The 125,033-nt window shown below is 35.7% G+C and overlaps 2 protein-coding genes across 2 annotated transcripts in view; both read left to right on the top strand.

The window, feature by feature from the left end:
* The first annotated feature begins 7,949 nt into the window (after nt 1-7,949).
* On the top strand, nt 7,950-104,026 carry MED30 (Mediator complex subunit 30). Its single transcript, XM_090407366.1, has 5 exons — nt 7,950-7,965; nt 24,415-24,743; nt 33,993-34,136; nt 80,549-80,650; nt 103,904-104,026. Exons 1-5 carry the CDS (start codon nt 7,962-7,964, stop codon nt 104,000-104,002), a joined length of 678 nt encoding a protein of 225 aa, XP_090263492.1. The 5' UTR covers nt 7,950-7,961; the 3' UTR covers nt 104,003-104,026.
* Nucleotides 104,027-123,821: 19,795 nt separating this feature from the next.
* The window catches only part of LOC150097550 (flavin-containing monooxygenase 5-like), a 14,210-nt gene continuing 12,998 nt past the window's right edge, over nt 123,822-125,033 (top strand). The window contains exon 1 of the mRNA XM_090407396.1: nt 123,822-123,875. The gene's annotated coding sequence lies outside the window, so the exon portion shown is untranslated. The remainder of the gene's footprint in view (nt 123,876-125,033) is intronic.

The following is a 125,033-nucleotide window of genomic DNA, read 5'->3' as shown; positions in this document are numbered from 1 at the left end:
GTTTCAAGACATTAAATAAATTATGGACAACATCAAATATTGCAATTAAAGTAAAGATTAATATCTATAAATCTATTGTGCGAGCGGTACTGCTATATGGATCTGTAACTAGGAAACGTACAAAGGCGCAAAGTAATATAGTGGATATTTTCCAAAACAAATGTTTAAGAAGAATTTTAATAATTTTTCTGGCCAAATACAATCAGTAACGAGGAACCTTGAAAGAAAACTTTCTCCAAGTCAATAGATGAAGAGATTCGCCTAGGTAGAATCAAGTTGTGCACCAGAAGAGAGTCGCCCTAGTGTTAGCCAAAAATTAACTTGGAGAAGAAAATGGAATCCGAAATGAATGAGGCAGGATATCAACTAGGTTGAAGCAGCTGCGAGGGACAAGGGTAGATGGAAAATCAGCATTGCAGCCTTCTGTGTGAGTAGGCATGGAATGCATTGATAATGATGTTCATTTGGAAGAATAGATTTCCTGTCAGCTTATTTTCTGTATGTGAGATACAGACAGGTAGCTGATTAAAACGCGTCAGTCTTTGATCCACCCTTGTGCAATAGATTTATCATACATACTTTCCACTCCTGCGAAATCTTCCGAGTGTGAGACTCAAATTATACAGAAAAGGTAGCCACTTCAGATTAACACAATTCTATAATCGGTGTTGATATTCCATCAGCCCAGATTGAATAATTATAATTTTTTTATTCAACTACTCGTCTCCCTCTTCGTCTATTCATAGGTTTCTTCCTCCACCACAGAGGTATTAATGAGTTCTGTGTTGCATACACGAGTATGTTAGTATTAAGCGAAATTATTACTCATCATTTGAAGAATCCCTTTTGCATCTGCCGCTCGCATAATCTAGCAGAGTCTTTCGTTAATAGCAACATACCCATTGAATTCCTTTGATTATCTTTGGATTGCCAATTTCTCATCATATGTACACTGTTTCCTTGAAATACTTGATTTTAATAATACATCTAGCAATATGAAGGGGAGAAAATATTGATTATTCGCTGAAGTCTTTTATTCTCTCTTATAAGGTGTAGACAAGGCTGTTTTAGCCGTATCTAACTTCTGGAAACTCAGTTGGAAGTTAAATCTCCACCGGTAGCCAAATAGATGTAGATAGCCCAAGATCATCGCTAATTTAAAGGTATCCGGTGAATAGAGAGCAAACAAGTTTGTCATTATTTGAAAATAAATACATTCCGTAGTAGTTTCAAATTTGTCACCCTTGCTTAACATGCAAACAGAAATGCATGATTAGATATCTCCAAATTGAAATTAGTGACGTCAATTTTGGAAATAGGCAAAATGAGTTGACATCTGAGTAATATAGCTGAATATTTTTTTTTAAATCCTTGTTTTTTTCTAACAAGAAAGGTGTTTGTATCAGTTCAATAGGAAAGGACATTGCATTGGATAATTAATAGATTTTTGATAATAAAATTAAATTTTATTATGTTTTTGCAGTGATTAGGCAGATTTTATTTTGACTTGCATACTCTATTAGTTATAAAAATATTCATCTTCGAAACTGCGGTATTTCTAATCTAAATCTTAAATAATAAGTGAAAACTGGTTTGATCATCTATTACATTACAGGTTTCGTGGTGTGCTAATTTCTCTTTATTCTATAAAATTAATTTGTCCATGTCTTCAGTATTCTAGCTTTGCCTATATATTATTCTATGTTTAAATCGATTTCCTTACTAAAAGTTTTTCCGCAATAGCGGATAAATTTTTATAAACTTTATACATTGTCATTAATTAAAATAATATTTTACCCTAGGTGATTGCTTCTAAACTATAACGAAGCACCGCCTTTCCAAATATTTGGTTCACATTGTATGTATGAGATGTTTCTCATGAGCATACGTCATTAGCAGTGCAGTATAATTTGAGGAATTGAAGAATAATTACTTTAATTTAGCTGAGTACAATATACAGAGGTGTTAGCAGAGGAAGCATATCGGATGGCAAGGAAATACCCAGTGTATATCACGTAAGGCATAAATTAATTATAGTTCAAATTTCTTCGAAAGGTGGTTTGCCGATAATACGAACTGCTAAAGATTATTGAAAGGAAATGAAATAATATCGGCCATACTATGCCAATTTTCCTTGTTACTATGACAGACAACTGCTACCATTCCATATTCATAACTTCAACTTTTTCATATATTAATCCCATAACTGGGAGATCGAAGGACTGTTAAGACATCAGTGTAGTGAGTGAGTGAGTTACGGGTGAAGACTGAGATGGAAGTTTTTATTTGATTGTTATTATTTAAAAAAATCATCTAACGTCTTTTATGTCCTAGCGAACTCCCTTACAGGCAGTTCGCGAGGACGTTTTTGCCCTAACGATAACTACCTATCTAGAGATATATAGATATATGCTGCCTGGAAAGAAATCATCGCATACCCCCCCCCCCCCATGGGAAAATTGCATCGTACCATGATAACGATTCAGTTGCTTGTAACCGGTATAAATCAGAAGAATATTGTGCTCCCAAGTCAGTGCCATCGTATTTAGGTGAAACGGTTGCGAGAAGGGAACTAACGGAATTCGAAAGACTGGTTGTGATAGAACGTTGTGTTGGCAGCCAATCTGCTCTTCCAATTGTTGACAAATTTGGCCATTTAAGGCCAACAATCAGTGACATCATACATACTGAGAGGAGTGCAGGGAATCAACTGCAGGTGCTACGCAGGATTTTACATATTTTCTATTGTAGCACCCTACAGTCATATTCGCTGAATGAAGTGGTCGTCCATAACTGTAGGGTGCTACAATAGATAATATGTAAAAATCGCCACTCATCCGCCGACACGTTGAATGCGGAGTTCCAGGCATCGAATAGAACACAAATCTGCAAAAAAAAAAAAAAAAAAACATTCAGAACTAAGGCTCACAACATAGGTTTCCATAATATGATCGCAATTCCCCCCCCCCCTCCCCCATTACCCAGACCAACATGTAGCGTCGTCTTCAGTGGTGCAGAGTTCATACAGTGGAACGTGGAAGCTTGGAAGGCTGTGTTATGGAGCGCAAATCATGCTGGACCTTCTGTGAAGAGATGGATGGGCATGGCGGATGCCTGATGAGTGTCTCTCACCAGGCTACTTAACCGCAACTCTGAAATTTGGAGCTGGTAGTGTGATGGTTGGTTTTGTTTTTACTAGTTTGGCCTTGGTCCTCTTTTTGTGGTGCCACGAACATTGAACTCTAACATTGTGGATAATGCAATGCTTTCTTCTTTGTTGCGTTTCTGCAGAACTGACCATTGTCTCATTCAGCAAGCCAATGCACCATGTCATAAGGCTGCTGCTGTAACTGAATGGTTTGTGGATATGAACATCACCACACTTGAATGGCTTCCACAGAACCCTGATTTCGACCCTACTGAACACCATTGAGATGATCCGGAGGTCAGGTGAGGTCAAGGGGTCGTCCATCTCTTAACAGTCCGGGACCTCATTATATGCTGGAGGAAGAATAGTTCAAAATTCGCATTAATTTCTATCGTAAGGTTGTAGAAAGTATACCTCATAGTATTGCTGTAGTCATAGCTGCGAAAGGAAGTCTTATATCTTATTAATGGCCGTGTGTTCCTCACACTAATGTGTCCGTTGACGTCTTTCCAAGCAGTATATATATGCACACACTGCTTAGAAAGAAGGCAATGGACACCTTCATAGGCAAAGTTTTGTGCTATGTAACGAGTCACGTGTTTGTAGCCGGTATGAATTAGAGGAATATGATGCTCCCAAGTCAGTGCAATTGTGTCTGGATGAAATGGCTGTGAGAAGGGAACGGACGGAATTTGAAAGAGGCATTGTGATAAGATGCCTTGTTGCAGGTTTTTCTGTAAGCAAATTGTTGACAAATTGGTCCATCCAAGTTAACAATGGGTGATCGCATACCGAGATGGAAACGCATGGATTCAACTGCAATATCTATCGCAATGGACGACTCACCACCACCACTGTCGGTGCCAAGCTATTTTGCGCCCTAGGCAAAGTTTACAAGTGCGCCCCTTAATTCATAAACTAAAATGTTTCTAATTGACATTAAACAAAATAAAATTATCTTCCAGGTTAAATTAATAGGGCTTGTTTTAATTTCTTTTTTAATTAATTTGAAAATTCTCTGTTATAATTTTTACAAAAAAAAGTTATAAAATACCGTATTTTAATATTTTAAAATGTTAACGTTTTAAAATATTAATCTTAACTGAATTTTAAATAGTGGTAAGTTCAAATAATTTAGGTAAGGAACAAAATAGAACCAAGAGTTAAATAGTGTGATGTGTGAGGGATAAGGAAAAAGAATCGATGCCTAATGATATATCACTATTTAATTTTGATATTTTAGTAAAGTATGAATAAAACATAGCTTGAAGTTTTGTGCCCCTTCATGGTTTGCGCCCTAGGAGGTTGGCTAGCTTGCTAAATGGTAGCGCCGGCCCTGCGCACCACACTCACCAAATGTGACCGTAGGGTGCTACGATAGGCAATATGTAAAAGCTTGCCATTCGTCGGCAGAGCCTTTGAATATGTAGTTCTGGGCAGCAAATGAAACACGAATCTGCAAAAATACAGTATATTCAGAATCGAGGTTCCTAAGATGGTTTCCATGATAGCGCAGCAAAATGCAAACAGCCTTACCGAAACTAACATACTGTGTCGTCTTTAATGGTGCAAAGAGTATTATTTTTACTAGTTCAGCCCCTGTACCTCTCTTTGTGGTGCCCCAATATGATATTTTGAAAATTCTGGACAATGCAATGCTTCCTACTTTTTCAAAATATTCCTACTCTGATTGTATATTCTGTTTCGTCTGTTCATTTCCAAACTGACACTCATTTTTATAGTTGTTCATTTTATTATGCAGATAAAACCAAGTGTTCTTCCCTTTTTTTAACTTGTGAGGTTTAGTTTGCTGCTTGAATTTTAGATTGCATTTAGCTATTATGCGATTACAATTGTTGTCAGCATTTACTAAGAGAAAGTTTTTAAGATTTGTCTTGGTTTTTGAAGTTTTCTCTGGTTATTTTACAGAGATGTTAAATAACTCGAAAACTAATTTTGGACTCTTTCATTTTAATGCTGTTATCTTTCCCAGTACATGCACCTTATAAAAAGCATCACCTTATCCTAAGGTTGGTGAGGATCTCATTTTTTTATGTGTCTAGCAAGTCATTTATTATCTTACATTTTCTATCTGCTTCCAGCTTTTTCTAGTCCAATGTTTTCACATAGACAGGTAAGATGATAGTGTTTACTACTTACAAATTATTTGCTCATTTCCATTCTCTCACTGAGAGGTTGAGTGTAAACTGTAACAGTATCAATGATAGAAAAAAAATAAGAAAAAATGAGCCATGCCTTTTATTCTGAGTGGGCATTTCAGTAACCAATCAGAGATAGAGACTCGCAAACATGTGCTACCATCTCGTGGTCTCTAACCCTAACAGAATATGTTATTAAATAATGAAGGTTTATTTTCTTGATCGTATGAATTAGTATGATAATATTTGGTATACAGATCAAGTGTTGATAAAATTTATTAACTCAACAAACTAGTTTCGCCATACTTTAACTGTTGGAATCTTCAGGGAACAGACATATAGGCTTAAAAAAATCTCACAATTATGAGTAACTGTAAAACTGACAAGAATAATTACAAATAAAACGGCATCGAACGTGAGTGAAACAGGTATCGCGTGTACAAGATTAGCTAGCTGTTGCTAAGGAACTTTTTGTATTGAAGTTCATTTCTTGTATATTTAGGGACTTAATAAAGGTTTTCCATTTCTCTGGGAATATTACACCTTGATTTCTGTTAAGGTTAGCTCTAGAACGAGCGACTGTGGCTACTTCTTTGAAAATTCTTGAATGGTAGTTTTCCTCTATGTAAGGGGAGCAGCTTTTGTTCCACTCGATGACATGGTTAGTTGTAGAGAAATGAGACGATATGCTAGAAATGTCCTGTCTGTTGTTTTTGACGGAGCCAATGTGTTCCTTTTGCCTAATTTCGAGGCGTCTTGAAGTCTGTCCGATGTAACTTGAGCCACATGAGCATGTAATATTATAAACGCCAGCATATTTATAGAAAGGATGGTTGTCTTTTGGAGATCTTAGTAGTTTAAGAATAGTTTCTATTGGTTTTTAGACATCTTAATCAAAAAACAAATTGATGGCAGCATAAATCTATTGGTTTACAGGAAACCGACCAATACAGGACGCTACCTACATTTCAGCTCCTCTCACCATATCTTACATAAACTCAGCATTGTATACATGTTAAAGAAAAGAGCTATTCGCATCACAACAGACAACAAGACCCTTCAAGATGAGTTAACATTAATTTCTAACAATCTGTACTTGGACGGCTATCCAAGAAGACTAGTCAATAAAATCATTTTCCCTGAACCACCACAAAGAGAACAAGAAAATATTCAATATATAAAAACTATTGTAATTCCGTATGTAAGTGGCATCTCCAACAAGCTCGCCAGCCTCCTCAAACCACACAAAATAAGAGTAACACTCAAATCAATAGAAACTAACTACTAAGATCTCCAAAAGACAACCATCCTTTCTATAAATATGCTGGAGTTTATAATATTCCATGCTCATGTGGCTCAAGTTACATCGGACAGACTTCAAGACGCCTCGAAATCAGGCAAAAGGAACACATTGGCTACGTCAAAAACAAGACAGGACATTTCTGGCCTAACGTCTCATTTCTCTACAACTAACCATGTCATCGAGTGGAACAAAAGCTGCTCCCCTTACATAGAGGAAAACTACCATTCAAGAATTTTCAAAGAAGCAGCATAGTCGCTCGTTCTACAGTTAACCTTAACAGAAATCAAGGTGTAATATTCCCAGAGAAATGGAAAACCTTTATTAAGTCCCTAAATATACAAGAAATGAACTTCAATACAAAAAGTTCCTTAGCAACAGCTAGCTAATCTTGTACACGCGATACCTGTTTCACTCACGTTCGATGCCATTTTATTTGTAATTATTCTTGTCAGTTTTACAGTTACTCATAATTGTGAGATTGTTTTAAGCGTATATGTCTGTTCCCTGAAGATGTCAACAGTTACAGTATGGCGAAACTAGTTTGTTGAGTTAATAAATTTTATCAACACTTGATCTGTAAACCAAATCATAAGAATATGTTATTGTTTGAAATAGTGGGAGTTCTACGTTCGATGTTCTTGAATTTGAGGGAGATAAAACCCTCTTTCCTGCTTCTGAGATTGCCTAACCTGGGAATCGGGCGAAGAATGACTTATTAAAAGTTCTTCCAGTCTGCAACTAGACTTAAACTTAAGTCTATCTTTAATAATAATAATAATAATAATAATAATAATAATAATAATAATAATAATAATAATAATAATAATAATAATAATAATATGCACCAAAAGGATTAGGCCAGGAAGGCAGCAATCACTCTCTTAGTTAAACTCCTAATCAATCATAGATAAGTTGCCAAAGACTATCAGTGATATCAAATGGCATCTGTGTAAGAGAGTTCAATATTAATAGTACTACTACTATTAATAATAACAATAATCAATATCGTGTGAGTTAAATAATTAATAAATCGATCATGTAACTCACGATATTTACAGATATTCTGTCGGTGGACACGATATTCTGTCGGTGTACGGAATATCAAAAGCAAAGTAATCTGCTATCAACTAAGCAGCGATTAACCAATTACAAAAAAAAAAAAATATTAGAAGTAAGAAGTGCTGTCTACAAAAGTCATAGATGATTTCGGTATTTATTCTTAACAATTAATTATAAAACCAAATTTTTTTAGCCGCGTTGCTACTAGATATTTTGAGTTTCTGGGAGTAGATGGCGTTGGTATCGCTCATGGAGTTAAGGTAGTAAATCATGACGGACTTGTATTTTACAGATGCGTAAGGATATATGCAATTTTTTTGGGGGTTTTGTATGGTAAGAAGTAAAGAATATTCAGATGATTTACTTTAACCAAATGTACAGTTTTGTCATCTTTAGGATGTAAATTTATATCATAGTAAACATTTTGAAGGCAGATACTTGACAGTTCAAGTCTCCCTCCTTTTGTTGTACGCAACTTTCATGATGAGTTTTAACATGTGTGGACAAGAAGAAAAGGAGATATTCGAGTAATGCTGAGTTGCTGTGGATGGGGAGAATACCCTTGTTTGTTGATTGAAAAACAGTAGCATGCCACGACTATACGTTATCGTGAACCATTCTAAGTTATTTGTTGATTGGTTTATTTTCTTCGGCAGCAGCGTGTTTCTTGTACGAACGGTTGGAATCGGCGCTAATGCTCTAGGTATGAAGGAAAACACGGTACTAGCAGCTTGTCGCAGTTACCTCAGTAACAAAACCATTGTGTCTCCAGAATTTGGGAATCGAATGGTCTGGTTGCAATTTTTCACATGTAATATTTTCATATAACTTTAAAACGCTTGCTGTGGAGGGTACATTACAGAGAAAGGAGAGGTTAGAAGGTAGATATGAAAAATGAGAGTAGGGGGCGTCCAGTAGTGATTTGCCATACATTGGTAGATTACTGCAAGTCAGGATAGGTAATTATTATGTGGGCTTTCAACTATAGGGAAATAGATTGGAAAGAGGAAAGTAATTATCCCATAGCAGTTTGCTAATGGCTCACACAAAAAGTTAAGTAAGTTTGAGCACAGTTAGTAGTTGGAAGGGGATCAATCGTTCAATGTTGTTGGCACACTCTCCCTCGATGAGTCTGGACTCCCTGGAGGTGACACATAATAATAATAATTATTATTATTTGAAATGGTATGTTATGTGGGGTTCCTGGGATTATGAATATATAACAGCAACTGCTTCCTGATAATGAGAAATGAATAAAAATGTGACTTATGTGTCATGTGATAGATGTTACTGGATAGAAGAAACAAATGTTAGATGAGTCACGACACCTTAAGTTAAACGTAACAACAGATACCATTCTACCCACAAGAAAGGAGGTAGAATACGTAATTAAGAATCTTCCTAATAATAAATCCCCTGGGTGTGATAATATTCTGGCTGAGCTGCTGAAAGTTTTGACTGGCAATAATAACTATTTAGTGGAATCCATTCAGGACATGTATAAAACAATAGAATTACCTGAAGTTTTTACAACATCTATCTGCGCACAAAATTTGCGAAGATTACAGAACTGTGAGCCTAATATCCCATGCATCTAAAATTATTTTAACCATTGTTAACAAACAAATTGAAAGTGCCTTAAGCGGCGATTTGAGTGAACAACAGAACGGCTTCAGAAGAGGAATGGGAACCATTAATGCTATCCTGAAACTAAAAATACTAACAGAAAGATCACTTGAAAGAAATAGGAATATTTACATATGCTTCATAGACTTTCAGAAGGCTTTTGACTGAGTAAAACATAATAAAATGTTCAATATATTAGATAAATTAGATATAGAAGATCATGTACTTAAGATTATAAAAATGATTTACACCAAACAGAAAATGCAGCTGTTTAACGATGAGACTTCTGTAGTGAAAATAAAAAGGAGTTAGACAAGGTTGTATCCTTTCACAAAATCTATTTAATATCTATAGTGAGACAGTGTTGAAAAAAGATTGAAAAACAAAAAATAGGAATTTGTATCAATTGTATCAGCAGAAAACAGAAACAAATTAATCAAATTACTGCAGCTACTAATTGAAGGTGAAGAATTTGGTTTAGATATAAATGCAAAAAAGACCAAATTTATGAAAATCTCAAAAGATAGCAGATGTGAGCTAGAAATATTCATAAACGATATGAAAATTGAACATACAACAGAATACAAATATTTAGGCACCTACTTTACTGCAGATGGGAAGCAAGAGAAAGTAATAAAAATAACAGCCATTGCCAAAGATGCATTCTGGAAAAATAAAGATCTGCTCAGAAGTTCTGTGAGTATCGAGACAAAGAAAAGAATAGGAACATTAGTGTGGCCAATTTTCACATGGAAGGGAGACCTGGATATTCAAGAAGAGAGTAAGGCAACAGATAATGGCCTTTGAAATGTGGTGCTATAGGAGAGCTCTGAAAATCCCATTGACAGAACATGTGACAAATACAGATGTTCTACAGAGAATGAGAACATAGAGATCTTTATTACAGAAAATGATCCAGAGAAAGATGAGATTGGCAGGACATGTACTGAGAGGTTCAGCAGGACAGAGGATACTAACAGTTTTAGAAGGAAAAATTATGGGAAAAGGATCAAGAGGCAAAAAACGAAGGACATGGCTTGAAGATATAAGATGGACAGGATCGCATGGCTATGCAGGAACAGAGAGAACTGGAAGGACATGGTGCTGCACCCTCTCACTGAGGAAGCTACATGAAAAAGATACAAAAAATAAAAATAAAAAATCTTATCAAGCTTAATTTTTTTTTAAAATAAAGTGTTATGTTATTACACAACAGTAATAAAAACAGTATAATGAAATGAACAAAATAGACAACAATAGTTAACAGAATAAAATGATAAAACAAAGAACATGCAGAGGCCATTATCCATAATACTGCATATAAAATGAAAGGAAAAGTGTAACAGACTTCCAAATATTTGCTTTGTGCCAGATTTTCAGTAGGGAAGAAATGCCAGCGGTACACATCAAGATTTCTTAAACAGTCAGATGAGTGAAGAAACATCAGCAATAGTAAGAGAAAAACAAGAATTTGCAGAGTTCAACATAACAATCTTGGATCTAATAGATACACTTACTATGGACAAACTGGAAGATCTGTTAACCTTGGAGAACATAAAAAAATACATTTGCCACCATTATCATGATAAGTCAGGACTGGCAGACCATGCTTTGGACACCCATTCACACAGGATTAGATGGAAGGAAACCAATGTGCTATTTAGAAGTCATTACTGATCAGAAAGATTATTTTTAGAGTCAGTCATGGCTATTAAAGAATTCTCTTAACCAGAACAAGTATTTTTGCATTAATTTGTCAAATATTTGGGAGACTTATCTTAAAATTGACTCCTACATGGCTGTAATACTTCCTTTTCTTTTACATTAGAAGGTGCCAAAATAGGATTTTAAATCTTTTTGTCCATTACAATTTGAATTGTTTCACCCCTTGTTGCATGTAAACTAGAACATGCTGCTTCGTGATCTGAATAAAAACATTTTTTACGAAATAGTTCATTTAGTGTTGTCAATACCATTAAAATAAGTTATGAATAACAATCTTGGATAACAATATGAATAACAATGAATAACAATTGTTATTTGTCCATAATTTATTACTGGAAGTTACAACAGAAAAAAGTTACATAACAAAATAAAAATCACAGATATAAAACACTAAACAATTAGTGTTTTATATCAACACAAAACCATATGCAATACAAAATGAATAACAACATTATTATCAACCAAACGTCTCTGATGAGCAGTCCTTGAAAGCTAATCTGACATGTAAAAGTCAGTGAAATCAATATATCACCATATCAGAAACAAAAATACAAATAGCAATACCAGAAAGCCAATACCAAAATATGTGGGTACAAGAACCAAACATCTTTAGCCTCTAAGGGCCAGAGGCCAGATGTTTGGTTCTTGCAAAGTCAATATATTACTTCTCAGAAAAGAAAGCCACTCAACATTTATTGAAATTAACATACTACCACAAACACTTCAATAAACACAATTCCAGAAACACTACAACCAAAAGGGTGGGGGGGGGTCTTGTTATTAATAGCAGACCTCCATCAAGTCAAAAGACACATTGTGGAAGGCACACTGTGACACAAAACTCATCAGACTGTGCTTGAACCTTATTCAGCTGTCTGTGTTCATATTCTTTTATAATGCATTCTACTCACTGACTACTCTTCATGCAAAGAACCCATTCCTTGGCTCACACCCTCATTATATAGTTTCCAGGGCTGTTGTTTTACCCTTAGTCTCTCATTCTGTGAAAAATTCTTTCTTAAATCTGCATAGTAATCCATGTGAGGTCTCTTCAAGTCTTTATACAGTGAGACCACAGTGTCCTTATTTCTGAATATCAAGGTCTTTCACATCATTGTGACAATCCACACTGGATTGTCACAATGGCTTCACAACATGTGCAGTGTGACCTCTGATCTCCAGATTTCTGTCCACCACTCCCATATCTCTCATCTCTACTTCCTTCAAAATTTTGCACTAAATATATTATACTTTGCATCCCATCCTTTCCTAACAAATTTCAGAACTTTACACTTTAGGCAAATTTGAACTGGCTGTTTCATCATTTGTCTGCTCATACATTCTGTTCAGATCATCATCTGCTTGACTCCTCATCATTCTCTCTAATATTTCATCATCTGCAAACAGCTGCATATCTTCAGTTAAAGCCATCCCAACAATGGCCAAAACAGTCTTCTATCTTCATACAAAAATCAACATAATGCTATGCATTATGGGAAGGGTCACTACCCAGACCGGCTTCGAACTTTATTGAGGTCTCGTCAGTGGGAGCCAGACCCAGAGGCGACTTCTGCATTACTTCAACCTTAGTATCACCTCTGGGTCTGGCTCTGGCTCCCACTGATGAGACCTCAATGATGGTCGAAATCTGTCTGGGTAATGACCCTTCCCATCACTTGCCTTAGCATCCCATAATGCATAGCATTATACATATCCATAAGGATATGTAATTTGCATTATGGGATGCTAAGGCAAGTGATGTGAAGTCATTAGCTTCTTTATACGAATTTCCCTAGTCCTGATTATATTTCGAGTGCAAACTTTGTGTGTTTACACTTGGATAAAGGATTAAATCAAGTATATAATTTCTTGGTATCTTTAATTTATATAAATAGAAAGTTGATCAGCAGGGCTCATGAGTAGTGCACAGACAAGAAGGGTAACCAGCATGGTAATAAAGGCAATCAGGTTATTGGAGCAGGTAAGAGGAAATCCCAAAGAATGTTTTTGCTGAGTACTGAATGAGAGGAAGAATAATTATGGAAAGATAGCTTGAATAAATGCTGATGGTAAGGAGGTAACAGAAACAGATTAAAAATAATTACTGAATGATCACTCTGTGAGGACCTATCATTCAAGCAAGGATATTGCAATTGCTCATGTGACTGTGACCAATGCAAGAATAGAGATAGATGAACTCAAGGATTTAGAATGTTTTGAAATATCAATGTGGATGCAGCCACAAGAATGTTTGAAATATTAGCCTCCATGTATTATAAGAATACCAAAGAGAATTTTCATTGTGTCTAAGTTATTTAATTCAAGTCTCAGCTTTGACAAGTTCCCAAGGAATGGAAAAGAGGATAAAATAGTTCCATTACATTCAAGTCAGGCAGCAAATTATAGACTGATTTGTATCTCAGGAGTAGTGGTTAAGTTATTGGAAAAGTTGTTTAAATGAAGGGCAGAATTCAGGAATTGGTGGATAGGAATATGATATGCAGTGTTGGAGGATAGCATAGTTTTGCAACGTGTGTCTTATCTTAGTGGTTTGCTGACTTTTTATAATGAACCTCATTTGGATAAAGGATATTATGCTATACCACAATCCTGCTGGATTTTACAAAGACATTCATTAGGAAACTGTATAGAAATCTAGTATGTAAATATGAGAATATGGATGTATACAAAGGTTTAGATTTTTGGATTGGATTGGACTGTGTTGAATCCAACACAGTCCAATCCAGTTCAAAGATTAATTACAACTCATTGTAATTAATGTTGTGATATCAGTGAGGGAAAACTCTATTCTACCATCTCCATATGAGACTGGCTAGTTCAACTTCAGTTGAAAAGTTTTTATATAGAGTTTCATGCCAAATATAGAAACTATATAAAGTTTGGCGATTCCAAGCATAAGCAAATACCTGGCTAGTGCAGCACCTGACCCATTTGGTAGTGCAAGCTGAGGCAACTCATCTAGGTATTTGTTTACGCTTGGAATCGCCAAACTTTATATAGTTTCTATATTCGGCATGAAACTGAGTTTCTTATTCGGCATGAAACTCTTTGAGTTTCTTATTCGGCTAAGAAACAATATGGGATGCAATATCCCCTAACTTAAATAAGTTCATATCGCCGAATTGAAGCCATTGGCTCTTCATATAATTAGTTTTTATATAGGTCATTTGCATTCTTAGACAGTCAGGATTTGAACCCAGGGATTTCCAATCCAAGGTCATGGTCATTACCAATTGAGGTATGGAGGTTCTGATGGATATGGAACTAATATGGATAAGGTGGCCAACAAACTGACATCAAAGAAGAGTAGAAACTAGATGACTAGTGCTGTGCTGTGAGACTCTGTACTGGGGAACTACTACTATTTAATTTATACTTTATAGGGAATAACTGGTATGCTGATGATGCAAAGCTGGGAAGCACAGTAGTTAATAAAGGTGATAAATCCTGCAGGATGGTATTGGAACAGTTGTTTAAATGAAGGGCAGTGCTGGAAAAGGATAATGGTTGTTTGTTTAATCTTGCAAAGTGTATAGCTCTGCACTTTAGGATAAAAATCTTACAAGGCATTTATTATTACACTGACAGAACTGGACTGCAGGAAATTGATTATTTTTTTGGTTACTATTGGATTATATCCATTAGTAACCCAAAAAATAATCAACTACTCTCCTATAAATCAACCTAGACAAGAAAAAGTTCGCAGGACTCCTATACTATATATTAAAGACATCTCTGAACATGTGGCAAAAATTATGAAAAAAAATATCAACTCACTGCTACCTATAAACCCATCAAACAAATTCACAACTTGCTACCTTTTCCAAAAGAGAGAGAGACACTCACCAGTGATGCTACCTGGTATATACAAAGTACCATGTTCGTGTAACTTGTCTTACTAAGGACAAACAAGCAGATCTATAAATAAACGTAGCTCTGAATATCAAGACAACATCTGTCTCATCAAACCTCACAAATCTGCCCTTGCACAACACGCATTGAAATTGCTAACCACAGCATCCAACGGCAAAATGCTAAGCTACTACATAGATCCATATATAAGCATGGACATTTATATAAAGAAAGTGCTGAAGCCTTACTTCATAGACCTAATCTTAATTGGAACAGCTGTCCTGTCTCACTATTCCAAAAGTTTGGGAAATTGTTATCCTCAATTGTATTAAATAAATTTATCTGTCATATTTTAATTTAATTTAGTTTTAATTTTATCCCATTAGTTTTAACCCATTATATGTAGAGGGATTCCAGCTTAAGCATGTGCACTGTTTTTTAATTCATTTCCTATTGTTCGATAATTATACTGATGATGTCTTATGATATATAAGATGAAATACTTACATAATAAAAAAGTTATTTACTGTGGCATACATGTTATTCTGTAGCTGGATACTCCCCAAGTTTCTCTATATAAGAAAAACAGTTTATATTGTAAAAGACAAAAAGACCTGATGTCCTAATTTGGTGCCTTCTGATGTTGTATAAATAATTTTTTTTTTTTTTTTTTTTACAGTTGTTGGCAGGGGTGAATGCTGGTCTTGAAATTTATGGTTGCTCTTGTTATCATTCAGGGAGTGAGAGGTGTGATTGAAATCTGATTATCGGAATTATGAATTACAGGTAACCTTCGTATAACGCGGATGTTAGATTCTATAGAAATACCGCATTATATAAATCGTGTTATGCGAGATCACATACAAAAAGAAGGGTTATGTTCCGAAATATTTTTTTTTTTTAATTTTAAATTATATAAACAACAATGACATATCCAACAAAAAAATATTTTTATTTAATTCAGATAATTTATGTAAGTTAAGAAAACATAAACTATGATACAAATACATAGTATAAAATTATAAAAATTACAAATTGTAATTAAGCTTCATTGCAAATGTTTTAGGCAAAATAAAAATGTGCATATTTTAATCTTTCATAGCACGAGGACTTGAGGATCGATTAATAAACATTAGTTTTGTCATGTAATCACCTGATGCATTACTACAAAACAGTAGAGTAATTCTGTCTTTGGAAACTTTGAATCCAGGAGCTGATCTTTCATTTTTTGAAATATAAGTGCATTTTGGCATATATTTCCGTTGAACAAGGGTTACTACAATTTATAGACCGTGTTGTATTGAAACCACATTGTATAAGTACTGCGTTATACGAGGGTTACCTGTACTGACCATTTAAAACTATATTTAGAAATTTATGTACATTTAATCATACAAATATAACATTTATTTTACAAATGATATTCTATATTTTTTAATTTAGCTACTTGAATACAAATTCTATCCTACAGTTCTTCTTTATGAACTGGTCAATAACATCATCATAAAAAGTTGGTTGTAACTTAATTTTTCCAAGCAGCACGCACACTTGTAAAGGCTGCTGAAGCTCACCGGCTAGAGCTACGTTGACTGCATATGGCCTGTGTTTAAGCAACAGAGTGAGATGACGTGAAATGGCTATGCGGGTGCATGAAATCACAGTGCTGCTGCGAGGACCTGTAAGCTTCTACAACCGAGCAAGCCAAGGTAGCTTTGACTAGACGAGCAAGCATCGGCCTTCGATACACAACGCATAGCTCAATTATTGCCACGCAAGCTTAAGACGTCTTCTGTCTACAAAAATAAAAGCCTAAATGGAATGCTTATAAATGCTTGCATTTATTAACAAATAAATAGTACTTCTTTCTCAATTAATGAGCTTGTGCAGCAAGCATGGAGAATTCGTCACTGGTTGTTGGGTTGGTGTTGATCCTAAGCTGACTGTCTCCCAAAATTTTGGCAAATTAATGCGGCCATAGTTGCCAACTCTGAAATATATGATATTAATAATATTATTAATATTAACTATTAATAATTATTAATATTGATAATATTAATAGTTAATAATAATTTATTGTAGAACCAAGGGGAAAAACTTCCAGCTTTAATTAATTCTAAAATGTAGTCTCTCTAACTTGTAACAGCTTTTATAGATTACACTAGTTTGCTTCCATCTAATCCAGTGTGAAGAGATGTCCAAAGCATGGTTTACCAGTTTTGACTTTGCCTATTGTAGACAAACAGATCTTTCTGTTTGTCCATAATAGTCCATGCTACAGTAAGTGGGCACTCCAGGATGTGAAAGAGGGTGACTCACCAGAGACAAGCCCCAGGATGGGGCTTGTCTCTGGTGAGTGGACCATGGTTACTAATTTGAAGTCAGGTTTGAATATGGTGTGGCAGTTATAATTCTTTAGTACTTTAGCTATCTGTTTTGGATATACCCTGAGATTATGGGATAGAAATGATAGTTCTTTGGTTGGGTATGGTTAGGGAGAGAAAGGAAAGATGTAGAATTTTATCTGTTTTGTAGGATTATAGCTATTAGTCAGAAAAGTGGTGTAGATAGTGGAGTTCTGTGGCAGAAGTTTCATCACTAAAACAAATAGTCCTGGTACTATTACTTGGAGTTTTGAGAGTCCCATACTGTTGGGCCAGATAACGGTGTGATTGCTTATGCATTTTCCAGTGTTGGCACTTTCTATAAATAGAAAAAGATGAGCCATCTGAAAGATTTGTGACTAGTTTGTCAAGAAAATGCTGACAGTTGTTTGATTCTCTTTCTAATGTGAAGTGTATTTTAAAATGCTATAATAAGTAGTTGTGCTCTGAAGATGCTGGTTTGAAATGAAAGAAGCTTGAAATCTATATTGTTTTGGTGTGGCATAATATTGTGAAAAAAAGTACAGACAAATAATGTCCAACACTTAAGCCTGTCCACATAGTATGAGATTCTGGGTAATTAGTTAATTATTGATAAAGCACTCCCAATTTTTGTCTAAGCCAGTAATTATTTATTTATTTATTTTGTATAGTGAATCAATGGCTGTGAGCCCCTTTTATGGGGAGGTATGGCACCATCGGTAAGCTAGTAGTGTTAGCACACCAACATGACTATTATTATTATTACGTGACACCTCCAGGAAGTTCAAGGACCCATCACAGGAGGGTAATCTACTCTGCTTCACTAAATACATATCACCCTCTCCACTACTGCTTAATTCCCCTACTATGATGCTACTACCATTTACTGCAAATGGACTTGTCTGAGCTCAAATGGAACAACAAAAAATGAAATAGATTTCATACCATCTTCAAGCACTCATATTTTCAGGGATGCTAGTGTTTAAAAGCATACTGGCATCACCTCTGATCACAGAATGGTGAGAGGGAAAATAGAAATACCGGTGAAAGCCGAGAGAGAGTTGTATCACAAAAACAGAAAAATATTATCAAATCTGAAACACTTCACACAAACAGGGATACCTTAAAGGTATCAGTGGAAAAGAAACTTAAAGAATCAAATACAGAAATAAGCATTGACCAGGAGAAAGAAAAATTAAGAAACATTCTTATTGAATCCACACAAAATTTAAAAGAAAACAAAAGGAGCTGGACCAAGAAACTATCAGAAAAAAGAATAAACCTTATTGAAAAGAGAAAAATTGAGTGCAGAAGGGAAAAGAAGAACTGAAATAACAGTAATAAATAAGGATAAATATAAAAGAAGATATTAAGAAAAGAGAGGATGATATGATCCAAAAAATCATTGATGAGAATGGAAACCTCAGAATTCTAAGAAATAACCTTTCATTTGGAAGAAAGAATATATTAGCTCTTGAAGACCAAAATGGAAGAAACTTAATTAGCAAACAAGAAATCACAGAAGAAGCAAAAATTTCTACATGAATCTATATAAAAGTGAAGATAGAAAGAAAATTTTGGAATCAACAGAAAAAATACATTATGACAATACCACTGATATATCTCCATTAAAAATCTTTGAAATTGAAAAAGCATTAAAACAAATGAAAAACAATAGAGCTGCTGGAGAGATCGTGTAATAATAGAGATGCTTAAAGAAGTTCTGGATATTCTAAAAGAAGAATTGAAAATCCTCTTCAATATATGGATTAAAAAAAGAGAAATACCCCAAATATGGAATAATGCAAACATTATTTTACTGCATAAAAAAGGAAGTAAATTAAAACTAGAAAATTACAGACCTATTAGTTTGTTATCCCACATTTATAAGCTTTTATAACCTATTTTCTAATCTATTGGTTATAATTTATAAGAATTATAACCAATAGATTAGAAACAAGACTTGATTCAATGCAACCCTCTGAACGATGGTTTCAGAAGGAACTTTGGTACAATATGAAACTTGCTTATGGAAAAATGTAATGAATACAACCTTCCTCTTCACATGGCCTTCATAGATTTTAAAAATTGCATAAAATTGCTTTTGATTGCATAAAAACATCATCAGTAATAGATGCTCTTAGCAATTATGGCATTGAAAAACAATTTATTAACATAATAAAATATATTTATGGAATGCTACATTAAATATTCTTAATGAAATAAATGAAAAATTTCACATAAATCAAGGAATAAGGCAAGGAGACACCATTTCTCCCAAACTCTTCACATTATAACACTGAAACATATGGTGTGTAATTTCGAATGGTTCAATAAAGGAGTCAGTGGAATTAAATTAAATAACCTAAGATGTGCTGATGATATTCTTATTATTGCAAACAATTTGAAAGATTTAAAAGAAGCAATAGAAGATCTAAACCACTAGAAATTGGATTAGACATTAATTCTGAGAAAACCAAAATAATTACAAACCTAAAAGGATACGATGAAAGACACAACATTATTAAAGTAAATAATGAAGAAAATTGAAATAGTAGATGAGTATGTACATTTAGGAAAATTGTTAACAATGAAGAAACAAGGAATCATGGAAGAAGTGAAAAGAAGAATAGGAATGGGATGAGCACTTTTGGAAAATTGAAGAGATTTTTAAACAGCAAAATAAAACCTGAAAACAGAGCAAGACTGTAACCAATGTGTATTGCCTTTATGACATGAAGCAGAAACCTGATCAATCAAAAAGAAAATAATAGATAAAATGCCAAAAACAGAAAGAAGAATGGAAAGATGTCTGCTAAATATAAGACTCAGAGATAAAATCAGAAATGAAGAAATAAGAGCTAAAAATTTTTAGATATTGAAGAAAACATACTTTGAAAGAAATGGAAATGGGCAGGACACATTGCAAGACTCAAGGACAATAGATGGACAAAAGTTTTACTGCAGTGGCAGCCATATGAAGGTAAAAGATCAGCTGGACGACCTGAAAGAAGATGGTCAGATGACATAAGAAAAACAATGAGATCTCTTTGTCACCAACAAGTTCAGGATGGAAACAAGTGGAGAGAATTAGGAGAAACTTATACCCAGAAGTGGCAATAAAAAGGGTTAAAAGAAGAAGAAGAATACAAAAGTTGTATGTTTATTTAGAGGACATTTACTACTGTCCTGGAATTTAAGAAATTAGAAATAATATGTGCATAGCACTTGATATTTTACAACAATGCAAAATATATTTACCAACAGACAAATATTTTATACCTAATTTTAATAACTTAGGCTTCCTTCCTGCTACCAATTTTAGATGTTTATTTCATGGATAATCTCTCTTTCTGATAGAAAATTTACTCCAAGTAACTTTCTTTTTCTTTGGTATTGTTGAAAATTTCAGTTAATTTTCTTCCACATTCTTTTAAATTCATTGAATATCAATGCATTCATCACCTTTTCTTGCAATACATTCCTCCATTTTAAATACAGTAAATCACACACATAAGTCACATTTTATAGTTTGTTCTACAGATTGGAGTTGATGAAAAATCAGGTTAGCAACTCTCAGATGCCACTACCATCAAGTTGAACATTACCTAGTCTAGCAATAAATACTGTTACAATTTGAACAGCATATAAACTTTGAATCTATTAGTAAGTCATTTATAGCTTTCAGCACATACAAACCACATGTATAATGTGCATATAGTAGCACTCAATGTATGAAATGTCCCCCTTTTGCACTCATGCACACCTGAAGTCTGCGAGTCCACTTCGATGGCTGCATGCATGCATAACAGCCAATGAAGCCACTGCCACTGCTTGCTCCAAATCCACATTCAGGCTGGGGTGTTGTTTCTTGCAGGCTACTCTCTCTCCCAAGCTCTGACCACAGTTTGAAGTCCAATGGATTCAGATCAGGACTTTCAATGATATGTGGTCGTTTACATTCGCCTCCAACCACAGTTATGTGGTCTTTGCTTTGTGTGCAGGGACTGAGTCCTGTTGGAAGGTTCACTTCCTACCATGAAACAAGGTGTTATAATGATACAGTTCAGGTATGGCCCCTGAACAACATTCAGGGGCTATACTAAAGATTCCACCATGGTGTCTTGTTACAGTTTGATGGAGGTTTTGTCCTCTTTCTTGCAGAAATCCAACTTGGATATCCCTGATACTCACCCCCCCCCACCACCAAACCATCACTCACGCAGGAGTGATGACCCCACTGAATCCTTGGTGTTATGTCGTGCTGTGCAACCATCATTGGTGAAAATTTTCTCATCTGTGAAGCGGATATCTCTCTGTCTGCTGGTTGTGTACTGCTGGAGAAGTGCCTTTGATTTTATCACCCTCTGCCATATAAATCGTGGTGTCAGGAAGTGTCCATTAGAACAATGATACTCTCACCCCCCCAGGTCATCAGTTAGTACACGTGACATCATTCTCTATGAAATGTTTATCTCTTGCGAGATCACTTTCTTTGTTCTCGCAGGATTATGGCAGAGACATGCCTTCACAGCCCTCACCAGTTGTTGCATCCAAACAGAGCATGGTCGACCTGTTTTCTTTGGCAGTCAGATACATCTTCTGTATCGTTATAACAATTAATAGTTTAATGCACAAACATCCTACTGATCCTGAGTGTTTTTAGCATGTTGAAAATAACAGGTGGCTGCATTCCAACTTTGTGAAGTGCTATTACAGCTACATGGTTCTCATAATCTCACCACTTTATCTTAACTTGTACAGCTGGACAACTCTCTCTGTACTGATTAACATATGAATGTTGACTGCTCACAGCATCACTGACGGAACTTGGCTCTCCCAATTCTGTGAGCAGCTCTGGTGTGCAGAAGTTGTAATAGTATTTCTGGCAAGACTATATGTTGAGTTACTGTACGTGTTTGTTCTCAAGAGAACAAGCCATGACTTAAGAGAATTTAATTAGTAAGAGATATTATTATAACTGAGAAGGAAAAAAAACAGTTATAATTCAGTGTAATTCATTATTTTCGTTATATCTCTTTAAATATATAGTGATCTTTGAGTTATCTAGTCATATTGGGAAACTGATATATATATTAGTTAGTTATCGAGAATATAGTTAACTGATTGTATGTTTAGACATTGCTGTTCCAGGACTCAGTCATTGTGGCTACCCATTCAAGGACTAGTTAACTGAGGTTTTGGTTAATTGAAAGATCATTGCAAGGAGGGTGACTTGGTTGGTGAGGGTAGCTAAAGAGAGGTATGAACAGCAATTAGCTAATGAAGCCAGAAAGAATCCTAAGACGTTCTTTCGATATATAGCCAGCAAAAGAAAGAATGATTATGGAAGGATGACATTGATAGGAGAAAATGGTATAAAGACAGCTGTTGCAGAATGTGTGGTGGAGATACTTAATGAGCAATTCATAAAGGTCTTTCAATCTTGTGAATGTGATTTCATGGAGAGATTGAGAGCAGTAGATGATGGGGAGGAGAGACTGACTGTAAGTGAGCAAGAGGTGTATGGGGAGTTGAGTAAACTAGATGTTAATAAGGCTGTGGGACTTGATAATATATCTCCATGTATTCTGAAGGAATGTGCCAGGGAGTTGACACCTGTCTTTTTTTTTTTGTTTTTAATAGGAGTCTTGTACTCGGTCAAGTCCCTAAGGAGTGGAAGAGGGGCAAGATTGTGCCACTTCATAAAGGAGGTGATCGAACTCAAGCATCAAACTATAGGCCTATCTGTGTGTCAGGTGTTGTGGTTAAGTTGATGGAGAAGCTTGTGAGAACTAGGATCCAGAGTTGGGTTGACAACAATGGTATTATCTTTGCTGAACAGCATGGATTTGCTAAAGGGAGGTCATGTTTTAGTAATCTACTTACTTATTACAATAAAGTAACTGCTTCCTTGGACAGAGGAGAAGGATACACAGTAATATACTTAGATTTTGCAAAGGCTTTTGATAGAGTACCTCATGATAAATTGATAGTTAAACTAGAGCAGATGGGGTTGGATATTAGATTAGTGCATTGGATTGGAGACTGGCTATCTGATAGGTATCAACAAGTTGTGTATGGGGGAGCGATATCAAGGAAAGGGAAAGTCACTAGTGGAGTGCCTCAGGAGTCTGTTTTGGGGCTATTACTGTTTAACTTGTATATTAATGATATTGGTTAAGATTTGGATGGAGATATTCAGTTGTTTGCAGATGATGCAAAGTTGGGATGAGCCATGAAGAGTAGTAAAGATGTTGTGGCCTTACAAGAAGACTTGAATAAATTGAGTGATTGGGCACAGAAATGGAAATGTGAGTTCAGTGTTGCAAAATGTAAGGTTTTAAAATTTGGAAAATAAAGATGGGATGCAGAATTTATGCTTGGTGAGGATATATTGTTGTAGGTGGAAGAAATAAGAGATCTGGGGGTGATAGTGGATAAGGATCTGAAATTTCTGGGACACATAGCCAAAATTGTGAAGACAGCACAAAGGCTTCTGGAAATGATGTGGAGGACACTGACGTGTAGAAGTAGGGAGATTCTTGTTCCGTTGTATAAGGCTTTGATTAAGCCACACATGGACTATTGTGCCCAGATTTGGTCACCTGGTTTTCAGAAGGATGAAGAGATGTTGGAAAGGGTCCAAAGGCAATTGACAGGTAGTTTCTCACCTCTGGAATGTTGAGTATGAGGAAAGATTGAGAAGATGTAATTTGCAGAGTCTGGTGGACAGGAGGAAGAGGGGAGATATGATATAGACCTACAAGTTGGTAAGGGGTTGTTATAGGATCAGTGCTGGAGAAGTTTTACAGAAAATAGTGGGAGATCGGGGGGAACCAGAGGTCATCCCTGGAAACTGTATAAAGAGGGTGCAAGTAGGGGAGTGAGGAGCAGGTTTTTTCGTGCAGAGTTGTGAATGATTGGAATGCCTTGCCTGAGAGTGTGGTGTCTGCAAGGAGTTTGAATGTGTTCAAGGCACGGTATGATAAGCTGTGTGTGTGTGTGTGTGTGATAAAAGGACCTTCCAGATGAGTCTTTGACTCCATAAGGTCTTGGGGTAATAATAATAATAATAATTTACTCTATATCATTACTTTATTCACTTTTATGTGTGATTTTATATAACATCATTTAAAATATTATCTTCCCCTCCAGGTACTTTTTCCTTTGGCCCAAACATGACATCACCTTATCAACAAGCACATACAGGGCAACCCCATTTACCTCCTCATCAGCAATATCCAACAACTCAAGGACTTGTGATTGGTACTATGGGTTCAACTGCCCAGCCAATGATACCTGGAGGGGTCGTTGATGGTCAGGGTGGAATTGATGCTGGAGGAAGTACTGGAGGACCAGGTTCACAACCTGCACAACCACATAGAGATTTCAACATGGCATTGTTATGCAGAGTTGGACAAGAAACAGTTCAAGAAATTGTTACTAAGACTACAGAATTGTTCCAGACACTGAAAGGTCTTCAGGTATAGAATTAAATAAATATGATTTGACCAGTTTACATCAGCCATGGTTAACCGGCAGCTTATTTATTGGCAATGCAGTCTTTTTGGTTTAAGGACATATTGACATGTTTTGTATAAATGCTTTCTGTAGTGTTCATTTTTCTCATTCAAAAATTTTGATTAATTGCTGCTGATCAATTTGTGTGTGTTATAAGGAAAATTAAAAGTTTGCAATCAAATTTCTCTTAAAAAAAAGTTATATTTAATTGTCCTCTCTCCCTTCTCAGTTGGAATGTTTTTAACCGACATCTCCCAATTTCGAAATCTTGTCTGGCCCTTTATTTGAATGAAATTAATGTGATCCCTAAGTACACATAAGTTGGCCATTGCTGATTCATATAATGAGATTTTTTAGTTGCCAGTAATTTATAATGAAACTAAAACACATGCCATAGACAAATGTACTAATGGCACTATGTTGGGATAAGATTGGAGTTGGAATTCTACAAAATCAGTGAAACTTTACTGCTGTTCCTGTAATTTTGAATAATTTCTAAAATATAGCTTTGATTGGCCACAAATTAAAAGTTCAGTTCATGAGAATTATGATTCTAAAGGTATTCAGCTATTGTTTCATATAACATTCTTTTTAATATATAGATGCTATAAATTCTACCTATGACTAAAAAATGATCACAGTTGTGGCGGAGGAAGGAAATTATTGGACTCCTGAATGATTTTTATTTTGCTTTTGTTTTGCCATACACTGTGGGTTACCATATTATATTTACTTTGTGAAAGGGGCTGATTTGTTAATCTTGAAATTAACAATACAGTAAATCATACAAAGATATTTATCAACTGGCCCATATTTCAATGTATTTTAGACCAGCATTTTCAGATCACAACTGCTTGTTATAATAAAGAGCATATAACAATGAGTACAGGATGAAGTTCAAATTGTAACACAAAAAGAGATCTAAAGTCCTAATTTTGGCCTCTAATGTTGTAAAGAAGTTTTTACAGTTATTAGGTTGAAACTGATCTTAAGATGACTGTCTCCCAAATTTTTGGCAAATTAATGCAGCCATACTTGTTGAGGTTAGGAGAGTGCTTCATAGCTATTACTGATTCTGAAAATAGTCTCTTTGAATTGTAGCAATTTCAGTATAACACAGTAGGCTTTCTTTCTTTGAATCCTATGTGAAGGAGTGTCCAGAGCACGGTCTGCTAGTTCTGACATTCCATAATACAGGGTGTCCCAAAATTCACGCAAGATTTAAATTTAGCGCCATTTGTGTGGTAAAGTGTTGCCAACAAGAAAAAAAAGACAGCATGACAGCTGACAGTTCAGGGTTATTAAAAATGGAGTGCTACACGAAAGAACAACGCATTTTCATTGTTGAGCAATATTTTAAAAATAATGGTTTGGCAGCTACAGTTCGCAATTTTTGTACAAAATATGGTCGGAATAGTGATTTAACTTCATCAACTGTGAAAAGATTAATTAAAAAATTCAAGGAAACTGGATCAATTAGTGATCTTATACACTCTGGCCATCCTTCAACAAGTCATTCAACAGAAAACATCGAAGCAGTTCGTGAGAGTGTTGCTGTGAGAGTCCAGGAACATGATTTTGGCACTGTGGTCTTGAATTGGGCATTTCGAGAAGCTCTCTACAGCGTATTCTCATGAAAGATTTGCATCCTTATGTTTACAAAGTTCAATTGACTCAAGAACCGAAGCCTACTGACCACACACAGTGAAGAGAGTTCGTTGAATGGATTATGGAACAACAACAAGTGGATGCTTATTTTTCGAACAAAATCATCTTCAGCGATGAGGCCCATTTTCATCTTGATGGCTTCGTTAATCGACAAAATTGTCGCATTTGGGGTTCAGAAAATCCACGAGTGATTGTTGAGAAACAAATGCATCCACAACGTGTCACTGTTTGGTGCGGATTTTGGGCTGGAGGCATCATCGGTCCATTTTTCTTCGAAAATGCGGCTGGTAAGGCAATAACAGTTAATGGTGCTCGCTATCGCGACATGATAATCCAGTTTTTTGTGCCTAAATTGCAAGATATGGATGTGGACGGCATGTGGTTTCAACAAGACGGTGCCACATGCCATACAGCCCAAGAAACAATTCAATTACTGCATGAGTCATTTCCTGGTCGTGCAATTTCCCGTTTCGGTGATCAGAATTGGCCACCCAGATCATGTGACTTAACGGCGTTGGACTTTTTTCTTTGGGGTTTTTTGAAGTCTAAGGTTTATGCCAACAAGCCCACGACCACCCATGCCTTGAAGGAGGAAATTGAGCACTGTATCAACGAAATTCAGCCACATTTATGCAAAATGGTCACGAAAAATTTCGACAAAAGAGTGCGTATGTGCCAGCCAAGCCGTGGAGGCCATTTACCCGATATGCTATTCCATGCATAACTCTATACTGTATACTTTATGAATCAATAAGAAATTACAATTTTTAATTAAAAACCTGTGTTTTCTATCAAAATTACTTCTTGCATAAATTTTGGGACACCTGTAGATAGCGAATGCATTTCTTGTGTTCTCCAAGGCAGATGTTAACCGATCTTCTTGTCTGTTCATAGTAGGTCATGTTACAATCATAGGGTGCTTGATACACTCCACATTGTGATAGTTTGTGTTTTTTTTTTAAATGAGCAGATCAGGGTTGCTAATTTGAAGTGAGGTTTCGATCAATGCTATTTGTTGTATTGATGCAGTCCTTTGACATATAAACAGAACTCATCTACCTTTGTTATTTATTTTTTTTGGTCAGTTACTACACAGCTATACTCATAAAATAGATAAAATGCTATGTGTCCCCCCCCAGAAAAAAACGCTCAGGAACAACATGCTACCGTTCCCATTTCATATGTCTAATATACACCTGAAAAGATAGTATTAACTTGTTTACACCAGGGAGAGATAGAAACCCTCACTGTGGTGATCTTCTGGTGGAAAGAGAGAGAATATATCTCCACACCGCAATTTGCTGTTTGTTTATAAGCAGATGTGCTACATATCATGACGGGTTCTTCGAGTGTAAACAAATCAATGTAGAGGGGGAAAAGGAATATTTTTGTTTCAGGATGTATTAGAAAAAAATAGTTATGGATATTTATATATTTGGTTGGTATATATGAAATTCTAAATGGTGTAATGTGAACCAACATTAATGAGCCAGGTGAGAGAGAGAACATATGTGAATAGAAATATAGAAGAATCTGGTTAATTGGGCCATCGGTTAATTTGGACAAATAACCGATGGTCCAATTTGGGACAAATCTTAAAGAACAAAACTAAATCAAGAAAATTGCCAGAGTGTGTTCTTTGCATATTTGGGACAACAAGCCATTTATTTGGAACAGAAGACGCAACACTGAAGATTATCCACATGAGATAATTATTTGTGAATGATTAGTTGGTTTAAGGTTATTGACACAAAGAGTGCAAAGGCCATACTGCTCAAACTACAGCTTATAAATAACTTATCAGCTTTGTTCCTCCACGTGCTTTAGGTGACACATGTAAATGACTCCACTCCTCTCACCAACTTGACTTATACATCATATTACCTTCTAAGAAGGACAGTTTCTGACTAGTTGACTGGCCTTGTGTAATCTTTCATGCCGAGCCAATGCCTAATCAGAAAAGTACAGAGATTTTAGAGTGTACTGTTTTTTGATAATTTTGTTTTTAATTTTATAAAATTTTGGATCCCTACCAAGATGCCATGAATGCTGTTCAAACATGTCAGGAACCGTATAACACAGTTGTGCTATTCATTGCTTTCTTAGAACCTGAGAATTTTACATGATTATAGCAGAAAGAGAGAGAGAAAGAACCACCTAGTGGAGCATGATAAAACAGGCCTATTTCATTAGCATTGTAGATAAAATTTGCACAAAATTTCTGAACTAATTCAAGCACTTTCTTGGATTTCCATTCTTCTGCACCTATAATATCAGCACCATCTATTTCGCTTGTGCTTTCTTTCTTGAATTTAATATCATGCCTACATTTACATCAATATAACCACTGTTGCTTTCTTAGCTAGTTCCTCTGATTCCTTTTTTAGCATTGGACCACTGATGCACATTCCTTGTCCAGTTATAATGGAGAACCATTGATTTAGGGCATTCTAAACATCAGGATCCTTATCTTCACACTTCTGTTTTTTGGATGTTCCCTCTTTTGTGTGGTGTGTCCATTCTTCTTGCAGTTTATCATGTTGTATCAAACGAGTAATTGTAGATTTTGATACTCCAGTTACCTCTGCCAAATGATAATGACTGGTATTGGGTAAATGGTCTTTTATTTGGTCTAGTAAAGCAATTTCTTTGGCTAGTCACAAATCTTTACATGGCATCTCAATTACCAAAACAAGATGTTGGTTATTGAGAAAAGTGCTAAGCCTTGACTTTAAAGGCTAAGAATGGATAGTTTACTAGTTTACACAGTATATTTTTTATTTTTCCATTTGGACTTCTCCATGTTCATTTTCTTTTGGGGACTTTATATTATGAATACATTTTTTAAGAAAGCACCCCAAAAGAAAATGGACATGGGAAAAGTCCAAATGGAGAAATAAAAAATGAAATAGATTATATACTGTGTAATAATAAAGAAATAGTCCAAGATACCTTAGTACTAAATCAAGTAAAAACAGGAAGTGATCGCCGACTGGTGAGAGACAAAATTAAAGTAAACCCCAAATTGGAAAGAATAAAATGGCTAAACAACAAAAAATCAAGAAGTTTTGATTTAAAACCTATTGAAAACAAGAAGAAGGATCATCATCATCAAATTCCTGACATGTACCCTCAAGGGGTGTACAGGATATGATAGTACTACATGAAAAAATTACATCATTACTAACTTCCTATCTACAATTTTCCTCCAAATCAGTCTGTTACTTGTCAAGACTCCAACATTATCAGATCTTATATTTCTATTGTCTAAGGCACTTTGTACTGTATCGATCCACCTATATCTTGGTCTTCCTCTAGGTCGTTTTGCTGCCAACCTGGCAGAGAACACTTGTTTTGCTAATCTTTCCTCGCCCATTCTGTTTAAGTGACCATACCACCTGAGATTAGCTCTGCTAACGCATTCCTGGATGCTGACAATGTCAAGTTCTTTCCTAATATCCTCATTTTTAATATGATATTGCCATTGATGCCATCTGTTCACGCCTCTAATCTTTCTCAGGACTCTCATATCTGCAGTCTCTAGTCTTTGGTCCAGTGTTTTACTTCTGACCCAGCTCTCAGATCCATAAGTTAAAACTGGTTTGAACTTATGGATCTGAGAGCTCGGTCATTTGCTGATTCTGGTCGAATATCATCTACACTGTCTTGTATACAGCTAATTAGTGTTCTGACTAATTTCTCTCTTATTCCATATGATTTTATTCAATTGACTTCCCACCATACCAGTTTTGCTGATTCTGTTGTCTATTTCTATATTGAATTTACCATCTTCACTAAAAATCGTGTCTAAGTAGCTGAAATGTTTTACTTGTACCGCAGGTTCTCCATTCACAACACAGTTGACATTTTCAATGATTCTGCCTATTTTCATTGTCTTTGTCTTTTTATTGCTGACCTTCATGCCATATCTATTACAACAGTTATTCAATTTAGTCAGAGAATCTTGCAGACTTGTAGTGGATTTATTTAGAAGTATAACATCATCTGCATAAAGCAAAGAGCTGACATTAACATCTCCAATTTTGACATCATGTTTAATACCACTTTCCTTCATAATGTGATCCATATAGATAATGAATAATAGAGGGGATAATGTACATCCTTGTCTCATGCCAGATTTAATATTAAACCATCTTCCTATACTTCCTTCAGTTCTAACTGCTGACTTACAACTCAAATAAAGACTAAGTATCGCTTGATATAATGCCCCCATTGACACCATATAACTTAGCATATTGAATAGCTTCTCTCTTGGCACCTTGTCATATGCTTTTCCAAATCGACAAAACTTAAATACAGATCTTTGCTATATTCCCATGCTTTCTCCTCTATTTGTCGTAAAGTGAAGATCTGATCCTGACAGCCTCTATTTGGCCTGAATCCAGCTTGTTTTTGACCCACCTTTTCTTCCACAGTTCTTCTCAATAGTTTCTCAAGTATACTTGCATAGATCTTGCCAGGAACAATTAGTAGGGAAATACCTCTGTAATTCTCACATTCAGTTTTATTTCTCTTTTTATATATGGGTACTATGAGAGCTCTACTCCAATCATAGGGAATTCGTCCCTCTGTCCACACTTTCTGAACTATGCAGTGCAGCCACTGTAAGACTTTTATACCACCATACTTAAGCATTTCTGGTCGAACATCATCTACTCCTGCTGCCTTTTCACATTTTAAGTCTTTGATGGCTTTTTCTACTTCAAGTATGGATATGTATTCCTGACTGCATGCCTGGTCAGTGTTTTTTACCACTGTGCTGTCATCACTGCTTGTTTCATTTAGCAGTTTTTCAAAGTAATTACTCCATACTTCAAGGATATCTTTTTCTCCTGTTTTCATATCACCTTTATCATCTCTAACTCCTTTTACAGCACTCTTTGCTCCATTTCTAAGCTTCTTCAACAACCTCCAGAATATCTTACCACCTTCTTGATATTTATTTTCTATGTTCTTCCCAAAGTCAACCCATGACTTTTGTTTAGCTAGTTTTACACTATTACCTTTCTTATATTTGTCTCTGTATTCTCTAAGAGCACAAGCTGACTTATTTGCCAGGAACTTTTGATATGTTTTCTTCTTTTTCTTCACTGCCTCTTTAACTTCCTGTGGCCTCCATGGAGTTCTAATTTTTCTATCCTTGCAGACAAATTCACCACATGCCTCTCTAGCTCAGTCAATCAGGGCTTTCTTCAAGGCTTGCCACTGAATCTCCAAGGTTTGATTCCTGTTCTCAGACTCTTTCATTTTTTCTTCAATAATCTTTGTGTATTTTAGTCTACAGTTCATATCTGAGAGCTGCTCAACTTTTATTCGCTTTAAAACTTTCTTACATGAACTTGATCAAAAACTAGACATAATAAACATATTTGCAGAAGACAAAAATAAAATAAGCAAAAACCTAATGGAAGTAATAATCTCAGCAGCCAATGAATTCAAAAGCAACAAACAACAAAAAGACCATAAACAACTACTAAAAAAGAGATGAAATATGAAATAAGACAAAAATGTAACTTCTAAAATAGAATATACAGAATTATGCAAAAAATAAGGAAAAAGATGAGAAATGAAAAAGATCTTATAACACTACAAAAATAAAAGAAACAATTGAAAACAATAAAAATATGAAAATACTAAGAAAACATTTATCAGTTTGTACAAGTCAAATAACTACTATAAAAGATAAGAATGGAACTACAATAAGGAACCAAGAACAAATCCTAAGAAGACTAGAAGAATTTTTCTATGAACTCTATAGTGATCCATCAATAAATAAATCAAATATAAATAACTCTTCTCCATCACATATAGAATTCATCCCACCATTCACCTCAGATGAAATAAAACAAGCATTAAAACAAATGGAAAATGTCCTGGTGAAGACCTAATTCATATTGAGTTCATTAAATGGGAGGAAACAACATAATTCACCATGTCACAAACTTACTAATCTATGCCTAGATGCCAGAAAACTCGACAAATGCTACTCTGATACTATTATTTAAAAAAGGAGACAAACAAGAAGTAAAGAACTATAGACCAATTAGTATTCTCTCTAATCTGTACAAAATTATCACAAAAGTAATAATAAACAAGTTAGCCCCCCCCCCTCTTCTAGACTCAAATAAACCTGCAGACAAGCAGGATTCCATAAAGGCTTTAACACAGTTGATCATATTCATGAAAGCAGAAGAAAACCAATTGCCTCTCTGTTTAGCCTTTATTGATTATGAAAAAAAAGCATTTGATTCCATCAAAAGTAAATGCAACAATCAAAGCACTCCAGAATCAGAGAGTTCCTGGAGAATATATGGATCTCCTCCTCCAGGAAATATACCACACTGCAACAGCAACAATTCTACTTCACACGAGTAGCAATAAAATGTCAATTGAAAAAGGTGTCTGACAAGGAGACTCTCTATCGCCCAAAATCTTTACAGCAGTCCTTCAAGAAATATTTAATAATATAAACTGGACAAACCTTAGTAATTAATAACAGAAAGTTAACACACCTAAGATAGACAGATGATATAATTTTTGCAAACATTCCAGAAAACCTTAATATAATGATAGAAGCCCTATATCATGAAAGCAGAAAAGTTGGTTAAAAATAAACAGAGGGGAAAAAAAAAAAAAAAAAAGCTAAAATTATGTTTAATAATTTTGTAACACTAAAAAACATAATAATAGAAAACAGTTTCTTGGAAAGAGTCTCTTCATATGTGTATTTAGGTTATCTCATTGATCTAAACTGTGGACTCCAAAAGGAAATAAATAGAAGAGTTCAACTTGCCTGGAGGGCATTCAGAAAATTGAAAAGCATTTTTGAAAGTAATGATGTCCCACTTTGTTTAAAAAGGAATACATCTAACCAGTGTATACTTACAGTCATCACATTATGGTTGTGAAACTTGGTCTCTAACAAAAGCACTGACAAATGAAGAAGCTGATGCTATGTATCACATTAAAAGATAAGAAACGAAACACCTGGATAAGAAGCTAGACTTGTATCACTGACATCATTCTTCACGATAAGCGACTAAAATGGAAATGGACTGGACAGCTATCCAGAAGAGAAGATGAGCGATGGACCACCATACTAATCAACTGACTTCCAAAAGAAGGGAAATGAGGCCGAGGAAGTCCTAAAAGAAGGTGAAGTGATGAATTGTCAAATTTTGTTTGGAAAAATCAGTCAACCATTGCCAAGAACAGAGAAAGGTGGAAGGAACTCGGGAGACCTTCATCCAGCAGTGGACAGAAAATGGCTGAAAAGAAGAAGTTATAATTAATAAATAACATAAAATGGGATTAACTTACGTATGTATGTTTATTACTCCACAATTACAGTAGTCTCTATACTTATAATGAATGCTAAATGTAGTATAACAATAAAGGAAATAATTTTTATATGAATGTTTTTCTACAAATAGCATAGATTTAGTTTGTTCTGATCTCATTTATATAGCACAAAATGTGAAATTTGTAGTATTTTTTTTCATGTGTGATTATTATTCATTTAGCCAAGTGGTATTGGTGGACAGGAAGAAAGGCGAGCTAAATTACAAGAAAGTTTGAGAGTCATCGGCGTCTCTTTTAAAAGATTAAGGCGTATTTATGAAAAATGTAATGAGAATTGTGCAGGAATGGAATATACCCATATAGAGGTAAGGATGGCCAAATTTCACATTTTCAACAACATTTCACATTGAAATGTTGTTGTTTCAATATAATGAAATCTACACTATTGAAAATCGTTTTAGACATTACCAGATCATGAATTATTGTTATTTACCTTGAATATATGATATGTAATTATAAAGAAGTTATATACGTTTTGTATTTTTCTGCATTCAGAAGAGTTTCAGTTTGCATTGATATATAAATTTGGATATTATTGAGACATCTGCTTTTGAACATAATCAGGTATCATTTTATTTTCTTACATTCCTTCCCTTTATTATTATTATTATTATTATTATTATTATTATTATTATATAACACCTTCAGGGAGTCCAAAGACTCATCGAGCGAAGGCACCTACTCTACAACTCTCCGTTTCCACCGCTCCACCAACCACCATATCATCTACACCAATGCCATCTACTGCTGACTACCACCACTAGTATTTTCACAGACAATCACAAACATCCATGCCCACGGCAGGATTCGAAACCTGCAGCCTTTTGGCTGGAGAGCGGATATGCTAACCATTTGGCCAACCAGGGTGTCATTTTTTAGGTATATAAAGTTTTTGCTTTTTCAGTTTGAAAATATATAGCGAGACTGATTAAAATTAACATGCAAAAATAAATTCCCTATTTCCCTCTGTAATTTAATTCAGGTGCTGCAAATGTGTTATGCAGAGTTGTGTTGTTAATTCTGGAAACTATATTCTTTGTCCAGAGTTTAAAATACCCTGATTTTTGTTATACCAGATTGTTGTCATTTCACATACTGTGACAAACAGTTTTTTTGCTCTGAAGATTATTATTATTATTACTACTATTATGTGACACCTCCAGGGAGTCCAGAGACTCATCGAGGGAGGGCACCTACTCTACAACTCTCTCTCTACACCACTCAATCCATCAACTACAACTAACCACAACTACACCAATGCCATCTACTGCCTGCCTTCACCACTGCTATTTCCACAGACAATCACAAACATCCATGCCCACGGCAGGATTTGAACCCGCAGCCTTTTGGTTGGAGAGCGGATACGCTAACTCTTCGGCCAACCAGGCTGGCAAGATGCTGAATATAACACCAGCGAAATATCAGCAGTAAGTTAATAAATAGTTATTATTTTCTTATCAGTCTGTGTTCTCATTAACACTGTTAAAAATAAATTAACATTCCTATGAGGAACTAGTTTAGCTCTGTCACATAGGCATAAACAGGAAGAACATGCAATTTACTGACACTGATCTCACAGCATTAGTTGCTTTAGCCATAAATCCAAATCAATCACAATCATATATATAAATCTCCATTTAGGCTATATCTTAAGCCTAGATATCTTTAGGTGACAATCTGACATTTTCTATATTAGAAGGGGTGCTTAAGGGTCATAGCTGTATAACTGAGAGGAGACCTCCACATAGCCTTTAAAGGAATGCAGAGAACCGACCAGGGCTTCTGACCTAATGTCCAATCCTCACCTTCTCGTGGTGCACCCTGTTGGGTATCTACTTTGATACTGAACGAACGAGGATGGGCTGGCAATTTGGGATTTAGCCGACCAAATTGTATTCTTATTGGTTAAACCAAAATAAAAAATGATGGTACAACATGACAAAATTTCATGCCGGCTGGGGCGTCGCCCGGTTAAACAAGGCCCCCGTTGTTTTCGCCAGGGAACCAGGGCGAACAGCGAAAAGTCAGCTACTGGAACAAATCTGAAAACAAACCCCAACTCAACATCACCAGAGTTAAAGATCGGTACTATAAACGTAAGAAGCCTGAATGGCAAAGAAATGGAGCTAGCTGAGGAATTAGATAAGTACCAGATCGACATAATAGGGGTGACTGAAACAAAAAAGACCAAAACTGGTGAGATCTTTCTGAGTAATAAATACAAAATGTTATATTCAGGCAATAACAATCAAGGAAAAGAAGGAGTAGCCATAGTATTCAACACAAAATACGAGGCTAATCTTCTTGAATGGCAGTCAGTCTCAAGTAGAGTAATGTGGGCAAATATGAGAATGGGGAACTGGACAATGAGACTTATTTGTGCCTATGGTCCCACAGAAGGCTCTACTAAGGTAGAAGTGGAGGAATTTTTTGAGGCTTTAGAAAAAGCAACTGACACAATGAAAAAGGAAAAGTTGGTCCTTGTTGGGGATCTAAATAGTAGAGTAGGAAATGATTGTGAGACATACAAAAATATTTTGGGAAAATTTGGAGAAAAGAACAAAGCTAATAATAATGGCAAATATCTGTTGGATTTCTGCTCAGGACATGGACTGGTTATTACTAACACCATGTTCCAACATAAAAATGTGCACAAATTCACATGGAGAGAAGAGGCTAGGAATAAGAAAAGTCTCATTGACTATGTTATTGTTGATAGTGATGTTTTCTCCCTGGTGCAGGACACCAGAGTGTACAGAGGATTTGAAATTGGAAGTGATCACTATTTAGTCTTGAGCAGGATAAAATTGAATTTCATATTGAAAAGAATAACATGTAAGAAAGTTTTAAAGCGAATAAAAGTTGAGCAGCTCTCAGATGTAAACTGTAGACTAAAATACAGAAATATTATTGAAAAGAAAATGAAAGAGTTTGAGAACAGGAATCAAACCTTGGAGATTCAGTGGCAAACTCTGAAGGAAACATTGATTGATTCTGCCAGAGAGGCATGTGGTGAGGTTGTGTGCAAAGATAAAAAAATCAGAACTCCCTGGTGGACACAGGAAGTTAAAGAGGCAGTGAAGGAAGAGAAGAAAGCATATCAAAAGTTCCTGGCAAATAAGTCGGCTTTTACTCTTACAGAATACAGAGACAAATGTAAGAAAGCTAAACAGTGTGTAAAACTAGCTAAACAAAAGTCATGGGAGGACTTTGGCAAGAATATAGAAAATAAATATCAAGTAGGTGGCAAAATATTCTGGAGGTTGTTGAAGAAGCTTAGGAATGGAGGAAAGAGTGCTGTAAAAGGAATTAGAGATGATAAAGGTGAAATGAAAACAGGAGAAAAAGATATCCTTGAAGTATGGAGTAATTATTTTGAAAAACTGCTAAATGAAACAAGCAGTGATGACAGCACAGTGATAAAAAACACTGACCAGGCATGCAGTCAGGAATACATATCCATACTTGAAGTAGAAAAAGCCATCAAAGGCTTGAAATGTGGAAAGGCAGCAGGAGTAGATGATATTCGACCAGAAATGCTGAAGTATGGTGGTATAAGAGTCTTACAGTGGCTGCACTGCATAGTTCAGAAAGCCTGGACAGAGGGACAAATTCCCGATGATTGGAGTAGAGCTCTCATAGTACCCATATATAAAAAGGGAAATAAAACTGAATGTGAGAATTACAGAGGTATTTCCCTACTGAGTGTTCCTGGCAAGATCTATGCAAGTATACTTGAGAAACGGTTGAGAAGAATTGTGGAAGAAAAGCTTGGTGAAGAACAAGCTGGATTCAGGCCAAATAGAGGCTGTCAGGATCAGATCTTCACTTTACGACAAATAGTCGAGAAAGCATGGGAATATAACAAAGATCTGTATTTAAGTTTTGTCGATTTGGAAAAGGCATATGACAAGGTGCCAAGAGAGAAGCTATTCAATATGCTGCAGTTATATGGTGTCAATGGGGCATTATATCAAGCAATACTTAGTCTTTATTTGAGTTGTGAGTCAGCAGTTAGAATTGAAGGAAGTACAGGAAGATGGTTTAATGTTAAATCTGGTGTGAGACAAGGATGTACATTATCCCCTCTGTTATTCATTATCTATATGGATCACATTATGAAGGAATGTGGTATTAAACCTGATATCAAAATTGGAGATGTTAATGTCAGCTCTTTGCTTTATGCGGATGATGTTATACTTCTAAATAAATCCGCTACAAGTCTGCAAGATTCTCTGACTAAATTGAATAGCTGTTGTAATAGATATGGTATGAAGGTCAGCAATAAAAAGACAAAGACAATGAAAATAGGCAGAATCATTGAAAATATCAACTGTGTTGTGAATGGAGAACCTGTGGAACAAGTAAAACATTTTAGCTACTTAGGCACAATTTTTACTGAAGATGGTAAACTAAATATAGAAATAGACAACAGAATCAGCAAAGCTGATATCGTGGGAAGTCAACTGAATAAATTCATATGGAATAAGAAAGAAATTAGTCGGAACACTAAATTAGCTGTATACAAAACTGTGTTCAAACCAATTTTAACTTATGGATCTGAGAGCTGGGTCAGAAGTAAAACACTTGACCAAAGACTAGAGACCGCAGATATGAGAGTCCTGAGAAAGATTAGAGGCATGAACAGATGGCATCAATGGCAATATCATATTAAAAATGAGGATATTAGGAAAGAACTTGACATTGTCAGCATCCAGGAATGCGTTAGCAGAGCTAATCTCAGATGGTATGGTCACTTAAATAGAATGGGAGAGGAAAGATTAGCAAAACAAGTGTTCTCTGCCAGTTTGGCAGCAAAACGACCCAGAGGAAGACCAAGATATAGGTGGATTGATACGGTACAAAGTGCCTTAGACGATAGAAATATAAGATCTGATAATGTTGGAGTCTTGACAAGTAACAGACTGATTTGGAGGAAAATTGTAGATAGGAAGTTAGTAATGATGTAATTTTTTCATGTAGTACTGTCATATCCTGTACACCCCTTGAGGGTACATGGCAGGAATTTGATGATGATGATGATGATGATGAATGCCACCTAATAGAAATATTTGATTGCAATTAGCAATTACAGCTAAACATGGTTTTTAAATTCTTTCTTCATTGTGATTGAACAGGAAAATTAAACACAGGCCAATTATAATTATTCAAATCATTTATTTCAATCAGTAATTATACTCTCCCTCAGCTTCAATACAGCTTTTGGCATGGTCAATTAATTCATTAAATGAGTTTTTTACATCGGTTTTTGGGATACTGTTGAGGGGGTCGTGGTTACTGCTGCTTAAACATTTTCAGTGGTGTCGTATCGTTTTCTTTTCATCGGCAAATGAAGTCAGGAGAAGAAAAGAAGTCACAGGGTGCTAATGATTACGGCGAATGATCCAACACACAAACTTGGTTTTTGCTCATAAACTGTCTCACAGTGTTCGACGATGAGATGTTGCATTATCGTGTAAAAGTGACCAGCTGCCTGCATCATGATATTCATGCCATACGCGACGAATTCTCGCTGTGAATTGCTTCAAACTTCGAGATAAAATTGACCGTTTGGCCAGGTGGAATGAATTCCTTGTGGATAATGCCCTTGGAATCGTAGAAATAAATCGGCATTGTCTTTACTTTTGACTTCTCCAAGCGACTTTTTTTCGGATGCCCCTCTTCTGGTGGTCTCCACTCAGCACTCTGGCGCTTTGTTTCGAGCTCATACTCAAAACACCACGTTTTGTCACCAGTAACGATTGTTTCAAGGAAGTTTGATTTCTTATGAGTGGTTTTAATGAGGTCCTTTCAGTGTTCAATTCGATACATTTTTTGGTCGTCAGTCAACTTGTGATGAACAAATCGTGAATTCAATTTACAAAGGCCCAAACTCTCAGTCAAAATGTTGTACACAGTTGATTTTGGAATCCCTAATTCATCTTCGATCAATCTCGCGAATGGTTTTGGGTTTTCTTTGATGAAATCATGCACTTTTTGGATGATAACTTCGCTCAGTCCAGTTTTTGGATGGTCCGGCTTTTCGTCAACCTCAAGCATCTCGTGACCACTTTGAAATCGCTTAAACCACTCGTAAACTTGAGTACGGGATAAGCATTCATCACCGTATGCTTTTTGAAACATTTGATGTGTTTCGCTAAAACGTTTACCAAGTTTAACACAAAAGTCAATCACAGCTCTCTGTTTGAAACTCATTTTCTGACTGTTTGTCAAAACACACTGTCACTTTTGGCACTATAACTCCGCTTCTAATGAAACAAATGTCATAAACAGTTGACACAACACTAATGAAGGTCGCCGCTTTCGACAACAAAAAGATACAACAGGTGGCGCTGCTAGTTTCTTCTATTTTCGAAAGTTCGGTTCTTTTTGGACAAAGGGTGTATATATACACACACACTAGATTACATCAGGAGTCTGAAGAAATTATTTATTAGTATGAGACCTAATATGAAGGGGGGGGGGAACTAGATTATGATGAGAGAAATAGTGAGAATCTATGTGCAAGAAGGATTGTTATGCAACTATATTAACTGAATGCAAATATGCTTAATTACAGACGTGATGATGATGATGAAAGGATGATTGTGTGATTTTAAGTATGTGCAAGGATATCTGTATAAGTAAAGCATTAGATATGAATGGGGATGTGAATGTTGCTCAACTAGTCGTCCAGACTATGCAAAAAAAAGAATGCAGATAACTTACTATGTCTATACACAAATGCTAGTAGTATCAGGAATGAAATGGTTGAGTTTGTTGAATTAGTGAATATGTTGTGACATTAGATCGTTCACATTAATGAGACCTGGCTCTCAGAAGTAGATATATTAACTAGTATTGAGAGTACAGTTCTTTTTAGGATAGAGGAGGAGTGATTCTAATGATATCAGATGATTTGAATAATCTTTGACATTAGGGTAGAAAGCTATGATTGCAATATTAGTAACAATTTTCCATGTAGCAGTGAACTCGAAACTATCTGGTGTGAGGTAGAGTATGAGATTAAATACATGGTAGGTATTGCTACAGATCTATTGGATCTTGCTGGTGATAATGAAATGCATTATTGTGATAATGAAATTGGGTAGAATTGGGTTGAGTGAAATCTCATCAGAAGAATGTCACTGAATTTATCAAGTTATTGTGTGACAACTTCATTAAGCAGCATGTGACAGAAAGAACTCAAGGTTCAAACAGTATTAGACCTGACAGTAATATCACAGAGGAGTTTCATTAAATATATACGACTGTTCTGTCTCCAGTTGGTGACAATGATCATGCTGCACTGACTTAGGAAGTAAAGAGTTTTATTCATAAAAGGATGCTGAAATACAAAGATGGAAATTATGACAAACTGAGGGAATGAGTAGGTATTGGTTGTTAGATTGAAAGGATATCAACAGCACATTGGAAGTATTAAAAAACACATTATTGATAAAATATCAGAATGTATCCCTGGAGTTTGAAGAAGAAAAAAAAAAGGCAGGAGTGAAATGGATGTGCAAGCGATTCTTAAGATAGGATGATCTGGAAGGAATACAATGTGCATAAGGATGATGCAATTTATGAAGATTATAAGGCACAGGCCAGAAGAGTTACAACTATTTTATGGAAAGCTTGCTGAATATGAAAAGAAACTGGCTCTGCAATCTAGAGACAACCCAAAAGAATTTTATTGTTATGTTACAAATGAAATACAAATGGATGTGATAAAATAACTCTCATCAGTGCAGTGGTATCCAGGTAATAGATGAAAAAGAGATCATTCAACTAATCAGTGTTTATTTTGATAAATACTATCAGATTAGTGTTCAACTTAGTTCAAGTTGATTGTTCAAACTATCAACGTAGTGTATGTAACATTGAGCTCAGTGTTACCTCTGCCCTATCATATTCAGTCTGTTGCACAAACTGAATATGAATTTGCCAATAGTGACTGATGGGACATCAGCAAGGATGCTAAAAGAGAGTTCAGTCAAGCTCATTGACTCCTTTCCTTCGTGGTTACATGGTGATCAAATTCATTGTAAAAATTATGGAAACTACTGTTTCCATAATTTTTACAATGTAATTATTTTACATTATTGTAATTATTTTACAATAATTACAATAATGATCACTTACCTTTGTGACCTTCACATTAAGATCATCATCTGGAGTATACACATATATACAAAGAAAAAGGCTGCACTACAATTTACATGGTAAATGCTAAAGTTACATTGATTTGATCAACCTTTAAAACTACTGGGAATTTTGAAACTTTTGGTGAAAAAATAAACATTACTACATCGATACTGGAGTCTTATTATTATTATCTATTTGGTTACAAGCAGTGATAGCAGAGTAGTAAAAACCACTCAACAGAGATGCAGAAAGGAATACATATCCATACTTGAAGTAGAAAAAGCCATCAGAGGCCTGAAATGCAGAAAGGCAGCAGGAGTAGATGATATTCAACCAGAAATGCTCAAGTATGGAGGTATAAAAGTCTTACAGTGGCTGCACTGCATAGTTCAGAAAGCCTGGACAGAGGGACGAATTCTGGAGGATTGGAGTAGAGCTCTCATAGTACAAAAAGGGAAATAAAACTGAATGCAAGAATTACAGAGGTATTTCTCTGCTGAGTGTTCCTTGTAAGATTTACGCAAGTATACTTGAGAAACGGTTGAGAAGGATTATGGAAGAAAAGCATGGTGAAGAACAAGCTGTATTCAGGCCAAATAGAGGCTGTCAGGATGAGATTTTCACTTTATGACAAATAGTTGAGAAATTCTGGGGATATAACAAAGATATGTATTTAAGTTTTGCAGATCTGGAAAAGGCATATGACAAGGTGCCAAGAGAGAAGCTGTTCAAAATGCTACAGTTATATGGTGTTGAGGGGGTGTTATATGAAGCAATACTTAATCTTTATTTGAGTTGTAAGTCAGCAGTTAGAATTGAAGGAAGTACATGAAGATGGTTTAATGTTAAGTCTGGTGTCAGACAAGGATGTACATTATCCCCTCTGTTATTCATTATCTATATGGATAACATTATGAGGAAAGTGATATTAAACCTGATATCAAAATTGGAGATGTTAATCTGAGCTCTTTGCTTTATGCAGACGATATTATACTTCTAAATAAATCCATTAGAAGTCTGCAAGATTCCCTGACTAAATTGAATGACTGTTGTAATATATATGCTATAAAGGTCAGCAATAACAAGGCAAAGACAATGAAAATAGGCAGAAGCATTGAAAATATCAACTGTATTGTGAATGGAGAACCTATAGAACATGTAAAACCGGCTTGTCCAACCCGTGGGCCACATGCGGCCCAGGACGCCTATGAATGTGGCCCAACAAAAAATCGTAAACTTACAAACTTTATGAGATTGTGACTAAAAATACCATTAATAATATTACAAATACAATTTTAACATGCTGTTAATTTATAAGCGATGAATTTTTGAATTTAATACGTTCTTTAGCAATGAGAGATTCATAAAATCATTCTCAAATAATTGTATTTATTCAAAATTGCCGCCCATCTGAGTAGTTACTTCTCGACATAATAATTGGTGCACTAGCGCTCTTGCTTCCTACTTTTATCACGCAATAGATGTCTCTATGTACGCCATGGGTATACTGTTACGGCTTTCAATGTGCAATTGTAAACAGTCGAGTTGACACCGAAGAAAGGTGCAGACGTCACGTGTGTTTGTGGTGATTTGGTGAGGAATTTTTTTAGTAGTAAAAATTTGGCGATTTGGTGATTGTTAAACCTTGCTTTGTAATTTTCAATCTATTTTTTTTTTTTTAAATTCCAGCAGGGCTTCCACAGCGTGTCCATTGAAAAACCAAACCAAAAAAAAAAAAACTTATAGAAGAAGAAAGATTGTTCAACAAAAAGTGGACAGATGACTACTTTTTTTCTCGAGGCAAATACTAAGGCAATCTGCTTAATTTGTAGGGAATTTGTGCCAGTTTTCAAAGACTACAATTTGAAAAGGCATTACATGCAAAAATCATGCTTTGAAATTTAGTGCGTATCAAGGAATGTCGTAAAGACAAAATAGTGGAACTGAAAAAAAGTCTATCATCTCAACAAAGTTATTTTTTTAAAAAAATAACAAAATTTTGTGGTTTACAACCACAAAAGCTAGTTATGTGGTTGTAAACCTGATAGTATAAAAATCAAAACTGTATACCGATGGTGAGTTTATTATGCAGTGTATGGAAAGTGTGGCAGATATAATTTGCCCTGATAAAAAATGGGGATTTTTCTAAAATCAATTTGTCTCACCAGCCTATAGCCAGGCGAATTGATGAAATAGGAAAATCTATCGAAAAAGGTTTGGAGAGTAGAGCTGCTAATTTTAAATTTTATGCTTTGGCGATAGACGAAAGTACTGATGCTACTAATACAGCTCAGTTGGCAATTTTTATTAGAGGTATTGATTACGAATATAATATCACTGAAGAAATGGCTTCTTTAGTGTCATTAAAAGACACAACTAAATCAAGAGATTTATACGAAGCAGTGAAAAATACGTTAAAGCTATTTTCTTTGTCCATTGTGAACATATCTGGTATAGCTACTTATGGTGCCCCCGGCGATGATAGGTAAAAGAGATGAACTTGTAAAATTAATAGAAGACGATGCAATTGCCTCCCAGAATTTACGTATGATGAAATATCACTGCATAGTACACCAAGAAAATTTATGCGCAAAAGCTTTAAAGATGGATAACGTCATGCAGATTGTCATCAAGACTGTAAATTTAATAAGGGCCAAGGGATTGAATCATCGCCAATTCCAGGAATTCCTTAAATTTATAGATGCTGACTATGGAGACATCATCATTTACTTTTTGGAAGTAAGATGGTTAAGTCGAGGTAAAATGTTGAAAAGATTTTATGATTTTTGAAATGAAATCAAGTCGTTTATGGAATCAAAAACAAAATTTGTGCCAGAATTTGACAATGAAAACTGGCTCACAGATTTGGCATTTTTACTAGACTTGACCGCTCATTTAAATGAGCGGTCAAGTCTAGTAAAATGAGTTAAACGTGCGTCTTCAAGGTGAAAACCAACTGATCAATACAATGTTTGAAATTATAACAGCATTCGAAATGAAACTGAAACTATGGCAATCTCAAATTAAGGCAAACAATTTTATGCATTTCTACACGTTGGCTAGACACGGTCCTGTGAACAATGAGAAATATGCAGCCTTGCTTTTCGATTTGATACAGGAATTTGAGAACAGGTTTCAAGATTTCCGGAAAAATCATCAATCTTTTGGTATATTTGCGACTCCATTTTCAGTTGACATAAACATATTACCTGTTATCAATTTTCAAATTGATAACAGGTAATATGTTACATATTATCAATTTTCAAATGGAATGCATAGAGCTACAATCTGACATTCAACTTAAAAAAAAATTTGATCATGTCTCTTAACTAGACTTCTATAAGATATATCTTCCCAGAGAAAAATATCCCTCACTTCACAATCATGCCTTATTCATGTCATCGCTATTTGGAAGCACCTACATTTGTGAGCAGCTATTTTCAAGGATGAAGCACGTGAAGAATAAAACTAGAACTAAAATATCTGATGAGCACCTTGAGAACCCACTGAGAATTGCAACTGCTTTCATCGAACCAAATATCAAAGCATTAGTGTCTCCAAAACAATGTCAAACATCTCACTAATTTCATGTTACTGTCTTGTCTTTTACTTTTATAATGAAAAATTCATGAATTAATGAAGTTTAAATTACTTAAATATGTTAACTATATATTCTTCGTTTTTTTGCTCATCGGCTATCGTTAGTGTATTTTGCAGTATGTGTGATCCAAAACAACTCATCTTCTTCCAATATGACCCAAGGAAGCTAAAAGGTTGGACACCCCTGATGTAAAACATTTCAGCTACTTAGGTATGATTTTTATTGAAGATGGTGAATTAAATATGGAAATAGACAACAGAATCAGCAAATGTGGTATGGTAGGAAGACAATTGAATAACTTTATATGGAATAAGAAAGAAATTGTCCGTGCAGTTGGCCGAGTGGTTACGTGCGCTGCAACCATATGCTTGGGAAAGGAGTGTCATGTGTTTGATTCTCACTGCTGACGCGAGGAGCTTAGGGATCTTTCTCAGACATAGCCAAGTTAGCTGGTGTTGGGCATGGACTACAGGGTTTTTCCCTCCAGTTTATCTGGTGTTTTTCCTCCCACAAAGCAAGCAAACCGGTCTTTAGAACACAACACGTCACAGACAATTAACATGGTTTAGCGTGGGTTACTGACCCCCACCTTGTAGTGAGTTATGAAACCCACAAATGGGAGGCCAAGGCCTTACATGTGGCTGTAGTGCCAAAGAAGAAGAATAAGAAAGAAATTAGTCAAAACACTAAATTAGCTGTATATAAGACAGTGTTCAAATCAATTTTAATTTATGGATCTGAGAGCTGGGTCAGAAGTAAAACACTTGACCATGGACTAGAAACTGCAGATATGAGAGTCTTGAGAAAGAATAGGGGCATGAAAAGATGGCATCAATGGCAATATCATATTAAAAATGAGGATATTAGGAAAGAACTTGACACCGTGAGCATCCAGGAATGCGTTCTTTAGTATGATTTTATGAATGAATGGGAGAGGAAAAATTAGCAAAATGAGTATTCTTTGCCAGGTTGGCAGGAAAAAGACCCAGAGGAAGATCAAGATATAAGTGGACTGATACGGTAAAAAGTGCCTTAGAAGATAGAAATATAAGATTTGACAATGTTGGAGTCTTGACAGTTAACGGACTGATTTGGAGGAAAATTGTAGATACGAATGAATTTGGTTATGATGTAAATTTTTCATGTAGTACTATCATATCCTGTACACCTCCCTTTGTGAGGGTACATGGCAGGAATTTGATGATGATGATGATTTGGTTACAAAAAGTAACTCATATAAGTATGCATATAAATTAAACCAAACAGTATGGATTATGAAGTATCTATACGTTAGCACAAGAAAAGTATATGTAATATACTGCAAGATATTTCAGTTTGAAATAATAAACTATCATCAGTGGCTTGACAGAAAATTTTTTACAAGGTAGAATACGAAAAATTGCTCATTCAAAATTAGAACGAGCCATGTGATCTTACATCGCTAATCACGATATTATTTCACTGAAGAGAGTTAACCATAAGAGTTGAGAATAAAATACATGTATACATTTACAATGTCATACAGAAAACTTAATTTATAAAATCATACTAAAGATATCATTAGACAGATGTATCTAGATGGTCTTAATTTAAACAAAAAAAAAAAGTGTGGATTGGTGCAACATGGAATAGAGACAAACCACAAAATTCTTTGGTCTAAAACTCACCTTCTACAAAGATGTCAGTATAAATTCGAATGCTTATACAAAGAGAGTGCTGAAGCCTTACTTTTGTTTGATCTGAATAACACATTAATTTTTTTTTTTAATTAAGAGACTATCTAGATACTACATCTGTCTAATGATATCTTTACTATGATTTTATAAATTAAGTTTTTTGTATGACATTGTAAATTTATAGATGTAATTTATTCTGCACTCTTATGTTTATCTCTCTTCAATGAAATGATATCGTGATTAGTGATGTAACATCACATGACTTGTTCTAATTTTGAATGATCAATTGTTTGTATTCTACCTTGTAAAAAACTTTTCTGTCAAGCTACTGATGATAGCTTGTTATTTCAAACTGAAATATCTCACAGTATATTAAATATACTTTTCTTGTGCTAACATGTAGATAATTCATAATTTCACATGACAAGTTTCTTTCAAAAGTAGAAACAGTATGGATGGTGGCTTAGTAAAGTCAGGATTTGCTGGAAAATTTTAAGAACTAAATGGACTGAATGTGTGCTATCCAAATTCTTGGGATTTGTATACCACCATTGTTAAGATTAGGATGGTTAATCAAAATTTCACAGGCTTCTTTAACCAATTATATATTTGGTTTAATCCTTTATTCAAGCGTAAGCAAACAAAGTTTGCACCTGAAATATTTTCAGGACTGGGGCAACTCGTGGGATAAGTTCTGATCACTTGCCTTAGTATCTCCCATAATGCAAAGCACATCTCCTTGCAGACATGTATACTGCTATGCATTAATGGAAGGGTCACTACCCAGACCATTAATTTTATTGACTGTTTAAGTGCAGGTCAGTATCCAAAAACTCGTGCGATCCCCAAAATCGTCCAACAATGAGTAATCCAAAGTATCAAAAACTCAGCATTGTTCCCTTCAGTAACAGGCTCGCCTCACCACTGAGCAGAGCCGCTCGGATTTCTTTGGATTTCACTTGAGGGATAACAGCAACAGCCGTGCCAGTTAGCTTCATGGGCTACAGCATTGCCATTCATTACCCCCCCCCCACACACACACCTGGGTAGCAGCAACAGCCTTGCCTCAGTAAACTTCATTGGCTACAGCATTGCTATCCACCACCCAGGCATCTGACCAGTTTCGACCTAGAGGTCTCATCAGTGGGAGCCTGACCCAGAGGTGGTGATACTAAAGTCGAAGTAATGCAGAAGTCATATCACCATATACCAGTTGCCAAAAGGTATCAACACCGTATTACTAAAATTATCTGGATTAGAGATAGTTGATGGAAGTTTGTTCACTAGGCTATGCTACCAATTATATATTTGGTTTAATCTTTTATCCAAGTGTAAACAAACAAAGCTTGTGTCTGAAGTATTTTCAGGACTGGGGCAGTTTGTGGTAAAGGTGGGATAAGTTCTGATCACCTCCAGAGAATTTTAGTAATAAGGTGTTCATACCTTTTGGCAAATGGTATATGGTGATATGACTTCTGCATTACTTCCACCTTAGTATCACCACCTCTGGGTCTGGCTCCCACTGACGAGACCTCAATAAAGGTCAAAACTGGTCTGGGTAGTGACCCCTTCGCTTAATGCATTACAGTATACATGTCTTCAAAGAGATGTGCTTTGCCTTATGGGAGATACTAAGGCAAGTGATCAGAACTTATCCTGCCTTTACCACAAGTTGTCCCAGTCCTGAAAATACTTTAGGCGCAAACTTTGTTTGCTTACACTTGGATAAAGGATTAACACTAGTGCCACCAAATGGGTGGCACCAGTGCCCTTGGTGAATGTGGTGGTCGTGTTTAGTTAGGCTAGAAAACATGTTTTTAAATTTAAATATAGTGTGATTTTTTGTCTCAAATTGTGCTGCAGTCGTGCATCAGTTAGATACAAGTGTCCTTCAGTGGTGTTATTGTTTGGAACTGTGTTGTATATATTGTGTTTTCGCTGCCATTTGTTTCACTACTTCAGTGTGTAAAGATGGCGTCCAACAAGAAACGTACGTCAGCGGCGTACAGGACTTTTACTTCTACATGAAAGGCTGGCTCAGCGTTAGATCTTTTGCTATGGATGCGTTGCGGAAACTGCTACATGTATGCACCGAAGAATGTGAAGGATCTGTGGTCGGTCTGGCTAAATGAGAAGAACGAAAATGTTGACGTATGTGAGAAGTGTCGGGATAGGCTGGAGCGGTTAGGAATGGAAGCTGACATCGTGACCGTAGCAGAAGAACTTCAGCAGGAGTTCATGAAAATGAAAAATGACCTTCATCTTCTGCATGAGGAATTGAAAGTGCTCAGTAAGGAGATACTGGAAGTTAAAACTGAGTTTAATGTGTTAAACAGAGAAATTAGGTCTATAGAGATTACTTTAACTGAAGTAACTAGAACAGGATTACGTATGGGTGAGTCTTTGATGAATGATGCAGTAATAAATAGTATGGGAGTGATTGGGAGTCAACAAAATAAAACCACAAGAGGTCTAGAAGAAATGAGATATTGTGAGAGTCGGGGGCGGGTAAGTAAAAGAGTGTTGAGTAATGAAACTGGGAGAGTCATGCTGAACAGCATACAAAATTAATCCATGAGTGACACTTGTGTGGACTTGAATGAAGTTAAGAGTAGTTAGATATATGGTGATTCTATGATTAAGGGTATGGAGAGGTATGCCTGAGGAGTGCTTGGCTGGTGGGACAATAGAAAGAATGGCTTTAGCAATAAAGAGAGGGCATGATGCAGATATGATGATTATGGTGGATACAAATGACCTGAGTGGTGGTATAAATCAGGTAGCAAATGATTTAAGAACATTGTTAGATATTGTGAAGAGGAAAAGTGTCAATCGGAGGATAGTGTGTGTGCTGCCTCGTTTTGACAATTACGAGTTAAGTAGACAAGCGATGATAATGAATGATATGATTCCAAGAATGTGCAAAAAAATGAGGTCTGGAATTTGTTGATGTCTGGAGTTTGTTTGAAGGAAAAAGACAGTTGTATGCTAGAGATGGGCTGCATCTGAAAATGGAAGGACATAAGCGATTGAAGAAGTTACTGTTTTCTGAACAAGTTGAAGTAATTGGGCAGGGAAACTAATATTGAAAAAGTTGAGTGTAAGAGAGAGAAACTTTAGCAGTGATTGTATATTTGTTGATCCTTATTCGCAGAATAAATTACAGAGGAAGGCATGGGACTACTGAAATTAGTGACATGTATATTAGTTCTAAAGCTGGTACAAGAATTAGAGGGAATCTGCAGTTTTTTATACCAATGCAAGAAGCATTCGAAATAAGAGAGAAGAATTTTTGGCATTAGTCAGTGCAATCTCACCAAAAGTTGTAGGCATTAGTGAAACTTGGCTGTCAGCAGAAGATGTGGTCACTGGAATTGAATGTGATGGGTACAGTATTTTCAGGGAGGATGAAGAAGATAGAACAGGAGGAGGAGTACTGTTGATGATAGCTGATGTGTTGCAGCCAAAGAAAGTAGTATATCAAGATGATAGACGTGAATGAGAGTTCATTTGAGGCAGTCTGGTGTGAAATAGTGCAACCAAATATACAGTTGGATGCTGCTATAGGCCAGAGGGTACAGTGGGAGATATTGAATTCATGCATCAGCAAATTATTGCAATGAGTGCAGATTTAGTGATTATTATGGGGGATTTTAATTATGGTGATATAAATTGGAAGGAGGAAATATCTCGTAGCAAAAAGGAAATGGAGTTCATACATCTTCTACGAGATAATTACTTGAAACAGCACATAACTGAAGGGACACTTGGTGTGAGAGTGTTGGACCTGGTTATTGGTTCAGAGGATATATGCATAAGCAAGGCATCCTCGTTACCTCCAATTGGTGAAAGCGATCATGTGGTATTGACTTGGGAGGTTGCAAAATCTGTGGATTTTTCTGTTAAGAGGGGAGATATATGGAACTACAGGTTAGGCAATTATAACAAGCTGTTGAGAGTGGTGTGGAATTTGTGGATGTGTGGAGTGAGTTCGATGGGCGAAAGGAATTATATAAGATGGATGGGTTACATTTGAATGGAGTTGGTGTACAGAGACTTGAAAAAGTGTTGATGAATGATGTGGAAGTGGATGTACAGACTCAGGGAAACTAGATTTATTAAGGGGGAGGCGGGGGAGTAGATATGCAGACTTTAGGGAGGCAGTTGAGTGTATGAATGAGTATAATATGCTGAGCGAGTACAAAGGACAACAAATCAGAATGGGATAGTTAGTATAAGGCATCAAAGTAGGGGTGGGACTAATGGGCTTCTGCAATTCATGTACACTGATGCCAAGAGTATCAGGAACAAGAACGAAGAGTTTTTGGCCTTGGTTGGCACTTCCAGGCCATAGGTTATTGGTATTAGTGAAACATGGCTGACAGAAGATGATAAAGCTAGCGGGATTGAATGTGACGGGTATAGCGTGTTCAGGTGTGACAGGGTGAATAAAAAAAAGGGGGGGGGAGTGTTATTGATGATAGCCGATGAGTTGCAGCCAAGGAGTATAGAAGTTGAACTGCAGGATAGAGGAAAGAGCACATTTGAGGCTGTTTGGTGTGAGATAGAATCTAGCAGAACAAAATGTACAATTGGGTGCTGCTATAGACCAGGTGGGGATAGTATGCATAGGCAAATAGAAGAAATGAGTGGAAGGAGGGTAATTATTATGGGTGATTTCAATTATGGTAACATTGACTGGAAAGAGGAGAGCGCACATGGCAGGAAGGAATTGGATTTTATGCAGTTATTAAGGGACAACTATCTGCGGCAGCATGTAGTGGAAAATACCAGGGGGCAGAGAGTGCTTGACCTAGTAATTGCAACTAAGAATGTGGCTGTTACGAACATGACCATGTTGCCACCAATTGGTGAGAGTGACCATAAGGTCATGACTTGGGAGGTGGCTAAAGGAGTGGAATTTACAATTAAGACAGGGTACATGTGGAATTACCGGACTGGTAAGTATGACAAGCTTTAGGTGTGTGTGCTTGGCTCAGTGCCATGCATGTAAAACTGCAAGGGCTGGATGTTGATAGTGCATGGGAGGTGGTTAAAAAGTGTTTGCATGGGGCAATGGTTGACTGTATACCAAGAGTCCGAATAATAAATCAAGCAGGAGTTAAATGGATGAATAACACTATTAAGCTTGAGCTGCAAAAAAAGAAACAATTGTGGAGGGAATTTAAGGAGAAAGGTGACCAGCAGACGCAAGAACAGTTAAAGCTCAGGCCAGGATGGTAACAAGGGTGGTAAGAAAAGCAAAAACGGATTATGAAATAAAATTGGTCATGCAGGCTAAAGCGAATCCCAAACAGTTTTTTCAATATGTTGCAAGTAAAAGGAAAAATGTTCATGGCAGAATGATCTTAAAAAATGCTGAGGGTAGGGAGGTAACCGAATCAGTTGATATAGTGGAATTACTGAGCGAGCACTTTGCAAGAGTATATCATATAGGTGGTGACATTGCAGGAATAGAAGAACCAACAGCTTATACTGGAATTATAATGAATGAAGTAGAGGTAACCTCAATGTCGATACATCTGTGGGATTGGATGGTATACCAGCTCGTGTGGTACTTGAAGCAGCTAAAGAATTGTCAGTGCTCTTGACCATTTTGTTTAATTTGAGCCTCGGGTCTGGGTCAGTCCCAAGGGGATGGAAAGAGGGGAAAATAGTTCCGCTGCATAAAGGTGGTTCCAAGGCTGCTGTTGAAAATTACTGGCCAATCAGCATAACAGGAATCATTATCAAGGTCTTGGAGAAAATAGTCAAGAGGAAAATACAAGATTGGATAGAAGAAAATGGGATACTGTATCAGGGACAGCATGGTTTTGTGAAGGGTAGGTCATGCCTCAGTAACTTGCTCACGTATTATAACACGGTGATGGCTGAACTGGATAAGGGTAATGGGTTTACAGTGGTTCTACTGGACCTTGCTAAGGCCTTTGACAGGATACCACATGGAATTCTAATCAGTAAATTGCAGCATATGGGGGTGGATATAGGATTGGTGAGATGGATAGGAGGATGGTTGACTGAGAGATATCAGAGAGTGGTTTATTCAAGAGTAGAGTCCACAAGACGGCCTGTGATGATATAGGAAAGGATCTGAGAGGAACAGTTCATTTGTTTGCAGATGATGCAAAGTTGGGTAGGGCAATAGTGAATGCAGATGATGTCAATATTTTGCAAGGAGATTTGAATAGATTGGAGGTCTGGGCTAAGGAGAATGGATGTCAATTTAATGTGCAAAATGTAAGGTTATACATTTTGGGGTGAAAAAATTAGCAGCAGATTACTACATTGGTGGAACTGTACTCCAGGAAATTGATGAGGCACGAGATTTAGGAGTGTTGGTGGATAAGGAGTTGAAGTTTAGGGGGCGCATTGTAAAAGTGGCCAAATCAGCTCATCAAATCACTTGGTTGCTGAAGAATACGTTGATAAGCAGGTTATAGTTCCTCTGTATCGAGCCTTGATAAGACCCCATCTCGACTACTATGCCCAGATTTGGTCACCTAGGTTTCTTCTTGATGGGGAGGAGGTTGAGAGGATCCAGAGGCGAGTGACCAAGATGATAGCAGGTCTGTGGAATGAACCTTATGAGAACAGGTTGAGGATTTGTGGGTTGCAAAAATTGGTTGATAGGCAGAGGAGGGGAGATATGATTGAGACATTCAAATTACTGAAGGGTTTCTATAAAATTAATTCAGAAGATATTTTTGAGAAAAGGGCTGATTGTGGGAGGACTAGGGGACATCCATGGAAACTGGGCAAAAGTGTGGTTAGTAAAGGTGTTAGAGCTGGTGGGTTCTTTACTTTTAGAGTGGTGAATGAGTGGAATGGGCTGCCAGAGTCTGTGGTGGATGCTGTGACAGTGAATGAGTTTAAGGCGAGGTATGATAGATACTCTATGAATATCGAATAGTTGTGATGAATATGATTTTGGCCTCCCTCGATGAGTCTAATGACTTCCTGGAGTTGCCCGTAATAATAATAATAAGCTTCGGAGTGAGCTTGCAGCCATCCCATGGCAGAACATATTGCAGGGGAAAGATGTTAGCAGTGCATGGGACAAAATCAGCGGGTATCTGAGGAAAGCAATATCAGATTGTGTCCCCATGGTCAGGACGACAAACAAGGCAGGTGTTAGATGGATGAGCAGTAGTATCAAGCTTGATCTGCAAAAAAAAGAAAATGTTATGGAGAATGTACAAGGAGAAATGCGATCAGTACACCCATGGGCAGTACAAGGCTCAAGCTAGGAAGGTTACCAGCATAGTAAGAAAAGCTAAATCTGAGTATGAGAAGACCTTAGCCAATGAAATCAAGGGTAATCCCAAAGAGTTCTTCTGCTATGTGGCAAGTAAAAGGAAGAATGATTTCGGAAGGATAACTTTAGTGTGTGCAGATGGTATTGAGGTGACAAAATCAGATGTAATAGTCGAGTTACTGAGTGATCACTTTTCAAAAGTCTATCACCCAAGTGAGGATATCTCTGTACCTGTAGCAACAACTAATTGAAAATTGAAGCTAAGAAATCAGAGGTATTTAATATATTGCAAAATTTAAATGCAAACACTGCTGTAGGTTTAGATGGAATATCAGCTCGGGTGTTGCGTGAACATGCAAAGGAATTGTCAATGCCTCTTACTTGGATATTTAACTTAAGTTTGAACTCTGGTATGGTCCCTAGGGAGTGGAAGTTAGGCAAAGTGGTTCCTTTGCATAAGGGTGGCTCTAAAACTGCAGTAGTTAATTACAGAGCAATCACCATCTCAAGAGTAGTGGTAAAACTATTGGAAAAGTTGGTTAAAGACAGAATTCAAGAATGGGTGGATCAGGATATGATACTCTATAGAGGCCAACATGGTTTTGTTAAAGGTAGATCCTGCCTTAGCAATCTATTAACTTTTCATAGAATAACATCTGAGTTGGACAAAGGAACTGGCTACACAGTGGTACTTCTGGATTTTGCTAAGGCTTTTGACAGGATACCCCATGGAACACTGTTACGCAAATTGGAGCAGATGGGAATGGATATTAAATTTGTGATATGGATAGGAGAATGGCTCAGGGAGAGATACCAGAAGGTGGTGTATGGAGGAGCCGAGTCCAGGATGAGGCAGGTGACCAGTGGTGTGACTCAGGGCTCTGCGCTTGGGCCATTGTTGTTTAATTTGTATATAAATGATATAGGAAATGGCTTAAAGGAAGATATTCAGTTGTTTGCTGATGATGCAAAGTTGGGTAGAACAATAAAAAAATCAAGCTGATGTTGAAAGTTTGCAGGATGATTTAAATAAGCTGGTAGAATGGGCAAAAGGTAATGGATATCAGTTCAATGTGGAAAAGTGTAAAGTCATGCATTTTGGAATTAAAAGATTACCAGCTGTGTACTACATTGATGGAACAGTATTCCAAGAGATTGATGAGGCTAGGGACTTAGGGGTATTGGTAGATAGAGAGATGAAGTTCAGAGGACACATTGCTAAGGTGTCCCAAGATTGCACATAGGATTACTTGGATGTTGAGGAACACACTGACATCCAGAGATAAAGAGGTTATTATTCCCCTTTATAAAGCGTTGATACTTCCACATTTGGATTACTGTGCTCAGGTCTGGTCACCTGGATTCCTTGGAGATGAGGAGGCTGTGGAGAAGAGTGACTAAGTTGGTGAGTGACGTAAAAAATGCTCCCTACATTGATAGATTGAGAGCTTGTGGATTGCAGAGGTTGGTTGATAGGCGAAGAAGAGGGGATATGATAGAAACATTTAAATTACTGAAAGGTTTTTATAGGATTGATGCAGGGGAAATGTTTCAGCTGTGTGATAGTGATGGAAGAACAAGAGGTCATCCATGGAAATTAAAGAAGAGTGTGGTCAACAAGGGTGTGAGAACAAGGTTTTTTGCCTGGAGGGTGGTGAATGAGTGGAATTCGTTGCCTGACTTAGTTGTGAGCTCTTTGTCTCTAAACGAATTCAAGAAAAGATATGACAGTTATTGTTTAAGTTAAAGGATATATATCCCATATCATTTCTTAGCCGAATAAGAAACTCAAAGAGTTTCATGCCGAATATAGTAGAAACTATATAAAGGTCGGCGATTCCAAGCGTAAGCAAATACCTGGATACTGCAGCAACTGACCCTAAAGGTAGTGCAAGCTGAGGCAACTCATGTCTAAGGTGGAGCAAGATCCGATCACTATTCTTGATATTTACCCATAATGTGAACTTAGCTCCTAGGAGCTGTATTACTGTTCAACATTATGAGAGAAGGTCACTACCCAGATCGGTTTCAACCTTTATTGAGGTCTCATCAGTGAGCAGATAGAATGGGAGTTCATGTCTTTCATCATCGGTCTTTGGAGTATAAAGATTGCTGAGGGTCAGCAGGTAGTAATAGGGGAAGTTAAAGAAAGGTAGAGTAGGATAGTAGGAGGTAAAAAGAGGCCTCAGTCAACCTGTTTAGCTGTATAACCCAGAGGTTGTGGCTAAAAGGTCTGTAAAACATAATCTCTTTACACCTGTTCGAAAAAACAAACTTAAAATTTGCACTTCACTTTACCCGAAAAACATAACTTTAGATTACATTAATCCAGGTGTCTGGAGACGTCATCTCGTAACCCCTAAAAAAAAAAGAAAAATGTTTGTTAAAATTTGGAACTTAGATTATTTTTAAACTATGCCTTGCAACTGAAAAAAAAAATAAAAATAAAAAAAACTGCGATAGCGGGATCCGTATTGAGGTGGACTTTATCAACCAGAGAACCGAGAGTTGGGGGAAGAGCCCGGCCCAAGGGATGCAGCCCACAAGGAGCTGCACCGCCTCAACGTAAGCCTTCGCAGTCCAGGTTCTCAGGTCTACCCCCTCCTTTGTGGACTAATAATCATAAACCTGTTGGGATAAGCGGTTTTTTTTTTTTTTTTTTTTTTTTTTTTTTTTTTTTTTTTTTACCCCCTCCTGTGTGAACTAACTCAACTTTCCTATCTGTCGTAACCTTTGGAAGTATTTATGTCCAACCCAGTCAGTGTCGTCTTTGATCTCTGATTCTGTTAACTTTCTCAAAGTTCTGCAGAAGTACTTACTCTCGACCTCTGTCAGGCCCAGATGACCCGTTACCTGGTTGGGCACGGCCAAGGCTATGTCCTCAATACTCGATATAGATATCCTTCCATTTCATACTTATAATTCCTTTCCGAAGTGGAACATTGGCCCATCTTCTCTGTACATTGTTAAGAATACACTATCTGCAGATTTGATGGGTCCTCTCCATTTCTTTATTATTGCAAACCCATTTTTAAACATATTTTCATCCATAACTAGTTTGATTTCTTCTACAGAAAATTCTTCAGCCTCTTCCTGTATTGTTGTTTTGGTCTCCATTTCTTCAGCTTCTGATTCTTCCAATGAGGTTGTGTTACCTGGTTTTGATTTTTTAATGTTTCCTTCTTCAGGGCTTTGTGACCGCTTTTGTATACCTTCTTCTTTAGTAGTTTCCATTTCTTCCTCCGTTTTGCATTCTTCCTCTGCTTCGTTTTCCTTCTCTGTATCTATAGTGGTAGTTTCTTGTTGGTTGCGTTCCTTTATTTCTTCCACTGTGGTTTCTGTGGTGGTGGCTTGATCCTTGGCTGTTTCTTCTTCCTCTGTTCTTTCTTTGCTGGTCGTTTCTGCATTCTTAGTTACGGGCACTTCCTTCTTATTGCGTTTTTGATTCCCTGTTGTTATTGTGTTATGTGCAGCCTGCAGGGTTGGGAAGTCTTCCTGTTCTGTGTCATTAATATTTACTGCTGGTGTTACTGTGGCTGGCGTGATATCACCTCCCATCCTTTCTGCTGTTTCTGGATGGGCAGGTGTCTACTTTGTGATCTATGGTGCCACATTTAAGGCAAGGTGCCTCACACTGTGGTAGGGCATGTCCTGCCGCCATGAAGTTCCTGCATTTGTTCTTGGTTCAGTCTTTACCTAGATGTTCCAGAGAACCGCACTTATAACACTGTTTCTTAACTCCAGGGTAGTTAACTACTATCCTGGCAGAGCCTAGAAAGACAAAATTGGGGACTTCGGCCTTCATTTCCATACGGAAAGTTACCTCGCCAGTCTTCCAGTCGGTGAAGCCTGTATTGTTAGCGATTTTTACGTTGTGTACAACTCCCCATTTCGAAAACACTTTGTTGTTATTTCGGTTCCCCCCTCCAGATATTCTATAGGGAACCTCTCTATTCTTATTGTCTTGAAAACACTTCCTACTACAAAGGGAAAAAATTTTTTCCCTTGACATTCTAGTCCTTTACTTAACTTGTTCCTGGTTTCCACATTCTTTACTACTACTACCTGGAACCTGCCTCCCCCATAAGGGGTAAAGCCAACTATATTATCTGCCCCTACTGCTTCGCTAAGAGATTTCGCCAACATCCTCTTCGGTGTGTCAGCGTCTGCTTCGATGCCAAGGGTCCTGACTTGCGGTGAAAAAGAAATCATGATTTAGAGAAAAAAAAACTAAGTCCCAGAAAGGAAGAACCTTCAGAATCAGGGCCAAGCGTTCCCTGTTTGCCGAAATCTCCTGCTAGACTAGCTAGAGGCAGAAGACTGCAAACAGGCACAAGGCAAAATTAGACAACTGTAGAAAAAAAAAAAAATAGATTGCAAACGATCTTACCACTAGGATCAGGGACTGGATTCTGTAACATGGAGCTCTTTCCCAGGGTTGCTGGAAAATAGGAACTTCTGGCGATCAGTAGGTAGACCTAGTTAATATCAAGTTTGTAGCGAACAGAACTTATCACCCTTCTATGAGTATTGCCGAGAGGTGTCCTAATAAATTATTAGACATATGAAGAGCCAAAGGCTTCAATTCGGTGACATATAACTTGTTTAAGTTAAGGGATATATATCCCATATCGTTTCTTAGCCGAATAAGAAACTCAGAGTTTCATGCCGAATATAGTAGAAACTATATAAAGGTCGGCGATTCCAAGTGTAAGCAAATACCTGGATACTGCAGCAACTGACCCTAAAGGTAGTGCAAGCTGAGGCAACTCATGTCTAAGGTGGAGCAAGATCCGATCACTATTCTTGATATTTACCCATAATGTGAACTTAGCTCCTAGGAGCTGTATTACTGTTCAGCATTATGAGAGAAGGTCACTACCCAGATCGGTTTCAACCTTTATTGAGGTCTCATCAATGAGTAGGTAGACCTAGTTAATATCAAGTTTGTAGCGAACAGAACTTATGTCTTCATATGTCTAATAATTTATTAGGACACCTCTTGACAGTCATTGTTTTGATAGTTTGGGTCTTCCACGATGAGTCTACTGACTCCATGGAGATACCTGTAATAATAATAATAATAATATAATTGGTAGCATAGTCAAGTGCAAAAACTTCCATCAGGCTTCTTTAAATTTGTTCATACCAGGTTTTTGTATGATGTAAAGCAGTCAGTTTGGTGTAGGGTGCTAAGAGCATGATCTGAGAGGCCTGCTTCACCAAAATTGCTAAATTTAATGCTTCTTTTGTGTTCTTTTTTTATGGATAGGATTGTATGTCCAGTTTCTCCAATATAAGGTAAGTTACAGTTGCAATAGGTGCAATAAACTCCGGGATGAGCCATTGGGGGGGGGGGGGATCCTTAGAGGAATTGAATATGTTTTTAATTTTATAAGTGCTTTAAAAGTGGCATTAAGATTATAATGGTGTAGAATTCTATTTATTTTTTCTCATAGTCCTTCAATGTATGGGATAGCTATGATTTTACTGTAATCTATGTTACATGTATTTTTTGATGAAGTTTTATGAAGAACTTTATTGATAGTATTTTTGCTATAGCCACCATTATTTGTTATAATGTAGTTTGTGTTTATATTACCCTGCTTCATGTTTGTTTGCTTACACTGCTATCCAAGTGTAAGCAAACAAAGTTTCCGCCTGAAGTATCTTCAGGACTGAGGCAACTCATGGTAAAGGTGGACTAAGCCATCATCACTTGTCTTAGTATCTATCTTGTTTCTAAGACAAGTGATGAGAGCTTAGTCCACCTTTACCCTAGTTGCCTCAGTCCTGAGGATACTTCAGGTGCAAACTTTGTTTGCTTACACTTGGATAAAGGATTAAACTAAATTTATTATAGTGTAACCAGGTGGGAAAAAACTTCCAACATCTTTGCTTTCTTTATTTAATATAAATATTTTTTTATTTAAAATTCGAGAATGGTTGTCTGTCTTAACTATCGACTGCTGCATTTTATCTATTTCTACTATATCTTATTTCTTGTGCTCCATAGTCTAACAAATTATTTGTTTTAACGACTGCACCAGTTAGACTATATATATATATATATATATCGAGTATGAGAATATAATATCTTAAAGACTAAGCAGATATCATTTATATTCCCTGTGTTGTGTCGCTTTCTTACATTTTACAACTATTTTCAACCTTTGTGTTATATCTCCGTTATACACTCGACTGGGTAACACGTGATACCTCTGAGGGACAATGGAATTTCCTCGAGATCGAGGCAGTATCAGAGTGTCTGAGATTTACCCCTCATAAAACGCCAAGAAATTTGTTTGTTTCGCTGCGCCACTTAGTGCTATTAGATTATTAATATTAACAACCAAGAGGTAATCTCAGGACAGTACTTAATGATACCTATCAACTCTGCAGACATGACCAAAATAAACCCTTTTCTAACATCCCGCATAGGTTCGCAATTATATTTTATAAGCGGTGCATCGGATTCCAGAAATCACAGAAAGTCTTTGTTAGAATCAAAAGCAAGGTTTATTAATTCTCAAAAGTAGATACACTTAATAACATTAATTCAAATCTCATCTTAAGGGAGATCCAAAGCATAAAACATTCAAACACTACTCTTATACTTATAACATATTATGTAGCAGCTATCTAAAGTAAGAACTATATTAACACTCTCTAATGCATTATTTATGTATTATATTATTATCACAGTTATTCCAAAACTCCGTAGCTCTGTCAGACTACTCAAGATAACATTCATATCTTTCACAATCTCTTTATAATTTGTCAATTCTTCACTCTAAACATATCCTTAATTTCATTCAATATAAAAGCGAACTTTAACACATCGACAGACAATAAGAATAAATTCAATATCCTTCTAAAGTGATAGCAATACAACCTTATCCTATATCATTAATGTTCCCTTTTATAACATATTAACATGGCACAAATCTTTCATTCATATTCAGTGAAACACAAACAAAGTCTACTTATCTTCCTTTTATGGTTCTTTATTGCATCATAGGTTCACAGGAAACTGGCCTTCTGTGGACAGTCGGACTTGCTTTTTCTGCGGAGAATTACAGCTGTCGAGACCCGCAACTCCCTTAATCGGTATCCTCCGGTAAGGAGGCACTGCCACCCCCTTCGCCACCACGGGAGAGGAACACACCGGAGATCCAGGAACAAAAAAGCCTTGTTTCAGGGTCGCATGACCCTTATATTTCCCTCTTTTCTTCTCAACGTTTCTCGCCCTATTCGATGTCCAGCGAACTCTCACGTGCTATTATGTCACGGTGTCCATCCTCTCTCGGGTAACGCTAATTGAGCTAGAGCGATTTGGCAGCCAGTCTAACACTTAGTTCTCCTGGCTAAGGCATGCAGTCAAACAATACTGATTTTTCTAATTTTATTGATGATGCTGACAAAAAACTGGGATTTAGCCTTAAGATGTGTCAACTGAATATCGAGGGAATTAACAGAGCAAAATGTGACTATCTCTGCAAAACACTACAAGAAAATAACATTGACGTTGTGCTTCTTCAAGAAACACATGCTGAAAACGAAGATGACCTTAATAGAAGAGGAAAATTAACTGGTTACACTCTGATTGGTGCTACATACCACCAGAATTATGGCATTGCAACATATATCAAGGATGATATAGAAAATGCTTCTATCCTGACAACGAGATGTGATAACGATACCCATCTTGTGAGTGTGAAAATTCACAACATAACAATAGTCAATGTCTATAAACCTCCTTTAACATCATGGTCTATAGATGTGATACCTACTTATCAACATCCAACAGTATGGATTGGTGATTTTAATAGCCATCATGAAGAATGGAAGTACCGTGATAACAACGACTGTGGGACTACCCTCGTTCAATGGGCAGAAATAAATAATATACACTTTGTATTTGATGCCAAAGATAGAAACACCTTTAGATCATCAGCATGGAAAACAGAGTCTAATCCAGACTTATGTTTTGTTTCAATAAACACAGAAGGGCAAACATTACCAGCAAAACGATATGTACTTTCTAACTTCCCACACAGTCAACATCGACCGGTGTTACTGGAAATTGGTATGACACTACCTATAGCAAGATCCTTTCCATGACTGCGTTGGAATTTTAAAAAAGCAAATTGGAAAAATTTTGCGAATGAATTTGATAAATGTGTTCAGTGGATACCTGCTAGAGTTGCAGAGTACAAGAGATTTGTAGGAGCAATCATATCAACTGCGAAAAAATATATCCCTAGAGGTTACAGAAAAGATTATGTCCACGGATGGAATGAAGAGAGTGAACATCTCTACAGAGAGTTCCTGAAAAGTGAAGATCCTGAATTAGCAGATGAATTACTACATAGCCTGAACTCATCTTGAAAAACAAAAAATGGATTGATACAGTTGAAAACCTTGACTTCAAACGATCAAGTAGAAAAGCTTGGAATCTTCTCCAACAACTATCCACAACTAATCTACCTAAAAGAAAAAGCACAATCATCTCCCCTGAGAAAATAGCTAATCAAATCGTTAATATATTAAGGGCACCTAGGGACCGTGAACATACCAAGAAAGTTAAGAAAGAACATAGAGCTTTAAAAATAAATGCCCCTGCTTTCTCACAATATACCTCAATCTTCACTATAGATGAAGTAAAAGCCGTCATAAAAGATATCAAAGCAGGCAAGGCCCCAGGCTTCGATGGTGTCCATCCTGAATTTCTGATTAATAGCAGGCCAAATACTATAAAATGGCTCTGTGAATTCTTTTCTGATATATTATTGACTGGCCGACTACCTAGCCAGTTTAAGAAGTCAAAAATAGTTGCTATTCTTAAACCTGGAAAACCACCCCAGGAGGCAAAAAGTTACAGAACTATTGCTTTATTGAGTTGCACCTATAAAATGTTAGAGCGCCTTCTGTACAACAGATTGTCCACACCAATTATGCAGCATGTCCCGATTGAGCAAGCTGGTTTTAGAGAAAAATGTGGTTGTTGTGATCAATTGCTCACTTTAACATCATACATACAGGGTGTTCGGGATAAATTTGACATATTTATAATTAATTATATTTTTCCGTAAGTTACATGTATTAACACACACTTCTCTTCATTTAAAAGTTTGGACCCTTCTTCATTCATATACAAGATGTCAGAAAGGATGGATAGCTGGAACCCACCTGAATCATGGAAGAGAATAACTTGTATCATGATGATTCGTGCCCGCCATCAAAATAAGGATATTACGACTGCTGCCCAATGCTCCCTGAATACAGTAAAAACAATCAGGCATGAACTAGAGACTTGCAATGGTGACTACGAGGATGTAGCAAGAAGAAAGATCCCTAGCAGACGATCTGATTGCGTTCGTACAGCAGAATTCCTCGCAAATCTGCAGGAACAGGTGTTGAAGAACCCTGGCATTGGAATTCGGGCTTTGTTCGTGGAGTTGCTAACTGTAGTCAAACCCTGGATAACAAGGGTAGCCAATGGTAGGCTGTATGTATGGCAGCAGGATTCGGCCCCTTGCCACACCTCTGGGAAAAGTCAAAAATGGTTGTCTGAAAATTTCTACGACTTCACCAGTCCAAATGTTTGGCCTCCAAACTCCCCAGACCTTAACCCCATGGATTATTTTGTATGGGGCGCAGTTGAAAAAGACACCAATCGCACTTCCAGTAATACAAAAGCCCAGTTAATGGATAAAATTAAAACAGTTTTTGCGGCCCTTCCCAGGGAGACTGTAGCATCAGCTTGTTCGAGGTTCCGAAGCAGAATTGAAGCTGTGATCGATGCTAATGGTGGTTATTTTGAGTAAATCTTGTTGATAGTATTGTAATTAACTCTGCCTGTAATGTTTTTTTGTCAATTCATTAAATTTAATAGATACAAAGAAGATTTTCTTTTTCCTTACGAAACTGTCAAATTTATCCCGAACACCCTGTAGAAGCTGGATTTCAGAAGCAAGATAAAACATCAGCTGTCTTCTTGGACCTAACAGCAGCCTATGATACAGTATGACGTGAAGGTCTTATATACAAATTTCTTAGCATTGTAAACGGACTGCACGCTTAATTTCCTCCATGCTCACTGAACGTTTCTTTCAAGTTATATTAGGAAATAAAATGTCCCGACAATGAAAACTTAATAATGGTCTTCCACAAGGGTCAGTATCGGCACTCTTACTTTATAACCTATACACGTATGACTTGCCTACTACCATCTCACGCAAGTTCTGTTATGCTGATGACACTGTAATTGCCATTCGACACAAAATCATGAGTCAGGCTGAAGACGTACTTACAAAAGATCTGAAAACTATAGGTGAATATTATAAAAAATGGAGGCTCCAGCTCAATCCAGACAAAACAGAAGTATCAAGCTTTCACCTTAATAATCACATGGCAGATGTCACTTTACATATCTTCTTTGAAGGATGTTTACTACGACACAATAAGTTTCCAAAGTACTTAGGCGTTACCCTGGACCGCACGCTCTCTTACAAGCAACACCTAACAAATGTTTCTGCTAAGTTAAGAACCCGTAACAACATAATACAAAAACTAATAGGCACGACATGGGGAGCAACAGCCGATAATCTGCGGATTACTGCTCTTGGTCTAGTTTTCTCTGTTGCCGAATATTGCTCACCAGTGTGGCTAAATAGCACACATGTTAAATTTGTTGATAGCCAACTAAATAATACAATGAAACTGATTTCTGGCACAATTAAATCAACGCCCACACACTGGCTTCCAGCTCTTAGTAACATTGTTCCACCGAATCTGCGCAGGACTAAGGCTCTCTTACAGGAGTATAAGAAAATCTTGGAGAACACAGCCCTACCAATACATTTAGATCTCCCAGACTTAAGTGTACGACGATTGAGATCAAGATATCCACCACTACAATTAGCCAAACTACTACTACATTCTAACTTTGACTTGAAGCAAAAGTGGCAAGAACAGTGGATACAGATGACATCACAAAATTTTCTCTCAATGAATTACAAGAAAGTTTTGATGCTTGCTCACACCTCCCACGAAAATCCACAGGATTTTCGTGGGAGGTGTGAGGAAATGGCTGTGGAAGATGTTTAATGTTTGGCAGCCTTGTGGCCAGATAACGAAAACATTGTCAATGTTTCTAAGCCAAACTGTAGGTTTTAAAAGTAAAGGAATCTAGATCACATTGCTTAAAAGCTTCCATATAAAAGTTAACAATTGGGGGGGGGGGAGTGGTGAGCCCATGACCATACTTTCTTTTTGTATGTTAAAATTATTTTGTCACACAAAGTAACTGGAATGTAGCACGTTGGCAAAGAGAGCTGTAATGTCAGGTGGAAATTTGTTCTATAAGAGAAGAATTATGTCACTGATTGGAACATTTGCAAAATGGGCAGAAACATTAAAACTGAGTAATAAATCATCTTTGCTGAATGTCATGTTTTTAATTTTGTTTATGGAGTGTTGTGTGTTCTTTATATAGGAGGGAGAATGACCTGCCAACTTCTTGAGTATTGATGCTAATTTCTTGGCTAGGTGATAATTTGGGCTATCTATACCTTCAACTATTCGACCAAAGCAGAACATTATGTTTGTGTACCTTGGAAACACCATATCTGGGAGAATAGGCATAATAGAGTAGTAGTTTTTTAACAGTTTCTGATGACCAAGAAGTGACAGTTCTGATAACCAAGAACTATGATTTGACAGAAGGCAAATTATAGTTTACAAGTTGACAAGTGCTGCTTGGAGACTAGTCGATTCATCTGATAAATATAAGTTGATCTGTTAAGGATGACCATGGCATTACCTTTGTCTGATTTTGTAACAGTTATATCCTGATTAGCTTTTAATAACTTGACTACTGCTAGTTCTGTTTTTGTGAGATTGCTACATTTGGCTTTCTTTTTATTCAAAACATTGCTGGTTTCTAAACAAATTTTATCAGCTATATTATTTGGAAGAGACTTGATGCTTCTTTCTATGTGGTATATAACATCCAGTTTATTAACAGTTCTAGGTGCTACTGCAAAGTTTATGCCTTTATTAAGTAATGAAAGTTCACTGTTATTTACGGTGTGGCTATATAGGTGGTTCACATTAACATTTCCTGCATGTGGTTAGTTCCTCCTCGTCTCGCTTGTTTGTTGTTAACTGTTAAGAGTTATTAGCCAGAGAAGAGATATCCTGATTGATTAGATTCGTATAATTGGCATTCCAATTTCACCATTGTTTTGATTGTTAATCAAAACAACGGCGAACCTAATCTTAACAATACTGGTGCCATAAAAATCCCAAGAATTTGAATGGCACACACTCAGCCCACTTATTTCTTCAAGTTTTCAGCAAACCCTGACTTTAAGACTCTAAGCAATTTTTCAGCTTTTATTGTCTGCCATCCATACTGTTTGGTTTAATTTATATGTATACTTATATGAGTAACTTTCTGTGAACATGTTACTCTCAAGCTTATTTTATTTTTGTAACCAAATAGATAATAATAATAACAGGACTCTAGTGTTGATGTAGTAAGTTTTTTTTTTTTTTTGTCAAAGTTCAGGCCAGTAATTTTAACTGTTGACCAAATCAGTGTAACTTTAGCATACCATGTAGATTGTAGTGCAGCTTGTTTCTTTGTGTGTATGTATATGTGTGTGTACTCCAGATGATTACCTTAATGTGAAGGTTGAAATGTCGAGTGATTATTTTGGTTTATATTAAACTGAAAGTTTTTTCTTTAACACGGTAGTAGTTTCCATAATTTTTACAATGAAATACGGCCGTTGACCTGACTGTATAATTCGAGTCTCAGCACAAGGAAAATTCCACAGAAGTGGAAAGAATGTGATAATCCCATTGCACAAGGGTGGTGCAAAGACTGATATGGCTATCAACCTATCAGTAACTCTGGAGTGGCAATAAAGATTTTAGAAAAGATGGTAAGAGATTACACACAGAAATGGGTAGACACAGAATCTGTACATGCAATGCAACGTGGGTTTAATAATGGAAGGTCATGTTTGAGTAAATTGCTCACATCATATAATAATGTGTCAGTTGAGTTAGACCAGGGAAATGGATATACCGTGATATTTTTGGACCTTGCTAAGGCTTTTCAGAGGATACCGTATGGAAGGCTGTCACATAAGTTAGAGGATAGGGGAGATGAATTATAAACTATTAGCTGGATAAAAGGATGGCTGACTGACACAAACAAGTAGTGTATGAGTCTCCAAGATTTAGGTTGACCATTGGTGTACTCCAGGGAACAGTCCTTGGTCAGTTTTTATTTGGGAAGGATTTGACAGGCGACATACAGCTATTTACTGATGATGAAATAATAGGAAGGGTAATCAGGAGTGTGAGTGACATGCAGGAATTGCAAAATGATTTGAAGAAGCTGGGATTATGGACATGTGATAATATGATATTAGCAGGATTATGCTATAAGCAACTGGCAGGCTATGGATCGCAAAGTTTAGTAGGTAGTTGAAATTCAGAAACATTATAGCAAAGATTATTGATACATACTCAGGATCATTGCAATGTGCTGAAACAAACGGATATGTAAGGATACGGCAGTCACTTGGCCTGTTTACATGGCTTTGATATGACATCATCTGGACTATTGTGCATAGATCTGGTCTCATGGTTTCCAAGGTGATGCAGGTACTGTGGAGAGGGTACAAAGAAGAGTGTTAAAGATGATATTGAGACTAAGAATTTAGATTATGAGGAAAGATTGAGAATTTGTAGACACTAGCAACAAGGAGAAAAGAGTGCTGATACAAGAGAGATACCTCTGAACGTCAGAAATGTTCATAAACTATACCATTAGGTGGAATTTTTCATTTTGTGGGGAGAGGACAGGAGGACATGCATGGAAGCTGAAATGAATGCAGTAAAGAAAGAGAAAGTTGTTTTCAATGTGAACATTAGTTTTATTTAAATCCATTTTAGAGTAAAAAATACTTTAAAATTCTTAAACTTCATTGAATAAAAAAAACATACAAAAACATTAAACAAATACGTAATATTCAATATTAATATTAACTTAATTGAAAGAATTACAATTTTCAGAGACAGAAATACAACTATCATATGGAGGGAGAGGTGCTAATTCCTTGTTGGTAGAGAGTTCTAGTGAAACTGGTCCAGTGAAACTAGTCTTCAAGAAATTGGCAAGATTCAATTGCCTTACACCTTAGTGCTGCTTCCTCATTACTGTAGATTGAAATTCTCTATAATGTTCATAATAAGGAAGCATATCAAGAGAAAAATAAAAAATATTGAATGAATCATCATTCAATATAATGTATGATGTCATCCACATGTTGTCTTATAACAGACAATTTAGGATGAGATGTAACTTTTGTCATCTTTGTATCTTCTGCATCTTCTGTTTCTTCCAAAACAACCATCACTTCTTCCAAGTGATGGTTGTAGGAGGCAGAAAAACACATTTAATTCCATCATCCCTACTAAATAACCTCTCAGCATTAGGGTGAGCAGGTGCATTATCTGGCAGTAAAACAGCCTGTATTTCGTGTGAAGGAATTTTCAGCATATCTGTCTGGTAGCATCACACATCAGGAATAAACTGGTTAAAGAACCTGTCACAGAAAACATCCATATCTGGTAACTGGTTCATTAAATCATTTAAAACATGAGGTTTTTTTTTTTTTTGAGATATTCTGGAGATTGTTGAAGAAGCTCAGAAATGGAAGAAAGAGTGCTGTAAAAGGAAGGTAGAGATGATAAAGGTGACATGAAAACTGTAGAAAAAGATATCCTTGAAGTATGGAGTAATTACTTTGAAAAATTGCTAAATGAAACAATCAATGCCAGCAAAGTGATAAAAAACACTGACCAGTCAGGAATACATATCTATACTTGAAGTAGAAAAAGCCATCAAAAGTCTGAAATGTGGAAAGACAGCTGGAGTAGATGATATTCGACCAGAAATGCTCAAGTATGGAGGTATAAAAGTCTTACAATAACTGCACTGCATAGTTCAGAAGACCTGGACAGAGGGATGAATTCCAGATGATTGCAGTAGAGCTCTCATAGTACCCATATATAAAAAGGGAAATAAAACTAAATGTGAGAATTACAGAGGTATTTCTCTGCTGAGTTTTTCTGGTAAAATTTATGCAAGTATACTTGAGAAACGGTTGAGAAGAATTGTGGAAGAGAAGCTTGGTGAAGGACAAGCTGGATTCTTCCACAAAAAGAGGTTGTCAGCATCAGATTTTCACTTTATGACAGATAGTTGAGAAATCACGGGAATATAACAAAGATCTGTATTTAAGTTTTGTAGATCTGAAAAAGGCAATGATAAGATGCAAGACAGAAGCTATTCAGAATGCTACATCTGTATGGTGCCAATGGGGCATTGTATCAAGCAATACTTAGTCTTTATTTGAGTTGTAAGTCAGCAGTTATAATTGAAGGAAGTACAGGAAGATGGTTTAATGTTAAATCTGGTGTCATATAAGGATGTACATTATCCCCCCCCTCTGTTATTCATTATCTATATGGATCACATTATGAAGAAAGTGGTATTAAATTAAACCTGATATCAAAATTGGAGATGTTAATCTCAGCTCTTTATTTTATGCAGATGATGTTATACTGCTAAATAAATCCAGTACAAGTCTCCAAGATTCCCTGACTAAAATGAATAACTGTTGTAATAGATTTGATATTAAGGTCAGTAATAATAATTCAAAGACAATAAAATAGGCAGAAGTATTGAAATCACGAACTGCATTGTGAATGGAGAACCTATAGAACATGTAAAACATTTCAGCTACTTAGGCACAATTTTTAGTGAAGGTGGTAAATTAAATATGGAAATAGACAACAGAATCAACAAAGCTGGTATGGTAGGAAGTCAACTGAATAAATTCATATGGAATAAGAGAGAAATTAGTCAAAACACTAAATTAGTTGTATACAAAGCAATGTTCAAACCAATTTTAACTTATGGATCTGAGAACTGGGTTAGAAATAAAACACTTGACGAAAGACTGAAGATATGAGAGTCCTGAGAAAGATTAGAGCATGAACAGATGATATCAATGGCAATATCATATTAAAAATGAGGATTGGGAAAGAACTCGACATTGTCAGCATCCAGGAATGTGTTAGCAGAGCTAAACTCAGGTGGTATGGTCACTTAAACAGAATGGGAGAGGAAATATTAGCAAAACAAGTGTTCTCTGCCAGTTTGGCAGGAAAAAGACCCAGAGGAAGACCAAGATATAGGTGGATTGATATGGTAGAGAGTGCCTTAGAAGGTAATGTTGGAGTTTTTAACAGGTAACAGATTGATTTGGAGGAAAATTGTAGATAGGAAGTTAGTAATGATGTAAATTTTTCATGTATTATTATCATATCCTGTACACGCCTTGAAGATACATGTCAGAAATTTGATGATGATGATGTTTTTTTTTTTTTTTTTTTTGCCTTACAAACTACCATAGGCTCAATGCAATGTATACCATCAGCATTGGCTTAAAATAAAACTGAAATTCACTCCTTATGTAGTGTATGACCATAGGTGCTTGTTTCATGCTAGTAATCCTGAGTATTTTTAGGAACGGCACAATAAAAAACACCCAGTATTATCAACATTATAAAGTCATGATAAAATGAGACCCTCATTTTTGATGAGGTCATTTAGATATTTTCTGAAAGGCTCAACTTGTTCTTCATCTGCACCTAAAGATTCACCATAGGTTCTTTTATTAACAATGCTGTGGTGTTGTTTAAAATGTCACAGTCAACCAATACTCCCCTGAAATTTTAGGCACTTGGCAAGCCTTTCAGGAGCTGACTTTTAACTCAACACCTCTAACAACAACACCACCACCTGAGTGATACTGCTGAACAAACCACTTGTACACTGCTTCCTCTAGATTTTTATCTTCAGCCACCTTCATGTTTTCTACTACCAACTGTAGAAAGTAGTCTGAGAACAACCATCTACACTGTATTTCAATGCTAACTCCTTAAGTTTTTTATTTTTTTGAACATCTGAAACTATTTGCTTTTTGACTCAATAAATCTTGCAATTTATTAATATTAATGTTGCACAAAAATTAGAAGATTGAGAAACTTGACTCAATTTTTGAGTCAAGTTTCTCAATCTTCTAATTTTTGTGCAACACCCAAGTTAGCACGTTTATACTTTATTCCTTTATCCTGCAAGGCCATAATGATAGAAAAATATTGGGAATTTTGTAAAATATCGACAAATTGTAAATATTTTAAAATTTTGATAAATATTGTAAAAATCACAATTACATAAAACACAAAAACAACCCAAAAGTATAATACTTCAAGCCTAACATTCGATGCATGACTCATGCTGACTTATTGATCCAATCTTTTAGCATGCTTTATATGCGAATAAAAAAAAAATTCTTTTAGGACCGAAATTTTTGTCTGTTAAATTCGAAGTCAGTTAAATCTGGATCCATTAAATCGAGGGCCTACTGCATATGCTCTCTTGTCTAATTATTGTTTTTACTTCATTATTATAATGTTTTGAAGACATTACTCTATACATCCAGAATATGATTATCTAATTTTTTTGTCATCTTGATTGTTTTTAATTCTTTTTTGTGTTAATGGCTCTGTAATTTTTTTCCCTTGTGATCTGAGAACACTTTGCCAATTTCATAATATTCCTTTTTTGTACTTGTTTGTCAAACTCCTACACAGCTTAGGATTTCAAAGTGGGTGTTATCATAAGATGCTGCATTAGTGACCTATCCATACATGACATTGATAAAATACCATCACACAAACTCATTGTAGGCAGTATTATCAGCCAATGGAAATGAGATCAACCACCTCAGCCAAGAAATACAGAAAGCTAACATCAGCAAACAGAGAGCTCAGAATTGTGGTATAGAGATCTTGACCGGCTGGTGTGGAAATAATTAACCAGGATTTCAAAAAGAGAATACAAGATTCAGGTAGTGCATCACTATGTGGAGGAACACAGTCTTGGTTTTTACAGAAGGGCAACTGCACATAAGCCAACATTGGGTCATTAGCATGGATTGTGTTGTTAAAAACATTATGGCCAGTCTATAAAGCATTAGAAGTCTGTGATATGGAGCAATAATAAAGCATGGTAAGTTATTTTCTGATTGAATGGGCAGCTGCAGGTGTGATGGATGCCTGGTGAATGCTCAAGTGCATTACCTCCATTTCTAACCATATCTAACCTCCATTTCATCCCAAAAGTGTTTTATTAGATTGAGGTTAGACTCTACACAGTCCACCTAAATTTTTTTTATCTTTTTGCTCAAATTATGTTGAAACATCACCTGTAGTAAGACACTGCAGTGTGCCAAATGTGGGCTCGAACAGTTCATCCAATTGTTCATCCACTAATCCACAATGAACAGTGGTATGTGGATTAGTGGCAACATTCATAGAAGATGGTCTAAAATACCTGACTCATTATCACAACTGATGAGGAGTTTCTCTGAAATATAGTGCAGCTCCATTAAGGACACTTGTTTTGCATATAGTTCTGCCTATCAAAGGTTGGTCTGTTGGTAGAGCCTCCGCTACTAATGGCTCACGCAAAAAGTTAAGCAAGTTTGAGCATTGTTAGTAGTTGGAAAGGGTTCAATCGTTAGATGCTGTTGGCACACTCTCCCTCGATGAGTCTTTGGACTCCCTGGAGGTGTCACATAATAATAATATTTAAATTCTTTCTACTTTTTCCTAAACTGCTGCTACACTGTTCAAATTTAAATCGGAAAGATTGTCTCTCTGTTGTGAAGATTTTGGGAGAGTCTTATCCTCATAAATAAATGGTAAGCAATAATGCATCCTTCCACCCCCTCTAATTAATTAATTAATTTCTAAATTTAATATAACGTGTCATTTTGTTATCTAATTAAATTTTATTTTATTTCAAATCACTTAATTTTAAATGTAGATTTTTTATTGTTATCTTATTTTATTGTAACCATCCTCTAAGTGACAACTGGTACATGGTCCAGCTCTGTAAATAGGATTAACATCCTTTGTTCTAGCTTTACCTTGTGATTCTGCTGATGCACCGATGATGACCAGTTTGTTTCTTTTTGAAATATTTGCAGTAATAAAATAATAAAATTATTATGTTCTTGTGAATATGAGTGTCTAATAAACATTAACTTAGCTTTGAAAATTATGAACATATAGGAAGCTGAAATGTCAATTTTTTTTTCTTATAAAGAGACACCTGTAAGTCTAAATAAATCACAAATAAATATCCATTATTATTATTTATATATTTATTTTATTTATTTTTATTTTATTTTATTTTTGACAAATAGCTAGTATATCTGCTTTCTAACTGCAGTCTGGAGAGCACTATGACCGTGTAAAGGTCTTGAGCTGGTAGATGAATTTCATCACTTGATATTGACCTGAAGTAGCTTGAAAAAGTTCTATATTCAGTCTATTTTAGGCCTATAAACAGAGGTGATTGTGGTGTAGTCTCACACTGAACGATGAAATTCATTACCACCTAAAATGGCAGGCATCAGATATCAAATCCTTAGTCCTCCTACAGTACTAGTGTGTTATTGTTTTTGACCTCTTGTGGTTGAGATTCACATAAGTGATGATACAGCCTTCAGAGGGTTTCTGCTAGGTCTTTGATGAGGGTGAACAGTTCTAAAGCCAATAAACCAGTGAATCCCTTAATCAGACTCGCACATAAATGATGACAGTTTGGATTTCTGGTTAGAGTTTATCATATTTTAAGAGTGGTGTGTAATACCAAGAACAACTTTTGTACTGAATATATTCCTTTAGCTTTTTAGTAACTTTAGGAACTTAATTTTCAAAAGCAAACATTGTTTTGCCTCTTGGCTATAAAACAGTAACGGATATTTATATATCCTTTGATTTCATAGTTTTTAATTTAAGATATAGTACATTGTTGGGTATGATGTAGTATATATTAGATATATTTGTCACTTATTGTATTTGCAAATATTGAGGGAAGAACCTAAAAGGCTCTTTCTTCAATCTTTTCTTTTGCTTCACTGTGGCATAATAAGGTACTCAGAGAGAAAGAGAGAGAAGATACTAAATGTCCATTATTCTTTCATAGCCAAGTATAATTTTAAAACTCTAATAGTATTATAATATAGTTAAAAGTTTCAAAATATTGTTTGATGATAAAAGAATAATGGATATTTAATATCACAATACCGATATTTTCACCAGTGCTAAAGCATCATATGTTGAGCTTAATGCTCAGTATCATATATGTTGTTGTTGATTAAGCTTATTCACAACACACTCTGGAAACATGTTTCATTTATTCACCACTCTCAATGTGAAACAAATCTAATGTCATTTTCTTCTTCTTCATCACTCCAGTCATATACAGGTTCCAAGGATGGAATGCTCTCATTCTCTCCCCCTTGCTCTTCACTTTATGTAATGTTAACTCTCACTAAAACTTCTAATTTCTTTTGCTATGCAAAAGAAAATTTATTACAGCAAATTGTTTGCTATATAACAAATTATTCCTGTGGTTCCCACTCATTCGCTATAGTAAGCATCAACTGTATAATATCTTCCATATTAATTCTTGAAATCCCCTTACCAAATTTTGATAATGAAAAAAGGTGGGAAACCTTTTTTTTTTTTTTTTGATTGGTAGGCAAAATATTTAACTAAGATTTCATCAGACTGTACATAGACATGCATATCACATTTATCAGAACTGTAGTAAGATTAGGAAAATACGTTGTAATGAATTAGAATTTAATGAAAACATTTTTATATTTTATAATATATTTAAAAATTGTGAAAGTTTGAACAGAATGTTTCTATTTATATTTAGAAAAAATGTAGGGTAACTTTTACAGAAGTTAACAGAAATTAAAAATTGTACTTTAAATGTTACATTCAATCACATATATCAAAATAAAGCAAATATAATGATATTTTGTGACTGTTTCCTATACGATAAAGGCTTAATATTTGCTTTAAACTATCTTCATCATTCTTAACTTTAGTTGATCTTTTGTGTTAGTGTCTGTTGATTAAACTTAAATGCAAAAATGTAGCTTCTCAACAATAAGTTGTTCGAAAATGACTAAATGATCATGTTGATGCAGTCAGATATTCAACAGCATTCTTCCACATGTATGGTAAAGCTTAGATGTTGTGAATATTCATAATAGTGCTCCATGGTATAAACAGCACCAAGAGAGGAAATAATACATTTATCTAACTTAATATTATTTTGCTGTATTTTTAACATTTATTATTATTTATTATCACATCCTTCATGGAGTTGGCAGACTCATTAGGAGGTTCATTCAACTGACAACATATTTATCATACAATTCTTAAAATCCTTAACTAGCCCTGCATTAACAACATATTGCAGTCATTTTTTCATTCACTGATCTTTTCGATGTAAAAAATCTACTCCCCCCACCCTTCATTACACCCTTACATAACCTCCAGGGATGGCCTCTGGTTCTTCCTCTCTTGCCTTTGACTCTTTTTATAATCACCTCTGGATTAATCTGATAAAATCCCCTCACTAACTTAAACATCTCTATCATATCACCTCTTTTCCTTATATTCACCAAACTCTGCAATCCACATTTCTTCACCCTATTTCCATAGCCAGCATTCCAGAGTCCTGATATTGTTTTAGTCACTTGACTCTGGACCCTTTCCAATGTTTACACATCACATTGAAAACTAGGTGACCAAATTTGGGAAGTATTTATCCGTTTTATTGATTATAAGAAAACCTTTGATTCCGTGGATCTCAACACTGTGGATTGTAATGAGATCAATAAGAATACTTGAGCATCTAATTCTCTTAATAAGAGAGCTGTCACCTTATCTTTTTAATATTTATTGTGAGTATATTATGAGAATTTCTAGCTTAGACCAAGACCCAGCGGGAATTAAGATTGGTGGCAGAAAAATAAATATTAGATCTGCAGATGGTACAACCCTCATAACAGAAACTAAAGATAATATGAAGCAGTTGATTTTATTGGTTAAGAGGGAAGTAACAAAGCCAGGTTTAATTTAAATGTCGGCAAAGTATAAGTGATGGCTTCTGGCAATTTAGATGAATTTATAATAGAGGGAGATGAAATAGAGATCTTTGAAAGTTATGAGATACTGAGGTCCAGAATAAGAAATGATGGTAAATGTGAAGATGAAATTAAAAGAAGGATAATCATGGAAAAAAGAAAAAAGCTATGTTAAACCTGTCAAAAATTATGAAAGATAGAGGTGTGAGTAAGGCCTTGAAAGTTAAAGTTGTCAAAGTAGTGGTATTTCCAGTAGATGTATGGATGTGAAAGATTATTAAGAAGAAAGACAAAGCAGAATTGATTCATTTGAATTATGTGCCTGGAGGAGACTATTAAGAATCCCATGGACTGCTAGAATGACTAATAAGAAGATTTTAGAGAGTATAAAGACAGAATGCTCCTTGGAAGATGATTGCTAAACAGAAGTTAATGTACTTTGCACATATTATGCTAGCAGATGAATCATTAAAAAAGGAAGTTCTGTTGCAGAAGATTGTGGAAATGAAAAAGAGAGGAACATCGAAAGAGTTGGATGGACAACATAAAAGGAACTTATCAACTTGAACTTGGAAGTTATTTTCTTTCAGCAATCTACAGTCGCTGAAAGAAAAACAAGAGGCCAATTGTTTGGGATGAAGAGCCTTTATTCACAAGATCACCAAGAGTCAAAAACGACTGGATGGCTCATAACAACAACAGCAGCATTCTATACATTCCTTGACCTATAAAAGCATCCTATCAGATATGCCAGCCTTAATTTCAACTTCACACCATACAGATTCAAAATCCGCACACATACTATCAACTTTCACACTTTTGGACACAATTTCTCTGCAATCATTAACAGCACTCCCCCCTCCCCCTTTTCACCTTCCCATGCTTCTGTAAAATTGTATATCCTTTCATTTCTATTCTCAACGTCACATCATCCTCAGACAACCAAGTTTCACTTATACCAGTTATCTTTGTGCATACTGACTCAATCAATGCAACAAACTCAACTCTCTTATTTTGAATACTCCTTACATTTGTATATAAACATAACAATCCTGCATCTTTGAGACCATTCTCTAGCCGCCATACCACACCTCTTTCTCTCTCTTTGGTCTGACTATTTCCATTTACCTGAACCTGACTCTGATTGTCATTCATACCTGTCTTATCCTCATTTTTATGCATTCCATCACTTTGCGCTGCCACAACGATATCTACAACCTCATATGCATCTTCCTCTTGTCGTACAACCTGTTTTGCTGTTCTGTTCTGCTTCACAAGTACTCTTTAATCATTAGCAAAATTAACTTCTTGATTCTGTGCCTACTCAGTAAAAAATAGTTGTTCTAAATGCTGAATGCCAAATCCATTCAAATGCAATCCATCAACTTTAAACCATTCCAACTTTCTTTCATATCTACTCCACAGATTTGCAAACTGTGAACTCCCCTTTGCCTCATACAATTCAGCCATCTCGCTATTCATGATTTCTGTTCTTCTGAACTCACTGCTTTCATATCTGGGCAACACACTAATGACTTTTCTTAAAACACTATTTTCCTTTACCTCCTGCAACAACTTCCAGAAGTTTCTATCAACATTACTTTTTTCACCAATTTAGGCATTTGTGCCCGCAACTACCACTAATTCTGATGCTTGCTCTTTCCTTCTCTGTAAAGCATCAGTTATTTGTTTCACTATTCCACCAGGAAAGCATCGTTTGCATACTTTATTAGTCATCATTCCTCTAATGATCGAGTCCTCATATAATGATATACAATTATCCTTTGACTCTTTGTAATACTAACTTCTTCCTCAGTCATATTAGTCACGCTCTTCTTTAGGTGTTTAATCTCATCTTCCAGAAGCTTCATTTCACTTTTCATTTTCACCAACTCTTGCCTAAGCTGTTCTATTAAGCTCTTGACTCTAGCTTCCATTTCTGAATGCTCTACTGTATCAATACACTTTTCACATACGTTAATGCTTTCATTCTTTTTTTTTTTTTTTTTTTGTTCACTCTAACAGTCTACAAATTTTCGTATTTTTCATGCTTACATAAAGCAATTTTTGCAGTGCATATACTGGGAAAAACCCTGGGCAGAACTCGATCTTTGTGCCAAAGTTTTCCATATTACTGATGTGCACTTCTTTATGGATGCAATTTTCAGAAAGCAGAAGCAGTAAGACCAAGCAAGTAGCAAAAACACAAATAAACAAAATTCCAACCACACTACTGAAGAACACTTGTATTCGGCACATGAAAAAATGAAGCATAATTATATGATAAAAAGTCACACCATACGATTTAAAGACACTTTTTTTTTTATCTCAGCTCAAATATACTGCTATTTACTCACCACACTATCGAAACCCAACATCTTCAAAGCACAAAGAACTGTGACAAGCACATAGTACTGAGCTTAATAGTTGTGGAAAACAATTTAGTGAATGCAGATGACGTCAAAATTTTGCAGGATGATTTGGATAGATTGGAGGCCTGGGCTAAGGAGAATGGATGTCAGTTTAATGTGGCAAAATGTAAGGTTATGCATTTTGGGGTGAAAAGATTGGCGGCAATTTACTGCATTGGTGGAATCGTGCTCCAGGAAATTGATGAGGCACGAGATTTAGGAGTGTTGGTAGATAAGGAATTGAAATTTAGGGGACACATTGCAAAAATGACCAAAACAGCTCATCAAATCACTTGGTTGCTGAAGAATACGTTGACAAGCAGGTTATTGTTCCTCTGTATCGAGCCTTGATAAGACCCCATCTAGACTACTGTGCTCAGATTTGGTCACCTAGGTTTCTTCTTGATGGGGAGGAGGTGGAGAGGATCCAGAGGCGAGTGACCAAGATGATAGTAGGTCTGTGGAATGAACCGTATGAGAACAGGTTGAGGATTTGTGGGTTGCAAAAATTGGTTGATAGGCGGAGGAGGGGAGATATGATTGAGACATTCAAATTACTGAAGGGTTTCTATAAAATTAATTCAGAAGATATTTTTGAGAACAGGGCTGGTTGTGGGAGGACCAGGGGACATCCATGGAAACTGGGCAAAAGTGTGGTTAGTAAAGGTGTTAGAGCTGGGTTCTTTACTTTTAGAGTAGTGAATGAGTGGAATGCGCTCCCTGAGTCTGTGGTGGATGCTGTGACAGTGAATGAGTTTAAGGCGAGGTATGATAGATACTGTATGAATGTCAAATAGTTGTGATGAATATGATTTGGGGCCTCCTTCGATGAGTCTAATGACTCCCTGGAGTTGCCCGTAATAATAGTAATAATAATAGTAATTCAAATTGTTTCATAATTTCCATAGTTATTTAGTTCAGTGTAACAATTATTTCAAATCATAACTGAAACAGAACTGATGTTTTTCATAATCATTTAGTTCAGTGCTTTTGCTTGTCACAGTTATAATTTGTGCTCTGAAGATGCTGGCTAGAAAACCTGCGAAATATTGATAAGTTGAATAAACCTTTGCACATTTCAGCACAACAATGCTCCATGTTATACTGTACTGCATGTCTGAGAATGGTTTCCACAAAACAATGTTGAAGTGTTGGACTGGCTGGCTCAAACCTCTGGACCTCAACCTCATCGAATATATTTGGACAAATTAATATTGTAAGCATCGAGTTCATTTAGCATAGCATCAAACTGTGGTGCTATGCCAGAGGAATTTTACTGTAGTAAACTTTTTTTTTTTTAATTTGGTCCCAAATAAGTTTGTTATAGTGAGAATAAACTATAGTACAATATTACACTGTGGTGAAAATTAATCATTTTTACAAGCTGTTTTGTATATAATAGACTAATTTTTCGGATGTTTTGAATGGTATGTGCATTTAGTAATATTTGAATATGTACTAATTAATTTTAAACTTTTATCGAATAGAGTCTTGTGCCAATGAAGGATGAAATAGATGGTCGACAGGAAGATAGAAAAGTGACTGAAACTGTAAAGTATTTAACAGAAGAGCATAATGAACTCGTGGAGGTAATTAACCAGTTTGTTTTTATTATAAATGGTTTTGCATGCATGCTCACATGCACACAGAAGAGTAAGATATCTGGTCTGGATGCTGCAAGTGACTGGTGAATATCATTTATATTGGTGTTAATGTCATGGATGTGAAAGTGAGTTTTTATTGTGGCGTGATTTGTATGTTATGATGATATGTCTTTTTTTGTTGGGATTAGTTTTAGAGGGAGATTCATTTTTGTCACAGTATCACTGTCAGTATTCATTTGATTCATCCTAAATTCATTTATGGTTCGATGGAAGGATAAAGTGGGTACATAAGGTGAGAAGGAGGCCTGCAGCACCACTATTTTTACTGATGTACCCTTGAAAGGAGGAGGTTTAGGATCTTTCAAGTATGTTTGGCATGCCTTTGAAGGGTATCACTTACACTGCATGGAGAAGAAGGGTGGTAACAGAACCCTAAATTCCTTCTCTGGAGACCAAACATGGCATCTGCCACTTCAGGCTTCCAATAAGCTAGGTGATGAAAGTCATCTACACTTAATGGGTCTAGCTGGCATTTCCTTCAACCAGGAAGATATTTTTTTATAGTGAAGGATATTTGCTGGATTTGCCAGAGCCTCTTTTGTAGAAACAGGTCACACTACAGGAAGGTAGGGTTGACTTGACAGGGAGAGGCTGTATTTTGCATATCCAGTAGAAGCCTTAAGCCTAGAACTATGAAAACAAAATTCCATTTTCACAGGAATATACAGGCACTCCAAGCTAAGAATTACTGTTTGTCAAATTCTGGGAATTTCATACAGCCATATTTAATGATATTTAATTGATTTTTTAAATCTGCTGCTAATTTCAAATAAAGGTTTTTCATGCTTGAATTTACTCTGATGAAAAATAGTTTTTTTTTTTTTTCAATTGTCACGTAAGGTGTCAAGGTACAATCACCTGGACGCGATTAACTTAACTCTGGTGACAGATATATTTCTTACAGTCTTCAAGACAGATGTTGGCAGATCTTCTAGCTTGTTCATAAAACAATAAGGTGTAAAAGCAAGGAACCTTGTATACACCAGGAACTGATGGTGTTAGTTGTTCTTTAGCAGAGTGGATAAGGGCAATTTGAAAGCAGTACAGAGATTATCTCTTTTTCAAAATTCAGCTGTTTTTCTGAGGTGTCCAAATATAAGGAATAGCAGTACTATAGCTTTACTGTAATGTATGTTAAAAGGGATGTGACGATGGAGGGAAATGTTCTTCCTCCCGACATCTTCACATTCCTTTCAACATACAGATTACAGTAAAGCTATAGTACTGCTATTCCTTATATTTGCTATTCCTTGTAGGATTCATTTGATGCACTTTCCTATCTAACAACACAGGGAATATCTTTAATAAAATTTTAAACAGCCAGATTGAAATTATGTGTAATACAGTGTGTTGACATAAGATTTGGCATCTTTAATTTTGCCACTAGCCCATTATTTTTTCCCAGCATGTTACCTGCTCCATCTCATCCACTGCCTACTAACCAATTTATCAGCTTTTTGCCAAGAATAACTTGCTCATTTCACTCTCTCATGTATCTGAGTACCCTGCATTTGTTGAATTTTGAAAGAAATTATGGAAACAAATGTTCTTTCAGGTTCCTATTTTTATCTATGTATTTCATATAAAGGATGAGTTCCTCCTAATTTAAACATCTGTAGAAGCATAGCATCTAGAAGACTCATTCTGCTAGATTCATTGATTTTTTTTCAACTAATTGTTTAATGACCTAAGCAATAATTAACACAAATTCATTACATTTCTCTTATTTAGCAGGGCCCTCAATTTTTGAAGTCATTTCATAATTTTTTGAACAGTGGTGAGCTATGGAAATTTTGACAAAGGGCTCACATCATCGAGCAAAAAAAAAAAAAAAAAAAAAAAAAAGCCATATTTCACCAAAACTTTTATTAATACAGCTTGTGTACAAATTCCAATCAAAAAGTATGTGAGGACAATCAACCTCTAAAGGCTATCATTTTTAAACAAATATTTCATGATCTAAACATGAACTATTTGCACACAATCAACTGTGTTAATTTATCTTACATAAGAGAAACATTTTTTAACTATCAAAATATAATAAGAATGAAATCTTTTATAATCTTTTATAAAACATTTGATTGGCTACTGGTTTTACCATGCAATTGGCTACCAGAAGGCAGAAGGGTAAAGAAAGCGCATGTGCATATTTTATTTTCAAACTTGGGCGCATTCATTATAGAGGAGTTGAAACAATAATTCCAAATAATCTATACACTGCCAAAGAGACCTAATTTTTGTTAGGTTACCATATGAGTTTGTCACTTAATATTTCAAAAAAAATTTTTTTTGGGGAAAAAAAAATAAACAAGAAAAATAAGGGGCTTGCAAATTTGAGAAAATTTTAACAAAGGACTCGTGCGAGCCCCTTATAGCTCACCACTGAATTTAACCATATAATAGGTTTTCTATTAAAAAGGCACTACAGGTGTTCACACAGTTAAGAATTAATCTTTCTTTGGCAGGCAGATAGAGGTATGTTTTCTGGATAATAATTTTTGGTGAGTTATTGTTTTGGAGATATTGGTGCTATGAGAGGTTTCTTTAAATTAACACAAAAAAATATAAGGAATAAGTAATACTATTTAAGGCCATATATTTCAGCCTGAATATTACAGGTCATCATCAGTGGTGACAATAGTTAATTACAAAGCAGAACATGAACAGTGGATTGATTTGAAAACGTAAGAGCTGTACACTGTTATATATAAAACAGCACAGTGGTTTAACTGAGGAAATAGCAATATTAATTACTCATTACTATTTAAAAAAAAAATTGTAAACATTTGAAGTGTGATTAAAATAAGATTTGTCCATATCTGAGATAGAGGAAGTCTTTTTTTTTTTTTTTTTAAAATAAGATAACTAATGAATAATTAATATTGCAATATTTCCTCAGTTATACCATTGCATTGTTTTATGTATACCATCACACAGGTATTACTTTTTGAAATCAGTCTGTTGTTTGCATTCTACTTTAACTATTGTTGTCACTGATGATGAAGATCATCATCTTGCATATCAAGGATTTAGGCGGCCTGTTCTGGCCTTAGAAGTCGTTGTTGAATCATTTAAGAGGATGTCCTGGTTTTCTTTTTCCTAATGGCTTGTACTATAAGGCTTGTTTTGGTAATCTTTCTGTTTTCATTCTTTGAACATGTTCCATCCATTTATGTTTATATTTTTTTTATTACTGGTTGTTGGTTTAATTTTTTCATAATTTCTTCGTTTCTTTTGTGATCAAATAAGGTATATTTTGCAGTTTTTTTCATAAACTTCATTTCTGCTGTTACTAATTTTTGTTTGTCTTTTTGTTTTATTGTCTCGATTTCGCTTCCAATACATTAGCCCTACCAGTCTTACATTAAGACTACTAGGGCTAATGTATTGTATACTTTTAGTCTGGTTTGTTTTTGAACTAGGTTTGGTTTAAATATAGAATTAATTACACCTGTTATTTTTAAATATTTTGCAATTTTTACATTTATATCTTTTTCATTTTCATATGTGATCATACATCCTAGGTAGTTAAATGAATTCACCTGTTCTAAGATCTTGTTATCTATTACTATTTTAGTTCTTGCTGGATCTTGTCCTTTAAAGGCCATAGTTTTTGATTTTTTAACAATTGATATTATCATACCATAATCTTTGGCTATCTCTTTTAGATCTAAAATAGCTTTCTATAAGTTATCTTTCTTCAGAATTTGTAATTATTATTTGGTCGTCAGCAAAAAAGGAGAGTGTTTATGTTTACTGTAGGAGAAAGTTTAATTCCTTGATGTAAATTTTTATTCCATTTTATTATTATTTCATTTAAGTAGATATTAAAAAGAGTTGCTGAGAGGGGACATCCCTGTCGGACCCCTTGGTTTATCTCTCTCGTATATGATAGCTCATGATTTAATCTTATTTGTATTTGATTATTTTCATATATACTTGTGATAACTTTTAGGATATTATTTGGTATTTGTCTTTCTTTTATGTTAAATAATATGTTTCTTTTAACTTTGTCAAATGCTTTTTCAAAGTCAATAAATGCAATATGTGTTTCTAAATTATATTCTCTTCTTTTCTCTATTATTAATTTTAGGCCAAAGGCTTGTCTATATGTGATCGTCCTTTTCTAAATCCATTCTGTACTTCTAAAATAAAGTTTTCAGAAAATTTCATTAGTTTGCTATTTAAGATTTTGCTATATATTTTGTAACAGGAATTTAGTATACTGATACCTCTATAGTTTTTAGGGTCATCTCTATTACCTTTTTTAAAGATAGGAATCACAATTGCTTTTTTCCATTTATTGGGGGGATACCAGTTGAATAAATTTTATTTAAAAATAATAAGTCTTTCTTTGAATCTTGTTCCTGCGTATTTATATAGTTCTGAACCTAGCTTATCTTCTCCAAGTGATTTTCCGTTTCTTGTTTCTTTCAGGCTGATTTCTAATTCTTCTTTAGTTATTTCCTTTTCATTTTTGCCATTCACCATTCATGATGTAATGCAGGTGATGTGATTCAGTCTGTCTTATCTTTGCAAGGTTATTGTATTTTTTAAATAGTTGTTTGCCAGTTGTCTTTTTTAAAATATTTGTCTGTCCACAATTCTGTGTAGTAATTTAGAAATTCTTCTAATTTCAGTTCGGTGTTTAATTTTATGTTTTCTTTGGTATCTGCATTTAAGTGTTTCAGAATCTTATATACATTGGGTTTTATTTTATATAAATCATGTTCTAAATTAGAAATAAATTTGTTCCATGATTCTCTGTCTTTTTCTGACTACTTCTCTTTTAGCTATGGCTCTTATTCTTTTATATTCTATTTCATCTTCTAATCTTTTACTACTTAACCATTTGTGATAGGCTTCTTTTTTCTTTTTGATTATTTCTTTGATTGTATCATCCCAGATCTTCAGTTTTTTCCTTTTATTGAATTTTTTGGTTTTTCCTAAGCTTTCATTTGCTGCTGCATGTAGTATCGTTTTTATATTAAGCCATTCTATTTCTATTTCTTCATTTTATTTTATTTTATCTAGATATTGGTTAATTCTTTGTTCATATAGAAATTGTACATTTGTGTCATTCAATAGTCTAGTTTTATAAACAAATGTTTCCATTTTTCTTTCTGTTCTTATTACTTGTAGCCATTTAGGTGGTAATCTTAATTTATTTTAACAAGGAAGTGGTCACTGCTTATTTCATATCCTCTGTGAACTCTAACATCTAGTGAAAATTTTGATGTCTTTTCATTTAATATTACCTTGATTACCTGTGGTTTCAGTCAGGATTTCTCCATGACTGCAGGTCGTAAAGAGTCCAGCTATTTCTGTCTTGGGCTTTTCTTCTCCATTTTCTTCCAACTTTCTTAATCATTGGTCTTCTCACCTTAAGGCTAGTCTTCCAGGTTTCCTTTTGGTATCTCTCGGATACCAGTTTGTAACTCTGACTGTCCATCTGTTGTCTCTCAATCTGGCGAGATGTCCTGCCCATCTTCTTTTGCTGTTGTAGATTGTTTTTATTATATCTGTGATTCCAGACTTCTTCCTGATTTCTGTGTGTCTTACGTCGTCTATTTTGTTTATAATGCATATTCTTCTTTCTATTGCACATTGTTATTAAGCTTTGTTCTTCTTTTAAAGTTGTGTTCCATGTTTCACTGCCATAATGCTGGTAAGATGTGACTATTGAAAAGATGGGCTCTTATGTCTATATTTATGTTTTCGTTGGTAATTGTTGATTTTATTTTATTGAAGGCTATCCAAGCAGCTCTTTTTCTCCTTGCTATTTCATTTGATATATCATTCATTTAATATAAAATAATCTAATATTGATTTCCATCCTCTTGCTGCCCAAGTATATTTATGTATGTCTTTATGTTTATAGAAGGAATTCATTATTTTTTAGGTTATTATAAACTGCAAAGTCAATCAATTTTTTACCATTCCTGTTTAGAGTATGTTCTCCATGTATTCCTATATTATTATTAATTTTTGTGTTTCCAATTCTTGCATTTAAGTCTCCTGCTAAAATTACGTAATCATTTTTATTTATTTTATTATTTATGTTTAATTTTTATTTTATTATGCCGCTGATGATGGCCTGTAATATTCAGGCTGAAATATATGGCCTTAAATAAATAGTATTACTTATTGCTTGTGTTTTTTCATGTAAATTTAAAGAAATTTCTGGGCAAGTCTATGTTACAGCATATTTGTGAGTATTCGATGCCTCATGAAACCTAAATGTCTCCACTCTGTGAAAGCTTATATTGGTTATAAAATTTATATATAATCTAGAGTTAATGTTGGCAACCCAGGATATTTTTACATACATTATAAAAAGCAGCTTCATCTTTGTAGCACAATCACTTGAATTTCTTGAGACATTTATCTTGGAAATGACACTTTACTTCATTGTTTTTACTTGATTACACAACAGAACTCTTTTCCAACTGTTTTTTACACTTTATGGTTCGTTAACCTCATTTTCAGTTTTTGCACTATTTCACAAAAATGAAAAGTGTAGTTGTGTTTCCTCTTGTTTATTGTTCATAATGAAGAGTGAATTTATATAAGTTATCCATAAACAACAGTTCAGTAGGAAAGACAAATAACCAAATTTATGTAAACATCATTATTATTATTATGATCATCATTATCCTAAGATCCCCATGGAGTCACAGACTCATCTAGGAGGTCCCTTTTGTCATACACACAGCTCATCTTACCATGCCTTAAACACATTCAAATTCTCCGCAGATATCATGCTCTCAGTGCAATTCAATAATTCACAACTCTTTATGCAAAAGCCTTTTCACTCCCTTGCTCACACCCTTCTTATATAGCTTCCAGGTATGACCGCTTGTTCTCCCACCATTTTACGAAAAATCTCTTCATTGTTAATCCTATAACAACCCCTTACTAACTAGTACGTATCACCACTCTTTCTCCTATCCATTAGACTCTGCAAAGTGCATTGTCTCACTCTTTCTTCATATTTAACATTCCAGATATCAGAAACTATTTTGATCATTTGCCTCAGGATCCTCCCCAACATCTCTTCATCCTTTTGAAGATCGGGTGACCAAATGTGTGCATAGTAGTCCATATGTGGCCTAACCAGAGCATTGTACAATGGAACCAGAATCTCTTTACTTCTACAAGTCAGTGTCCTTCTCATCATTTCCAGAATTCGTTGTGTTGTCCTCACAATTTTGGCAATATGTCCTCTAAATTTCATATCCTTATCCACCATCACCCCAAGATCTCTTATTTCCTCCACTTCCAACAATATATCCCCACCAAGAGTAAATTCTACATCCAATCTTTGTTTTCCAAATTTTAAATCTTACATATCACAACATTGAACTGGCATTCCAACTCTCATGCTCACTCGCGCAGTCTATTCAAGTCTTCTTGTAAGGCATAACATCTGTGCTCTACTCCTCATAGTTCATCCCAACTTTGCATCATCTGCTAACAGCTGTATATTCCCATTGAAATCTTCCCCAACAACGTGAAATTAGTTAACACTAGCTGTGGAGTTGGTTTCACCATTCATGATGTAATGCAGGTCATGTGATTCAGTCTGTCTTGTCTTTGCAGGTTATTGTATTTTTTAAATAACAGTATTGAATGCCTTTTCATTATGCAAAATGTTGAAGAGGAATTGTGAAAATAGGGTTTATAACAGTATTACAATTGCACGTGCATATAAGGGCTAGGAGATTGTGGTGGTTTTTCTCTTCTCCCTTCAGTTGTTTATGACCCTAGGTGACTTTGCAGGCATTGTCCCACATCCCACAGTGTCCTTGGTGAGATTTTTATGGTATATTTATTTCATCTTTTTCAGGGGGATTTTTCCGATTTACTTTGATGTATTGCTTGTTGGATTTCTTGTAATGTTATTTCTTTTACTGTATAGTTAGTATTATATTAGTTTTGGTTTCATTACTATCTTTCATAATTGTTGGAAGAAGTTTAGACAGGTTTTACTTATTTCAGTTTAACATTTTTCTTTTACCTCTTTATTCATGTTTTCTTATAATTTTAGATATATTTGGTTCCTTCACTGCAAGTCTCTGATTTTGCTATGAAATGATCCCATCTTTCTTATTCTTTTTCTTGCAAGCTTTTTTTTTTTGCTATTGCTCTTTTGTGTTTATAATTAATTTTTGCTTCTAGTGATTTTGTATTTATCTATTGTTTATATATTCCTTTCCTGCCTTTGGTTATTGCTTCAATATTCTCATTTACCTTTTCTTCTTCCATTTACTTTTTTTGTCCCAAGACATTCTGTTGTTTCACTTATTAATATAATTTTTTAATTATTCCATTCTATTTATGTATCATTTTCTTTTATTTGTTCTAGATTTTCATTTATTCTTTACAAATAGAGGTAATTAATTCTTTTGTATTCTCAAAAGTTGAACTCTAAAAGATTCCTGAAGATTTTTTTGTTTTTTGCTTTGATTTGTTTTAATCTGATTCTGTTTCTATACCTCAGAATACCCACTGTCTATTACTGTATTATGATAGCTGTTTTCCTGTTAGCTATTATACAGTGTATTATACATTTTAGGTTTCTTTATACTTGAAAAAAAAAAGTGTTAGTGATTTTGACATTATTATATGGTGAAATCTGTAAGTCTTTATCCATTTCTGTTGCATTTGGCTTCACCATTTATTTCTATATTGTATCAAGAATATTCCCTACTTTGGTGTTGAAAGGTCCCATTATTGAAAAAAACTTAATGACGGAGAACTCTTTGCTTCTGCAAAAAGGCTTGAATTATACCATCTCACCAAAGTCAGTAAACGAGTTTATCTACAACATTGAAAAAAGAACTAAAATTCCTCCCCTTCAATATTTATCGATAAAATATGGATGGAAAATCCAATATACTAAATTATAATAAACAACTAAGTTGCATTTTAACCAAAGCAAAAAAATTTGCCCTTAAATCTCTAAGAAATACTCAAGACATCGTTATTACCAAGGCGGACAGTGGCAGTGCTATCATCATTCTTGATCAGATAATGCAGCAAAGAGTGAGCTGTGTTCGTCAAGATCACTGTGAAATGATAAGTTTAAAATTTGAAATTGTGTGTGGTATTAGTGATAGTTAGTTATTTAAATATTGTTGTATGATAGTTGTGATTAGTAGGCAGTGTTTGGCATAGTTATAATTCTGTATTTATTATATTTTTTGTGTTTCTTATGTGCAGCTTTGAGCACGAATGAAATAGCAGTGAAATGTAAGATGGCATGAAAGACGAATTTTTCATCTTTCGTGTAATTCTTTGTGGTTTTTCGAAAATAGTAAGATGCTGTGAATACAGTATATATATACTTGGGGAGAGATTAAAGATATTTATGGAGAGAAAATATAAGAGAGATGAAAGAGTTTGATGTGTAAGAAGTGTAGCACACTTATGGATTATGAGATCTTGTTGAATGTAAGCAGTGGTGGGCAAAAGATTGTGGATGTAGCTACAAGAGTAAGTGGAATTGACAGTACAACTGAGTACTTGGCAGTAATGGTATGACAGTGGGTGAAAGTGGAGATGAGTTAGTGATGTTGAGTGGTAAGACAGCATGTGTAGATGATGGCAAGTTAGCAGTGGTAAGTGGTATGAGTGTCGGTGGCAAGTGGTAAGACAGCAGACATGCAAGGTAGTGAAAATGCATTTTGTGTAAATGTTACTGAAGAATTAATTCGAGATATGAAAGCAGAGTTGGCAAAGATGAGGCACGAGATTAAAAGTAGGAGGACCGAATTGATGAGAATTACAGATTTGCATGGGAATGTGAGGAAGAATGAGATGAAAGATTTTAAAGAAATATCAAAAGATTTGAGAGTGGCAGTGTAACGAGATTCGATGATAAGAGGTGTGGTGAATGAAAAGGTGCACAAGATCTGTTTTCCAGGAGGTAGAATGAGGAGAGGTTGAAGCATTGGATAAGAGGAGTATGAGAGCAAAAGAGTTGGTAGTGGTAGATGGCATGAATGACTTGACTGGTAACAAGAAGAATGTAAAATAGGATGTCGTGAGACCAAGGAGAGTGAAAGATAACAGTGTGGTAGTTAAGGTAGTTCAGCATGTTGCCCAGGTATGATAATGATGAGTTGAGATGACAAGTGAAGATTATGAATGGTATGCTAGCAGAGTTGTATGAGGTGAAAGGAGTTCATTTTGCGAATGTAGGATAAGTTGGAGGGGCGGATAGAGCTGTATAAAAGAGATGGGATACATTTGAATGGATTTGGTGTGAGTCAGTTGGAAAAACTGTTGCTGCAAGAGAGAATTAGAAGTGAATGTGAGACTTAAGGAAGCAAGAAGTGTTGTGGAAGGGCAGGAGAGTAAGGTAGGCAAGTTTATGAATGGAGAGGGAGTGGTGTAAGTGAAGAGAATAAGAGAAGGAACACAGAGTGGGCAGGGAAATGGGAGAGGTCAGAATGGAAATGGGACACTGCATGCAAAGTGTAGATAATGGTTTTAGGAGTAGGTGTGTGTGTGTGTGTATTGAATGTACACCTTGTTAGAAGTATTCAAAACAAGGTGAATGAAATTGTAGCATTGACAGATACATTTACACAAAAATTGTTGGTATAAGTGAGACAAGGTTGAACAAGGATGACATTCTGACAGGAATAGAGATGGAGGGATATGTAGTCTTTCACAAAGACAGACAAAGCAAAAAGGGAGGAGGAGTATTGTTGATTATGGCAGAGGGATTGTGCCCATCTAGGGCAGAGATGCCAGGAGCAAATACTGACAGTAGTTTTGAAGCAGTATGGTGTGAAGTGGAGGTGGACAAGATGAAATATTTAGTAGGGTGTTGCTATAGGCCTAGTAATTTGGAAAGCAGTGAGAAAGAAATGTTTAGAAAAAATTGGTCTAGCTAATAAAAAAATAGTGATCATTATGGGTGATTTTAATTATCGGAATATAGATTGGAATGAAGAGACAGCATCAGGAAGTAAAGAAAATTAATTTCTTGAGTTTTTAAGGGATAACTACCTTAAGCAGTACATAATAGAGGCCACACGTAGATTGAGAGTCTTGGATTTGATTATCTCATCAGAAGATATTGTTGTAAATGAAGTGTCACATCATCCTCTATTTGGTGAAAAGGAAGTGATCAGGACTTTTGTGAGAAAGAGTTATATGTGAAACTATAAGGCAGGTGATTATGGCAAACTCAGGAGGCATTTTGCAGCAATATCATGGAATGAGGAATTGCATGGGAAGGAAATCAATGTTTCTTTGTCTCTACTCAGGAATTATCTGGCAGAGGCAATGGCTGAGTGTATTGTGTATTCCAGAGGTCAGGAGATTAAATAAGGTGGGTGTAAAATAGATTCCTGAAGAGGTGAAGCATGCAATCTGGAAGAAAATGGCATTATTGAGGCGGTACAAGATGAGCAGAGATAATCAGTTACATGAAGAGTAAAAGAGCAAGCAAGCAAGGAAGGTGACTCACTTAGTAAGGGTAGCAAAAGTGCAATATGAGCAGCAGTTAGCAATGATGCTAAAAGAAATCTTAGAGAGATTTTTTGATATGTGGCCAGTAGAAGGAAGGAGTTTGTCATTGATAATGGGAGAATGATGAACATTGAGGAGGATATAGTAGAGGTGTAAAATGAGCCGTTAATTAAAGTTAAAGGTACCAAGAAATTTTACCAAAAACTTAGTTTTGATCCTTTTCCCAAGAAAGCAAAACAAAGTTTTGCACTTGAAATAAACCCAAGGTAAAAAACTTTCTGCATCTTTCTCTCATCCAAAGAATTTTATTAATAAGGTCAAGTGCCTTTTGTCTACTTGTGTATGAGATATATATGACTTCTGCATTACTTCAACCTTGGTATCTCTATTGGGTCTGGCTCCCACTGATGAGACCTCAATAAAGGTCGAAACCATCTGGGTGGTGACCTTTCCCATTATGCATTGCATTATGCATATCTGAAAAGGAGGGGTGCATTGTATTATGGGATACATGCTAAGGCAAGTGATATTAAGTCATTACCCTCGAAACAATTAGCTCAGACATGAATATATTTCACATGCAAAACTTTGTTTTGCTTCTTTGGGAAAATAATTAAAACCAAAATGAAATTTCTAAAGTTCATTAAAGTATTCCATCCTTGTGATTGTAACATAATACAGCACTTGAGAGCAGTGGGAATGGAGGAGCAACCACTGATGGTGAGTGAGCAGGAGATATATGAGGAATTTAGTGAACTTGATGTCGACAAGGCCATGGGACTTGATAGTATATCACCACATGTCTTGTGGGAATGCTCGAGGGAGTTAACAAGAGCTTGAATGTACATTTTTAACATGAGTCTTAGATTAGCCCAGGTCCCAAAGGAATGGAAAGATGTTCAAAACTGTTCTGCTTCATAAAGGAGGTGATAAGACTAAGGTTTCGAATTATTGGCCAGTCTGCTTGTCTGGAGTTGCGGTCAGGGTGTTGGAGAAGCTAGTGAAGACAGTGAATCAGAACTGGGTGGACAGCCAGAATTCTCTAATGGGCAGCATGGATTTGCTAAAAGAAGCTTGTGTTTTATCAATCTGTTACTTTTTTTATAACAAGGTGACAAATACTTTGGATAAGGGGGATACATATACTGTAGTATATTTATATTTTGTAAAGGCTTTCAATAGATTATCACATGATAAACTAGCAGTTAAATTGGAACAGATGGTGGTTGGATAGTAGATTAGTGTGTTAGATTGGAGATTGGCTGTCTGATAGGTATCAATAGGTTGTATATGGGGGGGGGAAATATCCCAGAAGAGAAAGCCACTAGTGACATGCCTTAGGGATCTGTTTTGAGGCCATTGTTGTTTAATTTGTATGCAAATGACATTGGAAAGGGCTTAAATGATGATATACAGTTATTTGCAGATGATGCAAAGTTGGGGAGAGTTATGAGAAGTAGAGCAGATGTTATAGCTTTGCAAGAGTACCTAAATAAACTGTCTGAATGATGGGTGTGTGTGGGGGGGGATGTTAGTTTAGTGTTGCAAAGTGTAAGGTTTTAAAATTTGGGAAGCAAAGATGGGATGCAGAGTATAGGATTGGCTGGGGGGGGGTATTTGGGAGGAGGTGAAGGAGATGAAGATTTGGGGATTGTGGATAGAGACTTGAAATTTTACGAACATTTTGCTAAAATTTCAAGGAAGATAGCAGATTATGGGAGTGATGTAGTGAACACTGACATGTAGAAATGAGGATGCTTTGATTGCATTGTACAAGACTTTGACCAGGCTGCATATGGATTACTGTGCACAGATTTGGTCACCAGGTTTTCAAAAGGTTGATGAGATGTTGGAGAGGAGTCCAGAGACAATTGACTAAGTTGGTCTCTGGAATGTGGACTATGAGGACAGATAAAAGAATGCAAATTATAGAGCCTAATTGATAGAAGGAAGAGAGGGGAGACATGATCGAGACATATAAGTTGATAGGGGTAATTACCAGATTAGTGTGGATGAGATTTTTCATAGAATGAGAGGCCATCTATGGAAGTTGTATAGCAAGGGGGTGAGGAGTAGATTTTTATATGGTGAATGGTGGGTGATTGGAGTGCATTTTTGTCTGAGAGTGTGGTGAGTGCAGGGACAATGAATGCATTTAAGTCGAGGTACAATGAGCTGTTCATTTGAGAGTGGGACCTCTTACAATGAGTCTCTTGACTCCATGGATGTCTGTTGATAATAATGATAACTTATATTCAAAAAATGAACCAACTGGTATCCAATCACATACCAATCGGTTGACCATTATCCTACAAATCCCATCAAAAAGAAAACAGCAGAATTAATCAAATCAGTGATCATTTCGCCAGAGGAAACAATTAAAAAGCTGTTACTGCATTATGCCTGCACTCCAAAAATTTATGGCCTGCCAAAAATACACAAAACAAACACACCGCTATGACTGATAGTTGAAGGAATCAATGGCCCTAATTATCACTTAGCCAAGAGACTAGCAGCTACACTCAAGGAGTTGATAGGTCATTCCCCCTCCTACATAAAAATTACATAACACTTCGTCAGCAAAATTTAAAACATCACACTCAACGACAAATATCTATTAGTCAGCTTTGATGTAACTGTCCTTTTCTCTCATGTCCCGATTAAAGATAGTGTTCTTCTCATATAGAACATTTCCACCTGATATTATGGCCCTCTTTTCCCACATGCTTCACTCCAGGTATTTCGTGTGGCAACATAATTTCTACTTGCAAAAAGACGTATAGCCATTGGCTCACCACTCCCTTCTCCCATAGCTGACTTTTACATGAAAGACTTCGAGCAACAAGCAGCAAGCCTAAAGCCCAAAGTCTGGTTCCAATATGCTGATGATATATTTACCATTTGGTCCCACAGCTGCAAAACATTAAATGCATTCCTAATTCATGGTCTATCGCATACCTATATACACAGGCCAATACATATACAAAAATTCATACCACCTTTCAACACAAAAACCAGGGGTCATCAGCACCCTAAACATAGAGCCTTAACAATTTGCTTCGGTGAGCAGATGCTGAAGAAGGAATTTGCAATTATTAGCCAAACATTCATATAAAAAATGTCCACAACAATAACAACAAAAAGTTCACAAGATCCTTCACAATAATACCATGAAAAGCAAAAAAGATTACATGAATGCAACCATAACATACATTAGGGGAATATCAGAAAAAATAGATAAAATACTACATAAATACAACAATCAGACAACTTTCAAACCTCCTGCAAAATTAAAAAGTATACTCAGCTCATGGAAACATTCCTTTATCCATCCAGGGGGTTTACAAAATTCAGTGCACTGCAACCTACCTTACATAGGGAAAACAGGACACACTGTTACAACAAGAAAAGACAAACACAAACGCCACATTAAATTCCTTCACTATGAGAAAACTCTTGTCAGACCACGCAGTTCAAACATATCACAGACTCAACTGGAAAGGCATCAATTCCCTAAACTGCACCAAAACCTGGTTAGAAAGAAAATTCAAGGAAGCTTGCGAAATGCTGAAACATTATCCTAATCTCAACAAGAATAATGGATTAGTAATTCCAAGAATGTGAAGGACCCATTTGCACCTTATATAGCATGGGTGGGCAAGTGCATCGATAATAAGAGCCACATATAATACTTTTCAAATATTTTTGAATGTTCAAGAGATGCAGGAAATATTATTTTCTGCAATGGAGGCGGTGAGTAATGCAGCGATCATAGTAGTCACTTTTTCAAATAATTTTGGCTGGAGCAACACAGGCCATCAAATGTCAAAACACTTTTTACCAATCTAATATGATAATAAAATCTACGTTAACAACCCTTTTGACTGGTACCATTTAAAAGCTAAAAATTTTAAGTTTCAAAATATCTGTTGTATGTACCAATATTGGAATAATAAAATATTCCAATATTGGTACATACTACAGATTATTAATATAAAAGTTTAAGAAAAATGGCAATGAAAACCGGGAGCCACACAGAGTAGCTTTGGGAGCTGCATGCAGCTTACGAGCTGCAGTTTGCCCACCATTGCTATATATGGCCAACAGCAAGGCCGCATGCAGCCCGTAACATGATTTTGTGCGGCCTGCAGCAGGATAAAAACTATATTAAATTATATGTATTATCAATTTAGCTATTAGTTTTGACTGCAGATTTTCTGATTGATATACTAGTTATATTCATTATTTCTGATGATGGAAACAATTTATATTCTCAACACGGAATCAAAATTGCTTTAAAAAGATTACTCAATTTATAAAATCTACTGCCTCTCTGTGCGAGTTGTAGTAGTGGGAGTGATAGATTTCTATGCACTCCAGAGTAATGCATCATTGAAAGTCACTTGCTCTGCTCTGGTTACAGTGATCAGTTTCAGAGACTCAGTTTCACAGTTAACAGTATTATTGTTGCAGTTTCTGTCCTCTGGTCAGTTACTTCAGCCTTTGTGTACTATGAGTAAGAAATGTAAGTTCTGTGAAGAAAACAGCTCATTTCAGGAGAAACGGGAAAATAAATTTCTGTTTATAAACAATAATGGCAACAAACCACATTGCCTTGTGTGTTTGCAAGTATTGTCTGTGCACAAGGAATATAACTTCAAATGCTGCTAAATATCAAGAATACGTTTGACAAGTATACTAAAACTGTACGTAATTTGAAGAGAAAGGTTAGTGCTCAGAAATTTATTTTTATTATACCAACATCAATACAAAAATGCTCACTCTTGGCATTGTTTGTTGTAAGTGCAGAGATAGCAAAAGCAGAAAAAATCATTATGTGATGATGAATTTGTAAAACACTGTTCTGTGAAAATGGCACGTGCATTTGGGGAAGATAAAATTGCCAGTTGAAAGCATCCCACTATCAAAACAAACTGTAACAGAAAGAGTTGAGGAAATATGTTCTCACATATTAAATAAATTAAAAAGTGTTATTACAGATTCAGCTTACTTCTCATTGGCTCTGGATGAATCAACTGACATAACAAGTACAGCTCAACTTCTAATTTTCATTAGAAACAAAGTCTTTGGAACTGTTTCCAAAGACTTTGTTATTAATGAAGAGCTACTAGCATTACAGTCATTGCATAACACAGCCAAAGGTCAAGACATTTATGATGCAGTTATAAAGGTTGTAAATGGTACTGGTGACATCAACAATCTCACAGTTATTGTGACAGATGGTGCCAAATCAATGTGTGGTATGGTACTCAAACAGGCTTAGTTGGCTTACTAACGAAGGCTGGAATCAATTGCCCTGTATTGCACTGCATTATACATCAGGAGGCTCTGTGTGGTAAAATTCTGCAGCTAGAGGATGTTATGAAAACTGTAATGAAGTGTGTGAATCTAATTAAGGATGAAACCGGGCCTTGACGCACTGCAAGTTTCTTTCTTTTCTAACAGAAATGGAAGCAGAATATGATGATTTAGTGTTGTACACGGTAGTACGTTGGCTAAGCAGAGGGAACTGTTTGAAACAGTTATTTGCTTTGAGAAAGGAAATCACACAGTTTTTAGAGGAACACGAGAAGACAAACAAAGAACTAATCACAAAACTATGTGATCCTCATATCAACAGCTTACTCGCCTTTCTAACAGACATCACACACCACACGAATGAACTCAACGTGAAGTTACAGGGACGTAACCAAACAATCTCAGATTGAGTTGGACACCTAGATGGATTCATAAGTTGACTGAAAGGTTTTAAATTCACCCTAGTCAGAAGAAATTTGGTACATTGATGGAGGAGAGCCATGACATTGACTTCAAGTTTTCTGTGCCAATGTTAGACCAACTTTTGGAGCAATTCAGCAAACGATTTTCTGACTTCAGTGACATGCGGCCACAACTGACATTATTTAACAACCCAATGAAATGCGACATTTCAGAGCAGCATAAGACTGTTCAATTGGAGTTGTGTGACCTTCGAAGTGACCCATTTTTCCAGTCAAGGGTGGAGATAGATATTGACTTTTGGAAACTGGTACCAAGGGAAAAATATCCTGCATTGAGTGATTTCAGCTTGAGAATTTCATCTATGTTTGAAAGCACATACATATGTGAATGCACTTTCTCAACTATGAGGGCGGTTAAATCATCACAAAGAAGCCGACTGACTGATGACCACCTTCAGGATTTGTTACAAATATCGTCATCATTATTGAAAATCGACTTTGATGAACTTGTTGCCGCATATGAACGCCCACAGCGTTCTCATTAAGTTGTGTTACATGTAAAAGAAAGCAGAAATATGTAATTAAATTTAATTTAACAACTTATATTTAACTCTGGGGGGACCCTGTAACCCATAGAGAGCGCGTCCCCTGGGTGGCGGATAGGGGAGCCCACCATGTGTGTGTGTGTGTGTGTGTGTGTGTGTGTGTGTGTGTGTGTGTGTGTGTGTGTGTGTGTGTGTATGGTGGGGTGGTCCAAATATACTGAATAAGAACTCGTGGACTAACAGGGCCATAAGGGGCAATCGCCTTGATTGTAATGGAAGTAGCACTCCCATGGATCCCCTAGCTGGATCTATCCTCTTCTTCTACTTTGAGTAAGATCCATTCACTTTAACCTTTCCTATAAGGCCTTATCAACCAACTCTTCTTATTTTATGATCCTTATGCTATTAGAGTATTCGAGGGCCATGGGGTCTTTTCATTTCTGGCCTTATAACTATGCCCTCTCTATAAACCTTACTATAATTCTACTATAATCTACTCCTTCAATATACCCTGTTCCTCCTGTGGGTTTATATTTGGAAGAAAGCTAGTTCAGAAGCCTTAAGGTAGCAGCCCTACCACTGAACTATTCCATCATCAGGCTAGTACCCTGACATGGAGAACATAATTCTACTTGTAAGCTGACAGAAAAAGATAATCAGATTGAATCTATGGAAAATGACCCTGGAATGGAAAAGGTAAAACAAAAATGGAAACGACAAAATATAATACACATAGCAAACTGAAATGTAAGAGGAATAGCATATAAAGAAATAGAATTAGACCAACTATTAAATGAAAGAAATTTTAAATCACTGAAACAAAAAAGAAATTAAAAGGAACTATGAGAACCAAAAATTTTAATGTGATATACAGTGGAGTTGACAGAAACCAAAGAGCACAAGCAGGAGTCAGGATTTGGATTCATAACTCCCTTTCAAAACAGTTAAAACATTATAAATTATGGAATGAAAAAATAATAGAAGCTAGAATAAAAATAGATAGAAGCTATTTAACAATAATTGGTTTATTATACCCCAGAAGAAGGAAGAGAACAGAATAATATTGATTTTTATAATCAGCTACAAAACATATATAATAAAATAAATAAAAATGATTATGTAATTTTAGCAGGAGACTTAAATGCAAGAATTGGAAACACGAAAATTAATAATTATTATTATTATTATTCCTGATACCTCAAAGGAGTCCGAAGACTCATCGCGGGAGGACATCTTCAACTATCTTTACACCTTACCTCTTCTACGAATCAACGGCATCTACCGCCCACCTCCAACACCACCACAACTAGTAATTTTTGTCTGTAAATTGCGTGTGTTCTGAAGGGCCGATTTGTATGTATGTATGCGGGATGAAAAACCCGAGTTTCCGGGAGAAAAAACCCTGCTACCTCCGTATGAGATCGGCTAACTCACCATCGATTGAAATCGACTAGATAAAGATTCCTCCCGTCACGACGAGAATCGAACTTAGGCCTATTCCAATCGAAGGGCGCAATGTACCGTCGTTCTTCCAATTGCGTTACGGAGGCGCTTTAATAATATAATAATATAGGAATACATGGAGAACAGACTCTAAACAGGAATGGTAAAAAATTGATTGACCGAAAGTTTATAATAACCTAAAAATAATGAATTCCTTCTATAAACATAAAGACATACATAAATATAATTCAGCAGCAAGAGGATGGAAATCAATATTAGATTATTTTATATTAAATGAAAAGACATCAAAATTTTCACTAGATGTTAGAGTTCACAGAGGATATGAAATAAGCAGTGACCACTTCCTTGTTAAAATAAAATTAAGATTACCACCTAAATGGCTACAAGTAACAAGAACAGAAAAAAAAATTGAAACATTTGTTTATAAAACTAGACTATTGAATGACACAAATGTACAATGGCTATATGAACAAAGAATTAACCAATATCTAGATAAAATAAAACAAAATGAAGAAATAGAAATAGAATGGCTTAATATAAAAACAATACTAAATACAGCAGTAAATGAAAGCTTAGGAAAGACCAAAAAATTCAATAAAAGGAAAAAACTGGAAATGAAAAGGCGAAATCTGGATAATAAAACAAAAAGACAAACAAAGATTAATAACAGCAGAAATGAAGTTTATGAGAAAAACTGAAAAGTATACCCAATTTGATCACAAAAGAAACGAAGAAATTATGAAAGAATTAAACCAAGAACCAGTAATAGAAAAGTTTTAAAAATATAAACAGAAATGGATGGAACACATTCAAAGAATGAAAAGAGAAAGTTTACCAAAACAAGCCTTAAAGTACAAGCGATTAGGAAAAAGAAAACCAGGACATTCTCTTAAACGATTCAACGATGACTTCTAAGGCTGGAACAGGCCATATTAGGCCTAAATCCTTGATATGCATGATGATGATGAACTTATATTTAAATCAGTCAAGTATTTTATATTGTTCTCCCAGTAGTAAAATGATTTAACAAATATAGTAATTCCATAATAATATAACTATTGCCTTGAAAAAATGCAGAGTTTATTTTTATTTAAGTTCTGTCTAAAAGAGTGCAGCCTGTGACGCTGCCACTCATCATATATTGGCTCTCGTATAGAATGAAGTTGGCCACGCCTGCTATATAGCATCCAGAACATGATGGCAGAATCCCATCACAAGAAAACCTTGAGATAGAGTACTGTAGAGATGTGTTTGATATAGTTCCGCTGTAATTTTTTAATCATCTGTATATTATTATACTTATTATCTATAAAAATTATGTTAATTAATTAAATAATTGGTTTTTTTTATATATTTTAAAAAATTTTATTTTATTTTATTTTTCCACCAGAGTTCAGGCTAGTGTAAATGATTAACAAAACATTTAGATTTAGCTTGCTTCTTTGTAGGATCATGGCTTGTGTCCTGTGCATATGTATGTTTTCCTTATGATCACCTCAATATAGAGGTCGAAATGTCAAGTATTATTTTCTTAATTGTAAGTGAAGTAATTACTCCAATACAAGTGTTTTTGTCTCCATAAATTCTGTATTATGAATTCTATATTATACAATGAATTATCTGTTATATTTAAAATTTTTTAAAATATTGATGTAGCTTTTTATTTATGAAATGGTTTATACTGTCCTTCTCCTGTATTAGTTTTATTTCATTAGCAGTTAGTTATATATTTATATATGCTGATATTGTACGCCCATACTTCGTAGAGCCGACCTTGTGAATGTGCCAAGAATAGTCAATTCATGCTGAAGGGGAGAAAGAAATAAAGGATGTACGAATTCATCACCAACATGCAAAATCACGTGCTTTATACTTAAATTTTCCAACTGTTGTACAAGCAAAATAGTTACCACTTTAAGAACCAGAATTATCATAAAGGAAAGGTTAATTTTCCGACGTATAATAATAAACAATCATTCCATGAAACACATTAATTACCCTAATATCAGAATGGATTCTCCTTCTTTTGACATATGCAGAAGTGTTGAAGGGTCTCGTATCTGTGGGCGTACAGTATATGTTACTTAAATTAAGGGGATTGCATACATTTCCTAGGAAATGTGTTTTTACATTATGGAAAATACCTAAGAATAGCGATCTGAACTTCTCCACCTTTGCAACGAGCTGCCCAGTATTGTATTACGTACTAGGATCACTTGCATTTGCTAACGCTAGTGTTGCCGATACTTTATAGTTTACTATATTCGGCAAGAAACTCTCTGATTCCAATCCTTGAGTTTCTATTTCGGTTTTAAAACTATGTGGGATTTAATATCCCCTTAATTTAAGTAATGTTTTCATTGCCGAAATGAAGCTTATTAGCTCTTTATATTTAAGTACAGTATATGTATTAAAAAATTCATGTGTGTTGAGGCTTAAGTGCTGTGTGGACATCATGTTGGAGATTTAATGGAATATTTACTACACTGGAAAGGATTAAAAACTAATTTTAATGCTTCCAATATTTCGTCTCAGTCACCGAGACATCTTGTAATACACACTCAAATACAACACAATACTCAGTGAAACGTGTGGGTGACTCTAAGGTCCTATCTAGGTGGTGTTCCCTCTGTGGGTGTTTGTAGGTGGCCTAGGATGTAAAGTGGGATCTCGGTGATCTCTCAGATCACTGACATTAGTCACCCATATGCTTCACTTAGTATTGTGTTGTATTTGAGTGGGTGTAACAAGAGTTATTTGTAATCTCTGAAGATGTCTCAGTGTCTGAGACGAAATATTGAAAACATTAAAATTAGTTTTTAATCCTTTCCTAGTGCTGTAAATATTCCATTAAACCTCCAACATGATGTATTAAAAATCCATCTGATAGCTGTAATGCTGTTTTAACCCTGCAGTTAGACATGAATACAAAAGCTATAAGAATATTGAAAATTAGTTGAATTAGGTCTTGCACTTATTAGGATTTATAGTTATTTTTAATTTTTTATGACATTCTCACCTGTGAAAGGTTGTAAACCTGTAGTACTTGAATTGATGATATCAAGAAATTATATTCTCAGTTTCATCCTTTATCCAAGTGTAAGCAAACAAGTTTGCATGTGAAGTAACTTCATGGCTGGACTAATATGTAGTGGCTAATGACTTCACATCAATTGCCCTTGAATACAATGGACAGGTAGAGAATTACATAATCTGAAATTCTCCTGTGGAGATGAAATATTTTTTTCAAGACAATCTTAGCCTCCAACAAACAGCAATAATCTTATATTCGGTGATGAGAGAGCAAGATATGGGTAAACTCACATATTATTATAGTCATAACACATGCATTATTGCAAGCACTGCAACTTGGAAATGAATTGTTTAATTCCTCATGTAAATGTTGATTAAAAATAGTATAAACAGTGTTTCTGTAATTTTTCATTAAAGAATAACAGAAACACTGTTATTAAGGATTGTTAAAGAACCTGAAATTTCTTTAAAAAAAGGGGTGGGGGGGGGAGTCCTCTAATGAAATCTGGTTGTAGCCAAAATGTTCTAGTTATGAAATTAGCCATAATTTGATTTTCATCCCTTTTTTGACTCATAACACATTTTTACTTTTTTTGGCCTTTCTTTTAGAGCAGGGAAGGATGTTTAAAACATTGGCACATTACCTTAACCCTTCTCTAAGGCAAATATCACTTAATCTGTTAACAAGGACTTTTTTTGCAGGTCATTTTTAATCTTTGTTCGGTATAAATATTTCATATTTATTGCTTAAAGCATTGCTTATTAATTACATTTTCTCATATTCTCTGCTTGAAAAATGCAAGAAACATCCATCTTGCATTTAGAGGTGAGCAGACCTAACATTGCAGTTTTATTGTTATTAATTTAATTTGAATAATATACAGATTAATTTGTCTTTTATTTTGCAGCAAGTAATGATGAAGAACAGACAGATGAAGGAAGTAATAGACAATCTCAGAAGTTTTATATGGGATATAAACACAATGCTTGCTGTAAGAAAGCCATAATAAATTTCTTTTTTATATTTTTAATTTGTGTTCTGTTTTTTGTGCTTTTGTAGCTCTGCTTTATACATTGCAGAAAATGTTTAACAGCTGGAAAGAAACCCAAATTACTAGAAATGGTGATAATATTCTGTTTTATAAATTATGAAAAGAAGCCTAAAAAATTCTGTTAATTAAATTTTTACTTTTATGCTTTATAATAGGCATGGACAATCTTTCCTAGTTCGGTGGCCAAATTATCATTCTATCTCCGAGTCAAGGGCCGGACCAAATTATTAAATAAAATAAATTAATATTAAATGAATTAAAACAATTTGCTACTTCATATTTCATTTATTTATAATATAATGCTTTGGTATAAAGCTCTACATAAATTTTATAATATAATGAACGACATAACAATTTAACGTGAAGTAGTTTGGCCTTGTACTTCAACTGCGAGACTATCAATATTGACGTTAATATTACTTAAGGATAATCGCATAGAATTTTCAAGGTTTTCGTCCGTTATTCTTGTCCAAATTTTTGATTTATTGTGTTTCATCCTCGAAAAAAACTGTTCACAAATATGTGTGCTGCTGAAAAGACAAATGATTTTTCTTGAAAAGGCACGTAAATTTGTATATTTTTCTTCCACCAAATAGAATTTATAAAAATCTGTCAAAACCATGTTATTAAATTGTGATTTTAGCACTAAATCAGCCTGAAGCTCAATAAGTTCCATCTGTAAGTTTTCTGGCACATTATTTACATCAGCATCTTTCGGACGAGCAAATATAGCGAATATGGAGTCTTTGTTTTTGAAGTCGGCAAACCTTGTATCAAATTGATCTATTAGTGCCTTCAGTTCATCTCCATAACAATTATAAGCGATATTTTTATGAGTTGCTAGAGTAGGAAAATGATAACAATTTTTAGCTCTTATCTAACTTTCCAACAATCTTAGTTTATTACAAAAAGCTTTGACATGTCCATGCAGTTCATGAACCAATTGTCCTTGTTTTTGCAATTTAAGATTTAGTTCATTTAGGTATCCAGTGACATCTAAAAGGAATGCTAAATCACACACCCACTCATCATCTTTTACTTTTAATTGTTTTTCCTTTTATGTCCATAAAATCTGCAATGTCTTGTCTCAGATCATAAAATTGTTTTAACATTTTAAATTTACTCAACCACCTCACTTCACAATAATAAGACACATCTTCATAATCCAAAAATAGGTCTGCCAAATGCTCCTTAAATTGGCGGTGATTAAGTGCACGTTACTTAATAAAGTTCATACTGGCTACTACAACTTCCATAACATTTGTGAATTTAATCGATTTTGCACACAGATTTTGTTGGTGGAGGCATCGGTGCCGTCATCCAAAGCAGTTGAAAATGCTTCCAATCTAGCAGTCTTCTCTTTTAAACTTTTTTGGTATCATCTGCCATAATTTCTATCCGTCGGACAACAGTACGTCTCGGCAAATGAATATTCTCGAAGTCTTTTCTTTTCAGGACATATTATACTTGCAACATCCAGCAGACATTCTTTGATAAATTCTCCTTCACCAAATGACTTAGAATGCTTAGCGATTTTTTCGCTTACCACAAAGCAGGCTTTGACAATGCTGTGGTGCTGCGTTCTTTGCTTGTTGAACATTTGCTGCTGGGTATCCAAGTTCTTCTTCAACTTTTGTATTTCATCTTTTCGTAGTTGTCCATCAATTTTTGGGTGATCTGCATGTCTCGAAGTAAAGTGTCTCTTCAAGTTGTATTCTTTGTTGACGGATACGGATTCGTTGCACAGCAAACATACAGGCAAACCTTTATTCAGAATAAAATAATAATCCTCCATCCAGTTGTCTTGAAATTGACGATTCTCTGCACTACTTTTCTTTTTTTTTTGCAATAACCCCTGACATTGTCCCAAATTTATAAGCCATATTCAGAAATGTCAAACAAAACTGTCTTATACACTGCAGGCACTGAACAAAGCACACCAACGCAAGTACCGAACTGCCATGTTGTAACACGTTCACACACGCCGCTAGTCAAAGTGAGAAAGAGACCTTGGTTGGAGAAAACATAGTGTGTTTTGCACAAGTCATATGACGTCAGCTTAATGTGAGTTAGTAGAATGCACCATGTTTTCTCCCACCACGAATCAGACAAACTTCGCTGAAATAGATTAAGGCCGGATCTGGCCCGCAGGCCAAGGATTGCCCATATGTGCTTTAAAGCATCTTAATGAACATCTTTCAAAAGCATTTTGAATTAATTCAAGCTGATGATCAACTCAGTATCGGTATCCGGAGAGTTCATTGAAAAGGCAATTAACTGAAAGACAATTCATTCAAAAAGGCAATTCACAGAAAAAATAATTGACTGAAAATTTAAACTTTCGAAAATGTTATGACAAAAGCAATCCATTTTGAACAAAAACTGAAAACTGAACCATTCAGAGTGAGATACCAATGCTACTTTACTAGGGAATAATTATAGAACAATATGGTTTCTCTGGCAAGTTAGGTTTTTTTCCTCCTGAAAACTTGAGGTTTTAATAATGCAACTCAAAAAAAATCAACTGTTTCATGTATGTTCATGGGAGTGATTTGCCTGTAATATCATTAGTTATATCGCATATTACTACTAGTAACAATAATAATAACGGGAGGAAAAGCCCAGCCTACGCAGGGCTTTTCCTCCCGTTATTATTATTGTTACTAGTAGTAATATGCGACTTCAATACATCAAATTATTATGGGACGAATTTTAATCATCCCATATATCCTTAATATATGGGATGATATTTTTCATAATTTGAATATCAAATAAGAAATATCAAAAAAAAAAAATTTTGAATAATGAATCTAATTCAGATTCGCTATTTGAAACTTTTACAAGAAAATGTCGAACTGTTCCAGTTTTCAATTCAGCTCTATTCGGGGCAACAAAGAAATAACATGTCCAAATTATGTATTACAATAACTCTCTGACTTAGCGGAATTAGTAGAAGTTGTCAGTATAAGAAGTGGTCTGCACGGTTCAGTTTTTGTTCTAAATGGATCACTTTTATCATAACATTTGCGAAAAAAAGTTTCGAATTGATATTAGCACTTCCTCTTTAGCTGGATCAATTTAATGAAACTTTAGTTAAAATTTTCGGAGAATTGTTTTTTCGATGAATTGCATTTTCGACGAATTGTCGTTCGATGAACTGTTTTTTCGATGAATTTTCATGGAACCCCCAGTATCACACTTTTTCCACAGAAGTATAAGTCTATAAGAATTCCTTGTATCTGCTTCTGCTTGAAGGCATTATCCTAATCTCAATAAATTTTCATGCGTAATACTGCCACACATCTAGGAAAGAAATCATTTACTAGCATGAACTTTGACTGACTTAAATGTAGTGCCTATATGTGTCTTTACATGTCTTATTTGTTTTATCTTATTTTCTTGTTTGTCTTATTTTACATGTCAGCTTTTGGTTTGGTGAGTGTACTGAAATAGGGCTGAGAATGCAGCCTGTTTTCTTGTATATTCTTGTTGAGAGGCTTATACGCTGGTTAAACATGATAACTAATATTTAAGGAATTGACAGCGTATACTAGAAATATAGATTAAATAAACTTTAATATATACTTTCCGATATTTCGGCGAACGTCACGTTGCCATCTTCTTGGGAACTTACTATAAAGACACGTGCACACAAGTACTAATAACAGCAAATGAGACTGAAGCTAGGAAGCTAACGTTTTCCTAAAGTCCTGATGGTGTTCTTGTATAATTCACAACAAAATGAAATTTTGCATTTCATTGTGCAATGTGAATGCTGTTTTAGTTGGCAGTTAAAAATTGACATACAGCCATGTCAATTTTTAACGTATTTATGATGACTGAAAGGAATTTTAAATTGTGTCACCACAAAAACCCAAGATTTGACTACCCTGTATGGACTATATTTTGGACTACATTGTTTTTCATGTGGCCACATGACTAACACACTAATTATCTTGCTAGCATATCTAAACTGCAAACATTTCTAGGAGCAACAGACAGTCAAGTCTGTTGCTTCTAGACATGATGTATAGGAGTGGCATAGATATCATACATGTGAACCTCATGAATCCTTACTTAGAATCTATCATTTTCTCAACAGTTAGGCATTATAAATGCTTACACCATACTGTATAATGGTGTAAGCATTTATAATTATAGTGAACAGAATGAAAATTATTTGCCTTGAATAATGGCAAATTGTCCTTAACGCCGATGTTATTCACATTCGTAACCCTTTCTAACCAAAAGGCTTAGGGGAGGGAAAGGGCTTAGCAAAAAGTATTAACACATTTACCTTTCTTCCATAATTAAATTACCTGTCTCTAATCATTCTGTATGCCAGTAGAACTTCTGGACAAGTGACAACATGCATAAGTACAACCCATTTGCTAGGTGTACTTTATTTGCTCTCGGTAAACTGAAGGAAAATGTTACTGGATTGTCCTAATAAGCTGATCTATAGGAAAGCTAACATTAGGATTTTAGAATACAAAAACTACAGCTAAACACCACTACTGCAGCTCTTTTCTCATTGATCATGCTGCGAATATCTGTCACAGCATTTAAAAAAAAAAAAAAGGAAAAAAAAAAAAGCAACCTTTTTCCACAGAAGTATAAGTCTATAAGAATTCCTTGTATCTGCTTCTGCTTGAAGGCATTATCCTAATCTCAATAAATTTTTATGCGTAATACTGCCACGCATCTAGGAAAGAAATCATTTACTAGCATGAACTTTTGATACCACTTTTTACTTTTATTAGCATGAACTTTGACTTAAATGTAGTGTCTATATGTATCTTTACATGTCTTATTGCTTCCTGAAGATACCAATTATTTGTGATCGGCACTTTCAGAAATTTGATTTTGAGAAGTATTGAAAGAAATAATTAAACCATTTTAGGTATGATATCATTCCCGTTGCCATCTCCTTTCTAAAAACACCAGTATGAATTTTCTTCATGAGAGAGAAAAATCTTTCCCTTTAATTGTTGTAGAAAGTAGGTATCTATAATCCTATGGAAATGATATTTGCATTCATAGCACTAGACTACCAGAAGAAATGTTATTCTAAGTTTAATTCTAATCGCTGACTACAGAAACTTTTCTTAACTTTTCAATCTGTTCTGAGTTAATCGATCTCTGGAAAGTTAGATTTTTTCCTCCTGAAAACTTGAGGTTTTAATAATGCAACTCAAAAGAATCAACTGTAGCCTTCACACTTTCACTGCTGAAGATAATATATATATGTGTGTGTCTGTGTGTAGGAGTAAGAATCAATAAGATGGCTTCAATTATCTGTTGTACTGTCTTTCCAGGATGTGAATCAGATAGCTTTGAGCTAGCTGTCTGTGATTATTATTATTGCATGGTGATTAATATTATTGCACATTATTCCATGAAGTCCAAAACTATCCAGGAGATCCAAACTATCATACAATCCACCATTTATTCACAATTTTCAAAGCAAGAAATCTAGTCCTCAAGCCATGTTAGTGGTGTGAGGACTAAAAAGTGATGCTAAATCTGGTTATTGTATATAAATGAGTGGTACTGTTAGCAATATATGCAAATAAGTCAAGGCATAAAAGCAGGCGTTTTGGAGTAGTTTTCCATTTCGTGTCTGGAGTGAAAACAAGACATTTTGTGATAGCAAATGTCTTGGATATGGCTGCAAGACATTATTAACCCATGAATTCAGGTGGCAAGCCATCACAAGACTAGGCAGACCAATGGCACACGGAGGTAGCCAGATGGTTGCATGTGAGTTGTTCCGTGGTTCATAGACTGTGGAACCAATTCTAACAGTCACTAGCAGCATCCTGAGATACAGTTGAGGAAGACCACACGCTACAACTGCAGTTAGTGACCGATATATCTGATTATCTGCTTGCCAAAACAGCCATGATCTGACTTCTTGTTGGCTACAGGAACATTGGTATCTTCTTCCATTGTGCACAGAAGGCTTCACAAAAGGGGTCTGCATGCTAGCGAACCGGCATTCTGTATGCCTGCCCCCACACCGAAGAGAGAACATTTAAAATAAACCAGACTTCACGTTAACTGCATTCACCATGAATAGGGATCAGTATTGTTTAAAGATGAGTTCCAATTTGCTGTACAAAGCCACCAAGCATGCTTTGATCTGGAGAGAACCAGAGACAGGTTATCATCTCTCCAGTATCTATGAAAGAGACACTTATGTTGGAAGTAGTGTGATGGTTTGAGGAGGCATCTCATTGGGTATATGCACTGACCTGTATGTTGCTTGCAGAAACATGAATGTAACAACTTATAGAGATAGTGATCTAAACCTCCATCTTTGTCCGTATGCAGGTCCAATTGGAAACATTTATTGAACAAGAGGATTATGCTGATCTTCATTGAGCAAAACTCATGAACCAATATCTTCAAGAAGAGATTATGGTACATATGGACTGGACAGCCAGGCCTGACCTTAATCCTATTGAGCATGTCTAGGATCCTCCATGCTCTACATAAATGTGTTGCTGCTCTCAACCCACTCACTCTCCAAATCTTGACAGATTTAGGAGAATGAGGAGCAGTAGTTATTACCAAGTGAACTTCTGGACACATTATAAAAAGTATGAAACATCATTGTCAGCGCTGTATTGCTACGAGAGGTGACTACATTCCTTATAGATGCACTTTTACAATCTCATTTTGATCTCTTGGCTTCGACCCTTATATTCACGTGTCCATATGTTACTGAATTGAACTATTAATTTCAAAATTTGTAGGAGTTTCTTTACATCTCATATACTGCGTTTCATCGAATTGCATCAAACTTCATCGTACAGTTTTTTGATTATGAGATATTTTTCTTTGTTCCTTGATTTATGGCAACCATTGTAATTTTCGATTTCTATGGCAAGCATAAATCGCAAACATTCTCGTAGCAATGTATATAACATTAAATATGTATTAAAATGACAGAAAGAATTGGTTCGCTTTTACTCAATAACCAGAACTTTTTCTAATATTTTCATAAGATTCGAGAGTTGATCGACCTTTGAGAAGGCAAAGTCAGATTTTCTTTCTAGAACAAAGTTTTTAATCCTGCACTAAGAGAGCGAGAGATCGTAATTAGGAAATATCAGGAGTGGGATTTCCAGAAAAAAATTGTGTGTGTGTGTGTGAGAGAGAGGCAAGTAATTTGAGCTCCATGATATTTTGAATAATTTCATATTCGATTAAAGAAACTGCTGGTGAGTGCTAAATTATATAAGAAATAATTAGTTCGAGTAAAGGACTATTTATATTAACGTTCATGATGCAAGAGTAAAAAAAAAAAAAATATACACTCCATTCTGCATGGAGGGATATTTTTACATAAGGATAATAAAAAAAAAAATCTTCAAGTCATTAACCACCTGGAAGCTCGAGTTTAGTCGCCAGCTAACTTTTTTTTAAGCATCTCTTCGACCAGTTCCAAATTAGTCAGTCTGGAACTGGCAAGTAATGTTTCTCCTGTAAACTTGGATTTTATCTCCTGTGAACTCAAGAAAATCGAGCGTAGAACTCAAGGTATTTTAGATTATATATATAAGTTTAGGGTTAGGGACAACAAGATGACTGCAAATGTCTGCCATACTCTCCTTCCTGAATGGCAATTGGAATCGCTAACACTCTTGGGCCAGCTATTCTGTGATTGGTCAAGGGTAAAGAAGAGCTCTCCACTAACTTTCAGAAGTAGGCCAGAATTAAATTGCCTCCCATACTCCCTTTGGGAAAAGAAAAGGGTCGATTTCGCCCAGGTTTATTTGTTACAAACTTAATGAGCTATACAGCTTGTCCGGAGCAAGATTTTACACAAGTCTACGGATTCGAAACAATACCTTTTGTGTGATAATTACTAAGCTACGTATTTCAGGGTTAGTGTATGTTTTTTTTCCTCCTTCAAGTCTTAAAAACCGAAGAAATTCTGGTTTTTAATCTGACATCCCAGAGAGATTGACAGCAGAAACTGAAGTACTAGTTAAAAATTAGTAACTTATCTTCGAAGACCATTTCACCATTGCGGACTGGTGAAGGTGAAAGACTAGTCTCTTGCTATTTTCCTAAAAACTGGCCAAGAGTATCACTACAGGAGGAAAAAGCGTTAGACAAGAGAGATATATTCAAGTGTATACAAAAACTGATGTAATTATATAGAGAAATGATGGAAATATGTAAATAAAACGACTAAGATATGCACCTGTGATTGTGTGCGCGTTAGGTTCGGACTTATTCAACATGTGCAAGGATGCCTGCATAAGTGAGGCATTAGATACGAATAAAGAATCTGCTAGTTGGCCAAGTGGGTCATGTAGACCAGTGGTGCACTCAGGATTTAATCTTCGGGGGTGGGGGGGGCCGAGTTGAGTAGAAGATTTGAGAATACACACTACGCATCGCATACGACCAATGACTGAGCATCTGCAATGATCGCTAATTCATAAGTAGTATAGAAATAGAAGACACGAAGCAACATAAATAAAAAAATGAATTTTAATTAGGAAAAGATTTTTGGAAAATTTTCTAGTGTTTTTTTTCTTTTGAGGGGAGCCAGGGCCCCTTAGCTCTCTCCCTGGGTGCACCACTGATGTAGACCAAAGAAGTGAGTATACAGAAAAACACGGAGGTAAGTTGTTAGGTTTGTACACAAATGCCAGGAACGGAGGTGAAGTTTGTTGGCTTGGTGAAAACGTGGTATCATATTATAGGCATTAATAATTTCTAGCTCTCAGAATTATATACACTAACTGGTATGGATTGTAAAGGGTATACAGTGTTTTTATGAAGGATATTCAAAATAGGATTGCAATATTAGTAACAATTTTCCATGTAATAGTGAATTTGAGTCTACCTGGAGAGGTGGAGTATAACAAAATCAAGTACACTGTGGGGGTGCTATTACAAACCTAGTGTATCAGCTGGACCATGAATACATCGCCAAATCAACCGGATGAATGCTAAATGAGTATAATCATCATGGGTGACATTAATTATTCAAATATTGATTTGGTACTGGAGAAATCTCGTGAGAAGAATGAAAGATAATTTATTGAGCTATTGCGAGACACTTTCTCAAGCAGCATGCGAAAGGATTTGGTCAAATAGGGTTAGACCTGATTGCCAGAAGGGGATTTCAGTTAAAAACGTGACTAATCGTTGTCATCAACTGGAAACAGACGCCTCCAGTTTTGTGACATGCTGTGCTGACTTGGAAAGTGACTTAGTACGAGGATGGTGTGAAACGTTCTCGACATAGAGAACGTTTCACACCAGACTTCACGATAACTGCAGCCACCATGAATAGGGATCAGTATTGTTTAAAGATGAGTTCCATTTTGCTGTACAAAGCCACCAGGCATGCTTTGATCTGGAGAGAACCAGAGACAGGTTATCATCTCTCCAATGTCTATGAAAGAGATACTTATGTTGGAGGTAGTATGATGGTTTGAGGAGGCATCTTATTGGGTATACGCACTGACCTATATGTGCTAACTTGCAGAAACATGAATGTAACAACTTATAGAGATAGAGACCTAAACCTCCATCTTTGTCCGTATATAGACCATAGATGGCAACACTATAAGCAAGATTTTTTTTTTCCAAGTTGGTACATTTGTCATAAGCATCCATGTAAAAGTGCAAGTCATTCTATCAAGTAGTTTGCTTTATACAGCTGTCTGAAGCAAAAGTGTTGTCTGTATCCCTTGAAATGGATAAAATGAGTATCGTGCGGTTATAAAATTCTTTGTAAAAGAAAGTTTGTTTAACGCCAAAAGAAATTCATTTGAAGTTCATAAAAGTTCATGGGCACTCTTCTCCTTCGTTTTCGACAATTAAGAAATGGACGCAGAGTTTAAACGTGGCAGTGCCGGCCTTGAACGTAAAAGACGTGAAGGACGTAAAAAAAAGTGTTACAACACCAGAAATCATTGACCAAGTGTACGATATGGTATTGGATGACTGGCGAGTCAAAGTGCGTGAAATTACTGAGACTATAGGCATTTCAAAAGAACGTGTAGGATATATTTTGCATGAAGAATTGCAAATGAAAAACTTTGCACAAGACGGGTCCCGCACTTGCTCACAGTAGATAAAAAAGGCACTCGCATGAAAATTTCTGAACAGTGCTTGGAGCGTTTTAACAAGAATAAAACTGATTTTGTGCGTCGATTTATTACTATGGATGAGACTTGGATTCACCATCACACACCAGAATATCCAAACAGCAGTCAAAACAATGGACAGAAGCCGGTTGTTCAGCGCCAGAGAAGACAAAGTCGGTTCCATGAGTAAGAAACGTCATGGCATCGGTGTTTTGGGATGCTAATGGCATTTTGTTTATTAATTATCTTGAAAAGAGTAAAACAATAACCGGGGAATGTTATTCCGATCTTTTAACCAGACTAGTCGAAAAAAATTGTGAGAAAAGACCCGGTTTGCAGATTAAAAAAAACGTCTTTCATCAGGACAATGCACCTGTCCACAAAGGTGTTTTGGCAGTGGGAAAATTAAGTGATCTTCATTATGAATTGTTGGAACATTCACCCTATTCCCCAGATTTGACTCCCTCTGACTTTTATCAAAAAAAAAAAAAAAAAAATCAGCTAACGCCTATTTGTTCTCGTATAGGGAGTAGGCGGGGCCGTTTACCCTATCTAACTTTTGGAGACTGAGTGGGCAGTTCAATCTCCACTGGTCAGAGAGATAACTGGCCCAAGGCTATCACTAATTCATCGGCGCACAGTGAAGAAGGCGGCAAGCTAGTGCCGCCATCTCGTCGTCCCTAACCCTAACACATTATTTTTAATGTCTGAAAATAGTGAGGGTTCGACGGTCGATTTTCTTGAGTTTACGGGACGAAAAACCCGAGTTTCCGAGAGAAAAAACCCTCCAGCCCGTGCCAGAGATCGACTAACTCGGGAACCGGTCGAAAAAAGGCTTAGACCGGTTCCCGAGTTAGTCGATCTCTGGCACGAGCTAGCGGGTTTTTTCTCCCGGAAACTCGGGTTTTTCATCCGGTAAACTCAAGAAAATCGACCGTCGAACCCACACTATTTTCAGACATTAAAAAAAAAAAAATATTATCTCTTTCTAAAACTAAAACTCTTCCTCGCTGTTCAGCGTTCTTCATCGAATCAAGAGGTGATTGCAGCTGTAGAGGGGTATTTTGCAGATCTTACTGAGAATCACTAGAGGGACTGGATAATGGTGTTTGAGCATCGCTGGAATAAATGTATTAGTCTTAAGGGAGATTATGTTGAAATATGGATATTTCCTCCGAAATAGTTGCTGAACTAACGGCGGTCATTTTGACCATCTTAGGGTAATACGAGGTTCTGTCTCATTGTATCAGTTTACTAAATGGAAAGGATATCAGCAGTGCATGGGATGCATTTAAAAAAAAATTACTTAAATGATCGAAAATGATAATGTTTTTCTTGTGTTCGAAAAATAAATAAGATGAGGCAAAATAGATATGCATTCTTATTAAGAAAGAAATTCTTAAGAATTTTCCATGTGCTTAAGGATGACGTCGGTTATGAACATTATGACACGAAGGCCAGAAGAGTTACAAGCAAGCTAAAGACAACCCTAAAGAATTCTGTCGTTATGCTGCAAGAAAAAGAAAGAATGAATGTCCCAAAATAACCGTACTGAATGTAGATGGTATGCAGATGACATTTTCAGAAGGGATTGTTCAATTAATGAGTTTCTGTTTGCTAAGATCTTTCAATCTAGTGTAAGCAGCATGAAGCTCAATGCTACCTCCACACTGAACGAAGAAACTCCGGTGTAGTGTATGGGAAAGCTAGAATTTTGATATAAACTGAATAATAATTCGGAATAAATGTTGATGGGACATCAGCATGGATGATAAAAGAGAGTTCAGTTTAGTTTAACTGTTTGTGCTTTTGACCTGGCTATAGAATTTATGTCAGTATATATAAGATTCCACTGGAGTAGAAATAGCATATGGCACAAGGCTCATGAAGAGACCGATGTCTAACAATAGACTTATGAGTATCTCTGAAATTATTGTGAATATTCTGAGAAATGCAGTAAAAGTTCGGATACAGAAATGGACTGACAGAGAATTTGCGATGAACGGCATTGGCTAACTAAGGTAAGGTTATGTTTGAGCGACTTGTTCAGATTTTATAATAATGCTACGGTTGAGTTTGACAAAGGGAATATACTCGTATATATATATATATATATATATATATATATATATATACTGTATATACTATCTATCTATATATCAAAACGTGGTGGGTGGAGAGTGAGAGTTTGACAGATTTAATGTAACCAGTGGTGCACTCCATGGATCAATCATTGTCCATTGTAATTCAGTCTTTACATTAATGACATCGGAAAGCTTTGACAGGGGACGTACATCTGTTTACTGATGATGCTGAGATAGGTATGTTAATCACGAATATCACTGACATACAATATTTACCGAATGATTTGAAAAGGTACATAATAGAATAACCAATAACATAATCTCACCAGTTTTATATTGGCAAGATTATGCTAAAAGAAACTAATCGAACTAAGGATGTTAAAGTTTGGAAGTTGAAGTTCAGGGAACATATAGCAAAGATTGTAAATCCTGTTCAGAGGATAATAGTAATGCTGAAATGAACATTTACATGTAAGAATAAGGAATTAATTTATCCTCTTTAAAATGTGATAATACTCTGCATGGACTACTGAGCATTGATCTTCTCCTAGTTAGTGACGTGTTGCCAATATAGTGGAGTGGATACTGAGAAGAGTGCTAAAGATGACATTGACATTGTGGAATGTAGATTATGAGGAGAGATTGAAACTTTGTGGCCTGCAGAGGCTAGCAAATAGGAGAAAAAGCAATGTTATGATACAGATGTTGAAACTTCTAAAAGGGTTTTATAGAATACCAGTAATGGTGTTTTATTTTTATTTTTTTTTTATATTATGGAGAGTGAGCAGAGAATGAGAGTGCATCCATGGAAGTTGAGAATAAATGCCGCCAAGAATAGATGAGTGATCTATATTTTTTTTCTCACCTAGCTGCTCCTGACTGTAGTGATTTGTCTTTGGATTGGTGAATGCAGGTAATGTGAACGATTCAAGAAATGCTATAGCAACCGATGTGTGGATGCATGTATGGGATGAGAACTCCTTTGGGTTCCTAGAGATTTGTGGTAATAATAATAATAATAATAATAATAGCTTTCAAAAAAGGTCCGTGTAACTCTGTGAAATAGCGTTTTCAAGGCCGTGTGAATAGAGGTTATAAGTTTGATAGCAGTCGCCAACTAAAGGAACTTTTTCTAACCCTTTCTTCTACCCTACCTGAGGTTGGTCGATCTCTGGCACGGGCAAATCGGTTTTTTCTTCCGGAAACTCCATAATCATACAATTAATTTAGGGTTAGGGACCACAAGATGATGGCACTTGTCTGCATTACTTTACCAGATGAAATTTAAAACTAGGGATAGTCTTGGACCAGATATCTCTGATTGGCTACGGTGGAGAATGACTATCCACTCAGTCTCGAAAAGTTAGAGCTAATACTGCCTTGCCTGCTTTCTATGTGAAATAACAGGCGTTAGCCGATTATTATTATTATTATTATTATTATTATTATTATTATTATAGCTTTCAAAATAATACATAAAATAAAATACATCGTAAAAGATTTATTTTATCATGATGATGATGTGACCTCCAGGGAGTCAGGAACTCATCGTGGTAGACCACACTATTTGCACACCAGCTGTTGTACCTGTTCTTGAATTCATTCACGCTAATTGCACACACAACATTCAGAGGCAATCACGCACTACACTATGAGAGAAAAATCTAGCCCTAACCCCCCCCCCCTTCTTGAGCATTCATTCCATGCATGCCCTTGCGACCTTTCTCCACCCTTCATAAAATGAAAAATTGCATCTACTGAAATTTTGTATAACCCTTTCGGAAGTTTGTAAGTCTCAATCATATCAGCCCTCTTTACCTGTTTGCTAGTGTCTGAAACCCACAAATTCTCAATCTGTCTTCATAATCAGTATTCCACAATCTTGATATCATTTTTGACATTTGGCGTGCTTTTTTATGTGCTTCAAGGATCAGTCCTTGTATGTCGCATGTAAATCCTTCTCAATCTCATAAATGTACAGAATGAATAACAGTGGACCAAGGACTGATCCTTGAAGCACAGCACTGGTGCTGTGCTTCAATTACCTTGAATTTTGAATTACTTCAATTACCATGAATTTGAATTACCTTGAATCTTGAAGATTCACACCCTTATTTACGACTTTTTGATATCTGTCAGTCAGCCATCCTCTTATCATACTAATAGTTTATAATCCATTCTCATATTCTCCAATTTATGCAACAATCGTCTATGCTGCATTCTCACTAAAGCCTTAACAAAATCCAAAAGTATCACAGTGTTATCCATTCCCCTTGTCTAACTCAGTGACAACATTATTATAGAATGTGAGCAAGTTGATAAAACACGACTTTCCTTTAGTAAACCAATGCTGTTCGTTTCAAAATAGAGATTCACTGTCAACCCATTTCTAAATGCGAACCCTAACCAAAATCTTCACCACCACTCATGAAATGCTGATTGGTTGATAGTTGGATACATCGGTCTTTGCACCACCTTACTGCAATGGAATTATCATACATTCTTTCCACTCCTCTGGAATCTTCCCTGTTCTGAGATTCAAATTATATAGCCTGGTCAAGAGAATAGCCAGTTCAGCTAAACCCTCTTTTAGCACCTGCGCTGATATCCTCTCAGTTCCTATTTCAGAATTCTCATTTAGTTTGTGGAACAGCTCTAATACCTCGTCCTCATACACCTGAGTTTCTTCATCCAGTGAAGAGGTAGCAGTGAGCTCAATGTCGCTTACCAGATTGATAGCTTTTAACAAAATGGGCACTCATTAGTTGAACAGTTACTTTTGCATCAGTCGCTTGCATATCATTTGCAATCAGTAGAGTTATTCTTTCAAATTCATTCTTTCTTTTACTTGTAGCATAACGATAGAATTATTCTGAATTCTATCGTTAATTTTATCGTTGTCTTTAACTTGCAGAGTCAATTTCTTTTCATACTCGTACTTAGCTTTCAGTACAACACATTACTCTTCTAGCTTGCTGCTTATAATTATAATAATTGGCATCATCGTTATGCACACGATATTCCTTTTTTATCATCTTTTTCTAACTAATCTCTTGCTTAATTAGATTACACATTCATTTCACTCCTACACTATTCCTGGAACTCTAGGGCCACATTCTGATATTGCATAATTTAAGTATTTTCTAAAAAACACTTCCCATGTCCTGTCGATATCCTTCCCATCCAATAATCGATACTATTGTACAAAACTCAGCATATCTCTCATGTGGTCATGATTTGTTGTTGCTTTTTAGTTCAGCATGTAACATTTTCTGAATGGAACATTCATAAACCTAGCCACTTTCGTAGTGAGCACCATATGATTATTTGGAGGCAGAATAGTTACGTCTTTAACTGAAACCTTCTCTGACACTATAATCAGACCTAACACTCTATGACCACGAATTCCTTCTGTCACATGCTTCTTGAGGAGGTTGTCTCGCAACAACTCAATAAATTCAGTTTCATTCTTTCTCATGCGATCTCACTGCTACCCAATCAATGTTCGGATAATTAAAGATCCCAATTACGGTTACACTTTTTGCACTCATCGTATTTATTTGGTGATGCATTTTCTCGTCACTAGCAACCGAACCGATCCAACAGGTCCGTAACAACACCCCAGTATGTTTTTAATCTTGTTAGAGTCCATCTCACACCAGATGGCTTCAAACTGACTTCAAACAAAAAAAGGCTTCAAACAAACAAGCAACATGAAAAACATTTATTAGAATTGCAGTCATAGGTCTCCACTTTAACTGGATACAAGTCATCTGATATCAGTAACAACACACACACCCTCCTCTCCTATCCACTCTATTCCCTCTGATACTCCTAGCATTCGCATACAGACATAATAAATTACTTGCATGCTCTTTTGTTTACACTTGTCTATGATCTGCATGACAGTTCGCAAAATTGCAGATCTCTGTTGTTATCTACTTCCTTATTTATGCAAAAATCGTTACACATGCTTGTTAGGTCCAAACATTACGAATACAGAATCGTTCTCTCTTCGTAATCAATTCCATAATATCATCATTAACACAGTTATCTAACATGGTCACTTTTACATACATTCTCAACATTCCTCCCATTATAATTTTATTTCCCTGACTCTGTGTTAGGTTCTCATGCTATTAGTTTTTTAAGACTCCTATTACCAAACGTATTCAGATGTAAGCCGTCTCTCTTATACAAATCTAATCTTCCCTAAGACTCACTCTGCACGTCCAAAAACTCTCATCTATTCCTTCTACACAGTCTACGCTCTTCTTCACATCTCATCTCTTCTTCATAATTCATTTTGATCATATCTAGGTAATAGGCTAACAATTTTTACTTTCTCACTCACTCTTCACTTTAAGCTCTAATTTTGGAAATCAACGCAGCTTGCGTCCTCGCCAGTAGTTCAGTTCAAGGCTACCGATGATTTGCAAATTTAAAGCGTGACGAGAGTACAGAGTACAAATTTCACCATCTCGTGATTCTATGTCGTAATGTTATCTGATATAGCATAATTCGATTTTCGCTTTTTTTCTCGGTTTGCAGGGTTAAAATCGATTTTCCGATCGATGAAATTCTACTCGCAAGTGCCAAAGATTGGCTAACTCGGCAACTGGCTCAAAAATGTCTAGAAAAAGTTTCTCTAGTGAGAAACCTGAATCGAAGCTATATATAAGCATCTTTCTTTTGTAGGTCTGTTGTTATGAAAACTTCCCCACAAACTGCACTGGCACCAATAACGATACGATTGTGTGAAAGGAATTTTGCATACGAGATTTAATTATTTATCATGATACTGTTACCAAAAGATTAGAAATAAATTTGATATCATATTTTTGGATTTTAAACATTTCACGGGGCATCACTTATCTTTTTTAACACTTTAAAGAAATGTGGCGTTCAAGAATAGGCAGAGAAGTAGTTATAATTCCAAAGAGTTATGTTCCATGGATCTATTTTTGTTCATTTTTAGACGTGATAATGACCATAGAATAAAAAGATCTAAATTTTCATAGAGCAATAGTAATTGAAAGGAAGATATGTAGTGGAGATGATGAATTGTGTGCAATGGAGTAGAATTTCCTCGTTTGAACAGCAAAATCCCTGCTTGAATTAGGATACTGAAAATAGAGGAAAAAAAAGACCTTGGAATAGTTTTGTAATTCAATTAGAAATCTTCAGAACAAGGTAGTAAAGCTGTAGAACTGCATATGGGACTCTCATAATTAAAAAAAAAAAAAATATGCAAAAGAATAGATCTACTTTGGAGAATGGTATTCACAATCAACGAGTTTGTAATGAGTGGTTTCTTTATGAAGAATGATTTCACTTTTTTTTTTTTTTTTTTTGGTGGAGGGGTTGGGGGAATATAGGGGCAGCATACTAGCTGATATAGACCCTACACTAGATTAAAACTGCGGCTACTAATACGCGATTCCAGGTAAATGAAAATTCGTATAATTCAATGTATTTAATTATTAAATAATCTATTCGTGATCTTACCAGAGTTTTAAATTGCAGTAGATACTTGATACAAATTCCATAATGACTAAACAAGTATCTGGTGGGTATTTATTAGTGTAACTATCTCTTATTAAGTGAACAGGAGGTATATGAAAAATTGAATAGACTTGATGTAAATAAGGCTGTGGGACTTGATGCTATTTCATGTCCTATTTCACATGTCTTGAGGGAATGTGCTAGAGAGTTAACAACAGCTTTTGTATATCTTTTCAGCATGAGTCTCTCATTGGGTCAAGTTCCAAAAGAGTGGAAAAATTGTTCCAATTCATAAGGGAGGTGATAAGAGTAAGGCTTTGAATTATAGACCAGTCTGTGTGTCTGGAGTTGTGGTCAAGGTATTAGAGAAGTTAGTTAGGAATAAGATTCAGAATTGGTTGACAACAGAAAAATACTCTTTGCCGGCCAGCATGAATTTACTGAAGGAAGATCATGCTTTAACAACCCGCTTACTTTTTATAATAAAGTGACAAATGCGTTGGATAAGGGTGTTGCATATCCAGTGGTATATTTAGATTTTGCAAAGGCATTTGATAAATTGCCACATGACAAGCTGGTAATTAAATTGGAACGGATGGGGCTGAACAGTAGATTGGTTCGCTGGATTGGAGATTGGTTGTCTGATAGGTATCAGCGAGTTGTCTATGGAGGAGCGATATCCCAGAAGAGGAAAGTTACTAGTGGTGTACCTCAAGGGTCTGTTTTGGATCCATTGCTGTTTAATTTGTATGTAAATGATATCTGGAGAGGTCTGAATGGTGATGTGCAGTTATTTGCAGATGATGCAAAGTTGGGAAGAGCTATCAGGAGTAGTGTGGATGTTGTAGCTTTGCAAGAGGACTTGAATACACTGGCTGAATGGGAAAATAAGTGGGGATATCAATTCAATGTTTCAAAGTGTAAGGTTTTGAAATTTGGGAAGCAGAGATGGGATGTAAAGTACACAATCGGTGCAAATACAGTATCTTGGAAGAGGAAATGAGAGAGCAGGGAGTGATTGTAGACAAGAACCTAAAATTTCGGGGACATGTTACTAAAATAGTGAAGACAACACAGCGGATAATGGGAATGATGCGGAGGACATTGGCTTGTAGAAGTAAGGATGTTATGGTTCCTTTGTATAAGGCTTTGATCAGGCCACATATGGATTATTGTGCACAGATCTGGTCACCTGGTTTTCAAAAAGATGAAATTGCGTTGGAAAAAGTTCAGAGGCGATTGACTAAGGTTTCTGGTCTCTGGAATGTAGAGTATGAAGACAGATTGACAAAATGCAATTTACAGAAATTGGTGGATAGAAGGAGGAGGGGATATGATTGAGACATATAAGCTGTTAAGAGGTTATTACCAGATTAATGTCGGGGAGGTTTTGCACAGAATGGGTGAGGATAGCAGGAGAACAAGAGGTCATTCTTGGAAGCTGTATAAGGAGGGTGTGAGCAAGGGAGTGAGGAGCAGGTTTTAAAAAGTGCTCCTCACTCCCTTGCACGGAGTTTTGCACGGAGAGTGGTGAGTGATTGGAATGCTTTGCCCAAGAGTGTGGTGTGTGCAGAGAGAGTGAATATATTTAAGGCACAGTATGATAAACTGTGTGTATAACAGTGGACCTCCCACGATGAGTCTTTGACTCCATGGAGGTTTTTATAATAATAATAATAATAATAATAATAATAATAATAATAATAATAATAATAATAATAATAATAATAATAATCTGGGTCAATACTTTTATTGGTAAATGCCGAAAGATTATAAATGTAAATCTATAATACATTATTACCGTGAGTGATTATTATTTTTCCCTATTTTTATTAAATTCAAGCCATTTTAGGTCACCAATATTAAGAATAATAAATATTCCTTTATTTTAGATAATAGTAGGTGACTAGTCAAAAATAAATCTTTGACTAGTCACCTAGGTAAAGATAAAAAACTCACTGTCTTTCACTACTTGAACTTTGCATTACGGTTATCATCGCTTTTGCATTGATCAATAATCACTGATAACAGGAAGTTTACAAGGCCATATAAAATACGTCTGGCTGTTGAACAAGGCAGGTTTCTTTAGTTGAATCTTAACAGTCTAAAAAAAAAAAGGTAAGAGAGCAATGAATGCGTTTCTGTTACTTTTTAGCAGTTTCGAAGTCGTTGTTGGATCGTCTGTGACTGGCAAGTTCATTTAATGCGTGTCTTACAACTTTCTTACCGCGTTGGGAAGTTAATAGTAGTATTATTTTCGAAAGTAAAATATAAATTTTGTAACGTAGTTGGTAGTCAAAAAATTATGTTCTGTAAATGTGGACCATTCAAAGTACTAATATTAGTACTACAGGTTTACAAGAAAGCCTTTCATTTGTTGGAGCCACATAAAAATATAAAGAATATTTAGTGAATATCAAGAACCTAATGTATTTATATTTTTTTAAGCGAAAAAGTTGTAATGTAGGTGGATATCAGGAATGCTTATTTAGCCTTGAATACTTCGTTTTCATAGAAGTAGAAAGATCGTTACAGATTCTATTTTAGTCACTGAGTAGAACTTTTTCTAGTCCTTTTTTAAATCATTTCCTAAGTTAATCGAAGTTCGGCAAAGATAAGTAGGGGTTTATCATCCAGAAAAATTTCAATTAAGCTACTCAGAAAAATCGGTAGTAGACCACATACTGTTTCAGACTTTAATATCAGTTCGGGTTTAGGATCATGATATCACATAGTTATCGTCTGCCTTTTCTCTACCGAAATCTTCAAAATTATCAGTAACTATGAACTCAATTATTAGTGATGGACTCAGCTGTTAGATGAACTCGTCTAAGACCAGTTACTTGATTTCCTAAAAGTTAGGACTTAAAGAGCTTTTCTTTATTCCCTTTAGAGACAAGAATGACAATAAGGAATTTATTTTATTATAACATTTAATTACTTTAATAAGATGCTATTGTACTGTACTGCTTGAAAGACTCGAACTCTATTCAGGAGCATGTAAGTTCAGCCTTATTAGTGTTAGTGATTATGGATATCACTGGCCTATCAACTGCTTCAAAACTGCTCTGCTTCTAATCAAGCACCTGCTTGAACCAACTGTTTTAAGATTTTAACGCAAGCTTCGTGCATGACCTGATGAGTACAGATGTCGATAGATTTTAATAGAATATATATTTTAATTGATAAAATGTTTGCCTTACCGTCCAAGTCATTTTCATTGTTTATTTATTTTTCTTCTTATTATTTTTTCTTGTATTCGGTTATCCCATTGGC

This window comes from Typopeltis vanoorti, chromosome 17 (genome assembly GCF_054136105.1).
Source record: "Typopeltis vanoorti isolate ZY-2024b chromosome 17, IOZ_Tvanoo_1.0, whole genome shotgun sequence".
In the NCBI taxonomy this organism is placed as follows: domain Eukaryota; kingdom Metazoa; phylum Arthropoda; class Arachnida; order Uropygi; family Thelyphonidae; genus Typopeltis; species Typopeltis vanoorti.
The sequence above is the reverse complement of the archived record's forward strand: the minus strand, read 5'-3'. Positions and strand labels throughout refer to the sequence as shown.

What these genes read in the sequence shown, in the direction of transcription:
- MED30 (XM_090407366.1), top strand. An exon ending in AGACACTGAAAGGTCTTCAG is followed by an intron (nt 24,744 to 33,992) that starts GTATAGAATTAA and finishes TTATTCATTTAG; the next exon opens with CCAAGTGGTATTGGTGGACA. An exon ending in AGCATAATGAACTCGTGGAG is followed by an intron (nt 80,651 to 103,903) that starts GTAATTAACCAG and finishes TTTATTTTGCAG; the next exon opens with CAAGTAATGATGAAGAACAG.